Source organism: Crinia signifera, chromosome 7 (assembly GCF_055691185.1).
Source record: "Crinia signifera chromosome 7, ASM5569118v1, whole genome shotgun sequence".
NCBI lineage: Eukaryota > Metazoa > Chordata > Amphibia > Anura > Myobatrachidae > Crinia > Crinia signifera.
In genome coordinates this window covers 173,507,077-173,651,255 of record NC_139223.1, presented here as the reverse complement: position 1 = coordinate 173,651,255, position 144,179 = coordinate 173,507,077, and the positions used below count along the sequence as shown (strand labels likewise).

At 46.0% G+C, this 144,179-nt stretch overlaps 3 protein-coding genes across 9 annotated transcripts in view; 2 read left to right on the top strand and 1 right to left on the bottom strand.

The window, feature by feature from the left end:
• LOC146020869 (voltage-gated delayed rectifier potassium channel KCNH8-like) overlaps window positions 1–23,156 on the top strand; it is a 314,377-nt gene extending 291,221 nt beyond the window's left edge. For both annotated transcript variants that reach the window (XM_083154407.1, XM_083154408.1), the window contains exons 12-15: window positions 3,822–4,159; window positions 19,394–19,500; window positions 21,398–21,444; window positions 22,141–23,156. In XM_083154407.1, the coding sequence (XP_083010533.1) occupies window positions 3,822–4,159; window positions 19,394–19,500; window positions 21,398–21,444; window positions 22,141–22,890 (1,242 nt within the window). In that variant the 3' untranslated portion in view covers window positions 22,891–23,156. The remainder of the gene's footprint in view (window positions 1–3,821; window positions 4,160–19,393; window positions 19,501–21,397; window positions 21,445–22,140) is intronic.
• Window positions 23,157–28,984: 5,828 nt separating this feature from the next.
• Window positions 28,985–112,221, bottom strand: ARMC8 (armadillo repeat containing 8). Of its 3 annotated transcripts, none has more exons than XM_083154404.1 (23): window positions 112,067–112,221; window positions 93,575–93,651; window positions 92,909–92,980; window positions 90,858–91,000; window positions 90,660–90,757; window positions 88,355–88,447; window positions 88,104–88,184; window positions 85,168–85,243; window positions 82,496–82,586; window positions 81,121–81,181; window positions 75,795–75,995; window positions 72,075–72,224; window positions 68,745–68,840; window positions 54,963–55,045; window positions 51,992–52,073; window positions 51,796–51,882; window positions 41,288–41,380; window positions 41,067–41,216; window positions 38,709–38,804; window positions 38,226–38,321; window positions 35,016–35,088; window positions 31,532–31,625; window positions 28,985–29,762 (listed from the first exon to the last, which is right to left on the bottom strand). In XM_083154404.1, the coding sequence occupies exons 1-23, from the start codon at window positions 112,121–112,123 to the stop codon at window positions 29,729–29,731; spliced, it is 2,184 nt and encodes a 727-aa protein (XP_083010530.1). In that variant the 5' UTR covers window positions 112,124–112,221; the 3' UTR covers window positions 28,985–29,728. The 3 variants fall into 3 exon arrangements, with proteins under 3 accessions (XP_083010530.1, XP_083010531.1, XP_083010532.1); XM_083154405.1 differs by lacking the exon at window positions 112,067–112,221 and adding an exon at window positions 93,918–94,056; XM_083154406.1 differs by lacking the exon at window positions 72,075–72,224.
• A 1,465-nt stretch (window positions 112,222–113,686) lies between these two features.
• On the top strand, window positions 113,687–132,008 carry KCTD18 (potassium channel tetramerization domain containing 18). Of its 4 annotated transcripts, XM_083154401.1 has the most exons (8): window positions 113,687–114,860; window positions 121,226–121,306; window positions 122,833–123,026; window positions 127,402–127,613; window positions 128,054–128,247; window positions 130,741–130,835; window positions 131,374–131,476; window positions 131,561–132,008. In XM_083154401.1, the coding sequence occupies exons 3-8, from the start codon at window positions 122,867–122,869 to the stop codon at window positions 131,937–131,939; spliced, it is 1,143 nt and encodes a 380-aa protein (XP_083010527.1). In that variant the 5' UTR covers window positions 113,687–114,860; window positions 121,226–121,306; window positions 122,833–122,866; the 3' UTR covers window positions 131,940–132,008. The 4 variants fall into 4 exon arrangements, with proteins under 4 accessions (XP_083010527.1, XP_083010528.1, XP_083010526.1 ...); XM_083154402.1 differs by lacking the exon at window positions 113,687–114,860 and having other exon boundaries at window positions 121,093–121,306; XM_083154400.1 differs by lacking the exons at window positions 113,687–114,860; window positions 121,226–121,306 and adding an exon at window positions 121,485–121,642.
• The last annotated feature ends 12,171 nt before the right edge of the window (window positions 132,009–144,179 follow it).

Below are 144,179 nucleotides of genomic sequence, written 5' to 3'. Positions count from 1 at the left end.
CTGCTGCCCCCATTCCCCTCCTCACATCATGTCACTTACCCTGTCACATGCAGCCCTGTCCTCACTGATGCATCACTCATCTTCTGATATAGTCTGTGCTGCTGGGGACCCTGCTCCTCCCACTATATAACTCTCAGTCTGTGGCTTCCTGCTGCCTCCATTCCCCTCCTCACATCATGTCACTCTTTCTGTCACATGCAGCCCTGTCCTCACTGACACATCACTCATCTCCTGATATACTCTGTGCTGCTGGGAGACACTGCTCCTCCCACTATATAACTCTCAGTCTGTGGCTTCCTGCTGCCTCCATCCCCTCCTCACATCATGTCACTGCCCCTGTCACATGCAGCCCTGTCCTCACTGACACATCACTCCTCTCCTGATATACTGTGCTGCTGGGGACCCTGCTCCTCCCACTATATAACTCTCAGCCGGTGGCTTCCTGCTGCCTCCATTCCTCTCCTCACATCACTTCACTGCCCCTGTCACATGCAGCCCTGTCCTCACTGACGCATCCCTCATCTCCTGATATACTCTGTGCTGCTGGGGACCCTGCTCCTCCCACTATATAACTCTCAGTCTGTGGTTTCCTGCTGCCTCCATTCCCCTCCTCACATCATGTCACTGCCCCTGTCACATGCAGCCCTGTCCTCACTGACGCATCCCTCATCTCCTGATATACTCTGTGCTGCTGGGGACCCTGCTCCTCCCACTATATAACTCTCAGTCTGTGGTTTCCTGCTGCCTCCATTCCCCTCCTCACATCATGTCACTGCCCCTGTCACATGCAGCCCTGTCCTCACTGACACATCACTCCTCTCCTGATATACTCTGTGCTGCTGGGGACCCTGCTCCTCCCACTATATAACTCTCAGTCTGTGGCTTCCTGCTGCCCCCATTCCCCTCCTCACATCATGTCACAGCTCTGTCACATGCAGCCCTGTCTCACTGACACATCACTCATCTCCTGATATACTCTGTGCTGCTGGGCAACCTGCTCCTCCCATTATATAACTCTCAGGCTGTGGCTTCCTGCTGCCCCCATTCCCCTCCTTACATCATATCACTGCCCATGTCACATGAAGCCCTGTCCTCACTGACACATCACTCATCTCCTGATATACTCTGTGCTGCTGGGGGACCCTTCTCCTCCCACTATATAACTCTCAGTCTGTAGCCTCCTGCTGCCTCCATTCCCCTCCTCACATCATGTCACTGCCCCTGTCACATGCAGCCCTGTCCTCACTGACACATCACTCCTCTCCTGATATACTCTGTGCTGCTGGGGACCCTGCTCCTCCCACTATATAACCCTCAGTCTGTGGCTTCCTGCTGCCTCCATTCCCCTCCTCACATCATGTCACTGCCCCTGTCACATGCAGCCCTGTCCTCACTGACACATCACTCATCTCCTGATATACTCTGTGCTGCTGGGGACCCTGCTCCTCCCACTATATAACTCTCAGTCTGTGGCTTCCTGCTGCCTCCATCCCCTCCTCTCATCATGTCACAGCTCTGTCACATGCAGCCCTGTCTCACTGACACATCACTCATCTCCTGATATACTCTGTGCTGCTGGGCAACCTGCACCTCCCACTATATAACTCTCAGTCTGTGGCATCCTGCTGCCTCCATCCCCTCCTCACTGCCTCTGTCACAAGTAGCCCAGTCACTAACCTAATCACATCTGTATCTGCTTTTATTAAGTTTAGGACTCTTTTCTCATTAATATTCTGTGTTGCTCCGGACACAATATTCTGATTGGATACAATTCGGGCCACTGCCGAGTTGGACATACGCCCCTTTGTGAATCGCTTCTTGTGTAAATTTGCACTGCGCATGTTCAGAAAACGAGTGCACGATAATGCAGCTGTCCTTCACCGACGTACCATCGTTGCACTATCGGTCATGCCATCGAACCTTGCACCAGTCCTTTGTAGACGCAGTTTCTCTGTCTGAATATAGCCTACAGCGTTGACGCTATTGCATCTTGGGAGGCAGACGCTGGCCGCAACACCCCTACGTCTGGCACGACACAGTCCTCCAGTTACCACCACTGAAAATCTCTCTCTTCTGGGGTACTTACCGAGATGGGAATTCTATTGAAGGCAGACCGGTCTGCTGACGAACCATAAAGATTGTATTGTGATAAAATGAATCATAGATGTTTCAGAGATATGAGAATAAGCTGCCTGCCATGTTCTGATTTGCGCAGAAGTAATCATGAGACAGATAGCTGGCATTGCACGCCCCCCCCCCCCCCCCCCCCCTGGACCTGCTGGGCTCTGAGCAGCAGTCCGCGGGGGGGAATGCAATCAGAGGTGGCTCTGTCCCTTTCACAATCAGCCAGCTGCATTCTTGTCGTCAGATCCTTCGGCAAAGATATGGATTCGCTGCCAGACTGGAGCACAAAAGGCTAGCGGGGATGTAATTGCTCCATGCAGAACGACACAGCTCAGAGAATTGCTTGAGCAGAGCCGGTGGGGTGTTGTGCTGGGGAGGTAATTGGACAGACACGATTAGTTCCCTATTTAGTGACAGGCCGACCAATGCAATAAATAAGCTGCAATCAGGAATGGAGACAGGTGAGGAAGGTGCCGCATCATTCATGAGCCCAGTGATTATTGTAGACAGGACGCAGAAGACGCGTCACTATAAATGGATGTTCTAGGTCATGTTGGCTGTTTGCGCAGTATGCTATGTAAGGTATTAAAAATGATTTCATTCTTATCAAGTCCTCACCTACATACACGTTTGCTGTACATCTTCCTGCTGCTGCATATAAAGGGGTATCCCTCTGGCCACACATTGGGAGAGGGGTGATACAGGGACGTATCTACACCTTGGCCAGGATGGTACTTGCCAGGGGTACTGGCTGAGGAAAGGCATTGCTTGTGACCCAGGGTTAGAATCATATAGTAGTGGCAATACCTGGTGTTCCAGCTGGGGCAGTGCCTGACCAGGGGATTTGCACAGCAGGCAGGCAGACAGGAGCCACTGTTTCCAGCACCCCACTACTCTGATGTCTTGAGCTATACTTTATTTTGAATTTCTTCACTGCTGTTCGGTGCGGTGCTGGACACTGCTGTCTGGCTCCCATCCTTGGACTGGCCATGCCCTGCTGATGTCTCCACTTAAGTAAACTTGGGTGTGATAAGGATTACTATTTGGTCATAATGTGTAAGGGGCTGTACAACTGTGTGGCATGATGTGTACAAGGCACAACTGTTTGGCATGATGTGTAAGGGGCACTACAACTGTGTGGCATAATGTGAACTGTACGAGGTACAACTGTGTGACCTGATATGTAAGGGGCACTAGTACTATGTAGCATATAAGGACTGTATTGAGTAACATTAATAAGGGCCTCTAGTGTGTGGCATAATGGGAATAAGGGAAGCGACGGGCAGCGTTTAACTGTTCCAGGTATTCGCAGCCTATCCAACAGGTCTGAATAAAACCCTTTATTCGACCGCTTCTCCCGAAAACTGTCTTTTAATAAATTCCAGAGAAAATAAGATACCTCATTGTCACAGTAAGGAATCTAGTTTTTCTGGGGCACGTTGTGTCTTCTTGCCCCTAAAAGTTGACTACAACGACATAAAGATGGACAGCGTCAGCTTTGTCCTATTATTGATCCTGTACTTGTAGGACTCCCGTTGAGTTATTCTGTGCCACCGCTGATTCCTACTCTACTTGGCCTTCATTTCAAAACCGTGATCACTTTAGTCCATCTTCCAAATCCACCATTGAGAGCTAGGGAAGGCGCACATCCCCGAAACACAGGGTCTTGCTAATTAATATCATTTTTCGTTTTCCAGATCGATCTTGAGAGCAACGGTGGTCTTATTCAGAAGCTCCCATCTATCCTCGAAGATGACGAATTTGAAGATGATGAAAAGTGTCCCTTGCCGGTTACCCCAAAAGGCCTGGGCTCCAGCGAGTCCTCTTTAAAACTGCCTAAAGCATGCAATTCCCCAATGCTATCCCCGTTGACACCGCGGTCTTTTAAAACCCCCACCAAGAGGGTAGACAAGAGCTTTGGGGACCTCCTAGGTGGAAGCGAGAAGGGCAAGTTTCCGGCTGGAGATGTGGGGAGACCTTGCAAACTTCAGCTTCCTGCTTTCAGCCTCCACGTTCCACCAGTGCTGAGCCCCAGGTACGTGGACTCCAGTGTAAAGGCCTCGTGGTTTTCATGTATGTCTGTAGGGGCCAGGGATATTACCGTTCTGGGATTTACAAAGATTCTGGTTTTAGTAAATATCTGTGTAGTCCCTACTTCTTAAAATGATAGTGAATCCTGTAGACCATCTGAGGAACTACAACCAACCAATAGATTTACATTTGTGTCACATATGAGACAGAATTACTGCTGGATGGTACCATATTGGTATGTTTTTTTCTGTCTAAGATACGAGCTGGAAATGGGTTCAGTTTTATTTCCCAACAGTCTAAATCCTATTGGTCAAAATCCTGACAACCATTGGTCGATGGTCAAAATGTCAACATGGTCAAAACACCTGCATTTAAATTGTCGATAGGTCAAAAAGAAGACATGTTGTTTTCAATTGTTTTGGGTGTCGACATAGGTTGATATGGACACCATATACATGTAATGCTGCGCTCACCATGCGTCGGGCAGTATTATCTCCCACTGGGATTGTGTCGGTTTCAAAACAAAAATCACAAAAAAACGTATTATCTTTTTGACCTGTCAACATTTTAATCGTCGGCATTTCAACCCTGTCGGGATTTTGACCTTGTCGTTTTTTTGACCATATACTGTACCTCATGGCATCTATATTGGCCTTGATTGTGATGTCATTTTTCAATTTTAAGCAGTGGTTGAACAGCTGAAGGGAGATTTGCCACTCGAACCCAGTAGCGATTGGGTAGCGTGACATAAATGTCATTTCACCCACCCAAGACCCACTTACTAACAAATACAGGACAACAGGAGCATGTACATTCATGAGGTTGTCTTGTTTGTGGCTTCTGGCGGTGAAGACCCCCCGGCATGCTCAGAAGTGGAAGCCTCTTTCATGATGCACAGTCAATGTATGGACTCCTCCTGCCCCTGTGCCAGCCTATACGGATGCCCGTAGGAGCAGAGCTGGAGCCTACAGTGTTGGACTGGCATTGTGCTATATGGCTTCATTCACTGCTTGGAAGACATAGACGATACGAGACACGGTTACCAGGTCGACAGGCCTTAGTTTGACACCTGAAATAGGTGGACAGGTTTGGAAGGTTGACAATGGCAAGGTCGACAATGAAAAGGTCGACATGATTTTCTAAAAAAAAAAATTGGGACGACATGTGCAGACGTGATATTTCATGCCCTAACATCCACTATGGCGTGGTGGCTGAAAAAAAATAGTGTGCCGAAGCAAGTGGAAGCGTTATACTTTGACAGGGTCCATATCGACTATGTCGACATTCGGGACAAAAAAAGGGAAAAACTGATGTTGATCTTTTCACTATCGACCTTCCCATTGTCGACCTAACGCTTGTGTCCACCTTCCAACCCTGTCCATCTTAGCCATGTCGACATATATTAGGTGTCTACCTAAGCTCGGCTGACCTTCAGTTGTCGACCCAATGTACGTTGACCTTAATAGGGTCGACACAATGACCCATACCGATACGTATTTAGTTCTGACTATAATATAAATCTAGTGGAAATTGCAGTATATGGTGAGAACAGGAGGCGTCATAGTCAACAGCAACAAGTGCAATGACTTCAGCTTCCGAATCCAATAAACTTGAGATGTCGCACTGATGTGCCTCATTACCCGCTGTTGTAATGGGCCCGCTGTTGTAATGCTGTTATCGGGCCCGCTGTTGTAATGCTGTTATCGGGGCCCGCTGTTGTAATGCTGTTATCGGGGCCCGTTGTTGTAACGCTGTTATCGGGGCCCGTTGTTGTAACGCTGTTATCGGGGCCCGTTGTTATAACGCTGTTATCAGGGCCCGTTGTTGTAACGCTTCAAAAGTGACAGCGGCAATCCGCTCGCCATAGGCTGCACTGCGGCTGCGCACACCGCGCTATGGGGCGCATTTATTAAGCCTGGAAGCCTGGGAGCCCGGAACGTAATAACGCAGCTTCCAATCAGCCCCTAACTGTCAAGCTTCAGGCTGGGGTTGAAAATGGCAGTTATTGGCTGCTGCATTATTACCTTCCACTGTTTCATGTTTATTAGGTTGACATGCGTTCAGTCGACACCTGAAATAGGTCAACATGCCTAAGGTCGACAGTGTTGAAAGGTCGACATGACAGGTGGTATTTCATACCCTACCATCCACTAGGGCGCGGAGGGAGAATAGAATAGTGTGCCAAGCGCACTGAGGCACCGTGCCCGAAGCATGGCGAGCTTTTAAAAAATGAAAAGAGGCGACGCTTCCCAACCAATGAGAATGCTGCGCACATCCCCAAGAACATAAAGAAGGGAGAGAAGCTTAGACGGGGGGAACATTCTATTGGCAGTGATCCCAGTTACCGTCTCGCTTGGTTATTGATCGCGTACAGGAGGAAGCCGGCAGATGTACTCTCAATATTTTATGATCTATCCCAGTCTTACCGTTTTGATCTCTTTGGTTAAAGTAAACTCCGAACGTAAACATCGTTCCTGAATGATTATTTTATCTTACTTTTTGGGTGTTGTTGGAAGTTGAGAAAGTTCCGTATTTAACTTTATTTCATCTGAGTAGAGAGCCAGCTTGTATCTGCTGAATTATTCACCTAATAATAGAGAGAGGCTCGCAGCCGACCAGCAGATGTGAGGATCAGTATGCGCAGGGCGCAGGGAGGCGGCCGCCAGGAGGGAGATGCACGACTGAGTGGGATGAATATTTATGTGTATTTGTTTATGTTCTGTGCTGGCACCAATGCCCCTGACATACAGAATGTACAATACTGTACATGACATCGGAGAAGGGGGGAGGACGGTGCAACGAAGCTGGTTATTATTTACAATGAGTTTGACTGAATAACTTGGGTACGTGCTTGTGTGTTGGGAGTGTTGGCAGTACGGACGGTGTAATCGTTAGTATTACTGTCTCACAGCACTGAGGTCATGGGTTCTATCCCCACCATGTGTTATATATACGGGGCAGTACGGACGGTGTAATGGTTATAGCATTACTGCCTCACAGCGCTGAGGTCATGGGTTCTATCCCCACCATGTGTTATATATACGGGGCAGTACGGATGGTGTAATGGTTAGCATTACTGCCTCGCAGCGCTGAGGTCATGGGTTCTATCCCCACCATGTGTTATATATACGGGGCAGTACGGACGGTGTAATGGTTAGCATTACTGCCTCACAGCACTGAGGTCATGGGTTCTATTCCCCACCATGTGTTATATATACGGGGCAGTACGGATGGTGTAATGGTTAGCATTACTGCCTCACAGCGCTGAGGTCATGGGTTCTATCCCCACCATGTGTTATATATACAGGGCAGTACAGACGGTGTAATGGTTAGCATTACTGCCTCACAGCGCTGAGGTCATGGGTTCTATTCCCACCATGTGTTATATATACGGGGCAGCACGGACGGTGTAATGGTTAGCATTACTGCCTCACAGCACTGAGGTCATGTGTTCTATCCCCACCATGTGTTGTATATACAGGGCAGTACAGACGGTGTAATGGTTAGCATTACTGCCTCACAGCACTGAGGTCATGGGTTCTATTCCCCACCATGTGTTATATATACAGGGCAGTACGGATGGTGTAATGGTTAGCATTACTGCCTCACAGCACTGATGTCATGGGTTCTATTCCCACCATGTGTTATATATACGGGGCAGTACGGATGGTGTAATGGTTAGCATTACTGCCTCACAGCGCCGAGGTCATGGGTTCTTTTCCCACCATGTGTTATATATACGGGGCAGTATGGACGGTGTAATGGTTACATTACTGCCTCACAGCGCTGAGGTCATGGGTTCTATCCCCACCATGTGTTATATATATGGGGCAGTACGGATGGTGTACCGGTTAGCATTACTGCCTCACAGCGCTGAGGTCATGGAATCTATCCCCACCATGTGTTATATATACAGGGCAGTACTGATTGTGTAATGGTTAGCATTACTGCCTTACAGCGCTGAGATCATGGGTTCTATCCCCACCATGTGTTATATATACGGGGCAGCACGGACGGTGTAATGGTTAGCATTACTGCCTCACAGCGCTGAGGTCATGGGTTCTATCCCCACCATGTGTTGTATATACAGGGCAGTACGGTAGGTGTAATGGTTAGCATTACTGCCTCACAGCACTGAGGTCATGGGTTCTATCCCCACCATGTGTTATATATACGGGGCAGTACGGATGGTGTAATGGTTACATTACTGCCTCACAGCGCTGAGGTCATGGGTTCTATCCCTACCATGTGTTATATATACGGGGCAGTACGGATGGTGTAATGGTTACATTACTGCCTCACAGCGCTGAGGTCATGGGTTCTATCCCCACCATGTGTTATATATATGGGGCAGTACGGATGGTGTAATGGTTAGCATTGATGCCTCACAGCGCTGAGGTCATGGTTTCTATCCCTACCATGTGTTATATATACGGGGCAGTACGGACGGTGTAATGGTTACATTACTGCCTCACAGCGCTGAGGCCATGGGTTCTATCCCCACCATGTGTTATATATACAGGGCAGTACGGATGATGTAATGGTTAGCATTACTGCCTCACAGCGCTGAGATCATGGGTTCTATCCCCACCATGTGTTATATATACGGGGCAGCACGGACGGTGTAATGGTTAGCATTACTGCCTCACAGCGCTGAGGTCATGGGTTCTATCCCCACCATGTGTTGTATATACAGGGCAGTACGGTAGGTGTAATGGTTAGCATTACTGCCTCACAGCACTGAGGTCATGGGTTCTATCCCCACCATGTGTTATATATACGGGGCAGTACGGATGGTGTAATGGTTACATTACTGCCTCACAGCGCTGAGGTCATGGGTTCTATCCCTACCATGTGTTATATATACGGGGCAGTACGGATGGTGTAATGGTTACATTACTGCCTCACAGCGCTGAGGTCATGGGTTCTATCCCCACCATGTGTTATATATATGGGGCAGTACGGATGGTGTAATGGTTAGCATTGATGCCTCACAGCGCTGAGGTCATGGTTTCTATCCCTACCATGTGTTATATATACGGGGCAGTACGGACGGTGTAATGGTTACATTACTGCCTCACAGCGCTGAGGCCATGGGTTCTATCCCCACCATGTGTTATATATACAGGGCAGTACGGATGATGTAATGGTTAGCATTACTGCCTCACAGCGCTGAGATCATGGGTTCTATCCCCACCATGTGTTATATATACGGGGCAGCACGGACGGTGTAATGGTTAGCATTACTGCCTCACAGCGCTGAGGTCATGGGTTCTATCCCCACCATGTGTTGTATATACAGGGCAGTACGGTAGGTGTAATGGTTAGCATTACTGCCTCACAGCACTGAGGTCATGGGTTCTATCCCCACCATGTGTTATATATACGGGGCAGTACGGATGGTGTAATGGTTACATTACTGCCTCACAGCGCTGAGGTCATGGGTTCTATCCCCACCATGTGTTATATATACGGGGCAGTACGGATGGTGTAATGGTTACATTACTGCCTCACAGCGCTGAGGTCATGGGTTCTATTCCCACCGTGTGTTATATATACGGGGCAGTACGGATGGTGTAATGGTTACATTACTGCCTCACAGTACTGAGGTCATGGGTTCTATCCCCACCATGTATTATATATACAGGGCAATACGGATGGTGTAATGGTTACTGCCTCACAGCGCTGAGGTCATGGGTTGTATCCCCACCATGTGTTATATATACAGGGCAGTACGGATGGTGTAATGGTTAGCATTACTGCCTCACAGTACTGAGGTCATGGGTTCTATCCCCACCATGTGTTATATATACAGGGCAGTACAGATGGTGTAATGGTTAGCATTAGTGCCTCACAGCACTGAGGTCATGGGTTCTATCCCCACCATGTGTACGGATGGTGTAATGGTTAGCATTACTGCCTCACAGCGCCTCACAGCGCTGAGGTCATGGGTTCTATTCCCACCATGTGTTATATATACAGGGCTGCACAGATGGTGTAATGGTTAGCGTTACTGCCTCACAACACTGAGGTCATGGGTTCCATTCCCAACATGGCCCTAACTGTGCGAAGTTTGTATATTCTCCCCGTGCTTGCGTGGGTTTCCTCTGGGTACTCCGGTTTCCTCCCACAATCCAAAAATATACAGGTAGGTTATTTGGCTCCTAACAAAAAAAATTATCCCTAGAATGTATGTGTGTGCGTGTACATGTGGTACGGAATATAGATTGTAAGCTCCACTGGGGCAGGGACTGATCTGAGTGTTCTCTCATGGGACTGATCAGCTATAGTGTCATGGGGAAATGTATCAAATCTTAGAAACGGATAAAGTGGAGAAGTTGTCCAATCGGTTTTAAGCTATCATTTATCAAGTACAGTCAATAATATGACATTTAGAAGCTGATTGGTAAGTATGGGCATTTACTTATTATTTATTTATTTATTTACAGTGTCTTATATAGCGCAGCGGATTCCGTTACAGCGTCTTATATAGTGCAGCAGATTCCGTTACAGTGTCTTATATAGCGCAGCAGATTCAGTTACAGTTTCTTATATAGCGCAGCAGATTCCGTTACAGTGTCTTATATTGCGCAGCAGATTCCGTTTCCATCTAGCTGGTGCACAGGTGCAGTCATTACCAACTGTCACATTTCCCAGACCACCTAGCTGGAGCACAGGTGCAGTCATTACTAACTTCTCACATTTCCCAGACCACCTGGCTGGTGCACAGGTGCAGTCATTACTAACTGTCACATTTCCCAGACCACCTAGCTGGAGCACAGGTGCAGTCATTACTAACTTCTCACATTTCACAGACCACCTGGCTGGTGCACAGGTGCAGTCATTACTAACTGTCACATTTCCCAGACCACCTAGCTAGTGCACAGGTGCAGTCATTACTAACGGTCACATGTCCCAGACCATCTAGCTGGCGTACAGGTGCAGTCATTACTGTCACATTTTCAAACATGTTCTGCATTCATTCCTAACCGACACATTCTGCAGATCCACTGATAACCTGGAAAACATGGACTTTGGGTAAATCTTGGACCAGTTTTGCCACACTTGCTCTCAGATTTGATACATATAGCTAGTAGTCGCACTCCCAGCTCGCTCTCCTCCAGTCTGTCCTCACTGACCTCCCACACTCCCAGCTCGCTCCCCTCCAGTCTGTCCTCACTGACCTCCCACACTCCCAGCTCGCTTCCCTCCAGTCTGTCCTCACTGGCCTCCCGCACTCCCAGCTTGCTCCCCTCCAGTCTGTCCTCACTGGTCTCCCACACTACCAGCTCGCTCCCTTCCAGTCTGTCCTCACTGGCCTCCCACACTACCAGCTCGCTCCCCTCCAGTCTGTCCTCACTGGCCTCCCGCACTCCCAGCTTGCTCCCCTCCAGTCTGTCCTCACTGGTCTCCCACACTACCAGCTTGCTCCCCTCCAATCTGTCCTCACTGGCCTCCCGCACTCCCAGCTTGCTCCCCTCCAGTCTGTCCTCACTGGCCTCCCACACTGCCAGCTCGCTCCCCTCCAGTCTGTCCTCATTGGCCTCCCACACTGCCAGCTCGCTCCCCTCCAGTCTGTCCTCACTGGTCTTCTGCGCTACCAGCTCGCTCCCCTCCAGTCTGTCCTCACTGGTCTTCTGCGCTACCAGCTCGCTCCCCTCCAATCTGTCCTTATCTCTGCAGCCAGGCTTATGTTCCTCTCCTGCCGCTCTACTCCTGACAAGCCCCTTCAAGAAAATCTGCACTGGCTCCCATTCCCCTACAGAATCCTCTCCCTCACATCCAAGGCCCTCTCTAACTCTACTGCTCCTTACACTTCCAACTTAATTTCCCCAAACATTCCCTACCGCTCTCACCGGACGGCCAATGACCATCGCTTTCCTTCTACCTCTGGTAGTTATTTTCTCACTCAGTGTGCAATTGGGATACAAAATGTTTTTTTTCCTAGACAGAATTACCCCTCCCTTTTGGCACCTGAATGACACCCCTCTTATTGAGCAGCTTACCAACAAAAGTGTTGTACACTGCAGCCATTGCGCATATCCAAGATTTTGCCCATGCTGCCCACTTTACTGGAATGAGCTCCCTCGCTTTATTAAATTCTCCCTGACCTTGCAAAGCTTCAAATGGGCACAGAAAATCCACCTGTTCATCAAAGCGTACCTTCCTGCATAACCTCGTACCAAGGCTATTTTCCTCATGTCTCCCCCTCCCTCTAGACTGTAAGCTCCTTGGAGCAGGGTAGGGGGCACCAAATCCATGCCTGGCTTATGACCCCATGAGGTCTAATCCTGCCCCTTGGCGTAAGATTCAGTCAGAGAGATTGCTGGACTCTTCAGGGATTCAGGGCATTTGCTGATGATAAAGGAAGTCTCTCTGACAATCAGGGAGAGTTGTTAAGTCTGCAACACACACTGCGTCATTAATGATCAAACATAATTATTGTTATTGCCTCCAGGGGGCATCAGAGAGGTGCTCTGTAGCCAGTATCTGCTCTGTTTATAGGATACCTGAATTGCAGCACAATGTAGGTGTGATCCTATATAACGCACAAGCAGGGGCGTAACTTTGTATTCGTAGGCCCCATAGCAAAACTTTGTACAGGCCCCCTATTCAGCAACTGATGGTGATAAATGTATGTAAAACTAGACAGTAAAGATGGGCCCCCTTCAGCTCCGGCCCCATAGCAGCTGCACCCCCTGCACCTATGGTAGTTACGCCCTTGCACACAAGTGTCTGTCATACTGCAGGGTGCACATACAGTACATGGGTTACTTATCCCTCTCACCGCTGGTCCCCGCAGCTTTTCTCAGCCCTTCCTCTGACAGGATTATGTCTCCTTTGATCTTTTGTTATAAGTTGGATATAAGGAGACATCAAAGCTATTTTGTCTCACCACATTCTTTTATCTTGTGGGCCTGTTTTCACATACAAAAAGCAGTGTGTCCCATTGAAGTTAGGGACAGTGGCCCAAAAACAAGCACCCTACGGCAAGTATTGAAATCAGGTTATGTGACGGGATTTGCAGAAACAACTCAAAATATGATCAGTCCCCACCTGCTTCATTTAAGTTCAATATTGTACTCTGCAGAGAGGACATTTGTATTTGCACTTGCCCATTCATTGCCCAGCCTGAGGTCCTCCCAGAGCACTAGGCAAATATGTTAGCCACATAGATGTCCAAGTCCGGAGTTCTGCCTTTTTATATGCTAGGGATCTGCTCCTACATCCAATCTCTGTCTTCACAGCTCCCTCTGTCCATAAACAGGAAGTTTAAAACAGATCGTTTTGGTTTCACTTTCTGTTGAGTAATTTGCTCAGTCGAGTGGCCTCTAGCGGTGACTGGTGGTACAACACATAGAAAATTGAGGAGGATTTACTCTATATATATATATATATATATATATATATATATATATATATATATATATATATATATATATATTGTGATTTGCTCGTTATTAGAGCCTTATTGTGCACACATGTCGAATGAAAGTGTCTGGATGGCTTCTTTATCCAGTCCATGCGCAGTGTGACTGCAGTATAACGACGCATGTACGGAAAGTTCCTCGGTCTTCAATGTTGTGGTGAAATTTTTATGGCTATTGCTGTCCTTAAAAATAGAACTATCATTAATGATGAATAGTGGGAGCTGGATTTATCATACGCAGTGTGTTTTCAAGAGACTTGTTGATAATTGGGTCCCTTTATTTTTAAAGTAACAGCTCTTTGAGGGGGGTTCTCTTTCTTGTATCACCCTTACATAGGGGGTTATTTTGGTTCAAAACCATGTGCACTGCAGGTGGGGCAGATGTTACTTGTGCAGAGAGAATTAGATTTAGGTGGGGTTTTACTTCAAGTGAGATCTATATTGCAGTGTAAAAATAATGCAGCCAGTATTTACCGTGCACAGAAACAAAATAACTCACAATTCTCTCTGCACATTTTACATCTGCCCCCCTGCAGTGCACATGGTTTTGTCCATCTAAGAAGGAATTTGTCAGAAAGAGTGAACCAAAATAACCCCCATAGGGAGGGACACTAGTGTATCTATAATGAGTGCAAGATGTCCGTGGGGTCCCACATTCTTTACCCATTTACTAATACTTACCGCTCTGTTGGTCCATCGTTGGCTGCAGAGATCCCATCACTGGGAAGATGGCCACCACACCAGCCATTTTTTCGATGATTCGCTCATGCGGAAAAAGGGTGTCACCAGGAAAGAGGCACGAGCGCCATGTCAGATTCTACTGCACCACAGGAGAGGTGGGGGCCCAATCACATCCTGTGCGTGGACCCCCTATTCTCTTATAACACCACTGGGGAGGAGTGTAGGAAGACTGTAGTACAGTAGGTATAGAGCAGACCATGTGCAGGTAAGGATAACAACACATAGGCAGTTACGTCAATGCCGGTTAGGGGATCAGCAGTCATGCACTCCTCTACTGTTTAACCCATGATAAATCCCTGTGGCCTCAATTTTTCAGCAGCTCTGCATGTTGTGGTGGGGGAAGTACAGTAAATACGCAATTGCACATAGGCCATACTTACCGACTTTGTGCTGGGGGGGTCCAGCCGCCGGGAGTAAAAAGGGGTGGGGAGGGTGCGGAGCCACATGGGCGGCTACTCGTTGCTGGGGGCATGGCCAGAGCGATAGCACTGTTTTAGCCACGCCCCGACGTGCAATGCCGTTTTTTATGGCATTGCACTGCGGTGGGCGGGGCTAAAACAGCGCAATTCCCGTAATTTGACCCGCGGACCCCCCCACCAAGGGGGGGCATGGGTGCTCGGGTCCCAGTAGCCAGGCGGTTTTTGCAACCCTGACATAGGCTTTTAACAAAACTGCTGCGGACTGTGAGAGTAAAGGTGCCCATACATGGTACAATTATTGTATGCAATTTGTATGCCCTTCTGCTCCACGGGATATAATTGTACCGTGTATGGGCACCTTAAGACTGGACAGATTATTGCACTTGCACGCTTTATATATGCAAATTGTAGGGGGATGGTAAATACTCTATTTAAAAGCAAAATGTATGTGTGTGTTTATAGCTGAGCTGTGGTCAGATTTCCCGTGGTTATAATGACAAGATTTTAAACTCAACTCCCAAACGCACAATATTTCACAAATGTCTAATTACTCGGTGCAAAAACCATAAACTCTAATTACTCCAGCAGCAGAGTACGACAGAACTCATTGTGGGTGGTTTCCATAACTACCAAGGAGAAAACCATTCCGCCAGTAAATACAGACTGAGCGTTTCCAGTATAGGAAAATTACCAGACGTGATACCAGAATGAGAGGTGCCTTTATGTGACCGTTCCATCTTCTGGCTCAGGGTCATTTAATCAAATACTGCAGATTGTCTCCTACAGAGCTCCGGAGACAACACAGAGAAAATGATAGACGGAATCTTATTGGTTGCTAAGGGCAACACCACTTATTTTAATTTTTAGAAGCTTTAGTAAATGTACCCCCTACATAAGCACCATCCTTTAATGAACTACTCTTGATCTGGAAGTTATTTCTTTGTGTACTATAGTAAATGTCATTTATTTTAGTAACAAATAAGGATATATACTTAAATTTAAATGTAAGTTGTTCACATAGGGAATCCTGGTCCGAAAAATCGGCAGTTCCCTTCAATATAGGAATATGAAATGTATGTAGCTCCCGTAACGTAGGTTTTTGTGGTTATAAAAACGACAAATTTTTTTTTCCAGTTTTTTTTAACTTTTGTATTTAACGTTTTCATCTATTGCCAAAATTAGAAACACATTGATCAATATCGGACCCTCCAGCAATCCAGCGCATAACTTTATTTCGTCAATAAACACTATAAAATGCAAAAAAAAGGGGAATAACTGTTTATCGCGCTGACTGTGCGTCCAATCTTCCAGTTGTGGCTTGTTTGTTTTATTGATCATGACGGTCATGCCCAAGCAGAGCAAGTTAAGCTTGAGAAAACTGCTAAACCCAACCAAAGTACTTGGGGTCTAATTCAGACCTGCATATATACTGAGGCTAACGCTGCAATGGCGAGCGCACGCTCACCCCCGAATGATGATGCCTCTGTTCGCAGCAGAAAAGTAGCTCAGTACTTTTCTGCTGCACAGTTTTCTCTGAATTGTGGGCGGGCGCTGACGTCATGTGACATATTCTGACCGCCCCGAACAGGCCGGGGAATGCCTGCGTTCCCTGGGGCCCGCCCACTGTTTTAGTGGGCACATCATGAAAGGCCACCCTGGAACGATCCCTGGCTGCCAATAATTATGCAAACGCCCCGGCGAGTAAAAATCTCGACAAAGGCGTTCGCACCTGCGCAGACCACCACCATCAAAAGCAGGGTGAAACGCGGACCCAAATGAAAGGTTATGAATCTGCCCCTTGTGTGATGCTAAGTGCCATTTAGACCCAGGTGTCTGTGAGTTGAAATACCAGTGCCTCCAGCTCTTAGTTCCCCATTGGAGCAACAATTGAATTGCTCCGATGGGCTCTATCTAGTGGCTGCTGGTGCGATAAACAATTGAATGGCTCCGTTGTTCTCTATCTAGTGGCTGCTGGTGCGATATACAATTGAATTGCTCCGTTCGTCTCTATCTAGTGACTGCTGGTGCGATAAACAATTGAATCGCTTGGTTCGTCTCTATCTAGTGACTGCTGGTGCGATAAACAATTGAATTGCTCCATTGGGCTCTATCTAGTGGCTGCTGGTGCGATAAACAATTAAACTGCTCTTTTGGGCTCTATCTAGTGGCTGCTGGTGCGATAAACAATTGAATTGCTCCATTGGTCTCTAACTAGTGGCTGCTGGTGCAATAAACAATTGAATGGCTCCGTTGTGCTCTATCTAGTGGCTGCTGGTGTGAAAAACAATTGAATTGCTCTGTTGGTCTCTTACTAGTGGCTGCTGGTGCAATAAACAAATGAATTGCTCCGTTGGGCTCTATCTAGTGGCTGCTGGTGCGATAAACAATTAAACTGCTCTTTTGGGCTCTATCTAGTGGCTGCTGGTGCGATAAACAATTGAATTGCTCCGTTGGTCTCTAACTAGTGGCTGCTGGTGCGATAAACAATTAAACTGCTCTTTTGGGCTCTATCTAGTGGCTGATGGTGCGATAAACAATTGAATTGCTCCGTTGGTCTCTAACTAGTGGCTGCTGGTGCGATAAACAATTTAATTGCTCTGTTGGGCTCTATCTAGTCCCTGCTGGTGCGATTACCAATTTCATTAGCTTTTTTAAATATCTCCCCATTTGTGCGTTAATAAGTGTTCTGGTCCTACCAGTCTGTTATAATTGGACACAGGTGTGTGTGTGTGTGTGTGTGTTTAGCTATCTATCCATGCATCCTCTATCTACACAAGATTGTCAATTGAACTTGAATTGCTTTCCAGAAACTTTTTTTCCATTTCAATCTTGCTACTTTCTATAAATAATTAGAGAATAATTCCCTGTAGCTGCGGAGCTGTAACAGACTCTGGTTTCCGCCTCCGCCACAGAAGAGATTGTGCAGCTTCCAGTCACTTAGGGTCTTATTATATAGAGCTTAGCTATGTAAATACTGTATGATAATGCCGTTACCAGGCGTATAGCGCAGCATGGAGTGGCAGAACCTCTATGTACAGTGTGTGTAATAGGAGACGCACAGAACATTGGTTTTCCCTTCTGTTAACAGGCGGAATGTTTTCATTTGTTTTCTTCTGGGCCAGAATATGTAAATGGCATTATAGCATTGTGTAGTCTGGTGATTGGTAATGTGTTCCGCAGACATTTTTCAATGTAAGATCCTGCCATTTCTGTTAAGGTCCATACACACTGTACAATTTTTTTTGACCAACTTTTTTTTGACCAATTTCGTTCATTTCGGCCATTCTGAATGAAATTGGTCAAGATATCTTTCAGTGCGTTTGCGACGAACGACGATGCGCATACCCGCCGGTTGTTCAGTCAAGATTGTTCGTCAACTTTGCGTGCAGCTCAATTTGGATATCTTTCAAAAAGAGCCTATAGACTGTAGCTCGATCTTTCGTCTGTCGTCAATATCTTTCGTCAACATCCTTCGTCAACATCCTTCGTCCAGGACACTGGGTTTAAGGGAAAAGTCTTTCAACGAAATTGGTCAAAAAAATTGTACATTGTGTATGCACCTTTAGAGCATGAGGCTTATCAATGTGGCGCTGTATTTTATTGTAGGCCCCACAGCATCATATGTGTAGGGATCTGGGGGATATGGTCATTAGGCCTTAGGTCAACAATTGAAATAGGTCAATATGGCTAAAGTCAACTGGATTAGGTCAACACAAGCATTAGGTTGACAATGGCAAGTTCAACAGTCAAAAAGTATATATGAGTTTTTCCACATTTTTTTTTTGAGCCGACGTGTGCCGACAGGCGGTATTTCATGCCCTAGGGCGTGAAGGGAGAATAGAATAGTGTGACGAGCGCAGCTTGGCACTGTGACCGAAGTATGGCGCGTGCAGCGGTACACTGATATGGTGTACATGTTGACTTGGGTCGAAATTCGGGACCAAAAAAAATGGAAAAAACTAATTTCCACCTTTTGACTGTTGAACTTGACATTTTCAACCGTATGCTTGTCGACCTTCCAACCCTGTCGACATAGTGCAGGTGCCAACCTAAGCCCTGTCATTTGTCAGACCTAATGACCCATAATGCTCATTTTCGGTGCCCCTGCTCTGCTTCCCGCCCAGCGAAGTGCAACCCGGGGGCTGCGGTGACCTTGGATGGGGAAACCCTGGGATTGCTGGGCCCTGTAGTCGCTGCGCCCCCTATAGTTCTGTCACCGCATTTATATAAGTTGGCACTAAAATGATTGCAGCTGATTGGTTCCTACAGCTCACTGGCTGCCAATTCTGGCTGCTGTGAAACAGCACATCCCAGCATGCCCTGCCACACTGTTAGTATGCCCTAACAGCAAACCGCTGGCAGGGCATACCGGGATGTGTAGTTCCATAGCAGCTGGGGGGAGGGGGGGGGGGTGGGGCTGCATGTTGAATAAGCCTGCCATAGGACCTCTCTAGTACAGGTTGCAGATTAAGTGCCCACTACCTACCAGATTTCCAGGAATGCCCAAGTCAGTTCTTCGTTTAGATCAATGTTGTAGTCATGTTTTGACTCATTGAGTTTGTTTGTTGCAGAATGTTGGAGAGTCGGTACTCTCTGAGCACACACGTTCCCAGTCTGATCCTTGTATAACTCAGCTTCTTATGTACAGGTTTGTGGATGGCATCGAGACCGAGTGCAGCTCTCCTACCACTCAGATGTTTGACTTCAGCGCCAAACAGCTAAGCCAGGAAACTTCACCCCGGTGCTCCAACTCTGGTAAGATAAAACTCCTGGTGGGTTCCGTCTCTAGGGGTCAGGTTCCAGCGTGGTCATTTCACCCCCCTCCCAAAAAAACAAACAAAAACACCTTCATATGTTCTGGCTCTTTGGTCTCTCCTCTTCCGTTGGTTCTCAAACTCAGTCCTCTGGTCACCTGGCAGGTGTGCTCTGTATCACCAACTGTTTTAAAGATCCACAGGTTACCTGGAAACCATGACCTGTGTAGGGTCCGGAGGACAGAGTTTGAGCACCACCGCTGTAGACAGTTAGGTGAGATGATCCCGGCATGCACAGCAATGAAGCCTTGCCACCCTACGCCATGCCTGTGAATAGATGCCAGGCATATACCCTGATCTCTGTTAATGACCCACTGAGGTCAATACCCACTAGAGACCTTTCATATTGCTATTATTGGCAAGGAATGTGGGTCACTGGGTACAAAAATAAAATATGACGTTCATTTGATTACATCATGGGTCCTCAAACTGCGGCACTCCAGATGTTGTGAAACTACAAATCCCAGCATGCCTTGCCACAGTTTTGCTATAAGGGAGTGTTAAAACTGTGGCAAGGCATGCTGGAATTTGTAGTTTCACAACATCTGGAGGGCCGCAGTTTGAGGACCCATGGATTACATGGCTGTCATATAGCCCATTCAGGAATTAACCTTAAATGTGGTTTTATACTTGTGCCTTGGTGATTGTGTGGAGGTTCCGCGTTACAGGCATTATGTGTTTACATTTTTTTATTTCTTTTATTGTAATGCCCAGACCGCAAGTGAGGGGGAACAGCTGGGTGGCGTCAGGAGAGCAGGGTCCGGTGTAGGTGGTGGGGGATGCGAAAAGAAGCCCATAAAAAGCTGGCCTTGGTGGTGGAAGCCCGGCAGTCCAGTGTTGATATATATGAAAATGTGGTAAAAACCCTGTGTCCGCATTTTCATATGTATCAAAAACCCTGTTTCCGCATTTTCATATGTATCAAAAACCCTGTTTCCGCATTTTCATATGTATCAAAAACCCTGTGTCCGCATTTTCATATGTATCAAAAACCCTGTGTCCGCATTTTCCGTTTGGTACATCTCAGCCATAGACACAGGACTCAGTTTATGGGAAAAATTTACCAAGATGGGAGATCTATTTCACATGGGATGTTGCTATTGGCAACCAATCAGAATCTACTTATTTATTTAGCACTTTCTAGAAGATAATCGATAGCATGTGATTGTCCATCTGAAATAGAAGTCCCATCTTAGTAACTGTTCCCCTATGTAGTCTGACAGTCTTATTCATACCTCTACATTGCAGCTGTACAGTCAGGTATAGTATGAAAAGGTGACATTCACATAAACACATAATGTAGACATTTAACACGTCGACTCGACACCAAAATGTTGACATACAGTTTTTTGCATATTTCTAGAAAAAAAAGGTCAAATATTCTGTCGACAGTTGGTTAAAATCTTGTATAACTCACGGTGCTTGGGTCAAAGGTGAGGCCAAGGCTGTTTCAGGCAGCAAGTTAAGGAAATACGTTAAGTATGCAAATGTATAAATTAATGCTAATTACTATGTTATTAGATCCTATAATGGTTCAAACCTCTGGACCTTCAGCTGTTGTTGAACTACACATCCCAGCATGCCCTGCCAAATATCTAAACTGTAGCAAGGCATGCTGGGTTGTTCAGTTTAACAACAGCTGGAGGGCCAAATGTTCTCTTACCCTGGTGTAAGGTATGTATAGAGAAAAGCACACACACACACAGACAGACACACAGACACAGACACACACACACACAACTGCTTGCAGTTCTGGGGAAGGCAGGGAGGTTGTGCCGTTACTGTGCAATGCCCCCGTTCTGCGGCTGATCGTAACTCTCCTCTTATTTACTTTGCAGCAGAAAACGCAGAAACAAGGAAAAGTATTGTGAAGCTCAACCAGGAGGTGAGTTTATTTAAAGATCCAGTGTTGAATTACATGATCAAATTAAATGTAACAATTCATTTTGAATCAGCTTTGTTAGCAAAGCAAAAAAAGCACACAACCGGGCAAAACCATGCTGCACTGCAGGTGGGGCAGATGTAACATGGGTAGAGAGAGATAGATGATCTTTCCATAGGATGCATCATTTTTGCAGACACAGGAATTATGAACAGGGACATTGGGTACTGGGGTTACATGCTCGCTGCGATGGGTTAAGTGCTAACAGTGGGACAGCGCTCTTGGAATCCGGCTCTTCCAGGTTGCGCTATACGCTTTGTGCTCAACTAACAGATGCAAGAGGTCCAGTAGGACAACCCAGTGTGGGTACATTGTACCGACCGACATAGATGTAACAACTTCTTCTCCTATAGAAAAAGCACAACTATTTCTTGTTGACCTTTGAATCATTGCGGTTCACACTGTATGAAAAGAACGGCTATGCTCAAGTAGTGATGTATTGGCTATGGAGAACGTGCATGTCCCGTAACATGGGGACGAGTTGATCTAGTTACAGTGATGACTGACTCTTGGTGGACATGTGCTGGACAGTAGCAGACATTCCTTTAGCATGTTCCCTGGTTTCTCTCCATTTGGTTATATGTTACCGTAGCAGAACCGGACGTTATTGACTACTCTTTGTGATCTTTTCATCCACAGATGATCGTCCTTTCCCAACAAGTTACACAGTTGAGTAAGGACCTCAATGAAATGCTTCATCTCCTGCGGCCCGTGATCCTCAGCAAGACCTACATTCCATCTCCCTCCATGGGCCTCCTGACACCCACCCTGAACAACACGTACAGCAACAGCAGTGGCTTCTGTAGTGGACAACAGTCCCAAGTTACCATTCCTAGTCTTGTTGGGTCATCCTGTCCTGGGCAGACAAGGGTAGATGTAGCACAACCTAACATGGCTTGGATGGAGGCCTTACCCCAGTCTACTCAGGCTAACCAGACAGAGAATCCATGCAGAGCAAACGTTCACCCTGCCCTTTCTCTGGACTCCTTCCTCAGACATTCCTGCACCCACCACAGGCAGCACAAGAACTGTGGCCCTCTGACTGTGAACCAAGCCCTATCCCCATGTCAAAGCCATTATCCCCAAACACAAATGAACCACGTGAGTCAGGTAACCCATAGCAATTCATCCCCAGTGATGACTCCTTACCCACCATCCAAAATGAGCGAAGCTCAAAAGACCAGCCCTAGTTTTACATCCAGCAGATCATTCTGTAGCCCTCAAGACACTGACCCAATAAAGGACAGAGTGGTTGACCTCTTGGGGTTGATGTCTAGAGACTACGGAGAGACAACACCTCCTGCTGCTCTAGAGCTAGTCCGTACATCATCGGGAGACTCGCAAGGAGATATCATCAGGTTTATAGACGACGAAGGTACCAATGTGTAGTAGATGAAGGATGGTGATGCCAAAGCTCTGACCAACGGGGATGTTTACCAAAGTGGAGCTCTCTGCGGCTGGACCAAGCTATTGTACGGATAACGGTTTCCCGATGACGAGAGAATGTCTGAATACTGCCAGATTTAATTTCCATTGTCACAACGCTGCTAATCAGGCAATGGGAGACACAACAATTAATGTCCATTATTTTTTCCTTTGCAAAAATGCATTTTATATATAAAAAGAAAAAAAATATAATAAACAATATTATCGAGCATGGTTTTATTGGGAAGATGCTAATTATAACATTCCAGTATACGAGGACTTGTCTATTGAAATGTATTAAAATGATTCAAGTTCCATTTGGCGATGATACCGAATTTCTATTTCAGCCGTTTAACCGTCTCAGGCCAGATCCAGTAAATAAAATGGTTACGGGGGAACAGGAGGTATTGCAGTGTGTGTGTGTGTGTGTGCGTGCAAAAAGATTCTAAGCGCATGGTGAAAATAAACAAAAACATTTCTTATAGCATGAGCTTTCTAGCAACAACTATTAGGAACACGGGAGAAAAGTTTGAGCCAGATAACAATTTAAAAAAAATCAAGTTTCTGGGTGGTTTAAATTTATTTATTTTTTTTCAATTTTTTCGAGATAAAATAAAAAAAGGACCTTATTTTTCTATATTTGCTACTGACGGTTTATACTATTTTTTTTCTTTGTCGGTCCAAAAAGGAGGCGCGACTTGTTATAACCCTTTCATTTCCAGATAGAACATCTTAAGCACATCGTCTCACAAAGGGTCGGCTGTACCCTTTGGCACGGAGAACGTGAAACAATACAAATGGGATCAAATTTTTTTTTTTTTTTTTAAGTGCATGCTGTGCGACGCATGGGGGCCTTTTCTGGGATAAGGGGTATCTCACCAGCTGGAAGAGCTTATTTATTTTTGCTTTTAATAAAGATAATGTGTTTGAAAAAAAAAAAAGTTTTTGTTTCTTGTGAATATGCTAAAGGAATTGATATTTATCACAAGGATCTGACAGAATTAGATTTTAGTTTTGCTCATTTGCACCAGAGACTTACTGTAGTTATCAGTTATAATAAATATGCCAGAGGTGGCTCCAGATGTTGGCAATGAAGAGAGGAGACAGCAAGGTCTCCTCGGAGAAAAGTCCTTTATCCAGAGATTTCCTTTAGGACAGTGGTTCTCAAACTCTGTCTTCATGGCCCCACACAGTTCACATTTTCCAGGTCACCCGACAGTTGCACTCATTACTAAAGGACACATTTTAAAATAACCACAGGTGGAGCTAATTATTTCACTTGATTCTGTGAGGAGACCTGCAAACCCTGCACTGTGTGGGGTCCTGAGGACCGACTTTGAGAACCTGTGCTTAAGGAGATAAGGGTATTTCTCAACCGTTTCCTACTTTGAGATAAGCTGTCACGAGATTTCTCCAATGCTCAGCTCAAACGTGAAAGAAGTATGTATAGCGATTGCTTATGTGAGCCTGGTCCTTATCCAACCATGATCATTAGAATGAGTATCACCATCATTCCAGTTCACTGGAGAGGGATTGCAAGACCCCCAACTGCCCAGGCTTCCCCATAGGAAACAGCGTGCTAGCCTTTTACATTTTCTTTAGCAAGCTTAGCTTCTTGGAACTTGGTTGTGGCAACTAATGACATCTTCTGCTGTTGCCCGGTGTCTGTAGGTGCACCGTTGCATTGCAGAGTCCAGACCCAGAAGATAAGCGATCACAGAGGCTCCTTCAAGCACAGTTTGGAAATTGACCTACTTGGAAATTCCCAATCTTCACTCACACTCCTCATGTGTTCACCAATTTAAGGGGAAGATTAAATTAGTTGTGGGGTTTGCTGTTCGGCTTGGTCTTGTGTCCAAATCTATGACATTAAGCCTGCAACTAGCCCTCGGGCGGCACTTAAAGCGGAATGTTCCTTGCAGTGCTGGAGGCTGTATTTGTAGACCTCGGCTACCTAATCCAGAGCCTAAACCCTGCAGCAAATCTACAAATCAGAACCTACCCCCTAAAGTACAAGATAAGACAATGGCCACTGGCCACTTAAAGAGGCGCCTTATGTTGATGCTCCAGGACCAATTCAAATATTAAAGGTCAATTTAATAGGCAAAATCAGTATGTCATATATACTTTGTTTAGTATTTTTTTTCTCATTATCCAGAGGCTTTTGGCCTAGGGCAGTCGTGAAAAAAGTCTAATAATCTACGGAACCAATTGTTTAGTAGTAGACTTGTTATATTGTCAAAAAACGTATGTTCGCGCAATGTATTTCAAATGTTATATCTATGGTTAAAAGGATTAATTTTTTTTACCCCAAAATAGAGATTACATAAATAAATATGGTCATTTATTTGCCGCTGCTTTCTAAAAAATTACTTAAGCTCCACAGAACCAAACGGCTGCAAATACCCACTCACAGACCGAAGTGGAAGCTCTATTGGACAGTTGCATTAACCTTTTTGAGTGCAAAATATCCGCTAAAAATGCCAGGGCCGTAGTCGAGAAACATGAATCACTTTAGTTATTGCCGGCAAATGATCTGAAGTCAATTAATTGAAGCTTCGTTAAATATTGCTTAAAAAAAAAAAGTCGCTGTAAACGAGGCTGCCATTTCTCGCTGATATTTTGCACATCACTCACAGGAACACATTGGCACTTAAAGGGTTAAAACCTATCCCTTACTTTGTTACATTGTGGCAACATTGTCGAGGTTACAGCAGTGGTGGGACATCTGGTTTAGCAACAGTTGGTGGATTGGAGAGGGTTTTTTTTTTTTGAAGAATCAACAAGTATAAATGGGGGTGCAGGGGGTATTAAACTTTACAGCAGGGGTGGCCAAAACGGTCCTCGAGCTCTAGCAACAGGTCATGCTTTCCAGGCCACCTGTGGAACTGTAGAATGTGTCAGTTAGGAATGAACGCAGCACACGAAAATGGGACAGTTAGTAATGACTACCATCTGTGCACCAGCAGTATTTGGTCCTGGAAATGTGACAGTTAGCTGGTGCACAGGTGCAGTCATTACTAGGTGGTCAGGATAATGCGACAGTAATGACTGCATCTGTGCCCCAGCTAGGTGGTCTGGGAAATGGGACAGCAACGACTGCACCAGCTTAGGTGAACTGTTGGTAGATCTCAAGGACCGGATTGGCCAGACAAGGATTAGAGACTTCCACCTCAGAAGCAGAGTTAATACAAGACATCCCAGAGAGAAGGGACAGAGCTGGGCTAATGCTCAGATAGGGGACTACAGTAAACGCTGTCATTACAAGGGACTGATTTAAGAAGATTTAGTAAATTCCCTCAGGGCCAAATGCTTGGCTGCCTCTCGCCCGCTATGTATTTATAATACGAATCTCCTAGAGAGCTGAAGGATTGACACGATACGATGTGATGGGAAGAGATTAGCACTACAGTATTTAACAAATATCCACTTTGAAGGCGTCAGACAGGTCGGCAATGAGCTGCCAAGCAAGAACCACTAATTCCCATTCTAATTGCACCATGCTTCGGAGATACAGGAGGCTTAACCCTTTCACTGCCAAAAAGAACATTCCTTGTTTGTTTTGAAGGTACAGATAATGAAGAAAGTAGGTGAGCATCTTTTTGGCAAAATTACGGATTTGGGGGTCTACGTACGAAGATTTAAGGAGAGTTGATGAAATAAAGTACCAGCCAATCAGCTTTTCCAACACTGCCGGTAACATGACTGCAGGTGCTTATTGGGTGGTACTTCATCTCCCCCTTTATGCGGAGGGGCAGATGGAGCCAGGCCTCCACATAAACGTAGGCCCACCCAGTGGCCAAAGCAGACATTTTAGGAGGGTGTTTCCTGCAGGACACAATCTCCCCCACTGCTGAACATTGGAGCAATAGAAGAATCTAGTAACAACCCTGAAAATGAATGTACACACTGGTCTCCTTATACCCTGGATACTGTATGGATTACAGTATTAATATCTAACACTATAGATTTTCTATAGCACAGGCTGGATCATACAATTACAGAAGACAAAAAAGCGGTCAGAAAAAGTATAAACATACCATAATAACTAAATGCACAAACATAATAGAACAGTACTGAACACATTCTAAATCACACATTCTCCCACCTCATGGTAAGACTCCGGTCTCTTCTTCCTGGTAGCTTCTCTCTGGTCCAGTGCACTGATGGAGGACTCAGATCACACATGGTAAACTTGGTAGAAGAAGAAGCTGGTACACTGGGCATGTGCAGCAGCTCCGCTCTGCCCCTTACACTGCATGATGTGGCGGCAGCTCCGCTCTGCCCCTTACACTGCATGATGTGGCGGCAGCCCTAGTAATCATATATTCCAGCTATTGTTGTCATAATTTGAGCAACTTGTCAGAGGGCGATTTCCGGGCAAATCTGATGCTACAGATAGAAATCCAGAAAACATGACCTGTTGGGGCTACTGTACTTAAGGGAGAGAGTGGAGAACCACTGTTGTAAATTATATGACTATCATTGTGTGTGACCACCAAGCGTTAAACCACCACATGTGAAGTGCATGTCCTCTGCTGCCTGTGGTCCTGTAATTTATATTTATCTGAATTTTGCAACCTTGGGCATCAAAAAAAAAAAAAAAAAAATTTATTAACTTACATAAAATATGCATTAAATTATCAATTTAAGCCATAGGACATATGGGCAGATTATCAATAATGCCCACACACTGCACAATAAAATCGGGCCCTTTGGGTGGATATCATATGACAAGCCCGATCGATCACATAAGACTAAAACCACAAGCGTTTCTGGACTTCATATCATTTGGCCAAAATGCTCATTCCTACACATTACACGATAAAACAGTCTGAGCACCCGATTATTGACAATAGTACAGTGTGGACCTAGCTTAGAACATGTACCGTAATAAAATGGCATTTCATTGCCTTACAGCTTTTGACAGGTAAATATAATCATACTGATCAAGGCCTTAACTAGGAATGCACAACTGGTAACAGCACCAATGATGCAAGGCCCGTATCGTCTTCTGTGATGTCATGACATCACAAATGTAGGTGACGGCGCTGATGTGCATGACACGCAGAGATTCAAACCCCCATACCACAACAATGATAAGCGCTGCTATATCTGTACATATTAGGGAACATTAAGCAATGCACTCTGTCTGTCTCATGTCCATTTGTATTTTTGGTTCATGGTCGCTGTGAGTCTGCCTCTGCTCTAATTTCACTTCAAGAAGCCAAAGCAATTCACTTACTCTGAGGATCCATTGTACAAGTCACATTTATTTTTTAATCAATAGATGTTTTTCCACCTGTAACCCCTGTATGAGCTGTATCCATGGACTATGTAGTGACTCAGCAGCTCCACTTGCAGGTCACATAGAATACTGCATGTCTCTTTGTATGCAGCAAATGTGAGCTGTAGGGTACGGCTATACAAATAGCAGCCAGCAGAGATGGAAATCATACAGTATGTATCAACCAGTGTTTCTCAAACTATGGGAGATATTTATCAAAAGTTGGAGAGAGATAAAGTACCAAGCTGGCATATGGGTGCAGACCATATGGATACAGAGCTGACATTAGTAGAATATATACATCTTTTCACGTGTCAATATATTGCATCTCATTGGGCAGCTCATTGTACCCACCGCACCCTCCCCCCCCTCCCCTCCCGACTGCCTCTGTTGTGCAACTCACTCTATAAATGTTACATCTGCCCCACCTGCAGTGCACATGGCTTTGCCCATTTTGAGAACCAATTTGTACTGCGATCAGACCTGAATAAGGGCCATGGAACATTGTGGCCAAATCCAGCATGTTAATCGTTCATCTTTCCACCTGCTGAAGGGATCAGTTGGTGGATAAATGACCCACAGTCACCCGCACTGGATCATCTTCAAACATACACACGGTAAGTTTTGAAACGACTGGTCGTTGCGATCAATCAAAACTGCTGTATCGTTTAGAAAATCTTAATCTTGTGCAGGCACCTCAAGTTATGATAAATTCATGAACCGTTACAAATATTTCAAAAATATAAATAAAAAAAATAAAAAAAAAACACATTAAAGAATTTTTCTTTAATGATTTCAGCTTTCATTGAACAGGCAAGTAACCCATTTATCTGTAGAAAACCAAAAAATATATACAAAGACTCACTTCAGAAATGCATGTATTTTACTTACAAATATCTGTACTCTCAAAAAATTTAACATAAACTTTAGGGGCACTTATTGTCCTGCACATCTGTGCATGTATATATATTTATATATATATATTTATAGAATTTGTTTTTATTATTAAATAACATTTTACAAACTGTATAGAACTTACAACTTTTTTTACAATGAGCTTTGTCCCCCCCCCGAGAACCTACCTCAGGGCAAAAAAAAAAGGGGGGGGGGGGGGGGGAAGGGGGGGTGCAATGGAACATTCTTGTTTGTTAGGTCTCCAGGAGGAGAGGTGAGGCGGGGGAGGGTAAAGGTTGAGGTATTGGCTACACAAAGATTGCAGTGGCAGCATTTAAATCCAAAAGTAGCTAAAAAATATCCCAAAAAGTGGGAAAACATAAGTAAAGTAATAGCAACGGCCCATTGAAAGTTGGATGGAGCGGAAGGTGGGTGATGTGTGAATTAGTCCATTCTGATGATGCAGCTAATTTTTTTGCATTATTGGCTGCAAGGAGCCATGGGAACATCCAAGAGAACGGTGTCCACTAGGGAAACAAACTAATCTGTTGCGTATCTGTGGGTGTGGTGAGACAGAGGTGATGCCGGTGAGAGAGGAGCTGGTGCCGGTCTCTCCCACCATCATGCAAAGTATTGCTGAAGTGCTGTCTTTGCCCTGTAGGGGGGGAACAAACAAATATTAGTTTTCACGTAACTCAATATAGCTGTAGAGGTCAGTCCAGTGGTGGCCCCAGAGAAGCGTATTTGGCCCAGTATGCTTTGCAATAACCACAATTTCATCAGGGGACATTGTGGGTTAAACAAAATGAGTCTGGAGCGCTCTGGGTAGTAGTTGTGTGCTGTGTACACTGGCAGCCACACGGTGGGGGGGATGCCACCCTCCAATAAACGTAAGAACAAGAATCATACCGTAAGGCGCGCCCAGCGGTTTCTTGGTTTCTTTGTGTACGCCCAGTACACAAAGAAACCAATTTGATAAATATTTATAGAAATTTATTCAAAACAGCATCATAGTTAAGAAATGTATGCATGCATTAAAAAGCATAAAAACACACAAAAAAAATAGTAATGACTAATATTACTAAATTAAAAATTAAATTAAAATAAAAAAATGAAAAATAATAAAGTAGAGCGCCTGAACACATGATAATCTTGTCGGAGAGTGGCTTTGAGTCAATGGGGCTCTTATATACTTATATATTGTTTCCAGATGAACATATGTTATTGCTCGTCCTCCCAATATATTAAGCGTGATGGTGTTTTGTATAAGATGTTACTCACACATCCACAATCTTCATACTGCTAGTAGCAGGAGCCCAGGATCCGGGCCCCGATGTCCACAGTGTCCTCTGCTCCTGGCTATTGCCAATGGTGGGTGTGGCTGGTTGTGAGACCACTAGTTTAATGTGCTGCTGATCGCACAAGTGGCACAGCTCCAAATTCCAGTCGCGCACCTGTCCGGCGCGGGTCCGTCAGCACGACCTGGCCAGAGATCAGGTGACGTCAGCTCAACACTGGAGAAGCGGTTGCGGCTGTGAGTACTGTGTGCACAGTATAGCTGAGCCGGGAATCAGAGGGTATCAGCCCAGTTAGTGAAAAGGCAGCTGCGGCTGAAAACCCCATATGCACGGGGACCAGCTGTTGGTAATCAAATTGATAAAGCTGCCCTGAGTGCAGCGAAATGCATCTTTGAGGATCCACACTACACCTGGCACCTTGGTAAACCCCCGGGAAATTATTGCCAACATCGTGTTCCCTATTATTTGCCATTTACCAACAGCGGGTCCCTGATCCCGGGCTCCTGCTACTAGCAGTATGAAGACTGTGGATGTGTGACTAACATGTTATGCAAAACACCATCACGCTTAATATATTGGGAGGACGAGCAATAACATATGTGCATCTGGAAACAATATATAAGAGCCCACCTGACTCATAGCCACTCTCCGGCAAGATTATCATGTGTTCAGGCGCTCTAGTTTATTATTTTTCATTTTTTAAATTTATTTTTTTAATTTAGTAGTATTAGTTCATTATTATTTTTTTGTGTGTTTATATGCTTTTTAATGCATGCATGCATTTATTAACTATGATGCTGTTTTGAATAAATTTCTATAAATATTTATCCAATTGGTTTCTTGACATTGTGGGTTATACCACAACGAAACGCGTCACAGAAACTCCTTTTGGAACTACAGTTGGACTGCACCTTACAACTATAGTGTGATAAATGTATCTTATAATACTGATATTTGAGCAAACCCGCTACAGAACACATCTGTCCGTTCTGCTGTTAAACAGGCCGCTGCAGCGATAATCCCCAAAAACATTTCTTCAAGACTTGTACAACGATTGTAGCACATATAGCAATGTAAATTAAGGAACAATAATAAGCGTGGAACCCTTATACAGATTCACACTCACTTGTCACAAAGGTTCGGGTCTGTTGACTGACTCAGCTTGTGGAGGATGTCGACGATCCCGATTTCCCGGAGCTTATCCTGACGTTCTTGTGAACCTTTGGAATTGAGAGACAACTGAGAACCTTTAATACTGAGCTGTAGCAGCAATTCCATCAAACTCTCATTTCCGTTTAGTGCATTATTTGCTTGCAATGAACCAGCAGAGAGTTTTTGGTCAATTTATGTGGCCGTTTTGCCAAAATAATCCTAATGTAAAACCTCTTGAAGTCAGGAGGTCTCTGTTTTAATCCTAGAGAGAACACTAAACCGTACAGGAAAGAGAGCGCTCGTGTTTGGGGCAATATGTAATAAAAACTTAACTTTTAAATGATTTCAATGAAAACTCACATAATAAAAACAACAATAACAAAATCATAATATGCCTGGATTTGCATAAACTAGGAAAGCAATCTACTGGCACCAAGACCCCAATTACCTCTATTTCTAACAAACAAGTGAGGTTCTGCCACAAAAGTAATATGTATACCACGCACGTACCTGCTACTCAACCTGAAGGCACCTAATAATTGGATGTATGCGCGCTAATTAGTGTCAGGTGCATAAATTGCCGTCTATCGTACCTCCGCTCAATTAGGTAGATCAATTCATATGCAGCATTCTTTGTATATATAATCCAAGGTATTAAATATAAATGAATGTGAACATAATGCATCGATACGTCCACATCCACCTTTAATTTATACTCAATCTCCCTGCAGGAACTGTATATGTGAAGCATGCACCATAATGTATACAAGGGGAAATATAACAAGATACATGAATGTATGCATCATTGATTGACATCTAGAATCCCACTTCAGTTGTTAATGAGCACGGAAATCCGAAAGAAATGATGTTCTATAAATAGATCAGGTATCATAGAAAATGGATACGAGGAACAGAAAAGTGGTAGGCGGTCCCTGGGTTAACAATGTCTACTATTGGTTCATAGTGACTAGGTCGACACCTGGAAATGGCCGACCTACCTGACCGAAGGTCAACACAAGGATAATAGACATGGATGACACTCAAAAGGTTTTTCACTTTTTTGGGGTGTGAGTAACGAGTGCACCTGCCGGGTGACCTTGAAAATGTGCACTGTTGGGGGGTACTTGAGGACCAAGGTGGGGAACCACTGCCATAGTGCGTGCCAGGCTTCTACTTTTAACCATCACCAGCATTGTTTTGCCAATTGGAGAACTTGGGAAAGAGCTGCAGCTGCTACATTGTAGCAGTTTCTGTGGACAGTAGGTGTCACATATACGATCAGCAGAGTCTCCTGGTGGGCCCTGGCTGTACTGCATTTCTATTAAGACACATTTTCAACTAAAAAAAGATGCCTGATGCTAGAAGATTACCACAAGTCGCAGCGTGCCAAGAGACGCTGTTTAGCATGACCGTAGCAAAAATGTATGTGGACAGATACTGTAGGTATATAAACTGCTAGACCAGTATAGAAAGATCAGAAAATAGCTGCTCTAGTATACAGAGGACATCTGCTTTTGACCGTTTGTCACGCAGGCAGTGAATGACCAGTGAGTGACAGAAGTTAACAGCGCACTTCTGCTTTCTGTAGTGGACCCCAATGTCTTACAGCTAAAGTTTGCTGTGTACAGATGAAAGGGCACAGAGATAAAGAGGGAGAAGAATGAATGGGGTACCTGCTCTGGTGTAGACTAGTTGGGACACTGTTTGTGCATTAGAAAGGTCACAATATCTGTCTGAACAGTCAGACGCATGTTTCGCCGTAAAAAACTGTCAGTCTCTCACAGTTTCCAAAGTCCTCATCATGGCCTTTATTCAGATCTGTTTGGAAAATGAGCAAAACCATGTGCACTGCAGGTGGGGCAGATGTAACATGTGCAGAGAGTTAGATTTGTGCGAGTTATTTTGTTTCTGTGCAGGGTAAATACTGGCTGCAATATTTTTACACTGCAATTTAGATTTCAGTTTCAAAACACCCCACCCAAATTTAACTCTCTCTGCACATGTTACATCTGCCTCACCTGCAGTGCAGCATGGATTTGCCCATTTTTCAAACAAATTTGTACTGAGATCAGATCTTATAAGGGTCCATATCCTCTATATCAGGGGTGACCAAACCTGTCCCCAAGATTACAAACAGTTCATGTTTGTCAGGCCACCTGTGGATCTATAGTAGGAATGAATGCAGCAGGTTTGAAAATGTGACAGTTAGTAATGACTGCAGTTGTGCACCAGCTAAGTGATCTGGGAAATGTGACAGTTAGTAATGACTACAGCTGTGCACCAGCTAGGTGGTCTGGGACGTGTGACAGTTAGTAATGACTGCAACTGTGCACTAGCTAGGTGATCTGGGGAATGTGACAGTTAGTAATGACTACAGCTGTGCACCAGTTGGTGGTCTGGGGAATATGACAGTTAGTAATGACTACACCTGTGCATCAGCTAGATGATCTGGGACATGTGACAGTTAGTAATGACTACAGCTGTGCACCAGCTAGGTGATCTGGGAAATGTGACAGTTAGTAATGACTACAGCTGTGCACCAGCTAGGTGGTCTGGGGAATGTGACAGTTAGTAATGACTGCACCTTGGCACCAGCTAGGTGATCTGGGAAATGTGACAGTTAGTAATGACTGCACCTTGGCACCAGCTAGGTGGTCTGGGGAATATGACATTTAGTAATGACTGCACCTGTGCACCAGCTAGGTGGTCTGGGGAATATGACATTTAGTAATGACTGCACCTGTGCACCAGCTAGGTGGTCTGGGGAATGTGACAGTTAGTAATGACTGCACCTGTGCACCAGCTAGGTGGTCTGGGGAATATGACATTTAGTAATGACTGCACCTGTGCACCAGCTAGGTGGTCTGGGGAATGTGACAGTTAGTAATGACTGCACCTGTGCACCAGCTAGGTGGTCTGGGGAATATGACATTTAGTAATGACTGCACCTGTGCACCAGCTAGGTGGTCTGGGGAATATGACAGTTAGTAATGACTGCACCTGTGCACCAGCTAGGTGGACCGTTGGTAGATCTCGAGAACCGGTCTGGCCACCCCGGCCCTATATCTAGGGAGCACATATTCATCACGGTTTAGCATTTTGCACTAAGAAAGGCCAGTGTATATGTACCAGCGGAAGCCTATGCACCTTTTATAATACAAGCAGCACTCATTCTATACCTTCAGAGTATGAATCTACAGCCACAGAAAACAAACCAAAGACATTTATCAGTAAGCATTATTGGAGGGGATGGGAACCATCACAGTGGTCTAAGTGCTCGTATTACATGATCTAGTTTTAGTCCTTTGTGTCCATAACTAACGTTTCTTTCCACAAATGAATTAACCTTCCTCAACAAACAGTCTATGCTAAACCGAACAAAGAACACAGACTAGCCCCTTCAGCTGAGGAGGCACCGAATGTGTGGACGCAAGAAACTGGGCTGAAGTCTCGCTTACCTTCCTCTTCATTCCACGTGAGGTTGGCGATGCAAAACATGGCAGCCAGTTGCAGCTTCAGGTTGGAATGACCCTGTGGAAACAGAATAAGAAAACCGCGATCATAACACTGGGGCTTTAATTAAAAAAATAAAATAAAAATCAGCTTAATAAAGTATTTTTTTTTTTATTTCAGTTTTTCATTAGGGGGAAATGTAACGACACTTGCTAAATAGTTAAACAATTTTAAATTGAAACCGAACACTCGGGATCAGGGATAAGAAGACAGAGCAGTGCCGGAATAGTGTAACAGTGCAAGCAGTGTACGAGGGATAGATTGGTGCAATAATGGCCCGATTCAGACGTGACGATTACCGAATGATCGCTCGTGCACGCGATTATTATTATTATTATTATAATTTTATTTATAAGGCGCCACAAGTGTTTCGCAGCGCCGTACAAAGGAACAATACAGGGAGACAAAAACTTGGCATAACATTGAATAAATAACAAAAATACAGTACAAATAAAGAGCACCACAGTTCAATACACATTACAGCTTAAATGTAAGTAGTGAGGAAAAAGGCGATACCATGTGCGAGTTATCTGACACCATTTGAGGGGGGTTGTAACCAAGCATTTTCTGCGTAGTGCCCCAGAAACCACTCTGCATCTTTTGAAATCTGGGTGTCGCGGTCTGCTGTGGTGCTCCTAGCACAATGTGGTCTGTATATAAGCACCGATATGCAGACCAGACTTGTGCTAGAAGCACCACAGCAGAGAGCGGCACCTCAGGCAGGGAAGAAGAACTGCATGGGTTTTCAAAAGGTGAATGGTACTAGGGAAAGGGGGGACATGATAGAAACTTTCAAATATATCAAGGGATTTAACAAGATCCCGGTGGGAGACATTCTTCCTAGGAAGAGGAGCAACAGAACACGAGGACATGCACTGACACTGGGGGGAGGAAGGTACAGGTGGGAGACATTCCTCACAGGAAGAGGAGCAGCAGAACACGAGGACATGCACTGACACTAGAGGGAGGAAGGTACAGGTGGGAGACATTCCTCACAGGAAGAGGAGCAGCAGAACACGAGGACATGCACTGACACTAGAGGGAGGAAGGTACAGGTGGGAGACATTCCTCACAGGAAGAGGAGCAGCAGAACACGAGGACATGCACTGACACTAGGGGGAGGAAGGTACAGGTGGGAGAGTCACAGGAAGAGGAGCAACAGAACACGAGGACATGCACTGACACTAGGGTGAGGAAGGTACAGGTGGGAGACATTCCTCACAGGAAGAGGGGCAGCAGAACACGAGGACATGCACTGACACTAGGGGGAGGAAGGTACAGGTGGGAGGTATTCTTCACAGGAAGAGGAGCAGCAGAACACGAGGACATGCACTGACACTAGGGGGAGGAAGGTACAGGTGGGAGACATTAGTCACAGGAAGAGGAGCAACAGAACACGAGGACATGCACTGACACTAGGGGGAGGAAGGTACAGGTGGGAGACATTAGTCACAGGAAGAGGGGCAGCAGAACACGAGGACATGCACTGACACTAGAGGGAGGAAGGTGCAGGTGGGAGACATTCTTCACAGGAAGAGGAGCAGCAGAACACGAGGACATGCACTGACACTAGAGGATGAAGGTGCAGGTGGGAGACATTCTTCACAGGAAGAGGAGCAGCAGAACACGAGGACATGCACTGACACTAGAGGGAGGAAGGTGCAGGTGGGAGACCTTCTTCACAGGAAGAGGAGCAGCAGAACACGAGGACATGCACTGACACTAGAGGGAGGAAGGTACAGGTGGGAGACATTAGTCACAGGAAGAGGGGCAGCAGAACACAAGGACATGCACTGACACTAGAGGGAGGAAGGTACAGGTGGGAGACATTGTTCACAGGAAGAGGAGCAGCAGAACACGAGGACATGCACTGACACTAGGGGGAGGAAGGTACAGGTGGGAGATATTCTTCACAGGAAGAGGAGCAGCAGAACACGAGGACATGCACTGACACTAGGGGGAGGAAGGTACAGGTGGGAGACATTAGTCACAGGAAGAGGAGCAACAGAACACGAGGACATGCACTGACACTAGGGGGAGGAAGGTACAGGTGGGAGACATTAGTCACAGGAAGAGGAGCAACAGAGCACGAGGACATGCACTGACACTAGGGGGAGGAAGGTACAGGTGGGAGATATTCTTCACAGGAAGAGGAGCAGCAGAACACGAGGACATGCACTGACACTAGGGGGGGGAAGGTACAGGTGGGAGACATTAGTCACAGGAAGAGGAGCAACAGAACACGAGGACATGCACTGACACTAGGGGGAGGAAGGTACAGGTGGGAGACATTAGTCACAGGAAGAGGAGCAGCAGAACACGAGGACATGCACTGAAACTAGAGGGGGGAAGGTACAGGTGGGAGACATTAGTCACAGGAAGAGGAGCAACAGAACACGAGGACATGCACTGACACTAGAGGGAGGAAGGTACAGGAGGGAGACAATCTTCACAGGAAGAGGAGCAGCAGAACACGAGGACATGCACTGACACTAGAGGGAGGAAGGTACAGGTGGGAGACATTAGTCACAGGAAGAGGAGCAACAGAACACGAGGACATGCACTGACACTAGAGGGAGGAAGATTCAGGTGAAATGTGAGGAAGAATTACTTCACAGAAAGAGTAGTAGATAAGTGGAATAGCCTCCCATCAGGTGGTGGAGGCGAATACAGTAGTACAATGTAAACATGCTTGGGATAGGCATATTGATATCCTTACAAAAAAATAAGGATCAAATATGGTTTGAGGTAACATGTTTAAAAAAGGGGCAGACTAGATGGGCCAAGTGGTTCTTATCTGCCGTCAAATTCTATGTTTCTACTTTAGACATCTACACATGGAATCCCCCCAGCTGGGGATCTCTATAGCCCACCCTGGAAGGTCTGGTCATGGGGCCAACCTGAGTCAGGCCTACATATGTGAGGAGATACAATACAAACAAGTTGCAGCAGTCTGAATGGTAAATCCTATATTGCACCCCCTATACCCCACGGTTGTCAGTGTCCCCCAAGGAGGATGTAAGAGGAAATAAATTAGCAGCAGCATTAATGAGCAGATGAAGGGGTGAAAACTTTACACATTAAATTGAACTCCAGTCCTTTTCACCACAGGCTGCCCACATGATGTTATGTAATACAGTAAGTCGGCCACTTACCACATAATACTTGACTTTCTGCAAAATGTCATCGTTCGTCATGATCAGATCTTTAGCCGTGGTGCCGTCCGCTATGTTGGCGAGAATGCACAGTGTCTGGAATATAAGATACAGATTACATTCCTGCCTGTTCTGTAGCAGACTGGTCACCTTTCCTCTACCCTGCCTGCGGTGCCGCTCTCTGCTGTGCTGCTTCTAGCACAGTGAGGTCTGTATTTCCGCCCTGTATTGCAGCTCAGGCTGTGCTAGGACACCCCAGACAGGGCACTAAGGGCCTAATTCAGCATCAATGTCACTACCAGTCCTTCCATTAGCCCTGTGCTACTTTTGCCCAACACAGGGCAAGTGAGACCCCTGTCGCATCCAGGCTGGTGATAATGGATACCGTCCATCATGCAGAAGAGGGTAATTAGAGTCATACTTATATAAAAGGTCACGTTAGTGCAGTGTAATCCAGCTGGCAGGGAACCAGCGAGAACTTACTTGTTCCTTGACCTCTATATTGTGCTCCCCTTCTAGGATGAAGGTCACGGCTTGCATGATCTGCTTCCCATGTGTGCTCATTATCTGGTCTATGTGCTGAACGTGCGGACAGGAGACAAGGAAGAGAGGAAGAGCGTTATCAGTAATACAGCCTGGAGGAGGGAGGCCAGGGTCATATCTACGTGCTGGCAAAGGATAATTCTCTCCTGAATCAGTTTTATAATAATTAGGATGTACCCCTTGGATAGATAGATAGATAGATAGATAGAATTCCTTTATTTGTCTCACAATGGAGAAATTTACAATTGTTACAGCAAGGTTCAAGTACAGATAAGGGTGAAAATAGCAAATAAGATAAGAAGTCCAAACAATATAAATCTAGAATCTAAGAAGATGTAGGTCTCTACAGACCATGACACAGTTGTACATTCTGATTGTAGCAGGTAGAAAAGACCTGCGGTACCTCTCCGTTGAGTATCGAGGGTGAAGCAACCTATCACTGAATGTGCTACACAGATCCGTCAAAATATTTTTGAGCGGGTGTGAAGCATTATCCAATAATGATGTCATCTTGCTGATCATTCTCCTCTCACCCACAATCTCTACAGAATCCAAAGGCATTCCTAGGACAGAACTGGCCTTCCTTACCAGCCTGTTAAGTCTCTTATTGTTGGCTGTTGAAAAACTGCTGCCCCAGCAGACCACTCCGTAGAATATGGCCGATGCCACTACACAGTCAAAGAAGGTCTTCAGGAGCGCTCCCTGCACTCCAAAGGATCTCAGTCTCCTCAACAGATAGAGTCTACTCTGCCCCTTCCTGTACAGAGCAGCGGAATTATCAGACCAGTCCAGTTTATTGTATGGATACTACGGTAATAACCCTCTGGACATGCGGTCACATACCCTAACCCAGTCAGTTTCATAGCGGCCAATATGTGCAGACAACAAATACTGGATCAAGAAATAAAAAACTGGTCAAGTTCATTCACACACAGCAGTGCAAACCGGGTCCTGAGAGAACCCCACCAGCCCATGTTATCCAAATCCTCCCGCAGGAGCACAGGTGTGTTAATGGACTACCACGGGGGGGATTAATTATTACTGAGGATACCTTGAAAACACGCACTGCCAGGGGCTTCCATGAAGACAGCGTGTAATAAGCACTGGCCTTTAGGAATGATTGCTTGAGGAGCCTCGGAATTATCAAGTGTGGAGCGTCCTGTAATACTGATGAGCGTTGCCTATGATGCCTTTATGATGCAAATCAGCCTGGATCACACATAAACCTGGCAGTGACGGACACATAGAACAGGCTCGCTAGGCATGCCAATTAGGATCGGGAAGGAGGTGGGGGTTTAAGACCGAACTACCCCTCATCTACAGATGCACCCACATATACACCTATCCTGCCTTGGTTGTGCCATGCATTCTGCCAGGAACTTCAGCATCTCATTCGCATCACCAGTCTACCTGCGGCAGAGCGATTAAGTTGTGCCAGATGTCTCACGTGTTATGGCACAAAAGGAACCACAACAACGGCTGGTATCTACATTATTTACTTTTAGTTACAGAATACACCCGTGGCTTTTTGCAATATACAAATATTGGAAGGAGTGTATATCTCTCTCCACATAAGCTGACTCCACTACAGTGGCTTGTCGGCCTAATTCAGACTAGAACGCAAAACCATGTGCACCGCAGGTGGGGCAGATGTAACATGTGCAGAAAGAGTTAGATTTAGGTGAGTTATTTTGTTTCTGCGCAGGGTAAATACTCGCTGCTTTATTTTTACACTGCAATTTTTATTTCAGTTTGAACACCCCCCCAATCTAACTCTCTTTGCACATGTTACATCTGCCCCACCTGCAGTGCACATGGTTTTGCGTTCTAGTCTGAATTAGGCAGACAAGCCACTGTAGTGGAGTCAGCTTATGTGGAGGGAGATATACACTCCTTCCAATATTAGTATATTGCAAAAAGCCACAGGTGTATTCTGTAACTAAAGGTAAATAATGAAGATGCCAGCCGTTGTTGTGGTTCCTTTAGTGCAGCATGGTTTTGCCCATCAAAGAAAAAATTTGCTTTGCGATCTAGTCTGAATTAGGGCCCTGTGAACGGAGTCACCATCACAACAGGAAGCTGTGAAAAGTGATAATGTGGAGAGAGCGATAAAGTACAATCAGTGCCTAGTTGCCGTGTTACAGGGTGGGTTTGAAAAATGACAGCTAGGAGCTGGTAAGTTGCTACTTTACTTCTCTCCACATTATCAGTTTTCAAGGCTTAGTACATCTGGCACAAAATGTCCAATGGGATACAGTAATGCACTTCTATTGTGAAGGCGATTAGCTGAAGACTTACTGGGCGCGTCGACAGAAGGTTTCTGAGAAGTCCCAATGTTTTCATCAAAACATTGACATCCGAATCGGACAGCAGACGAAACAGCTGTTCGGTGTTCAGTCCTCTGAGTATGTCAGACTTTATTTTCTGGTCGGCTTGAAAGGCCATGTTCTGCGGAACGGGAGAAGTGGTTACGGCAATGCGGTGAACGTCCAGAGTGACAACTGCAGGGAAATACTCACCATTAAAGCCCAGATGCCATTGACCCGCAGAGCCGGATTCTCACTCAGAGTCAGACTACAGAGCAACTCCACGGCGCCAGATTCCAGAATAGGCTGTAACCCGAGGTATAGAAGGAAGAATTATGTACAGTATTCCCAAACCGTGTTCAACAACACAGATTCTTCTCATTTCCCTTCTATCCTACACAGAGCACGTGCAGAACAACACAGCCAATTACAGGACTCCCAACTGCACTCTGTACTCCACAGGATTATAGCAAGCAAAAACAATTAGAAATGAGCCAAATCTGTGCGCGGCATGTGCACCGGGATTAGTGCTCACCGCAACTCAAAACAAAGCGGGTCCCAATATCCCTGGTTCTTATATAGGGGGGATATTAAAATCAGCCCTGCAGATTATTTTGGGCGCGAACAATTGGTTTTATTTCCGCACCATGGGGGGTTTAAATGATCCTGAACACGTATGTTCGCTATAGAGAACACAGCATTTTATCAGGGATTTATTTTGGCTGCCTCAGGCAGGAGAAAGAAAAATCCTTGTTGAGAGCTGGCTTTGGAGCAAACTTGAACGCCCTGCGGAAATGGGGTATCCCCCATAGTTACATAATGCCTTGATGCCGCCTCTGGATTCACATATTGGGGATGTGTTTCTTTGTTCTAAGCAAAGCAATAAAAAAATCCTTCATTTCTAATCTACTGCACCTTACTTGCAACTAGGACTGTGCACACACACACACACACACACTCGGACAGTCTGTACCGATCTTCACGCAGACACATTCATGTATTTTTTATTTATCATCATTTTTGGGGTAAAGTAAAAAAAAAAAAAAAATTAAACCATAATAATACTTTAACAAAAAAAAAAAAAAAATCGGTGGGCGTATCCCAGATTACATTTTTGGAACGGGAAAAGATCCATTTATCGCGCCAGGAGTATTGTTGCCGGCAAATAGTCATCTACCTGAATACTTCTGTTAGAACTGGCCCATAACATGCAGAGACGAAGACAGAAGTTCTATTGAAGATGTTACTACAGACTCTACTTCTTATTTAGCACCTACTAGACCAGTGGTTCTCAACTCCGGTCCTCAAGGACCCCAAACAGCTCAGGTTTTCCCAGGTCTCCGCCCGGGTGAAATAATTAGCTCCACCTGTGATCTTTTAAAATGTGTCAGCGAATAATGAGTGCACCTGTGCTCCTGCCACGTGACCTTGAGGACCGAAGTTGAGAACCACTGTTCTAGAAGGTGCTAAATAAGAAGTAGAGTTCTATGTGGCCATCTACACACTGTATACAGCAGCAGTATGGGTCATGGGTCTGACCCATATTAGGTCCACATGCTTTTGGTCAATCACAGAAGGTTGACATGACGGAGGTTGACACAAGCATTAGGTAGAAAATGGCTAGGTTGACAATCCAAAGGTCAAAATTAGTTTTTCATGTTTTTTGCCCCCCAAACGTCGACATGGGCACCGTCAAAGTGTACCACGTCCCCTTGCAGGGCTCGCTTCTGGTACGGTGCCTCGCTATGTATGGCACATCATTCTATTCTACCTCCACGGCCCTAGTGGATGGTAGGGCATGAAATACCGCCTGTCGGCTATAAAAAAAAAAAAAAACTTTAAAAACTATTATCTTCCTCTCCCACCACTCTAATTCTGCCACTCTCCTTCAACAAAATCTGCACTGGCTCCCATTCCCTTACAGAATTCTCTTCAAACACCTCACACTCACATACAGGGCCATCTCTAATTCCAATGCTCCATACATCTCTAACCTCATCTCCATTCATACACCCTCCCGCCCTCTACGGTCGGCTGACGACTGTCATATCTCCTCCACCTTGATCACTGCTTCCCATGCTAGAGTACAGGACTTTGCCCGTGCTGCACCCCTTCAGTGGAACGCACTCCCTCGCTCCATTAGACTCTCCCCGACCTTGCAAAGCTTCAAACGGGCACCGAAAACTCACCTATTCATCAAAGCGTACCCTTCCACTGCATAAACCAGCTGGTTCTCCGACCCCTTGCCTGTTTACATCCTGCTATCTAACCACCACCCCCTCGCTTGCACCTCTTGTAATCTGTCTGTCTCCCCTTCCTACTAGATTGTAAGCTCCTCCGAGCAGGGCCCTCTTCCCTCCCGTTGTCAAAGCCCACTTCTCTTCACATGTCACTCACAGCTCTCCTATACTCCAACACTCAGTGACCATCTTTGTCCGCATACTCATCTCCATCATTGGCCTCAAGCCTCTAGTTGTATGTTAATTGAGTCCTCACTACTTATATCCAAGCTGTAATGTGTATTGATCTGTGGCGCTCTTTATTTGTACTCTACTTTTGTTATTTATTCAATGTTATGCCGAGTTTTGTCTCCCTGTATTGTTCCTTTGTACGGCGCTGCGAAGCACTTGTGGCACCTTATAAATAAAATTATAATAATAATAGAAAACTCATGTCTACCTATTAACTGTTGACTTAGCCATTTCTTGTGTCTACCTTCCAGCCCTGTCGACCTTAGCCATGTCAGCCTTCGGTGTTTGACCCAAAGCTTGTCAACCTACTGGATGCACCTTCAGCAGGACGACCGGATTACATTTGAATGTATGAGTCTACACAGTGCAGTTGTACCACACACCCTGGTACCGGCCGGAAGCTCGGCACTGTGACAATGGCCGGACACTTCAGGTCCTGTTCCAATGAATCCTTCTAAAAAAAACAATGTGTGGCCTCATGTATGAAAGCAAGATGGTGTATCCGGACAAACATGTCCTGTTCTGCTGCCTCCTGATAAAACACATTGGGGCAGATGTATTAAGACTGTGAAGAGATAAAGTGGAGAAAAAGTGGAAATAAAATGAAAGGAGATAACACACCAGCCAATCCACACCCAAATGTCATTTTTCAAATGCAGTGGATTGGCTGGTGCGTTACCTCCTTTCATTTTATTTCCACTTTATCCCTTCACAGTCTTAATACATCTGCCCCAATGTGTGACCCCAGCCTAACCATTTTTTTTTGCTCCAATTCCTAAATTGGCCCATTATCTACAGAATGGATTGCGCTATTCTCTACATTTTGTCTTGGGTCTGGCCAGGCTACACGCCAAATCTAAAAACAGATACTGTACACACCCTTCCTTCTTCCAAACACTAGTTATGCCATTGCTAAAGACGTAATAACAAACAGAAGTGATAAATGAACAATAAATGCATCTCGTCAGATGTTACAAGTAACATCGGAAAACAAGAGCGGTGACGTTGTCCAAGTGCTGCTCAGGAAACAATTAGTCCTCGCCCGCGTCATTCCGACTGCTCTTTCCCAAAAAGCACAGGGGCGTGCGGTTCCTCGCTAGCCCTGAATTATTTATAACGCTAAATCTATTTTCTTCCTGGTGCATTTATAACACTTTTAGTTTTACATAACATCTTGAGCTCATTTTCTATTAAAAATAAGAAAAACAGATTGTTTTGTACAAGAGCTTTACGCACCAGAGGTCGGGAAAAAAAACATCACAACTTCGATAACGGGAACATCGTAGCGTGTGCACAAGGGACCGGACATCTTTAACACTGTGCATGCCGGCGCATCCATGCAGACTCAGGGTGGCATGTACATCAGTCAAGTCTCCACTGGCAGCTAAGTGGGCGTAGCTGGCCGGGCATGGGGTGATTGGTGTATGTTTGCCATGGGAGATGGAATTGTGGCCTATTTAAAGGTAACCAAAGAACCGGCAGGTTCAAAGGGATCACTTATGTACTGCTGGGGCAATGCGTGCAGATAGTAACGAGAGACGCATTTATAGGGGGCCGAAGGATATCATAGTTACGGCCCGCTTGGAATAGAGGCAGGAAACCCTAGAAGATGCCGGTTCACACTCAACGCTCTGAGATCACCGATGGTCCGAAGCTATAATAAACTATGGAGTATAACGGAGAGAACATGAAGTCTTTTTTTTGTGACTTTTTCCATTATATAGCCTCTAATAGCTCCAGAGCGAATAACAGCTTCTGCTGATTAAAATGATATGCAGCATGGCTATATTCAGTGTGTGACCGCGGCTGTCTCGGCATATACAATTCTGTGTTACATTGTTTCCAGGAAAACACTGCAATGTTTCAATTACTATGCTGATACAGCAGCAGTCACATACTGAATATAGGCATGCTGCATGTCATTTTAATCAACAGAAGCTGCTTGTGCGTTCTATCCATTGTGCAACAGAAGAGTGGCAAAAGACAGAGCTACAGAGACAAATGGAGCTCAAGAACTGCCCAGGCCATCCCCGCTAACGGGACTGCCCCCCACATTATGACGTCTTCAAAAAGATGTAATTTAAGGCAAATGAATGCACCAAATCAGAGGCAGTAATTTCAATGTTTTTTGTACCAACTGTCAACATTTCAGTAGCAATTTACCACACTAAAATCTATTACAATCATGCAATTTAGCGCATTAAACGGGATCCTCATGAAAAATTCTACTTATCGGATATGAAATGTCCTTCGGACGTGTACGGATTACACCGGCATAATGAAACCACTGAGGACACACTAAAGAACAGCCTTAAGTAAAAACAAAATCACAGAACATAAAATGTTTTCTATGTACAACTGGAACAACCGCGGTGGCAGCTCTGGGGGAAAGCAGAAGCCCTACCGGGGGTTTAAGGTCACCAATCAGAGAGCAGCCTGAAATCTTTATGAACAAAGCACATGAATCAAAGCCACAAGGAGCACAATCAGGCAGCAAGGAGCCTCAATATAAAAACTGGCAGCATAGCAGGAATGTCAGGCAATCCCAGGCAGACAACAAACAGATATTCATAAAAGGTGGCATGAGTAAGAATGAAGAGTTGTGATAAATACTGTGCTAACTATTTCTAATGAACAACGATGACACTTTAAACCGCATAAAGGCGCTTTGTCCGCAACCGAAGTCAATATAAAAAAAAAAACGAAAACAAATCCAGTAATTAAAAAAAATAAAAGAAAAAGAAAAAACACAAACTTAAAAAGTACTAACTGTCAGCTCCTTCTGGGAGGACACAGGCACGGAACTAATACAGATGTGTCTTAACGCATCATTGTTGCTGTCATGCCAAACGGCCCGTTTTGGTGCGCCAGGTCCCGCAGTACTCTGCTAGCGTGAGGCACCTTTTTGGCCAAAAAATTTGTCAGTCCCACTGCGCTTTCAGCACCCTCAACAAAACTGTAACCTACTGCCCCCAACCGCACACCGCCACCAATAATCACTTTCCAGCCCCTCAAACCAAAGTGTGGAGGTGAAGTCCTATGATTCCCCAGCCGCCACCTGCAATAAGTACAGCTAGGATGTCTTACTTCTAGATATCTTTAATTTTGTGATAGGCAGACTCCTGGTACCCTAGGCAGCTGCCCAAGTAGAGCCAGCCCTGAGGACAGTTGCTAAAAATTGTAAGAACGCACCCTAAAAATGTAACCAAAATCCCTATAGCAGAAAATGAGTCCGTCAGTAAATACAGGACATCAGCCTCAACGTCACAATACAAAAAGCTACTCATCAGCTGTGGTAGTTTCTGCAAAAACAAAGGGGGGCATTCGATCCCCAGGTCACGACTGTCGCTTCCTCCCGACAGCCGTGACCCTGGCCCCTTTTTGTTGTTATGCTCGACTGCAAATCGGCAGGTGGGATTCAATGCCTCTGCCTTCCGAGGGCCCAAAAGGGTGCGCGTCCGCAAGAAACGAGAGATCCGGCCGTGAGCTCGAAAATACAAGGCCGTTCTCGGCAAAACAGGCCCAACTGCTTTTAACCCCTTCCCGACATTTGACGTACATGTACGTCATGGTCGGGAAGTACTTCCCGACATTTGACGTACATGTACGTCATGGCTTTAAACTGTCACCGCGTCTATAGACGCGGTGACAGTTTGGAGATGTCTGCTGTTCCTGACAGCAGACATCCCCCCTCGTCGCCCAGGGGGGGCAGGGATGCCCCCCCCGTCGGCGATCGCTGCGATTGGCTGTTCAAAAGTGAACAGCCAATTGCAGCGTTTTCTGTGTTACCGGCGGCTAAGCCGCTCTGTAACACAGAGATCGGTGGTGATCGGTGCTGTTAAGTACAGCACCGATCACCACCGAGCGGCAGCCCGTCCTCCCACCCGCCCGGCAGCCTAACCTCCCACCCACCCGGCAGCCTAACCTCCCACCCAGCCAGCAGCCGCAGCGCCAGCCAACCCACCAGCCGCAGCACAGTATGAAATTAATTTTAGTGAAATAAAATGAACTATATATATATATAATATATATATATATATATATGTGTATATATATATACACATATATATATGTGTGTATATATATATATATATACACACATATATATATATATATACACATATATATATACACATACATACATACATACATACATACATACATACACACACACACACACACACACACACACACACACACACATATATATATACATATATATATATATATACATATACAGTGATTGGTGCTGTTAAGTACAGCACCGATCACCACCGATCGCCAGCCCCCCCCCCCCCTCCCACCCGGCAGCCCCCCCTCCCACCCACCCGGCTGCCGCAGCGCCAGCACCCCTCCCACCCCCCCACCAGCCGCAGCGCCAGCACCCCTCCCACCCCCCCACCAGCCGCAGCGCCAGCCCCCCTCCCAAAGCTGGTGAGCAAAATGGGGTCACTTGTGGGGGGTTCCACTGTATTGGTGCTTCGGGGGTCTTGCTAATGCGACATAGCACCCACCATTCATTCCACCACCAAATATCACTCCTTCCCTTCTGAGTCCTGCCATGCACCCAACTGGTATTTTTTGGTCACATGTGAGGCATTGCCGTACTCGGGAGAAATTGGGGCACAGATTTTGGGGTGCTTTGTCTCCTTCATTCCTTGCGAAAATGAAAAATTTTGAGCCAGAACTGCATTTTTGTGTAAAAAAATACATTTTTTTACACAAAAATGCAGATCTGGCTCAAAATGTTTCATTTTCGCAAGGAATGAAGGAGACAAAGCACCCCAAAATCTGTGCCCCAATTTCTCCCGAGTACGGCAATGCCTCATATGTGACCAAAAAATACCATTTGGGTGCATGGCAGGACTCAGAAGGGAAGGAGTGATATTTGGTGGTGGAATGAATGGTGGGTGCTATGTCGCATTAGCAAGACCCCCGAAGCACCAATACAGTGGAACCCCCCCACATGTGACCCCATTTTGCAAACTACACCCTTCAGGGAATTCATCAGGGGGTATAGTGTACATTTCAAACCCCCAGGGGTTTCACCAATTTTGATACAACTGAGCTGTGAAAATGAAAAATTAAATTTTTTCATTTTCACAGCCCAGTTGTATCAAAATTGGTCAAACCCCTGGGGGTTTGAAATGTACACTATACCCCTAAATGAATTCCCTGAAGGGTGTAGTTTGCAAAATGGGGTCACTTGTGGGGGGGTTCCTAAATTTTAGCATCTTATGGTGCCTAGAAACCTACATGGTGCCTAAAAAATAATCTCATAAAAAGGAGGCTCCAAAATCAAGTAGGTGCTCCTTCTATTATGAAGCCTGTGGTTTGGTCAACGTGCACACTAGGGCCACATATAGGATATTTTTGAAAACAAAAGAATTGGGGGAATCAATTTTTAGTCACATTTCTCTAGTAAAATCTACTGTGTTCCTTAGAAAAATGTATTAAAATTGCAAATCTGCAAAAAAAATGAAATTTTGAAATTTCACCTACACTATGGGCGGTATTCAATGTCCTGAATCGTTGGTCACAGTGATTCAGATTTTACATTCGCCAGCCAATCGCCGGTTTTTTGCTGCGAATCGCCATGCATGGGGATTCGTCGGGAGTCGCCGAGTCACCCTATTCAACGTGGCTGAGATTCGCCGCCCCTAACGGCGATTCTCAGCCAAACCGGCGTTTCCCTAAACAGCCTCATTAAAAAATTGCAGTGAAACGCTAGAAAAATGCAAATTACCCTGAAAAAACGCTTCCAATACAGCAGACGGCAAAAGCTGGGTAATCTGCTCAAAGGCCAAACGAAGGAGTGAGGTGGGGAGGAGAATCATGGGTAAGTGAGGTGCACCATGGGTAAGAACAGTGCTTTGTGGGAGAAAAAAAAAAATACCAGAAAAAATTAAAAATATATTTGTATAGCACTTCTACGACCATCACATCACACAAGGGCAGCATATAATAATACATTACACTTGCAGAGTTAAATTGAACACTTAAAACCAATTATTTCACAGGTTCCGATAAAAGTTCACCACAAAAAGATGACGAGGGACACTCGGTGAGGAACGGCGATATGAAACAAGAAATAAGAATCGCCAACTTCTCATTGAATACACTTTTGGCGATTCCCGTCGACTACCGGCGAATCCCCATGAAAATCCCTATACACAAAAAACGGCGATTTGTAGAGAATAACATTTGGCGATTGGTGCTTCATTCACCGGTCGTCATCGGCGATTAGAAGACGTTGAATAGGGTGATTCGCTTTTTCAGCTCAAAAAATCGCCGGCACACATGAAAAAAACACAGAATCGCCATAAAACTTGGCGATTCTGCCTCATTGAATACCGCCCTTTGTTTTAATTCCTGTGAAACACCTAAAGGGTTAACAAACTTCCAAAATGCTGTTTTGAATACTGTGAGGGGTGCAGTTTTTGAAATGGCATCATTTATGGGGGTGTCTCACATACAAGTCCCTCAAAGTCACATCAGAACTGAACTGGTCCCTAAAAAAATCAGTGTTTGAAATTTTCTTGAAAATTTGAAAATTTGCTATTCATATTGTAAGCCTCCTAGTGTCCAAAAAAATTACAAGGAAGTTGAAATAATGATGGGAACATAAAGTAGACATATGGTCTATGTTAGTTATTAACTATTTTGAGTGGTATGATTATTTGTCTCACAAGCAGAAAATTTAACATTTTGCAAATTGCTAAATTTTCCATTTTTTTACGACATTTTGGTATTTTTCACAAAAAAAAACAGACTGTATCGACCCAAATTTACCACTAATTTGAAGTACAATGTGTCACGAGAAAACAATCTCAAAATCACTGGGATAAGTAAAAGCAAAAAAAAGTTATACCCACTTAAGTGATACATGTCAGATTTGAAAAAAATGGCTCTGTCAGGAAGGCAAAAACTGGCTCTGTCAGGAAGGGGTTAAAGTGGGGTCCCTTTTTGCCGAGATGCCTGTTCAATGGTGTCGGGAAAGACAGCATTGTATAGGCACCCGCCGCTATTTCCCCCATTGGAAATAACGGCGGGGGATTGAATATCTCCGAAAGAATACTAATTACTCCCAGGAATTCAACTGGGCTGTATATATCCAATTATATACAGAATGTATACATATATGTAAGCAGGCAAGTAGGCCTACATACTTTGTTAAACTCCTTCAGCTGTACCGCAGGAACACTGGGCCTAATTCGACCATGACGTTAGCAGGAGGCCGGATGTGACTGTATTTATCGCAGCTGCCGAATAAGTCCTGGGGTATGTGACGGCTGCTATGAGTTGTGCGTAGTGAAGAAATCATTCGATGGCAAGCGGCTTTTGACGGGATTTGGACATTTGCGCTCGGGTGTGAATGGATGTGTAGCCGTACACATCCATTTGCACAGGTTGCAAGGTGATATTTCACTGGAGCGTGCGAAGGCTAAACTGCACGACCGCACACTCCTATGGCCAGCGGTCAATCAGGTCTGAACCATGCCCGCTGTTTCCTCACCTAGACCCTGCTCATATAATGAGCCTTCACTGACCAACTGTGTTCCGATTTGCAGCACAGCTTGTAACTGACGCCCAGCACAGACTTGGAAGGTGTGTACAGGGTAACAGGGCGTATTAGGGATGAAGCATTGTAAAATCATAACATATTACATTTATGTGTATTGCTCCATTAATCCATTCCTCTTGTCAAGCAAAACCCACTAAGATCTGCAGATCATCTCATTAACAGCCTGCCTTACCAAACACACACAAGCATTGGGAGAGTGCAAACCAGACACCCTGCCTACGTACGTTTCACCAAATCTGTAATCCATTCCTCTGGTCAAGTAAAACCCACTAAGATCTGCAGATCATCTCATTAACAGCCTGCCTTACCAAACACACACAAGCATTGGTAGAGTGCAAACCAGACACCCTGCCTACGTACGTTTCACCAAATCTGTAATCCATTCCTCTGGTCAAGCAAAACCCACTAAGATCTGCAGATCATCTCATTAACAGCCTGCCTTACCAAACACACACAAGCATTGGGAGAGTACAAACCAGACACCCTGCCTACGTATGTTTCATCAAATCTCTAATCCATTCCTCTGGTCAAGCAAAGCCCACTTAGATCTGCAGATCATCTCATTTACAGCCTGCCTTACCAAACACACACAAGCATTGGGACAGTGCAAACCAGACACCCTGCCTACGTACGTTTCACCAAATCTCGTTGAGCTTCCCACTAACCTCTTTACTTGGAGAGAACTCCAGAAGAAGGTTACACAACGTTGATGAAGCCACCACCAGGATGTCATCAGGGGCATTCTGTAACACCTGGGTACACAACAAATACAGAGACAGTTTATGCTCACTGCATTAAATAACCGTTCTTCCCCAATACTGATGCACTGTATTACAGGCATAAGTGTAGCAGCTGCTATACCTTCATTAAGGGCTTCCACACGGCATGGTCTTGAAAACTGGTTCGAAGCTGTTGCACAGATCTGGACAAACTGTGTAAACATCTAGAAAGAAATATGAAAGTGAGTGATGGTAATAAATACTTAACCAAGAAGTATAGATCACCACCTACTTATGTGTATTACAACAGACTTGAGACTTTATATGCAATTACACTGGAGGGACAGCAGGTGGAGCTGTCACGTATGTGTTTATGTGTTTAGTATCTGTGATGAAGTCTGAAGGTGGCATGAAGGAGATGTTCTGAATAACAGTTTGTATGATGATTGGTTCCAGTTTCATTATATAAACAAGTTATACCACAAAGAGTTTTCCGGTGTGTGCCCACTCTATGCCAACATCATGAACCACTACCTCTACCTAGACATGTGCTACCCAAAAGCACTTGCTCTAAGCAGTGTTACAGAACGAAAACGTGAAAATCCGGATAGACGGGTTGTAACCTTTCAGGGTGGAGACGTCACAGTACATATCTTAGGCTGGGTACACACCTAAACGATAGATCTTCAAACAGATCGGGCCAAACCATGCGAAGCTGCCCGATGTATCAACATCGGGCATCCCGGCTTCGCATCCCTGGGCTACCAACATTCTGGGATGGCGATAGCCCATTGTAGCCTATGGCTACAGGATCGCAGTGCCGCCTGGGAAGTGCAGAGAGATCAGCGCATAACCACACATTCGCAGACTCCTCGCCCTCAGGGATCATACAGCCCTGTGATGTGATCACATTATACAATGCGATCCTGGGTGGTAATATTCCACCCAGATCGCATTTACATGATGACCTCATAGTCTGTATCTGCTTCGTTTAACACAGTTTGACATGTTCATTTTGTTATCAGGATCCCAAAGTGATGCATGGGGGTAGACTGTGTGCCTAATTATCAATTGATGGCCTGTAAGTGCCCCCAAACATCACAAAAATACACCGCAGGTTGAGAACCATTGGTGTAGAGCAAGGGTCCTCAAACTATTTTGCTCTCGGATCCCATCAGACAATGAAAATAATGACAGGACCCCAGCAAGTTACTGCAGAAGGTCATCGCATCACATGTGCAGTCAGCAGATGGCACATACATGGCAGCATTGTGGAGGCACAGTGATGGGAGGAGTCTAAAATAACAGACAACAACAGATTTTTCAGACTCCTTGAATCTCTCACTGAGATTAGAAAAGTCATCAGCCTGATGGTCAGCACCACAGAGTCGCGTCCCCATGCTGAGAAGGTTAGGACACACAGTTTGAGTGTAATTTTCAGTTACAACAAAAATCACAGGGAGCACTGAGGAGCTTGACCAATCAAAAGTAATGAAACCTGGGCTTACGCCACTGTGGTGTAGAGAACAATTCGGTACTTGTTTCCTAGCACGGCCACATATCTTATGGATCGTGTACCTTTAGTTAAGGTACACGATCCATAAGATGGACCCGATTTCCTTTGAAATCAGGTCCATTTGGCCGGCTAGGACAAAATATCGGGGGCATCGCGTCGGTCGGGACCGTTAACAATGGTCCCGACGCGACCGACGCGATGCCCGCGATTTCCCCATAGGCTTCAATGTTAAAAAATATTTTAACATTGAAATCGTGTCGGGAAAGGTAAAATATCGGGGGCATCGCGTCGGTCGGGACCATTAACATAGGTCCCGACGCGATGCCCCCGATTTTTACATAGGCTTCAATGTTAAAAGATTTTTTAACATTGAAATCCTGAAAAAATGTGAAAAATGTGAAATGGGCCAATATGACCCATTTCACATTTTAGATGTCCCCGTCGTCACCCCACGATAGACGCCAACCCGAAGCGTGGCGAGCGCAGCGAGCCCGCGAGGGGCGGCGGTGCGCGTCCTCCGACCTTTTCATTCCCCTACTATCCACGTCGGCGTGAAGTTGAGAATAGAATAGTGTGGCTAGTGTGGCGAGCGCAGCGAGCCACCGAGCCCGAAGCGTGGCGAGCCCCGCGAGGGGACGCGGATACCTTCACAGTTATACGCGTCCCCTCGCGGGCTTCACAGGTGTCCGTGGCGACGCGGACACCTGTGAAGTCCGCGAAGGGACGCGTTTACCTGTGAAGGTATCCGCGTCCCCTCGCGGGGCTCGCTGCGCTCGCCACGCTTCGGGCTCGGTGGCTCGCTGCGCTCGCCACACTATTCTATTCTCAACTCCACGCCGACGTGGATAGTAGGGGAATGAAAAGGTCGGAGGACGCGCACCGCCGCCCCTCGCGGGCTCGCTGCGCTCGCCACGCTTCGGGTTGGCGTCTATCGTGGGGTGGGGTGTACGTCGTGACATTTGGGGGGGTTGGGAATATTTTACATTGAATCCAATGTAAAATCGGGTCCCAGGGACCCGATTTACATTTAATTCAAAAAAAAAAATCGGGTCCAAAATCGGTCGGTCGCGACGATCGCATCGCATGCGACCAAATCGCATGCGATGCGATCGACCCGATTTTTCCGACACGACCACCCCGATGTAAATCGGTGTGGCCGTGCTAGGAAACAAGTACCAACAATTCATTATATAGATACTTTAGTAAAACATTGCCAAAAACAATAAATAAATCTAATTTCAATACAAGGTATCACGAAAAAACCAAACCCCCCCAAAAAAATCACTGCAGCAGTTTTTTCATTGTATTACATCCATTCATGTCAATTCTGCCACCTATGGAGGAGAGCTACATGCCATTAAATGCACCAATGAGCAGTTATAAAAACATTCAAAAGAAGGGACCAAGGAAGAATAAAAATGAAAAAAAAGGGAAGAAACGAAGAAAATATCAGCTTCAAAACTTGGCTGGAATATTACTGGCTCCCAGTGAACGGGCAGACTACCCTCTTGTGAATATGTCTGCGTATAGGCAACAGGCGCTGTGTAAGTTAACAACTGTGGGGGAAGGCAGTAGAAAACGGACTAGAAACTCATACCTGACGGCCGCTAACCGCACCTTGACACTAGTCTCTGACAAGCCATTGACAATCCGGTCCATCATATGCTCAGCCTCAATGATCTGGAGAGAGATGTTAATGCAGCATAAATAACATCAAGGAAGCCACGCCTGCCTGCCTGATTCCCGTTTACAACTGTAACAACAATGCCGGAGTCAGACTATTGTCCAGTGCAAGAGTTATTCATGCATTTAAAAAGGGGGGGGGGGGAAGCCTGTATAAAATAAAGCGCATGGAAATTGCAACAGATTGATTTCTAGGGCACGATTCACTCATTCAGTTAAATGTTTTGTTGTGTCCAAGTTACACAGAAAAGAAAAATGTATCGACAGAGTACACGCAACCATATTCGGTACAGTAAAATCAAAACATAAAGATTAACGGTGAATTAGCCCTAACGGGTAAGCACAGTAATGAAAGCTATAAATGGTCAGTTAAAATAATGTTAGTAGTAGAAGTTAGTAATGACACAACAGCACGGTATATGGCGTTTGCAGTATGTTACAGCAAGTCTTCATTCAAAGTCATCCAGGCATGGCCAAACTACGGCCCTCCAGCTGTTGTGAAACTACGAGTCCCATCATGCCTTGCTACAGTTTTGCTATTAGGGAATGCTAAAACTATGGCAAGGCATGTTGGGATGTGTAGTTTCACAACAGCTGGAGGGCCACAGTTTGAACATGCATGATGTAATCTATAGGGGAATTCATTTACGTGTTATCGCCAGTTACAAAGTAGGGGCTATCTACAGTGTTTAGAGTTAGTGGTTAGCTTCACAAACAAAAGTAATGACACATATCTCTCATATACACATACAAAAACTACTATGATGATAAGTACATCTGGAGCAATGTGTGCATTGCATATAGTGGGAGGAGACTTATCAAAGCTTAAAAGTACCAACCAATCAGCTCCAGTTTCATTTTTCAAACACAGCAGTAGACACCGATTGGTTGGTAGGCTGTCATTCTCCAGGCTTTAATAAATCTTCCCCAGTAACTTACAGACGTTATTTAAATTTTGGCCAAATATATATTACATCAGATTCCACAGCATAAGCTATAACCCCTTTTACATCACACAAATAACCCGGGTTATTGCTGAGGTCAAGGTGCACTGTGAAAGCCCCAAAGCGAATAACCCAGGTCAAGTAACATGGCATTTAATATCGGTTTTAAAAGAAGGGTTAAACGGAGGATGCAGTGTGCATAATGTGTGACCTAGCTTAGTTCAAAATCCTGGGTCGGACCCGGGTTTGCGATCTGAAAGCGGTATTACTGGTACATACACCACTGGGCACTGGTATAAAATTGGTACTTTAAGGATGATCACGGTGTAAGCTAGGAAGTTAATCAGAACATGCTGACAATTGTAAGACTGCTCAGATGGTAACAGTAATGATGCGATAAGTGTTTAAGGCATGGAAGACAATGGCGTTATTCTAAGAGGGGAGGATGGAGAGGTAAAACAAACAATGAAACAATTACCCTGTCTTTTGTTCATGTATGGGCTGTGTATCATGGATTGAGAATTCGGTTGTGCATTTTTGGCATTTTAATATGTGTATTAACAAGTATTGCATGGTGCCAGAATTCTCTGTAGCGCTTTAAAACTGTTAACTCTTAAACCTTTAAGGCCTAGGTATCGCATGCAGTACTCTGAACTCACCGGTGAGCTGGATCGCATACAATACATTGTACGCGGACCTTCTGCATATGGCAGCCCATCTGATCTGCGATGTGAGGCACACGGGAATACGCCTCGCATAGCAATCATCTGAGACCTGTGCAAAGGGACCTGCTTGACAGGATCCAGCCACTGTCAAGAAGAACACAATCTGGGGTCTATTTACAAAGTCTCGAGTTTTCAGAAGAGATAAGCTACCAGCCAATCAGCTGCTAACTGCCTTGTTACAGGCTGTGTTTGAAAAATTTCAGTTAGGATCTGGTTGGCTGGGGCTCGTTCTTCTTCCAATTTATCTCCATCCAAAGCTTAGTAAATAATAGACCCCTCTATCGCTTTCCAATCTCTGATAAATCTCCCCCAGGCTCTTTAGTTCGAGGTGAAGTTAAAATATTGCAATGTCAAGTAAAATGGTAACAACTTTTTAATAACTTGTTAATTTGAAAAAAAAAAAAAATAATTTGTGCAAATTAACCTTCCTGTGACAGAAACAAATTCCAACCCGATACATGTGACAACTGATAAACTGATAATAGATTTATATAAAACCAGAAAAAAAAAATCTAAATAAAATCAAAATGTCCGCCGAACATATGAATCTTTCAGCCACGACAGTGTATAGAATGCTCACATTGCAGTAAATTTACAAAGAAGGGAGTTCTATTGAAGATGCGATGTTGCTATAGGCAACCAATCAGATACGATTATGTTGTAGAATGTGCTAACTAAATAAGTAGATTCCATTAGGTTGCTATGGCAACTTCCCATCTTCAATAGAACGCCCATCTTAGAAAATTGGCCCCCAATGTATCTAAACCACTACATGACCCAAACCTGTAGACAGGCTTCGAAAGATAGGCATTCCAAACGGATCACTGTGTCTTGGTAAGTGGTAAATAGAATAATTTGCCACCACCAAAACCTGACAAACCCTTTGAGAGATTAACTATGACCATCTAGTACTTCTCTGGCTGCTAACAAACAGTGGAAGGATGCAGAAATGAGAAAAAAAAAATTGTACAATTTTTTTTTTTTTTTTTTTTTAAAGCAAGGTTTCGGTTTTACCCAAATAAGATCTAGACAACAGAATGTAAACCTGGTTTTTGTTTTTCTACAATTTGCATTTGATGCAGTTATTACCTATGAAAACTAAAGTGTCAAATACAATTTTATAGTTAAGGAGTCTGATATTAATATGCAAAAATCAAAAATAATGGGAATATATAGCCAATTATATTTGTAATGCCACTATTTTTGACAGAATTTAACGGGGCAAATTAATAGGATGAGAGATTCAGAAAGTGAGAGATTTGGTAAGAATTTTTTTTTTTTTAAGTGCCAATCATTTACACTGCAAAAACAGTTTGATTTTGAAGAAGAGTAAATGGTTGCTGCTTTATAAAAAAAAACAAAAAAAACAACACGAGATTTCTTACCAAATCCCTCACTTTCTAAATCTCTCATCCTATTAAATTTCACCCTAAAAATGTCTGAGGATAGAAAAAAAAAACCCAACAAGAATAAAAATCAGAAAAACACAAAAACATCCAAGTGAGTTTTCAAGTGGTGATGACTCTTTATTTGGAAAGTTTTCCTCAGACATACATTGGAGACATTACCCAATAAACAAAATCTAGCTAAAATGTACAGGTTTAAAAAAAAATAAAAAAAAAAATCCTTAAAAATGAAATAATGCACAGAACAATACAATGTAACGTAAGTGTGTATTTTGGTCAATGCCTGTAATACAAATTAATTGAATGCAGTTAAATATATAGTTTCCTGTGAATTGTATCAAGCAAAATGAATAACATTCCCAGTCAATGAATTACTTCAGGCCACATACTCACTGGTGTTGCCCATTTTCAATGCTAGTAAAAATTCTGATCCAATTTCAACACGTTTCGCATGTTTGTCATTAGAATTTGGAACCTCAACTGTAGTCTTTAGCAATAGAAAATATACCACTGTAACACTGATAAATAGTAAAACCGGTATAGTCATGCTAAAAACCATGATTCCTAGTGTTAAACCTGTTTATGCAGGTTTCAGTAGCACTAAATATACTAGTAAAATAATGAATATAATAAACACCAGTGGGTAAGAGCCTTTATGTAATCGGCTTTGAAGCCGTACATGCTGAATTAGTCTATGGCAAGTTTTTGACGGACTTTAACATCACAGACATTAAAAATCAATACATTTTTTTCATAGTAAAACCACATTGCCAGACTCATGACAAATATGCTTCAGGTCATTAAACGATTCTACAAATATGCTGAGAATGTAGCTGTTAAAAAAGGACCGCTTAAATGGCCAACATTCATCAAACCAGAACTCATAAGCATATTTAAGACGGACCACATATTAATATTTTCAATTAATGTACTCCTGCTCTGGGACAGAGAGTACGTCTAAGTGCACTTACTGAAATATTTATTAGTTTGTTCCCTTACAAGTTCTATAATTCATTAGGAAGACTACACAGTATAAGAATGGTTACCGTCTCCAATGATGTGTAACATTCAATATTTGCATTTCTTTATTTTCAGTGACCGTTACAGATCGTAAAATAAAATACAAATCCAAGAACAAAAAAGAAGAAACAAAAAAAAAAAACAACAACTCATTATCTAGTACTGTAGATCCCAAAAATGTAATATTTTCTGTATAAAAGAGGCAAAAAAAAAAAAAAAACACAGAAATTTTTCGGAGTAGGATGAGATCAGTGTAGGCAAACAAGATTATCTGCTAGCGCCATGCGCCGTTCTACGATGTCCACCAGAATGAGACGCACGTTCACCCACCCCAATCTCAGCAATGGGGCGCGCGATCATGCGATAAGCTTGCGCGTCCCTGCTTTAGCGATATGGTGAGCTGGCGGAAACACGAAGAGTGGCTCCATGTGTACATAATACTATCTAATTTCTCAGCACTATAACAATAAGACGAGACTGATACAATAACAATATATATATATATATATATATATATATATATATATTTTTTTTTATTATTTTGATCAAATTTAAATTTCTTTAACAAGAATCAATAATAAAAGATCACATATCTTTGATGCATCAATATTTAAACACATAAATATACCCAGGTTGAGAATCCCTTATCCAAAATGCTCGGAACCAGAAGAAAGGTGGATAACAGATTGTTACTTATTTCAGAATATTTTTATATTTCAATGACATATCCTGAGGTATCTTGCATTTATAAGCACATCAGACACATGAAATACACATAAATATTTTATTTGTGCATGAAACAAAGTTTGTGTGCTATCTCAGATACTCAATGTGAATGCCAATCAATCATTGTCTTGCACATATTTAGTGCCAGTTACATATCAGTAGCGCTTTTTTTAGCAAGAATTTTTTTTTTCACTTTCTGGATTGTATGGTTTTCTGAATAATTTCTGAATAATTTGTATAACAGCTATTTGTATAAGGGATCCTCAATCTGCAATTATAATTTTGAATAGGAGGTGGATCAAGAAAGAACATAATAATAAAAAAAAAAATCTGAACATATCCCAACATAAATATTGTAAAAAAAAAAAAAATACTACTACATTAGTACATCCTGTATGATGAATTTATAAGTGGTTATCAATGAAATCAGACCAGACTGGGGGGGAGGTTTCAATGTGGGATTCTGACTGTCGGAACATCCCGCCAGTCGGAATCCCGGGCCATTTTCGGCCAGCTCGTTCGAACTCGACAGACGGAATTCAATGTTCCGCCTGTCGAGTGTCAAAAAGTGGGCGTGTCTGCAAAAACAGCCGTGAGTATGACGTTTCTGACAAAAACAGATCTGACTTGTTTTAAAAGTTGGATGTTTTGTCAAATCCGCCTTCAATGCTTCAACGGCAGCACTGAATAGACAGCGGGCTATCTCCCAGCGGAAATAGCGCTCAACATTGAATAGCTCCCGAGGAATGCAGCAAGCAATACTGTGTGATTCTAGAGAAGTACTAGTGCTAATGTAGAACAGCAGTATAGAGATGGAATTAATTAGAAAGCAGCTTGCTCGATGGGATAAGACCATTAAGGTCCAGGCGACGGCTTCTACCACGTACGTTTCACTCCACGTAGGTGGGTGACAGGCCATGAAAACTAAAGACGCTCTGAAAAACGGGCAATTACTTCAATATGAAGCACTGAAACCCTCTCATGGATTTTATCATAGCCATTTAGTCTTCGTCTTTTTTCCAGTTTCATGAGATTACATAATGAATGATAATATTCGAGTTTCCCACCGGCCCGGCAGCGGCCTTGGAGTCCTCAAGTGAACTGTCTGGGATTTAATGAGCTTCACTGCAAACGTTTTAAAAGGGGCTCACAGGATTTATGACATATGTGAGGAACGATAACAGATTTGTCCCACGTCAACTCCAATCAGGCGGCCAGATTGTCAGATCTTATAAAGATATTTTTGTGCAAAACTCTTATTTGTTTTAGATTTTAATATTAATCCTCTTTGGTGTGCGATTTGAAGTTGCTTTATACTTCTGCCCATCTGTTCTACAGAATATGAACATCACATCTGCAACAAGCTTAATTATAATAGAACACTACTTCACCCCTGAGTAACTATCCAGTGTATTCCAGGGACTGTTTCTCAACACATTTTCTTGCATCCTGGTGTTAGAACATAATTGTTAATTATTTTTTTATGGGAACCGGGTCACATCAGTTAACAGTTAACACTGCCCCTGGACCCAGGAGCATCCCGGATCCAACCCAGGTAATTACCTGGGTTCGATTCCCGGGGTCAGTCGAACCGGGATTTGCATTTCCACTAGCAAAAAACCCAGATCAATGTGCATCCCTGCACAAAATCCTGGGTTATTTTTGCTAGTGGAAAAGGGGTACTATTCATACTGACCCACCCCAAAAAATCCACCTAATACGGATACAAAGAGAAAGATTTTTTTTTTTTAATTGAGATTAATAAAAAAAAAAAAATGTGTGGGCAATTCTTTGGGAAAAAAAAATAAACAGGAACAGCATATAAGTTCCAGTAGTGTAAAAATATCCCAAAGCTTCAAATGATGTGATCGGAAACTTGTTTTATTTATGGTGACTTCTACTGCATAGTATTGGAGTGGTGAGACTTTTACTTGGCCGTCTACTACTATGTTTGCAACAGTTTTATAATGGACTGGAACCTTATTTATGTATATATATAAAAAAAAAGGGACAGACAGCAAATGACTTAAATGGTAGCGATGCCTTTTTGTAAAGTTATCTAGTAGATAGGCAATATACCCGGTGCTGCCAGGTATATATTTCCCCCCTCTGTCCCCCACCTATCATCTCTCTCAAAACTTTGTGTTGCAGGTTTCACTGCTCATGTCCAAGATGAACAGGTTAGAAGTAAATCATCTCATAACAGATCATTATGGCGTAAAGGGACATCTGAGCTGCTGCATCCAAGAACAACGCACATTGCGGTCTTGGGGCACTAATTCCCATCGTGACAAATGACGAGGCGTAATCATGCAATGCATGGTCAGTATTTTACAGTTTCCGTAATCAATACCACTGAAGTATAAATTGTTTTTACATCTCCTAAGGTACAGAGAAGGATTAGAGATGGTAGGGGTGGCATTCACCCTTCAGAAAACACATTGTCCTTTACATTGCACAGCTAGTCAGAAATAAAAATGCGGGGCGAATAATTAAACCTGGAACTGTCCCTCAAAAGTTAGTGACCAAATCTATACGACGCCAGGTTCATGACGCGTGGCACAAATATATGTTACATCTGAGTGTTCCCATGAGGACAATATAATATCATTACGTACAATGCTTTCTTGCTATATTATAGGTGTGCGGAGTATTACAGTCCTCGGAGCTTAGATCACTCAGGTTCTCAGCTCAAATTCACCCGTAATTAAATGGAAGCAAAAACATATGTAGATTGACTACAGGTGGGAAATAAAATGATCCTGCTTACAGACCAGTGACATACATTATATCAGGGGTGGCCAAACTGGTGCACAGGTGCAGTCATTACTAACATCACATTTCCCAGACCACCTAGCTGGTGCACAGGTGCAGTCAATACTAACCGTCACATTTCCCAAACCACCTAGCTAGGGTACAGGTGCAGCCATTACTAACATCACATTTCCCAGACCACCTAGCTGGTGCACAGGTGGAGTCATTATGGTCATATTTCCTTGACCGCCTAGCTGGTGCACAGGTGCAGTCATTACAGCTAGTTACATTTTAAAAAAGTACGAAAGAAAATCAGTTTCTTTAGGCGCACTCCACATCCACACAGTCTAATACGACCTAAAAACACAATGGTGTGATACCTTAAAGGTGTATATTTTAATTTTATAGATAGTTATATTTCACTTCTATAGCTAACAGGCCATCAAATGTGATGTATATTCTACAATTTTATTAATTATGTTGGACTTGATAGTATAATTCCCTGTAACAGAGATTGATATGGCGAAAATTTATTAAAAAAAGTTGATAGATATAGGAAAAAGAGAATTAGAAAAGATTAAAATTAGGTCTCTGTAACCTGTTGATTCCAATATTAGAAGGAAGGCTTTAGTGATGCCTTGTCCCATTAGATGTGCGAGATGTATGTTCACTTATAAACGCTATGTTGCTTTATAGAGAAAAAAGTATATGTCAGATCTAGTCCCAGATTACTGCGGACCTTTCAATGTGTCTATCCTTTCTTCAGTGTGTGAGTTACTTTATTTGTAGCATTGATGTTGCTTATTTTTATGCATAACCAGTGTATCTAAACACTGTTGCACAAATGTTGCAAATACATATATATCCTGGTTGATCTGTCTCCATCGCACAGGGTACAGCTTACAGTGATATCCTTGTTCTTGTAGCTAAGAGTCACCCCAGATTTATATAGGATGTGTATCTGTAATATCCACACTCAGATGGGAGATGTGTCTGCCGCAAGAGCCCCTCACTCCCCCTTTGATATCTGATGTGTCCTTATTATATCCACACTGTGCAATCTTCTGATTGCGTACACACTGTGCAATCGCACAGCTCTACCACATACATTTATGCTGATGCCCTGTGCTGGACCAATTTATAGTAATGTCCGCACTGGATGGCTTCAGGGTATTAATAGTTCCAATATCCCAGTACCAGTTTTCTATTACTCTGCCCTAATGAGCAGCAGCTCCTTCACTTCAGCATCAGACCAATTGCTGGCAGCCATAATGATGTTGTGCTGCAGAATGAATAGCAGTGTCCGCTGGGGCAGCCTGTGGTGCTGGCAGCAAAGTGGAAGGTGGCTGCTGGAGCAGCCTCTGATACAGCAGGGGAAGTCAGCAGGACAGACATGCACCACATGTGCACAGAAAGCTGTCCTCCATGCTATGTGCGCAGTCTGCGGGGCTCTGAGTGATGACATCACTCACCAGCGCCCCAGCAGCACCAATCAGTGAAGATTTTAACATGCTCAGTCAAATAACCCAGTTAGGGAGCGTTTCCACTACCCTTGAATCCGGGTGCTAACCAGGTGCTACCCTGATCATGACCTGGGTAGGATTGCCGGGGAATCCAAACCGGGTTATTTGACAGGGAGCATTTCCACTAGCAGAAAAACCCAGGTAGAAGCGCGTCCCCGCGGAGATTACCGGGTTATTTCTTCTAGTGGAAAAGGGGTATCAGTCAACCCGTTTAATCCCCTGAACATGTTTCAAGGCAGCCAGCCTATCACAGGTCTGTAATCTGTTGTTTTTACTAAATACCGTTTCAGAGCCATTCTCACTGCATAAAAACCGGCTCTGAAACCTGTAGGACTCTGCTTTTTAAACGTTTTGAAATACCGGTTATCTTTAACCGGTAAATGAACTCTGGCGCTTTCCCACTGCAGCCTTAAATTTTTTTAAATGGAAAAAAAAAACGGCAATATATCGTTTAACAAGTGCGGTGCCTCCCCAATCTTAAAGAGACAGAGTGCGGTTTGGGCGGCAGGAACGCTGCAGGAGAGGGTAGACTCAGAGTGGACAAAATTCTATCAGTGTCCAGTCAGCAAGATCTCAAAGAGTCTTTAAAAAAAAATATTTAAATCTCAAGTTCGAAACTTCTTAGTTCCACCCAGTTGGCAAGATTTACCGGGGAGAACACCGGTCTCTGGCTGGACCATTTATGAATTTTCACTTACCACGAAATCTAGTTTGTTTTTTCCATTGATATATGTGTGTGCATTTATCAGTCTTTCTGTATATGATTGTACTTTGACAAAAAAAAAAAAAAAAAAGGACTAAGAGGTGTCCTGCCGAACCTTTCTGTAACATACGTACACCTATGGCTATATATTCTCTGTCCGCTAGAAAAAACCACCCATTTGCGTCCAGTTATGCCTGCAGGATTTTTTTTTTTTTTTTTTAAGTGGGGCTTTAAAAACTTAATATTGGGGGTATATATTGGGGGAGATGTAACAATCCTGCTAAAGCAGCCAGTGATAAACCTCGAATCGGGCACCAAAATGGCAGCACATCTCCAATGGCAGCGCAATGTCAGACATGGTTCTGGAGTGGATAAAGGAGCAGTCAGCCTCATCAACCAGCAGCTTCTAGATCATAACAAGTATTCTCTATAAAATGCCATCTAGAAGCCGGTCTGATTGCAAAATCTCAACTTGTTCACGATTCTATAGAAGGTTTACACCTCTCCCGATTCAGACCTGATCGCACAGGGACAAATTTGTCCTCCGTGCGATCAGGTCTGCCTTTGCTCCAAGTACACATCCATTCGCATCCGTGTGGCTATAGGCAAAAATCATTCGATGATGAGTGTAAATCGAATCGAATGATTTTTCCTCTGGTCCCCGGTCTTTGCAGTTGCTGTGTAGCCCAGGACTTACTCAGCGGCTGCGATCAAAACAGCTACTTCTAGTCTGTTGCCGACGTCACCCCCCCCCCCCCCCCCCCACTAGCAGGCATAAGAACGCTTCCCGACACCCCCAGCGCTTCTTGGGCACGCCCACTCCCCGTCAATCAACCTGCGTTCGGCTTGCAAATAGAAATATTTGCTGAAGCCGATCGCTGCCGGGCCACTCGCATGTGCAGCAGCCAGATAATCAGTTGGGATGGCCATCGTTGCCATTGATGGCAATAATGCAACTGGCCATCGATATTTTGACCTGTCGATGGTCATCCATTGTGTTTGACTGATTGGCCTGTGGGCCAATCAAAACACGGGGGGGGGGGGGGGGGGGGGGGGGAACGACGACTTTGTTTTTCTGTGCCAAAATATATTTGTGTCAAAAATATTTGACATCGGCCATAAACCATCGATGATTTGGAATCCTTGATGGTCGATGACCATCCCTAATAATCAGCCAGCATCTGAATTCAGACCAGGTCTACATAGAAATATAATACATGTCTATTCTTTCAAATAGTCAAAATCTTAACGCCAATGTATCTAATATAAGTGATCCTTTAACGTATTTTTCTCCTAGTCCTAAAGGTACTTGGTTTAGCTAATGGCACTCGAGTGCCTTCATTATACAGTACATTGTGTATTCTACAAGGCAGAACCAAGGAGCTGGACTAGGCCAGTCTGTACCTCTACACCCCTGCATTCTGATCATAGTCTAGACCTCAGTTGATTACTTACCAGGACACTTGTGAAAACAGGGAATTAAGAAAGTGGCGCCATTAACTCTAAGTAGCGGACTTTCAGCAGACAGCGATCAATAATCACAACGGAAAGAAAATGGAAGTCATCATGCACGTTTTAAGTGTTGCTACAAACCCATAACCACTTTCCATGAGGACGTCGTTAAAACAAAGCTTTATTCACACATAAAATATATTAAAGAAAAATAAAATGCACAAACAGCTTTAATCCAGGCCAGACCAGAAGCAAACCATTTTTTTGTGCAGTTTACAATGAAATGTCGGTTTTGTTATAGAAAAGATCACAAGAAAGGCAATAATCAAAAAGAAGGTCTCCTTAGTACTGGCTGAACAGTAGGCACGGTCAGTCGCGGAGGGGGGGTGTCACCCAGCACTGAATACTGAAGACATACTTTATGTGCCGGCAAATTAAGACTCGTTCTGAGAGCTATTGTCCCAACTGTCCAAGGCTGCTTATGGAAAAAAAATATGGCGGATACAGACATCTACGTCCGCCAAAGAATCGACGCCATACGGCGCCAAAACGATAGGTGTAAGCGGACACCGCTGTATATCGGTAATAGTAATCATAAGACATTCTCTAGAACAAAGGACGACTTATTGTTTGATGTGTAATTTGAACCAATTTCATTACAACTGATATATACAGAATCGGCTTAAGATCACCATGTTCCCTGGTGATCTATGTACCGCGCGTGCGCAAGACAGAAATGGTTGAATTAAGGACAGTGGGTGCAGGATGTGGAGTGTGGACCCTTTACACAGGTAAAATCTTAACTCAAAACTATGCAGCAAGGCACGTGAAGAGGGTGTCTATATTCATCGAGGTATCAGGATTATTTATGGTGTATCTATACAAAACATATATATATATATGATGTGTCTAGAGAGTCTGCTAGATGAACTAAGTGCAAGTAAAAGGCAACAAGCTGAAGTTCATCCAGTACACTGACCTTGGTCTACCACAACAGAACCCAACCTGCAGATTTGGTTCTTCTTAAACTACTACGCGTGCCAGTCAGCAATTGTGTCGGATGCGCAGCTAGAGGGTCACAGGTTTGTACGAGAAGATCTGGAGCATTATTGGAAGTAGATGGATATCAGCTGCTGATTGGTGGAAAAGGAAGCACTGAAGGTAAAACAAGACTCGAGAGAAGGCTGAACGTTTTCACAGACTTCAATGGAAAGACGGACCTGTCTGTAGGCGCTACTGATTTGGCAGAAGTTCCATTCAAATAAAATTGTTTTCCCAGAGGAGACACAAGTCCCTCATAGAATTTGACCCTCTTCATTAACTTTGCATCAATGTCCGTTGCTCCTTGAAGGACTGGCTACAGAACTCTGCTCTGGTCAGTTGGCTTGAGAAGGAAGACGGTAGGAGCTGAATGGGCCACGACTGAGTCAGAACTAAGCAATGGCTAACAGGGTTCTGTTGGCAGAGCCGATGGACTCCCACTGACGTGTCCAGTGGTGGTCCCCCATTTGAGCACCTCTTGATAGCTACAGGAGCTGGCATAGAGTACCTTGCGTTTACAGACTCTGCGCATGCGGGGAACGGTCGGCTCCATACGTAGGCGCCCATGCAGATTTTTGTGATCCTGCCACGTCTGCCTGGATATATAAAGTAGTGCACAGTAACCGTATTTGTGGACGCATACAGCCGGGAAAGCCACATTAGTTCCGAGTTACCAGCAAGTGGTGAACATATGTGGTGGGCGTTTTGTGAATAATACGCTGTTCCCCACATCTTCCCCGCTCAGGAATAATTATGGTGAATACCGAAGCAAAATAATTGACCGTTGCCAACCGCCATGCATCTTAATGTAGATTTTTCGGGGGAACAGATTTTGCACCTGTGAACTGTGACAACAATGCATAGACCGTGTGCAAAATAAATGCTTGTTCATTCAAGTCTACCTGCTGACATCACTTAGAACTGGTGACATCACTGAGATATTAGACAAAGTGGATCATACCCCAGTGATACCCACACAATAGGTCTGCAAGGCGGTACTGCGCTACGCAGGCCCGGTTCTGGCAGAAGCAGCTTTGGACAGTGGCGACATTGTAGCGTTCTTGGTAATCTGGCCACTGGGCAGTTTTGCCTCTACAGGAAACGGTGTATCGCAACTCATGCATACGGAATGTGCAGGGTTAAAGCTGGACATGGGAATAGAACTTAAGTTATTGGTCTCCTCTTACCATCAGGCTAGGCTATGTTTCTAACGGCAAAAAAATAAAGCCAAAAAGGCAAGTCCCCATTCATTCCTCCGTAAACCCTTACAGTCTCTGCTTTTGGCTTTAAAAAAACATGAAAGTCACTGTTAATTCTTTTTTTCCTGGCGACTTTTTCAGGTGGGTGTCACACCCTGTCTGCTGGCGGAAAGGACCGGGGGTCGCCCCTCTCCCAGACTCACCTTCTTCCGGATGTCTTCGTCATTGGCTCCCAGCGAGGCATAAAGCTTGAAGGCCGCTTGGCGCAATTCGTGGGCGTGTTTTAAATCGTGATCGAGCTGAGATCAGGAAAAAAAAAAATACACAAATGACATAAGACAGACTGATAAATAAAGTTCTTTGACACATTGAATACATGCAAAATGTTGTTATAGCTCAACCAAATCACGTCAACTCAAGCGAGCGAAGCCAGGCTTTGGTAACCTGTGGCTCTGCGGCTGAGGAGGGTACAAACAGAAGCTCCTGGCATAATAATGGACATGATGGGGCTTCTACTCCCGCACAAATCAAAAGAGCTGCAGTTGTCACTAATAGCTCATAGCACAGTTTGGCAAGGATTTTATCGCCTTAATACCGCTTTAAATGTCAACAAAGCAAAATAGGTCGGACACAGCTGCGCCCATTAGTCTTTTGCCACCTGCAAGTTTTGACTTTAGGTTACAACCGTTACAAGAAGTGGAGGCTCCAGCGGGCGGCTGCAGCACAGTTTAAACTGACTCACTGGCAGAGGGTGTGGCTCTCCTATTTGAAATTTTAATTATGCTGCAGCCCCGCCTCTGGAGTTACCTGAAATACCCACTTTAAGGGTACTTGTGTATTATTTGGGCGCCCGAAGTTGAAATTGTATGCCAGTACCTAAAGCATGCGATGCGATTTCCCTTGAAATTCCCTTGAAGTCAAGATTGCGTCGCATTGTATGCTATTGTATGGTATACAATGCGATGCGACGCGATTTGGGCTAAATGCCACCCATTTCTATGTGTACAGGCACCCAGATGCCTGTAAAATATGTGAAATTGCCCCCCAGACGCCATTTTTAATTGTATACCCACCCTGATGGCTAAAAGCCCCCGATTGTTAACGCCACCCCACTATCAACGCCAACCCGAAGCATGGCGAGCGCAGCGGTATGCGTCCTCCGACCTTTTCATACTCCCCACTATCCACGTCGGCGTGGAGTAGATTTTATATAGTGTGGCGAGCGCAGCGAGGCGAGTCAACGCGCATTACTTCACATGTAATTCGCGTGCGCTCGCCACACTTCGGGCTCGGTGGCTCGCTGCACTCGCCACACTATATAAAATCAACTCCATGCCATCGTGGATAGTGGGGGTATGAAAAGGTCGGAGGACGCGTACCGCCGCCCCTCGCTGTGCTCGCCGCGCTTCGGGTTGGCGTTGATAGTGGGGTGGCGTTAACAATGGGGGGGCATTTAGCCATCAGGGTGGGTATACAATTAAAAATGGAGTCTGGGGGGCCATTTCACATATGAAACAGGCATCTGGGTGCCTTTACATATAAAAATCGCTTCAAACTGCATCGCATGCAATATGATTGTATGCGATGCAATACAAAGTGATTTTTAGGTGCGATGAAGAAAATCGGGCGCCCAGATAATACACAAGTACAACTTTAAGTATCCTCAGACTCCGCAATCATGCTTGGTGCATCTATAGAGGCCACCAGGGAACCCCAGGCTAGGGGCAGAGCTCTCCATTGGAGTATAGCCCCCAATGTGACTTTACCGTGTACCCCAGTGTTCACCTCAACACAATCAGGACGCGTGTGCGGCGTGACTGGACGCGTGTGCAGTTAAAAATTAAAGAGTCATTCAACTACATAACAGGAGAGTCAGAGGCCGATTTAGACCGGTTGACACAGGTCTGAATTCGGCCCCGTCCCCAATCACGGGAGTGTGCTCATGCGCCTAGTCGCTCATGTGCACACCCCCGGAGCGAATGCCTTTGGCGTTCGCAAAACGATTGACAGGCAGGGGGCCATTGCTGGTGTGCCTGCAAAACCAGTGCACGCGCCCATGGAAACACTGGGCGGACAACTGCGAGCGCAGGGGTGACCCTGTCTGTTCGCCTCATTCGGCCATCATTAAAGTAGGTCTTACGTACTTTTATGTGCGAAGAGAGGGGGAAATAAAAAAAATAAATCAGTCGATGTTGAGTGACCATTGAATGATATTCCCTCTGTGCGGCCGTAACCGTACACATCTGCTCGCATCGTACCGCGGGGATTCGAGCAGTGGGGCGGAGTTTACCTGCTGGCTAGGCAGGAAATATACGCAGTCTAGCAAGCAGGTCTGAATTACCCCATTAGAATTAAGCTCAGAAAGGCAAATGTGTGTAAGTCACAGATATTATATAGGGACCCTACAGGGGCCACACCCACATTAGAAGGCAGTTTTCAATGAAGACCTTATATGATTGGTCGATCAAAACAAAACGATGACAGTGAAAAGATAGTGGGGTAAGCAGCCACCAGCAGCGGAGCACAGACTGGCCGCAGCAAGAATCATACCACAACAATGCATTGTATGATCTCCTGTACTTCCTTAGAACAAGATATCGGAGATTCAGGGACGTGGGAGATGAGGAAGGGGAACAAAGAGAACTCCCGATTATGAACTGAACATACTGTACATATATACGGTCATTCGTATATATTTATCCCTTAGATCGGTGGTGTCAAACTCATGGCACTCCAGCTGTTGTGGAACTACACATCCCAGCATGCCCTGCCACAGTTTTAGCAATCCATTATATATAGTCTGTGGCAGGGCATGCTGGGATGTGTAGTTCCACAACAGCTGGAGGGCCATGAGTTTGACACTACTGCATTAGATACACACAGGATGGTATAGTACTGAAAGCTTAGAGAGGAACACACAGCTAAAGAGAACGGTATAAGGTTCCATGGGCGAGTGGGCGACTCATGAATAAGTATATACGAATACTAGTTAGTATGGATCCCTAAAATGTGTGTATCTGATGGCCTGCAGTGGGTTACTGGTAAAGGGCAAAACACACCACTACGGTCTCCCCTCTGTGCACCCATGTTGGGCACTAGGACCCAGAGTCTGCATAAACTAGCAGAAAGGGGGGTTTTACAGTAGCTTGAGAGGACATCACTTTCTACCAACACTAGTTAAAAGTCAATCAAAATGACGGCTTCTGCAATTTACCTTCACTTTGAGCTGTGACTTTTTTTTAGCCCACAAACTCTCCACAGCTCCCTCTCTTCATATCCAGCAAGCATGAAACGGACCAGTGTCCCTGCAAACATTGCTTTCACTATCTGTTTTGACATATTTTAGCACACAAAGGAGTCCGCCGAGTGGCCACTGGCAGTACTGCAGCTCACAGATATAAATAGCTAGCTATATCTTTATAGACTCTTTCACAGCAGTTTATATTGTAATGCACAAAATCTCACCTGTGCTCAAGCAACACAAACAGGCAAGCACCTACCTACACAGCTGTGCAAAAGCAAGATATACTCACCTCTGGTTGTGAAGCCGGGGGTGAGAGATGTTGTGTTGGCTGGGTCATTTGTGACAGTGGAAAGGTTAGAGAGGCTGCAGTGCACTGGGATTCATCTATAGCCCCACTGCTCTCTGCCTTCTCGCTGGGAGGTTGGAACGTCTCTTGGTGCTGCAGTGTATAACACACCAGGGAGAGAAGAGGGGGGAAAGAGGACATGTTTGTGCGGACCTAGGAGCAGATGTCCAGGGGACTACAGACTCATCTCTATGCACTGCAGGCCAAAGTCATCACATACACACAAAGAGGAGCTGTGCAGCCTACGGGGGAGAACTTAGTCTGGGGGACAGTAGATTTTGGGGACTGATCTGCTTCCATTATTCTGTACTGTTTATAGGGGACAAATGGAGAATTTGACCATAGCAACTTCTCCAGTTTAGGAGGTTTATTAGCCTGATCCATATACGGTAACCCAGAAACAGTGTCCATTTGTGGCTTACTGATACCCCTTTCACACCAGCCTGAATTCCTGGGTTGGCCCCAGGAACAACCCGTGACTAGCGCTGGTGTGAAAGGCCAATTCCCGGGAATTCAACCCTGCTAGATACAGACCGGTGTGAAAGGTACTTGCCCGGGATCCCGGCTTGCTTCCATCCCGGCGGCGTCCGATCCGGGCAGCGGAGATCTGGCAGTGGTGGCTTTGCGCTTGTAGCGCTATTTTCCCGGCAGCGGGGCAGGAAGTGCTGGTTTATTTGAAAAGACTGGCCGGACTCTTAGCCAATCAGCGTCCGGCCAGTCTTTTCAAAATGTTTTCAAAGTCTCTCGCCCCGCTGCCTGGCAAATAGCGCTACAAGCACTCAACCGCCACTGCCGGATCCCCACAGTATGGACCCCGGACCCTGCCACCCGCTGCCCAGACCCCACCTCACACCAGATAATGCAGGGACTAGGACGGTGTGAAAGGGGCCAGCATGATCCAGGGACCATATTCCCGGGTAAGTCCCTGCATTTTCTAGTGTGAAACGGCCACAACGCATCCTGTCCAGCAATGAACAGTTTAGGAAAAGGAGTCAGCTACTTATTGCATGGTGGCTGACCATACAGACCATTATATATTATTAATGTCACATTCTGTGCAATTAAGCTGGACCAGGCGGCTGGTTTGTGAGGTCATAGTCTCCTATATAAAAGAGAACATCTGTTCCGTAACTGCCAAAAGAGTTGCGATGAGCAGCGATCAAAGGGGTAATTCATATCAGTTTATACAGAATCTCCCCCAACAGGTACACATACTGAATGTAGGCAATGATTCAGGTTGGTTTGCAAAGCATATTTGGTTTGCTAATGGACAAAACCATGCTGCACTGCAGGTGGGGCTGACGTAACATGTGCAGAGTTAGATTTGGGAGGGGTGTGTTCAAACGGATATCTATAGTGTACATGGTTTTGTCCATTAGCAAACCAACCTGAATCACCCCCATATTGAGACGTGTCCTCATTCATCTGTGCTGCGGTCACGCCAATTAACTAGGTACGGCAGGGCGCGTGAGAATCACCTAGCGTTAATAATCTTTTTTTTTGCCAAAAATTCACCTTCGTTGCATAGCCATGAGACTAGAACGCACCAGTAGGCTGTTCCAATTAATGTGATGCGACACTTGTATATATCTGTGTGTGACGCAGTCTCTGAATCTGTACACAAAGTGCGGCAATGAAGCAGCCGCAACGTTTTTCCAATGATATTCGGCTCTGTACACAGACTCCGTAACACACAATATACAACGGTCATATCGCATTATTCAGTACAATAACATAGTGTTTCTTAGTCGCATTGCGACTTACGGCTCCCCATACGCTGTGGCGACTTCTCCCCTCTGAGAAGACACCAGTGATCCCCCCGGAACGTTCCTGGTCGACAGGATCGCATGCGATTCATCGCTGGAAAAGTGCGCAAATTGCAGGTGAATTGCATAGTTTACGGGGGACTTAAGATGCATTGTGGCAAAAAAAAAGAAGGTGTATTGCAGCTAGATGTACAGTATGAGGACACATCTATAGGAACCCTATACCTAGTTGCTGTCAATAGTAAACTTCCTACAGGCAGATATTCTTTTAGGTCAGGGAGCTTTTTTACCTTTTACCCCCAAAATATATTTATATACGCCGACATTACCCCCTTGATTTGAAAGGAAGGAAATCATATAAATTGTAATACACACTGTACCCCCAGAAAATGATGACATATCCTGCTAGTACAGTACACAGCCTGGCAGCCATTGATGATGATGATGATGATGATGATTACCATGTATGGCGCTGTGTGGTACAAAATTTGTTATATGGATATACCTTGCCAGGAGCCTATAACCAGGCAAAGAAACTCAGACTGCGCACTGCTGAGATGGCGCAGCAACTAGATAACTTTACTGAATAAGCGAGCAGACTTGTAGGTGGGCCTGGGGCATCACGCAGGGAAGTGTGTTATACACAAGGGCCTGATGCACTGCGTCCTTGTACACTACAGTACTGTAACACACACAGCCCACACTGCACAGCCTCAGGTCCTTGTCACTACAGTACTGTAACACACACAGCCCACACTGCATCAGGTCCTTGAACACTACAGTACTGTAACACACACAGCCCGCACTGCACAGCCTCAGGTCCTTGAACACTACAGTACTGTAACACACACAGCCCGCACTGCACAGCCTCAGGTCCCTGTCACTACAGTACTGTAACACACACAGCCCGCACTGCACAGCCTCAGGTCCCTGTCACTACAGTACTGTAACACACACAGCCCGCACTGCACTGTGTCAGGTCCTTGTACACTACAGTACTGTAACACACACACAGCATCAGGTCCTTGTACACTACAGTACTGTAACACACACACACACAGCATCAGGTCCTTGTACACTACAGTACTATAACACACACACAGCCCGCCCTGCACTGCGTCAGGTCCTTGTACACTGCAGTACTGTAACACACACAGCCCACACTGCACAGCCTCAGGTCCTTGTCACTACAGTACTGAAACACACACAGCCCACACTGCACAGCCTCAGGTCCTTGTCACTACAGTACTGTAACACACACAGCCCGCACTGCGTCAGGTCCTTGTACACTACAGTACTGTAACACACACAGCCCACACTGCACAGCCTCAGGTCTTTGTCATTACAGTACTGTAAAACGCACAGCCCACACTGCATCAGGTCCTTGAACACTACAGTACTGTAACACACAGCCCGCACTGTGCCAGGTCCTTGTACACTACAGTACTGTAACACACACAGCTCACACTGCACTGTGTCAGGTCCCTGTACACTACAGTACTGTAACACACACAGCCCGCACTGCGTCAGGTCCTTGTACACTACAATACTGTAACACACACAGCAGCATGCAGATAACATCTATAGATTCTATATGCAATTAAAATAAATTCCTGGGGGTAATGGATGGTCGAGCTGCCGAGACACAGATTCATATGCATGTCCGTCAGTGTCTCGGCAGCATGACCATCCATTACCCCCAAGAATTAATTTTTTACCCCTGTTCCCTGACCACTGGTCTAGGTTATTCCCGTTCAGCTGCAGACCTACACTGATCACCATTACTTTAGCACCAGCCCAAAGATGCCACCACTTTGTCACATACAATAAAAGCCACACGTGTGCGCAATGCACATGTAATACCATGTACACACAGCAGGGGGCAGGATATACACACCCTTTTGATGTCAGTGATGGCACTGACTGAGCTGGGATACTTGAAGTAATCGGCAAGCATGGAGATTAGATGGTCAGTAACGCTGGCAATCCTCTGCAGCTCCACATCCGGCTCTATTAGATAAGCCAAGGTCTCTGCCCCTTCCACTCTCTCCTCCAGGAGGCGCTCTTTGCTACACATGCGCACCAAGCATGGAAGTGCCTGCAATAGAAAGGGAGAGTCAAAATGCAACGCAGCCTGAACGTTCTGAATTACAGCTTCTGTGTTACATAAGATTTCTTTTAGTTCACCTTGTTCAAGTTAGATTATTGCACAAAGGATCATTTACCATCATAAAATTGTTGTTTTGTGACATAACACAAACGTGCCAGAAGCACAGAAATTTCTGGGCACAAATGATTAAATGTGAAAAAATATTGCGCCATCTGGTGGGATAAGTTGGGTATAGCCAGGATCTTCCTTGCTAAATGTAGATGAGCTCATTTATCTATTTACTATCAGTTAGAAACATAGAATTTGACGGCAGATAAGAACCATTTGGCCCATCTAGTCTGCCCCTTTTTTATCCTTCAGGTAATCTCAGCCCTTTTTGATCCTTATTTCTTTGTAAGGATATTCATATGCCGGTACTTTTTTCCTAGCACGGCCACAAAGATGTTGATCGTGGGCATCGTGAGGAAAAATCGGGGCCATCGCATGCACTAAAAAAATCGGGTGCGATGGTACCGACGCGATGCCCGCGATTTTCCCATAGGGAACAATGTTAAATACCTCAATTTATTCGCGATGCCCCCGATTTCCCATAGGAATCAATGTTAAATGGCTCAATTGACCCAAATCATCATAGGGAACAATGGGAAATGGGCCAGAAAACCGCTGAACACTGAAATTTCCCCCCAAAAGTAGTTGACGCCACCCCACGATCAACGCGAACCCGAAGCGTGGCGAGCGCAGCGAGCCCGCGAGGGGCGGCGGTACGCGTCCTCCGACCTTTTCATACCCCCACTATCCACGTCGGCGTGGAGTTGAGAATAGAATAGTGTGGCGAGCGTAGCGAGCCACCGAGCCCGAAGCGTGGCGAGCCCCGCAAGGGGACGCGGATACCTTCACAGGTAAATGCGTCCCTTCGCGGGCTTCACAGGTATCCGCGTCCCCTCGCCACGCTTCGGGCTCGGTGGCTCGCTGCGCTCGCCACACTATTATATTCTCAACTCCACGCCGACGTGGATAGTGGGGGTATGAAAAGGTCGGAGGACGCGTACCTCCGCCCCTCGCGGGCTCGCTGCGCTCGCCACGCTTCGGGTTGGCGTTGATCGTGGGGTGGTGTCAACTACTTTTGGGGGGACATTTCACTGTTCAGGGGTGTTTTTTTGGGGTTTTCTGGCCCATTTACCATTGTTCCCTATGATGATTTGGGTCAATTGAGCCATTTAACATTGATTCCTATGGGAAATCGGGGGCATCGCGAATAAATTGAGGCATTTAACATTGTTCCCTATGGGGAAATCGGGGGCATCGCGTCTGGACCATTTAAGCCTTTTTTAGCCGCATACGACGCGACCGACATTGACTTTTTTCAATGCATTTCAATGGGAAAATCGGGGGCATCGCGTCGGTCGCGTCGTATACCACTAAAAATGACACCCGATGCCCGCGATTGTGGCCGTGCTAGGAAACAAGTACCCATATGCCTTTCCCAAGCATGTTTACATTGTTCTACTGTCTTAAGGCCCCCATACATTATGCGATTTGGGCACAATTTTTGCCCGATTCGGATGAATCGGGCCGTGAAATCGTCCCAAATCGCATATGGAGACATCCCCTCCGACCCGATGCGTGGCCCCGTGCGCATTGGATCGGAGACGGGAGGTCGGACGGGCTGCACATAAGTTTTGCTAAATCTTATGTGCTGCCCGGAGCCGTGCGGATGCAGCTAACGGGGGACCTATCAGAGCCGAGCGGAGGGATCAGGCGCAGGGAGCCCGGCAGAGGAGGAAGGCGCTGCCATCAGCAGGAGCAGGGGGGGGGGGGGGGGGGGGGGCGGCGCAGAGTACCATGGAGCCAGGCAGGAGAAGACGCTGCAGTGGCAGCGCAAGTGGCTAGAGCAGCAGCAGTGCACTTTCAAAAAAAAAAAAGCCCATACAAGCGCATAGGAAGCCATTGATTGGCTGAGACCTCTCTCAGCCAATCGCTCATTGGCTGAGAGAGGTCTCAGCCAATCAATGGCTTACTATGCGTTTGTATGGGCTTTTTCTTTTTTTGGAAGTGCTCTGCTGCTCCCGCCACTCGTGCTGCATGCGATTTATCACATGCAAAACTTGGCACATGAAGTGCCATCGCATGTGATCCCTCCCGGGGAGCTGCTGGGACAATTGGGTCCGACTTGTCCTTATGACAAGTCGGACACATGTATGGGGGGGGCCTTATATGGGCCCACTTAGCCTCTACCACCTCTGATGGGAGGCTAATTCCACTTATCCACTACCCTTTCTGTGAAGTAATTTTTTCGAACATTTCCCCTGAACCTACCTCCCTCCAGTTGTGTATATACAGCACACATATTTCGCAGCGCTGTACAGAGAATATTTGAACATTCACATCAGTCTAGCGGTGGAAATGTGGGACTTTCTTTTGCTGGACAGGATTATGGAACGCCATCTGACCAGCATGGAGAGAGCATTTCTAACTGTACAGGTAGGTGCAAAGTCTCCCTTCAACAATTCTATGGCCGGTCGGTGGTGCTTGAAGCACATGGCCATTCCTAAGCTTTGGGCTGGATTCACTAAGCTGTAGATTGCTTAATGCGGGTTACAAACCTGCAGCCACGAGTATATGCAGCTGCCGATGGGAGGAAAGTGGCTTTCAGTTTGCTGTTTATAGTTTACCTTTCTCCACTTTATTCACATTTTTCAAGGTTTCGTAAATCTGGCCCAGTGTCTAAATGGTGGGGGCTTTTTTTCAGTTATGTGAATACACAAGTAAAAAAAATAAAAAAAAACAACCTTTCCCGTCAATACAGCACCGTTACCGTCCATATCATCGGCATGTCCCACTTCATTGCACCCATTTTTTTTTTTTTTTTACATAAAAATTGTCCTGTCTTTATTGGACTACTCTGTCTTATTTAAAAAACCTCCTAAATGTTGCTGTTCACTGTAAAGCGTGTCCCAGTGGGTACTGTACAGTGTCTTCACGTTTTACAGGTTTAATATTTCGATTGTTACCTACTTTTCTCTGATGGTAAGCAGATCGCACAGGTTTTTTACCTTTTGATCCTGATGCGATCTCTCGTGACAGCACAAATCAAAACCCAGATAGACAGGGCAGCAATGACTATATAGTGCAAATCTAATGCAGATTGTATGAATTGTATGTAAATAGTACAGAGATAGCAAAGATTGTATAGTACTCTTAAGTCGTATCGCAAGGGAATCTCATCGTGTGTACATACCAGAAAAGTAGGTAACAATCAAAATATTAAACATGAAGACACCGTACAGTATCCACTGGGACACGCTTTACGGTGAACAGCAACATTTAGAAGGTTTTTAAATAAGAAAGAGTAGTCAAATAAAGACAGGACATCCCCACCATTCAGACACTGGGCCAGATGTACGAAGCCTTGAAAAAAAAAAAAGTGAATAAAGTGGAGAAAGGTAAACTATAAACCAACCAGCTCCTGGCATTTTTCATACACTGCCAAGGGCACTTTATCTCTCTCCACGGTGTCTCCTTTCCAAGGCTTAGTACATCTGCCCCACTAAATGTGCCCCAAAATACTAGACACTTATTACCAGACTACACCCGCTTGCCATCATTTCCAAAAACAGCCATTTTCCACAATGTAACAGCCTTTAATACAGCAACGAAAGCTGCACAGGTCATACAGACAATCCTGATGTCCCATCACTCTTGTAACATACAGGAGGCCTAATCTAGTAGTATGTACAGGACATACAGTAATAGCGGGTACACACGGTGAGATATGCACTACTGTATGTTACTATTTCATGTTCATCTATTACCGGATCCCCACAGATCTGGTAATTATCAACCCGTGTCCTGCCTTAAAGGATTCATCATTGTACCAGGCACTTTATCATGTCTTTATTGATGAAATTGTTTTATAATCCGTGTATCATTTGAAGCTTTGTGTTCATGTATTAAAAAGTGAAGGGAGATATTTATGAAACGTACTTCACTATTGCATCCTTGCATTATTTCTCTTATGCTACTTTCACACCGCAAAACCTGCTCAGACCAGGTATTTAAAACGGTTTTTGAAACGGGTCAGAACAAGTTTAACCCCTTTCACACCGCATGTAAATACCTGGTCTAAAGCAGGTTTGCGGTGTGAAAGCAACAGTGTGAAAAGCGGTAAAGCCCCCCCCCCCTCCAATGCTCGTAGAGTCAGTCCGACGCAGCAGCAGCGCAGGGTGTGCTGATGTTGAGAGGGACTGCAGCGGTCCAGCTGATGGAGAGCGGGCAGGGGGGCGCATGGTGAGGTGAATGGGGGCATCACCTCACCATGCGCCCCCCTGCCCGCTCTCCATCAGCTGCACCGCTGGCTGCTCTCCGTCCCTCTCATCATTAGCACACCCTGCGCTGCTGCTGCCTGTGTCACAGACTGTCTCTACGAGCATTGGAGGGGGAAGGAGGGGGGCTTTACCGCTTTTCACTGTTGCTGCGCTACTGCCTGTGCCCAGCGCCGTCTCTCCCACCCCCACAGAGGGCGAGGAGGCAGCGGGACATCCACGTCATGCTCCCGCTGCTGCTCCGGAACCGGTGAGTCCAGGCAGACAGCCGCCTGCACCCCAGCCCGAGCTGCCCGTCCCCGCTCACCTCCTCGGCGCAGGACTGCGCCGTCAGCAGTAGCAGCAGCCCCCGCTCTCACCGGGGAAGGACACATTGTGCTCCGGCGGACACTTGCAGGGACCCCCTGCCCCCAGCGCGACCATTCCCTTCCCTGCGCTGGGGGGGGGGGGGGTAGAATACCGCTTCAGATCCGTTTTGACACCTAAAAAAAAACAGGTCTGAAGCGGGTAAGACCCTGCTTTTTTACCGTTTCCAAAAAACTTTTTTTTGGAAACGGTAAAATCACTTTGCACCTTTCAGACCGCACAGAATACCGTTTCAAAACGGTTAAAAATCGGCAATATACCGGTTTTTTAGTGCGGTCTGAAAGGGGCATCACATGTCATCACCTTATGGGAATAATTCCTGTATCATCCTGATGTTGAGCGCCTGAGAGGTTGTGTTTCAAATTTTTGTTTTGGTCATCCTATTGCCATTTTTAATTAACAAGTTAAAGAACAGCATTACTTACTCTTAACACAATGCAGTTGTCATCTGTTCGAATTGAGCCTGCCCGACACATATAGGTTAAGCTGGAACCAAAAGAGAAGTTACTTAAATTTGTGTCCAACAAGATTCACAGGCGCTAACCCAGGCCATGGGGAATGGACGCCTGCTGGACCACTGACCCTACTGAACACACTCCCAGATACCGTCTAAGGGAATGAGGGGCCGATTCTGGATCACAGGCACTAACCTAGGCCAAGGCGAATGGACAGGGAATGGTTCATCCGGGTCACTAAAGTATAAGATGTGGCTGCCTCGCCTGGTCCTTTTGAGAATAGAAAGTGTGGCGAGCGCAGTGAGCCACCGAGCCCGAAGCGTGGCGAGCGCAGCGAGGGGACGCGGATACCGTCACAGGTATCTGCGTCCCCTCGCGGGCTTCACAGGTATCCGCGTGCGCTCGCCACGCTTCGGGCTCGGTGGCTTGTTGCACTCGCCACACTTTCTATTCTCAACTCCACGCCGACAAGGATGGTGGGGGTATGAAAAGATCGGAGGACACGTACCGCCGCCGCTCGCCACGCTTCGGGTTGACGTTGATCGTGGGGTGGCGTTAACAATTGGGGGAGCCATTTCACATTTCAGGGTGGCTATTTGGGCTCTGTGGGCCATTTAACATTGTTCCCTATGTAAAATCGGGTCAATTGGGCCATTTAATATTGTTTCCTATGTAAAATCGCGGTAATCGCGTCGGTCGCATCGCATGCGATTTTTTAATCGCATGCGATGCGACCGACGCGATTTACATTTTAACATGCATTTCTATGTAAAATCGCGGGCATCGCATCGGTCGCATCGCATGCCATTATAATGGCATGCGATGTACATGCGATGCCCGCGATGGGTGCCGTTCTAGGTAAAGAGTACCAAAACAAATACCCAGGGATGGTGAGGGGGCGCCCTAATCGCTGTGCGCTAAGTCTGGCTGCTCTTACGTCATCAATAAAGCACAATAGCAATATGGACCTTAGGCTCCATCTGTACGTTCCTTTTCTTACTGGATCAAAGGGCAGTCCGTATATTATACAAATGTCTTACGTTCCCTTTAGGAGTACATATGGGGCAGGTTTACATATGGTTCTTGTACAGCAGGGATGGGGAACCTCTGGCCGTCCAGTTGTTGTTGAACTACACATACCAGCATGCTTTGCAACAGTTTTAGCTTGGCCAAATTGCAAAACTGTAGCAGGGCATGCTGGAATGTGTAGTTCAACAACATCTGGAGGGACAAAAGGTTCCCCATCCCTGTTGTACAGCATCACTGGCTCGATCAATCACAGCGTACTAGATACATTATATACACAGCATTTACGCACAACATTCTACAGACGGATTGTATTCACCATTTTGCGGCTGTAAGTTGCATTTCAATAGGTTTGTCACGTTGTAACATCTTTACAAAGATTTGTGGTAACAGTTCCCCATCAACCAACACTAGAACACAAAAATAAAAGGTAGAATTATTAATGAAACCATTATATAGTTATGCCAAGCTTAAGTTCCGGTACCTATCATTTTACGGGCACAACGGAACCACTTCCCAAATTATCAAACATTCTGACTTGGAAACTCTGACTTGCAAAATTCCGGCCAGGCTTGAAAAAGGTTAATAAATGTAAACTGTGGAAAATGTAGTCTCGTTATTAGATTAGACAGCAAGCGCAGCCCTGGCCATGGATGTAAAAAGGATTTTTTCCAGCATCAATTCTAATTAGCCTTAAAATACGGTCCCTTTAAACTGAACTCATGAACTACACAGGTTCTGGGGTGACTTCAAAATCCGGTGTATACAGGCTTGAAGTCAACCAGCCACAGAACCTGTGTAATTCATGAGTGCCCCAACTTAAAAGGTAAGCCTAATTATAATGCATAATGGAATGGATAATTAACAGTCTACTGTAGTGGAATGTTTTATTTTAATATAAATGGTATCCCTTCTCTCCATTTATCAGAGCATAACTGAAACAACCACTATTATATTAGCAGAGAGAGGAAAATAGGGGGGAGGGGGCCTTTTTATATTCATTTATCTGGCATTACGATACAAACAATGTTAACGGATGCTGCCTCCTGAAGTGATCCAATCACTCAAAGGAATTTACTAAGATGGGAGTTTTATATCACATGTGATGTTGCTATGGGCAACCAATCAGATACTCTCTTTTATCTTCTAGAAGGTGCTAAATAAATAAATAAATAAATAAATACAAACTCTGGTACACTTAATGCAACATACATAATGATACATTGCAGGAGGTCTGCTTATCTTTAATTTGCAATACTATTACTTTTGTTCATGATTATGATCGTTTTATATGGCGCCACTAGGGTTCTGCAGCGCCGGACAATACACAGAGGAGCAAACAACAAGAGAATATCGAATTACAGCACAATGCAATTTAGGACAAGTTCATGGTAAATAAAGACATTTTTATCAGGGGAAAGGACACGGGTGAAAATATCAAGGTGGCAGAGATATACAGTATATAATCTAAGAAGTGCACATGAGGAGAGAGGGCCCTGCTCGAGAGCTGGCATTCTGGAGGGGAAGGGGCAGACAAACTGGGGTGACACAGAACAGATAGAAACAAGTATAAACAGAAGGTTAGGATGACAAATGACGGGCAGGGCAGTGGCAGTGGTTAGCGGAGCGGCCTAGCAGGAATGGGGCCATCTGTAAGAGGTTTGCAACCTGTGAGCAAGAAGAATTAACTCTTTGATTGTCAATGTTGCTTTGAGAGATGCTCAAAATATCCCATAAAAATGCCAGCGTCGTTTGTGAAATATTTAATGAAACTGCATTGAATGGACTCGGCCGTATTTGTATTTGTTTATACTAACAAGAACAGTCGCTGTGAGCGATGCGGTCATATTTAGCGGATATTTTGAGGATCGCTCACAGCAATGTCAGCACTCAAAGAATGAAGCAATTGTGCAGAGAGTTAGATTTGTGTGAGTTATTTTGTTTCTGTGCAGGGTAAATACTGGCTGCATTATTTTTACACTACAATTTAGATTTCAGTTTCAACACACCTCATCCAAATGTAACTGTCTGCACATGTTACATCTGCCCCACCTGCAGGCACATGGTTTTGCCCATTTTCCAAACAAATTTGTACTGCGATCAGATCTGAATAAGGGCCTAAGCCTGATAGGATGAACCTTTCATTTCTTGGTCTGTTTTTCCTCCGATTGTTTTTTTACTTTTTATTCGTATATGTAAAGCGCAGGTAATTATTTTGGCGCTATGTAAATGTTAATTAATACATTCTATTCCAAAAACATGCTGTTTGCATCATTAGCCTAGTATATAAAATGCATAACCCATAGTCCTGCGCTAACCCGCATGCACAGGTTCTCAAAGTCATTCCTCAGGACCGAACGCAGAGCATGTTTTTAAGGTCTCTTCACAGAAGAACATGTAAAATAATTAGCTCCACCTGTGGATCTTTTAAAATAGGTTAGTGAGTAATGAAGGCACTTGTGCTGTAGCCAATTGAAGTTGGCTACAGCTGCCCTAATGGTGTGTACACACGGTAGATGTGCCTTAAGATCCTATCCATGATCCGATCAGATAGGATCGTGGATAGGATCTTAAGGCACATCCTATCTTGACTATATAGTGCAGATCTGCACTATATAGACAAGGCAGCCAAGATCGGGATCGGATCAGGATCGCAAGGGTTAAAATCCTTGCGATCTGCATCCGATGCCGATCCGATGTTGACTATATCGTCAACATCGGAAAGGAAATCGGACCGTGTGTACACAGCATAAGACTTATGGGGAAAACCAGTGACCACTCACTTTCACTACTATCTCGGTGCCACAAAGGTTGTTCTATAAATGGAAATAGCGCAAGGACTGAATGAGGAACACGACTAGGCGCCTAGGACGCATCAGAACAGAATATTTAATATGCCGTTTTTAAAAAGGGCCAAATAGAGTTATGAACATACAACACATTACATATAAATAGGGACTCCACCTACAGGAAATGGGACATCAAACTTACCATTTACAAGGGTCATTGATACCTGTGGATTGTCAAAAGCTAAAACTGAGAAACACTTTAATGCTTGCATACGAACCTAGGAGGAAAAAACAAAAAGATTATTTAAAGTTTTTCTTGGGCAAATACATTTACGTTATTGGCCATTTATTCCTTACGATTTTGACTAAATCAGATAAACAAATTGCCCAAATAGCTACGGATCAGGATAACCATTGGTCCTCCTCCAGCCCCTGCCTGGAGGTGGACCAGTGGACTGACCACATGTGTTTTCTGGACTATTCCCTGTCATTTAACCACCAGCAGTACAATATTATGCCACAGCGGGATTGCCTCGCTAGACGTCCTTCAGGGAACAAGTCACTATTCCCAAAAGATGTCCACATGGATAGTAAATCAATTAGAATGTTGAGAAACCGTGACTAACCATGTCTCGACCATATGTGTGTGGAGAATGGTCATGTTGACTTTTTTAACCCGTTGACTATTTGGTGGTGACTTATTGCCTTTATGCCAATACATTCATCCAGATAACCCAAGGCCCCACATCACCCAAAAATGTCATCTTCATCCAGCACATGCAGAAAACCTCAGATCTCCTGCCCCCAACACTTTCAATTATGCCCTACTAAATTCTCCCTCTGTAACAGGAATACCATATATACTCGAGTATAAGCCTACTTTTTCAGAACATTTTTTATGCTGAAAAAGCCCCCCTCGGCTTATACTCGAGTGAGGGTCCCACTTGGGTCAATACGTTTTCCCAGTTTTTTGTTGTAAAATTAGGTGCCTCGGCTTATAATCGGGTCGACTTATACTCGAGTATATACGGGTAACCATCAATTAATCTACCAGTCGGCCTTTCCCAGTTGGCCATCTTTTCTACCCAATGTGACAGCCAACACCCTAAACTTGTTTTCTGATTTTTAGAAGCTCTAAGTTCCCACGTCAGCATATTTTGGGATCTAAAGCCTGCTCTGACCCACCAAAAGCATTGGGCTACTGGTAATCTATGACGTTCCACCTCTATGTAGTAATCTCCCCAACGTTCTCCTGCACTGGCCCTAAAGAATGGAAATCACACCCTATCACAGGGCTGGCCAAACCAATGCTCGAGATCTACTAATGGTCTAAGTTTTCCAAACCACCTAACTGGTGCACAGCTGTAGTCATTACTAACTGTCACATTCCCCAGATCACCTAGCTGGTGCACAGCTGTAGTCATTACTAACTGCCACATTCCCCAGATCACCTAGCTGGTGCACAGCTGTAGTTATTACTAACTGCCACATTCCCCAGACTCCCTAGCTGGTGCACAACTGTAGTCATTACTAACTGTCACATTCCCCAGATCACCTAGCTGGTGCACAGCTGTAGTCATTACTTACTGTCACATTCCCCAGATCCTCTAGCTGGTGCACAGTTGTAGTCATTACTAACTCTCACATTCCCCAGATCACCTAGCTAGAGCACAGCTGTAGTCATTACTAACTGTCACATTCCCCAGATCACCTAGCTGGTGCACAGCTATAGTCATTACTAAATGTCACATTCCCCAGATCACCTAGCTGGTGTAGTCATTACTAACGGTCACATTTCCCAAATCACCTAGCTGGTGCACAGCTGTAGTCATTACTAACTGTCACATTCCCCAGGTTACTTAGCTGGTGCACAGCTGTAGTCATTACTAACTGTCAAATTTGAAAACATGATGCATTTATTCCTACTATAGATCCACAGGTTGCGCAAAATACATGAACTGTTGGTAGATCTTGAGGACAGTTTTGGCCCCCGTGACCTAACGGGATGCGGTCATTTGGTCTACTGCATTATGGTCGACAGTCATTAGGTCGAATCCATTAGGTCGACATGCTAAAAGGTCGACATGACTCTAGGTCGACATGGGAAAAGGTCGACATGATTCTAGTTCGAAAGGTCATTAGTTCGACAGGTCATTAGTTCGACAAGGTCATTAGTTCGACATTGTCTATGTCGACATTCACAAGGTCGACATGGAGTTTTTCACTGTTTTTTGAGCCAACATGTGCCGACAGGCGGTATTTCATGCCCTACCATCCACTAGGGCGTGGTGGGAGAATAAAATAGTGTGCCGAGCGTAGCGAGGCACCGTGCCCGACGCATAGCGAGCGCAGCGAGCGATGCGAGGGGATGCAGTGCACTTTAAACTGTGTCCATGTCGACTGTGTTGACATTCAGGTAAAAAAACAGTGAAAAACCCCATGTCGACCTTGTGAATGTCGACATAGACAATGTCGAACTAATGACCTTGTCGAACTAATGACCTGTCGAACTAATGACCTTTCGACCTAGAATCATGTCGACCTTTTCCCATGTCGACCTAGAGTCATGTCGACCTTTTAGCATGTCGACCTAATGGATTCGACCTAATGACTTTCGACCATAATGCAATAGACCAAATGATCCCAACCCGACCTAACTGTAGCCCCGGACAATACAGTTCCTCAAATGCAGCTTTGGTTTTAGTGATGCTTCTAGCACAGTTTGGTCTGTATTCAGCAGACAGCGACACCCCAGGCAGGGCCCTCATTCAAAACATATTGCACAGGCAACACTGGAATTTTCCTCCGCTACAGGGGAAATACAATCAGTGAAGTTTGGATGATACTAAGCAGCAACCAATCACGGCAAAGCACGTTACGGAGACCCGTCTACACAGGACACCCTGCTGTTCGATCACCCACCGACAGAGAAAATAAGAACTGCAGGATCTGACCTTCAGCTTCACAAACACCAATGGCGATAGGATTAGAAGAAGCACAAGGAATGATGGAATTCTGCTTGGCATAACTACAGGCTGGTATGTAACCCGGTTCCTATCAGTTCTGACATTGCATACATAAAATACACATTTCTTTGCATCCCTCAATAGAACAAGAATGTAAATATTACGGACTTACTTTATAAGACACTGATGTAAGCAGGTGAGCGATATTCTGGACGACGCCATGGTTAAATAAAATGGTCTGATGATCGGGAGCCTGCAACGGACAAAAGGGAGATTCAAACATACTAATAAATGTCTTCACTTGCCGGAACCGATGGAAGATTAAGTAGAACAAACGCTCAGTACGACGCAGGCGCTAACAAGTATCCCTCACCGAGACTCAGTGGCGCGAATGACATGGAAAATAAATACAGAATCGCTTACTTTGCAGCAGTGGGCGAAGATCTGGCAGATGTACTCCTGGGAGTATATGGATCTGCTGAGCAACAGCATGAGGTGGGGGATTACCGTGGCATCCTGGAGGAAGAGACCGGAAGGAAGACATTAATGAGGGGACATGAAGACGCTCAACACCTGCTTTATGTAAGAAAGACAAGTCAGGAACAGAAACATTGCTTAGCTGTAAGCTCTGGGGCTGTAGAACACACACGGAAATAACCCCAACGGGAGCATTTCCAGGGTTATACCGAGTCACGTGCATGCTGGGGGGACACTTATATCTGACAATCCGTAGTATTCAGCATGGGGAAAGTGTAAGTGCAGAAAATAGCCATAGGGGGGCAGCGCAGAAGCTGGGTTCTGTGCAGCGTTAAATACGAGCCAGCAACAGCATTTGAATTTCGAGTATTAAAGCTTTCTCTATAGCCAAAAAGTAACATTAAGTGGAATAGCCAGCACATGACGTTTAATGTTAACGTCCAATAGAACTGGCTCTTAAAAAAAAAAAAAAAACACATAACCAAGGTGTCTGAGAGCAATTGTATCACCAACTGGTAATAAACACAGAGCATGCGCGTTTCTGAATGGTAACAGTTGTGCCCACAGTTAATAACTGAGGAACTATTCAAGTGATTTACACATTCAACAACAACAGAACAATGGTCAGGTTGAATTCCCTTCATCCCGAACAAAGAGTTTATTCCAATGATGCAAATTCTATAAACGATCTCTCACACGGTCCTTCATTTAACTGCACCGCATCGTACAGGATATCCTCTGATTGGCCGATTCGGTTAGAAATTCACTGGTCAAAAGCTGGGAGCACACCTATACAATTGTCTTGCGGTTCTTTCAACCTCGGACCAATGTCTGTTGGATTAAATAGGCGTGTACACTGTCCCGACTCATGGTACAATCTAAATACACTCTGTCACAGTCTGTTGAATCTTATGTGCAGTTTAATGTTCATGAGGCCGAACGGGTCCATACTGGAACAAAAGTGTTCTCTGTAAAGACTGTAGTGATACAAGTTTCTTTGTTTAGGTACTGTAATCACGCCCATTATGGTAATTTTGTATAAATCTGACGTGACTGGTAACCAGAATCGGGAGTGTGTACGGTGGTGCAAATCATTTTCTTGCCATAGTTTCGATGGGAGGAGATCGAAGTAAAATTCTATACCTGTGTGTACGCACATATTGGCTGTAGTTTGGGGACGTTCAATCGGGAGTAGGGTCATTCGAAGCTTGAATGAAAACCTGGATCGTACAGGTGTGTACCCAGCTAAAGACACCAGTCATGACTGACCTGGAAATTCCATAGTTTAGTAAATCTGCTTAAAAAGCTGTAAATTTGAAGTTGTCGGAGTGGATATCGCTCCTCTGGTTTGCCTTGCAAATATACAGCAGGGGTAGTCAACAAGTGTCCCTCCAGCTGATGTGGAACTATACATCCCAGCATGCCCTGACACAATATTGCTATTAGGGCTCACTAACATAGGGCCTTATTCTAGTTCACTCTTTCTGACAAAATCCTTCTTAGATGGACAAACCCATGTGCGCTGCAGGGTGGGCAGATGTAAAATATGCAGAGAGAATTAGATTTGGTGAGTTATTTTGTTTCTGTGCAGGGTAAATACCGGCTGCTTTATTTTTACACTGCAATATAGAAGTAAAACCCCACCCAAATCTAATTCTCTCTGCACAAGTAACATCTGCCCCACCTGCAGTGCACATGGTTTTTTCCATTTGAGAAGGATTTTGTCAGAAAGAGTGAACTAGAATAAGGCCCAGTGACAGGGCACGTTGGGATGTACAGTTCCAGAGCAGCTTGAGGGCCACATGTTGACTACCCCTGTACGGGCTGTAAAGTGGAAAGGGGGAAGGGGGGAAATAAAAGATAAAGCAGTACAGTACACAAAAAAAAAATGGAGGGGCAGATGTATTAAGCCCGGTGAAGCAACAGGTGATAACGCACCAGCCAATCAGCTCCTAACTCTAAAGTTACAGGCTGGGTTTAAAAAAAATGGGCGTTATGAACGGATTGGCTGGTGCATTATCACTGCACCGGGCTTAATAAATCTGCCTCTAATTAGTATAATTTTAGTAAAGCAGGAAAAATCCTGTGCGTTCCTTATTGTAAATAGGACTAAATATTGCAGCAATTATATATTTCAAAAATATCTAATTTTACTTTATTATTCAAAGCAGTAAAACGCTGGCTATAATGTGCACATGGTCTCCTTGGCCATGCTGGCGATACTTCGCAGTTGTAAACAAAGTTTTGTTACCGTGTACAAGAGTTCCACCGGCGTGACCGGGCTGGTGAAGATTGTCCGGAGGCACCGCAGGCAAGCTTCAATGAATCGGATGTCTGCTGACACCAGGCCTGAAAATGCACAGTAAGGAGTCTTGTCAGAATGAGGGAAAGGCTGGCAGGTCATTACAGCGTGTGAGGCCTGAGCGCTGCACTGTAAGGTCACCACTACCTTGCAGCAGGGCTGGGATAATGTGACAGTCTAGCAGGGATTTGACGTTGTTGTCGGTGCCCATAGACAAGCTGCCCAGAACCACAGCACATTCTGTCTTCAGTTCTGTGCTTGAGCTCTCTTGCTGGAGCAAATATAACAATCTGTCAAAGGAGATGCCGGCATTAGATGGGAAGAGTCCTCGTTTTTGGGCGACAATCGTGTCTAATACAAAGTCTAGATTGGGGTACACATGGATACAATGCTTTTTGCCATGTCAGTAATGCAATTAGCGGAGGAGATACAATGTCAGCAATGCGGTGCCGTTATTAGAACCACGAATACTAAGTGACGGCATTGCTCTGCAGCGCGGATGTTCCGCCATAAGGATCAGGGAACATGGCAAGTGCCGAAGTTCTAGTACCAGGGCTTAGTTTTCTCTATGGCTTGTAAAGTTATTACCATTGCTGCCTCAATCCTGAGGTCAATTCCCCAGCAAGGCCGTATGTGTGGAGTTTATGTGTTCTGTGTTTTCTAAACGCCTTGTGGTAGGTTATGTGGCTTCAGACAATAACATTACCCCTAGTGTGTATATGTGTCCACGTGGTTAGGAGTAGAGTGTAAGCTCCACTGGGGCAAGGACTAAATATTCTCTGTACAGAGCTTCAGAACATGCGTACGCTGTATATATAGAAACTGGTTTTATTATAAATGGCAATAACACAGCCAATCTCCACATACACACACACACACACACACACACACACACACACACACACACAGAGATAGGCAACTCAATACCCTCCTGGGGTCACGTGGGTGGTCCCCAATGTTCACAAGATCCACATATTACCATAAGCCTCAATAAAGGGTTAGAAGAGTACACATTTAAAATCAAAGAAAGACACAGCGTCTGTAATAGAACATCAGCAGGAACATCACACAAGTGGAACAAGCTGTAACAAACATTGGATAATTCAGTAGGAAGAAACTGGCTGGGAGGGCCGCCTGTTACCCATCACTGGGCTACTGGGTATAGAACAGATACAGAGTAATCCCAGTGGCTAGGTACCTAAGTACTTTCTTGACCCTCATTATTGATTTATTTTGATAATCATCTCAGTTCCTATCAGAAGACCGACATCGCCACAGGCTCCCGTTAAGAGATTCAGCTGGCTCTAGAATTCTAAGTGAATTTGGTATAAATATATGTGCCGAAAACAAAATTAAATGATCATAATTACCGTAATATGCCCTACAACCATCCACCACCAATGCCCATTAGGAAGCTGACAAAATACTGCTCCGTACCAGGTACCCCTGCTGCAGCATTACCCAACACTGGGAACCACACCTCCCCTCCCCACAGTCTGGAGACGCCCCTGCATCCATATCGTATCCCAGGACTTCTCTTCCTCAGGCCCATCATCGCAGCGTCTCACTACCCTATGCTGGACCAACCAATAACTCAGTACATACACAACTGGACTTCTGCGCGCTTGTACAAGTTCTCACAGAACTACGTCTGCCCCATTCATTCCTCGTAGCTTGCTTAACCCCACACAATCACCCCATCTTACAGGCTCATCAGGCTCCAGCATCCACCCCGCCTATTACAAAAGTAATGGACCAGGAGACAAGGTAGAGCAGCAGCGGCTGCTATCACTCAAATGGCTGGAAAACTACGATGTCATAGAAAACAGGCCTTCAGCTGTGCAGGATAACGGACAATGGGGCAGATGTATTAAGCCTTAACAAGAGATAAATACAAGGGTGATAAAGAGAGATAAACGTAAAGCCAATCAGCTCCTTACTGACTTTTTTCAAACACAGCCTGTAACATGGCAGTTAGCAGGTGATTGGCTGGACGTTTATCTCTCCTTATCACCGTTGCATTTATCTCTGGTTAAGGCTTAATACATCTGCCCCAAATGAGTGGCTCTATCTCCGTGAGACTCTCACTTAGACATTTAACCGGAGCTTGCACATGCCACTCCCTACGTTTCATAACAGGACCCTTGCACCCCCTGGCAGCGTGCTAGACAGCGGGTGCTGACAATCACTGCACGTACCTTGGCACTGCACCCAAAACGATCAGGTTGGCTTTCTGTTTGTTGTTTCCAATCACTGCATTTTTCATATCTCTGTTAATTCGGGACAAAAAAAAAAAGAGAAATGATGCAACACCATAGGAAGTACCATCCACAGACACCTGTATAAGAGGGAAAATGACAGGGGCCCGCGAATGCTAAACAGGTCATCAATTATACTGGCTTAGCCAGTTTATGCATGGTGGATATCCCTCGGGGTACATGGCTGTAATCTGTATGTCAATGTCGGAATTAGACACATTTTCAGTTCTATTTGCATGTACAACATAATAACGAAGTACAATTATTGCAAGATCAGCACGTTACTACACAGCTAGAACATCTGATCAATTGATGGTGTAAACGACCCTTCTAAGGAGTCAACTGACTTCTGTGGTGCTTTAAACCCCACATGAGCAGTCACCGTGGACAATTTAAACTCCCCGCTGCATCGCTCCATTGTCAGGTATGACACAATCAGCAAGGCGGCTGCTAACAATGTGGTTTAACAACCTTGAAAACGGAATACGAGACAATATACGACGTCTAACGATAATATAAGGGATCGGGAAATACAACCAATTATTTAAGGAAGATGGAAAAAAAAAAAAAAAAAAAACAGGATTTTTACTTTAAATATTTACTTACACTACTCCTTGAAGAACTTTTTGTGGATCAGGGTCAAAAAGTCTGTCCACGTAGTGACGGCTGCTTGCGGTAACCTCCTAAAGGAGAACAACATTTCAGGGTTGATCAATGACATAACTAAAAAGACGAATAACCCATCATACAGATAGAGATGAACAGCTACAAAACCAGTCAGTCATTCAATATAACATACAGATCTGGAACATCCAACATTTTAAATGATAAATATTTAACGTGAAACATCCATGTATTAATTTCCAAACAGAATTCCAATCCATGTCCTAATTTCCCACCGCAGCTACCTCTAGGGGGCGCATTTAGAAGAGGGAGACTTTCTACTCACAGATTCCAGGCACCAGAGATATGCAAAGTCCGTTGTTTGACCATTTTAAACCCTTCTTTATATGGGTTTAGCCTCTTTGCGAGCCAGCTCACCCTGGTTCTCTTAGGCGAGTTAATCGTAATGGACACTCAAACGGAGAAACAGCTCAATTGCCCCAACAGCAACTGGTCCGTTGTGATGATAGATGCCAGCTCCCAACGATGTGGAGACGCAGGTTCGTCTGCAACATCAAAAGGTCCCCCTCATTAACAAAGCTTGCTTTAAACATTCCGGAAGTGTTAAGGCCTCTTCCGCAAAGCACAGTAGGTTCTACAAGTAAAAGGCTCTTTGCAGTCAGACAATTCCGCCAGACAGTAGAACAAAAAATCCTCTGAACATGGCAAAAACAACCAGGATTTTCCAAAACAGCCGAGACAAAGAACCTAATTCAGACTTGGTCGCAGGACAATTTAGTTCTCAAAATGGGCAAAACCATGCTGAACTGCAGGTGGGGCAGATGTAACATGTGCAGAGAGAATTAGATTTGGGTGGAGTGTGTTGAAACTGAAATCTAAATTGCAGTGTAAAAATAATGCAGCCAGTATTTATCTTGCACAGAAACAAGAAAACTACTCCAAATCTAATCCTTTTCAGACCGTGATCTCGTGATCGACTCGGGTCCGGCGCATTCACACTAAACTCAGGTTGTCTATTACATAGAGGGTGACCCGGGTTATACATTTTGGTGCTTTCACACCGCACCTTGACCCGGGTTGGTACGTCATCAACACGGAAATAACCCGGGTCGAGGATGCTGTGTGAAAGAGATACAGATGGACCGCTCTCCATCCAGCCAGGGGCCGGTGGTCGGATCGCCAACTGCCAGCCGCTGGAAGGGGATGCACGTGCGTCCCCTTCCAACTGAGCTCCTCCCCCCGCTCGCCCCGACCTCCCTGCTTACCCTCCCCCCGAACCCTGCCCATCTCCCTGAAGTGGTGACGGGCAGGGTTTGCATCCCGGTAACTGGGACAGTCGCATGCCCCAGTCAGATGGAGTGCCATCTAGCCAGCGGAAGCAATCTGGCAAGCCCCAGCGTTGGCTGAGAGGCACTCCATCTGTATAACTCTCTCTGTCACATCTGCCCCACCTGCCATGCAACATGGTTTTGCCTATTTTTAGAGCAAATTTGTCCTGTGATTAGGCCCAAAGAACTATACTGGTAGGCGGACATCCACATTCTGCACAGGAGGAGACACGCCGGGGGTAATAGTTAGGAGGAATTCAGCTATAGGTGGATCATTGAGTTCCGCTGAAAGCAGAGCTCTTGGTTTCCAGACAGGTTTAAAAGCTAGCCCAACCCGAGGCAAGAATCCAGGATCCACAATAGTCACGGGAGAAGCCTTGTTGGTGCCATGGAGGCATCATCCTAATATACATTCTTCCTCCTTTTCCGCTGCTTAAACAAATGTGCTCTAGAAAGTTTGATACATCATAAATGATTTGCAATTGCTTTTGAATAGGATATCGTCATTTCTTGGCATAGAACAACCTTCAGTTGATTAATGGTTCTTGGTAGAAGTCTGTGGACCTCGGCTGTCAAAACGGAGCAGGGTGCGGGGACCTTTCATGAAGTGGACGAGGAAGGTAATTTGCCCGGCGACAAATATTCTGCTAATGTAACCAGACCAAATGACAGCGCTCTTCGTCATTGCAGCGATAACGGGTGGAAATTACTCGTAGAGCGATGCCAAACTTCAGGAATCGCAAACGGAGGCCACCATCTGTACAATATCATATTCAAAACCAATGGCTAATAAACCGTATTCCATACACTTTTACATTCTGTTTCACACTTCTGAATAGAACATACCACGCCCCTTTTTTTAAAATTGATTAACCCTTTCAGGTCCAACGTCTAGTCAGGCTCAACAGCCCTAGCGCTAGTAGCAGATCCAATGGTGAGACATTTTAAAATAAGAACATACACTGTAGACCATTTTTGAATTGCAAAAAAAAAAATCATTCAAACCAGACTTTTTGAATTGTAAAAAAAAAAAAAAAAGGTACTTGTTTCCTATCTGGGCGCCCACTAAGTTAATTGCGCACCATGCTATTCTCCGTAGAGAAATCGGATCGCATCGCATCGTACACATACACGATATTGAACGATGCGATGCGATGCGATCCGATTCGATTTCCCATAGGAAACAATGTTAAATGGCTCAATTTAGCCAAATTATCATAGGAACAATAGTAAATGGGCCAAAAACACCCCTGAACATTGAAATGTCCCCCCAAAAGTAGTTGACGCCACCCCGCCATCAACGTGAACCCGAAGCGTGGCGAGCGCAGCGAGCCCGCGAGGGGCGGCGGTACGCGTCCTCCGACCTTTTCATGCCCTACTATCCACGTCGGCGTGGAGTGAGAATAGAATAGTGTGGCGAGCGCAGCGAGCCACCGAGCCCGAAGCGTGGCGAGCGCAGCGAGCCCCGCGAGGGGACGCGGATACCTTCACAGGTAAACGCGTCCCTTCGCGGGCTTCCCAGGTGTCCGCGTCGCCCGCGAGGGGACGCGTATAACTGTGAAGGTATCCGCGTCCCCTCGCGGGGCTCGCTGCGCTCGCCACGCTTCGGGCTCGGTGGCTCGCTGCGCTCGCCACACTATTCTATTCTCACTCCACGCCGACGTGGATAGTAGGGCATGAAAAGGTCGGAGGACGCGTACCGCCGCCCCTCGCGGGCTCGCTGCGCTCGCCACGCTTCGGGTTCACGTTGATGGCGGGGTGGCGTAAACTACTTTTGGGGGGACATTTCAATGTTCAGGGGTGTTTTTGGCCCATTTACTATTGTTCCTATGAGAATTTGGCTAAATTGAGCCATTTCACATTGTTTCCTATGGGAAATCGAATCGGATCGCATCGCATCGCATCGCATCGTTCAATATCGTGTATGTGTACGATGCGATGCGATTTCATTACGGTGCCGTACGTAGAAAACCTGGGCGCCCAGATAGGAAACAAGTACCAAAAAAAAATGTGGACTGCAAAGGGTTAAAAAAAAAATGTTGTCCTGGCCCTGTAGAAGCCCAACTAGGTTATAAGAAAGTCTCCACTTTATCTCTGTAAGGGCCAACTCTCCACTTTATCGCTGCAAAAAGTGATAAAGTGGACAGTGATAAGCCACCGGCCAATCAGCTCCGACCTGTCAAATTTCAAACCCATCCTGTAACATATTAGCTAGTAGCTGATTGGCTGGCTGTTTAATCACTCTCCATTTGTAACTTTTAGAAGCTTGAACCTGCCCTTAGATTTGTTACATCTCCCACTTTAGTGCATTAGCCCTTAACTATTACTTCTCTCATAGCCGACAGACTACCAACGTTCCAGATTCCAGAGTCTATGGTGTCTGGCAACAAGCTGCTTTCTCAGTGTTCTCTGCCTGTAAAGTTTCATTGCAAGGACATGTTGAAGTCTAGAGATGAATTTAGTACAACGAGAGAACTGCCTGGAACTCTAATCTCCCTCACAACTTGAAGCACCTATTAATAGAACTTGTGCAATGTTCCCTTCCATAAGCCAGGTCACGACAGCATTGTCAGGACTATTTGTGGTGGATTTCTTTACAGAACAATGACCAGAACGAATTAAGACAACATGACTCTTAAAGCCATAACTGCATAAAATAAGGGTCTCATTTCTTAATAGAAAGTGGAGTAAATTTGGAAAATTTGACATTTTCCTTAGGTCATCTAGAAATCATTATTGAAGAAGGAAAACTAGTATCAGACGCTGGCTCACACCTCTCAGATCATATCAAACTGCAGAGAGTGAGCTCAGAGGGCTGTACCAAAGCAACTCTGCTCACTAATAACACACAGGGTGAAATGTAATAGGATGAGAGATTCAGAAAGTGAGAGACTTGGTAAGAAATCTCCAGGTTTTTTAAAGCGGCAATCATTTACACTTCAAAATCAAAACTGGTGCTGCCGTGTAAATGATTGCCCCTTCAGTTTTTTTAAAGGGGCAATCATTTACACTTCAAAATCAAAACTGGTGCTGCCGTGTAAATGATTGCCCCTTTAAAAAAACTGGAGATTTCTTACCAAATCTCTCACTTTCTGAATCTCTCATCCTATTACATTTCCCCCACAGAGTCTGATGCCAGATAGACAGCAACATGGGTGTAAATTACACCATAAGAAAGGACAAGAAAAAAAAAAAAAAAAAGCATTGACCATTGAAGTTACAATAATGCATACTTGTCTGCAATATCTGACCCTATTTATAGTATCTTATATAGCGCAGCAGACTCTGTTACAGTATCTTATAAAGCGCAGCAGATTCCGTTACAGTGTCTTATATAGCGCAGCAGATTCCGTTACAGTGTCTTATACAGCGCAGCAGATTCCGTTACAGTATCTAATATAGCGCAGCAGATTCCGTTACAGTGTCTTATACAGTGCAGCAGATTCCGTTACAGTATCTAATATAGCGCAGCAGATTCCGTTGCACTTTACAATTGTAAACAGAGAGAAAACAAACTGGGTAACAACAGACAGACTTGGAGATAGGAGGGCCCTGCTGCAAGCTTACAATCTATAGGGACATAGGAGGGAAACACAAGGACAGGCACCAGTAATAGCATAGCAGTCCCACCAAGTTACAGGTCCAGAAGGGAAGCTAGATAATACATAAGTGCCTCAGAGGGTTATGTGTGTATGGTATATAAATATGATAGGCTTGCCTGAAGAGGTGAGTTTTCAGGGAACGCTTGAAAGTTTGAAGGCTAGTGGACCCTAACCCCAATTCATCAGCCTTGCGCTATTCTCGCGCCTTATATACAGTCTTTCATCCATCACTCCACATAGTCCACTTAAAGAAACAAAAAAATATAATTTGTGCTACTTTAACTATACTCTATATAATGTGTTTTATGTTTCCTTACTTTGGTACAAATGTGCACGGCTTCCTCACAGCCAATCATAAACACTGGAACAAGAACTTTAATGACAATCACAAGAGAATACCCCAAGGCAGCAGTTACCCTCTCACTTTGTAAATACGGTTTTGTAATAATATATAGAAGTGGTGAAAGTTTATAAGCCAACACGCTTCACCTAACCTGACGGACAGATTTCCTCAGGGGCGATTAGGCTTGAGGACTATCATTCGGGAGATTTTTAGGATTGGATTGCAGTTTCAAAATAGATTTGTACTCCCTCTGCTGTACACTAAAGGGCTTGCCCACCTTTGCACAACCTTTTCAGCATAAAACGTACCCACCATTTGCCATGTGAGCTGGGATGTACAGAGTACTCATCCTTCAGGTGGAGGTCCTAAACTGCACTGCATTCGTTTCCATGTCAGTATGATCTACATGCCCCAGATGTGCAGCCGGCCCAGAAAGGAACTTTACCATACACAATTTACTATTTATACCAAAAATGCATTGGTTTTCATTGTCTGGTTATGCATATCCCTGCATGAATTGGGATGAAACCATTAGTGGGCCAGTTGGAGGGGGGGGGGGAGAGACAGCAGAATCGGCTATTAGTGAACCATGTTTTGTTGCGGTTACACACCGCTAATATTATGAGGTAAATTGTGACCACAAAACAATGCTATCAGTCAGTAAACTGTCCATACAGAGTTACGTGTAACCGCAGTCTCATCCGGGAACGGTTAGTTAGTGACGGAGTCCGTACCTAGTGGTAGGAGAGTGTAGCTGTTCTTCCGTTAGTAATATTTTCAGAATAACTGCAGCTTGTATCGCCGGGGTTTTATAAGTGTGAGGGGACTTGACGCGTTTCTCCGCTATCCGCAGTGTGGATTTCTCAGTCTGTAATAGTCTACACTTGGAGGAGGTCGAGCATGGTGTAACCTATTATAAGCCACCTTTCCTTTTTTCTATATACTTGGATTCCCAATACCACAATCTTAACGATCTGTCATGTGGAACTACAATACGGTTATTGGCCAATGCTGTTTTAATCTCTCTTTTTGGTTTGGATCCATCAGAATGAGGTGTTTTTAAACGTAGTGTTTGAGTAAAAGATAGCAATACTGGTAAGAAAATTGGTTTCTTCAAAATATATATAAAAATAACCACACTGCATAGGTTCTCAAACTTGGCCCTCGGGACCCCCAACAGTGCACGTGTTCCAGGTCCTCTCATAGAATTACAAGTGAATTAATAGTTCCACCTGTAGATCTTGTGTCAGTGACTATTGAGAACACCTGTGCACCTGCTGGGTACGCTGTAAAACATGAGCTGTTTGGGGGTCCAGAGGACTTCGTCTTAGCCACTGTCCTGGTGTATGTGGTCATGTACATGGGCAGACTAGATGCCCCCCCCCCCCCCCCCTTCTGAAAACATACTTGGTGGCTTACTACAACACAACTGACTGAGAGCAGCAGGGCCCGGAGTCACTTGAATAACAGTCTCTTTAGTCCCTGACACCAGAGAGCAATAGCCTTGTGGCTACAGAACATTATACAATAAAATACGGAACGGTAAATCGCCCGTCAGGAAACGAGAAACGTAATGCTGAAACCAGATATACCAGAAAATAAATCGCCACTGTAAACATACATTTTGGAAAGGCAGATCAGCTACGATAAACCGCAATTAATTACACAGGAGGAATATTTAAGACCCATTTGGCGCAAATCAAATTTAAGATTCTCCTAATGGAGGAGCGCGGATAATATTGCAGCTACATAGGATTCATCGTCTACATCACAATCCATTTCCTTCCTTTGAGATAATGGTTAGTACATAACTCTATTAGCCTGTAGAAGAAAGCGGGGCAATAAAACTCTTTACTTATTTTACCTCCGCAGGAAAATGCGGAACGTCACCTAAACAAGCCGCCAATACAACGCAATGGTTCAGATTATTAAATATTTAAGATCATGTTCCAAAGAAATGCGAAGTTACAGCTGTCAGGCTAAATTAAGATGTAGCTATGGTTTAATCACAATTGCCAATTTACCTTCGAAATAGAATAATATGGAGCAGAGGCGGAACTACCATTGGTGCAGCAGGTGCATTGCACCGGGGCCCCTGAAGACTAAGGGGGCCACTTCTGCCACCCACTGCTGTGTGGCATATTGTGAACTTGGTTTGGAGTGGAAGAGGAAGGCCCAAAAATGTCGTTTTGCACCTGGGCCAACCACTCGTAAGTTCCGACACTGATATGGAGCAAATACGATTGCCAAGAGTTTATATATCCTGAACTCGGTCTTATAGCTGTTGCTATGCCCTGGAAAGCCTTCGTACAGACTTCAGTACTGATATCAATAGGGACGATTCAATGGTTTCATGCGCCCCCTGCTGGGCGTCTATAGCAATAGGCTTCTATTTGAGCTATTTAATTGTTGCGCTGACCAGATGTCCATGGCTGGCAGGTCTGGATTTAGTCACGCGAACCGCCTAAACCCGTCTAAAGATTCTGTCTGGGCATCCATAAGTCCAGGTTTGGGCATCTACACACTTTTTTTTTTCTTTTTTTAATTACAGCTCTGGTAGCCGCGAGAAAAATGGTAGTAATAGGCATCTGATCGGAGCAGCAATTGAATAGGGTTCTCCTCCAGGCCTAGATAGACATATTTATTTATTTATCCACTCAAACATGCACCGAATCCAGACCGGCACGCCACTTTGATCATATACAAAAAAAAAAGAGAACTCAAATAACGCTCAACGTCGTATATATTATCGGGTATCCAATACATGCGAAAAACGAAGGGATTTTTCCCAATGGTTCTATGATATTTTCTTTCTGGCTGGCCAATTTGGCCGAAAAAAAAAAAAATTCCATAAACAGATTTAGGACCTTATTCAGGTCCGTTTAGATCCCTTGTGCGTTGGCAAGGGGGACCGATGGGTGCATGCGGTCATGGCGAACAGGGTGTTCACATCCAAGATTGCAGGAGGTGGTCATGGGGCGGCGCCATGGAAATCGCCCGGTGAAGCAGGTTCGGATCACCGGATGTCAGCTGGCCGCCCACTTCCTGCCGAGCATGCACGTATATCTAAGTGACCTGAGAGTCACTTAGATATGCGTGCACCTTCGGCATCATTCGATGGTCGGCGACAATAAAACCATGTGGGTGGTTCCCCCTAGCCTGCGAATGTATTTTGACGTTCAAGATCCATTCGCAGACAGTGTGGGTGAACCCGCGGTGGGAGGTAGGCGGGCCAGCATTCGCCTTTGTGAAATTTGTGTGTATTCGCCGGTCTGCAGCACAGCTTTTGGGGATTTGGTTTTGCCTGCCTTCACCCAGGGCCATCCAGTCAGCGCCCATAAGCAGGCTTGTGCCGCGGCTTATCAGGGCTAATTGGATTGCCACGGGCAAAGCAATTAACCGTGATCAATGATTGCAGGTAGTGTTCTCGCTTGGCTGTTTTAGCAGGGTGTCGCGCCCTGCCTAATATTTAAAGGGCAAAATGCGCCATGCCCCTTTAATAGTGATAGAACACCCTGCCTGTCTGTCCTCACGTGAATAGATGCAGTGCACTCAGGAAAAGCACAGTACCGGCTTAGATGTTGGTCCCGCCCCCAGCAGTGACATCGGCGGGCCCAGCCTGTCCCCCCACCTCATGCGGCCCCATTCCCCAGGGCCCGCTCCTGCCCTAATCACTACAAATAGGTTGGACTTGATGGACTAACGGCTTTTTTAAACCTTAATTACCATATTACTATGCAGGCATCTGGATATCCACTACCCCCCCCCCCCCCAATAGAATATTTTTGTATTTTCTTACAACTCTAATGTAGCCCATACACTTAGGAGATATTGCATGCAATCATTTGATTTCAACCACATCTGTTCGATAAATCTAATGATTGTATGCACTTTTTGGGGACCGTGTGCTGCAATGTCGGGCCGATAGATAGTATGTGCTGCACATAATATCTATCGAATTGCAGTAGCGACTGCATGTGGTTTTTAACCACATGTGATTGCTCAAATGCAATCCGTGGGTGGAGGGAATGCGTTCGGCAGCGGTGGGTTTGGGGAGAGGGGGCCGGAGGGATCGCTGGCGGCATCCGTCTGGGTAATTTAGCACTGTGAAGGAGCGCTAGCGGGTGGCAGGGGTCAGAGGTGGCGGCAGCAGAATTTGAAAAAACTGTTTAAAACGCTGGGCAGCCATCTGATTGGCTGCGAGAGCTCAGCCAATCAGATGGCTGCCCAGTTTGTTTGTTTTTTTATTCTGACGCCGCACTGACCTCCACCACCCACTAGCGCTGCTTCACAGCACTAAGCTTCTCCACTGCCCTAAGCCTGCACTCTTCAAGCACATTGGGAATCGACTCCCCCGTTAATATATCCGCCTAAAAAAAAACAGCTGGTAATCTGTAATCGGTACCGTATGAAATTTTCAATCATCAGTCACTGCCTTCTTTTAAAACCTTCCTAATTTTTTCTTATAAGTTTTTTTTTTTTTGTCAAAATTGATTTATTGTGATAGATGTCCTTTTATTAATTTAAATTAAAATTTCCCGTTATAATTTATATACCAGCACCTTTTATCATTATTGTCATAGACAATGTCATTGCTATTACCATAGTGTTATTAATACACCACACCATTACCGAGCGCAGTCACACCACTTTTCTATTTTGTATCTTTTGTCGGGGAGTGACACCCCCTATTCTTTGTACTGCAGCTTGGCAACCCAGTCTCACACTCTGAGCCCCAAACTGATAACTTGTTACCAGTGTTTACCTGCCACCACACACTGAAAGATATCTGCAGATATATAGCCATCGTTGGATCGGGCAGCGTGTTTTACATATACACTGCCCAATCCGTCCTGTCAATCACCGGCGGCTCCTGTGTGGGTGTACAGACAGTCAGTGGATCCCTTGTATACACAGAATGATGCATTTATAGATCTTTAGATATACCGGGCATCGGTTGTGTGCATTCCTGTGCTGGGAGCCTGGTTGTTAGCACTGCTGCCCAGCTAACATTGTACCTCGCGCCTCTACAGATGCTAAAGTTGCAGAATACCCTTGATTCACCTGTTTATTTTTATAAATCCTCCTTCTACTAATCCATTACTGATTGATGTACAGTTATTTATTTTAGGATCATAAACTATTAGAACAACTACTCTAACTAGGTTAATCCAGTTCGATCCATTCTAGAGAGGAAATACCCCTCTGATCGTTAAATTGTTATATGTACCAATTAAATGGCACTATACGGTTTCTCCTGATGAAGTCATATTTGATGAAACGCGTGGGGTTTTCCCCATATTATTGATGCGCTTTCTGACTGTACATGCATATGAATCCTGGCTGATCATTGTCTACATGCAAAAACTCAAAACGGTCATATGTTGAGCTTTTTTAATAATAATAAAATATTATATATATATATATATATATATATATATATATATATATATATATATATATATACATACATATACACACACACACACACATACATACATACATACATACATACACACACCGATTTGTGATTTGAGTTGTAAGTAAATAAAAAATATGGTACATGTGTATTATCATGGCGCCCGTCGTATACCACTAATTAAGCTATGCGATGGACCCGATTTGAGGCTTTTCCCGGGATGAGTGTACAATTTTAATATCGCGTCACATCGCATGCCATTATAATGGCATGCAATGCAACGCAATTTCAATGTTAAATGCCCACCCAGACCCGATTTTTTATTGTATCCCCACCCTGATGGGTAATGACAATGTTAAATGCCCCCCCATTGTTAACGCCACCCCACTATCAACGCCAACCCGAAGGGTAGGGAGGGCGCCGAGCCCGCGAGGGGCGGCGGTATGTGTCCTCCGACCTTTTCATACCCCCACTATCCACGAGCATGAATACGAGAACCAATACATTTTACCGCTCTTTGGTGAGAAAATGAGACTCTACAAACGATACATCGATGATGTTTTTGTACTATGGGCTGACACTGCTGAAAACTTGGAAATAATGATTACACATCTTAATACGCTGGATAGCCCAATACGCTTTACGCATGATATTAAGCCTAACTCCATCCATTTTCTCATTAATGTTCCATTAGTTGACGGCAAAATTCACACGTGCCTATTCCGAAAAGAAACACTCTTCTATCCACCAGCAGCCAGCACCCCCCTGCGCTCAAAGAGCACCTACCGGTCTCCCAATACATTCGTGTCATCCATAATAACACCATGCCAGAGAGAATGGAAGTACAGCTTAAAGAAATGACCGACCGTTTTGTCGAAAGAGGGTATCAGTCAAATAACCTCAAAAAATGCCTGAAAAAAGCAAGACTCAATATGACGACACAAGAACAGGCCCTACGGGCACCAAAGGACACAACGCCACGTATGCTATATGTGAATACATACAACCATACATCCTCAACTATTCAGAAAAGCCTCAAAAAGCATTGGCCCATAGTGGCATCTGATAAACATCTGAAGTTACACCATCACGGTCCCCCAATGATGGCCTACAGGAGGGGGCCTAACCTCAAACAAATCCTTATGCGCCCCACATTGAGTCCTAGCCCCCAAACAAACAATACTTGGTTGTATTCACAAAAACCAGGGTGCTACCGCTGTGCTGGATGCACAACGTGCAATAGTATGCTGTCCGGCCCTTCGTTTCCCCATCCACATTCGGGCAAACCCATTAAATTGCATTTTCGTCTACACTGCCTCATGGATAACGTCATATATCTTTTGACCTGTCCATGTGGTTTAGCTTATACTGGGATGACCACCAGAAAATTCTGTGAGCGAATGGCAAATCACAGGAATTCTATCAGGGCGGCAATTGAGACCAACAAGACCGACTTACCCATTCCCAGGCATTTCCTGGCGGCAGGGCATCAAATTGCTAGCCTGAGATGCCACCTCATTGATTGGGTGCCTCCTCCACCAAGGGGTGGTGATAGAGCCCTCCTCCTCAAGAAGAAGGAGAGCAGATGTATCCACCAATTAGGCACACTGGCCCCAAGGGGCCTGAATGAAAATAATCCCTTAAACATCTTCCGGAGATGATTTCCCATTCTCTTCCCCCTCTCTCTCCCTTTATATACATCTGTTACTAGGGGACCATGTGTGACTACGTTCATATGGGTATAGTTGTATTGGAAATGGCGGGTGAAGAGGTTGGCACATGCAATGATATTGTATGATCCAATTTTTTTCGCATATAAAACATTTCTTCATATGGAAGATCTCAAGACCTTTCTATAATGTTGCATTTTTCAATGTAAAATAACAACAATTTTTTACTGTATTATCCATGTCTTTTTTTCTCTCAGCACTTTTTCTACTCACGGCTGTGAGAGCGCTGTTTTGTAAATATTTATATTGTTTCCGTACTTCACCGTTGATCAATTATTGTTGATCAATATATTTGCACTTTCGTTACATTTAAATACACATAATTGTTTGTATATCGCTTGTCCAATCTAATTGTCCTGCTGGATACCTTTGGTTATTTGATAATAGATGAGATTTGGGTCAGGTCCCATCTTTGCAGGGGATGGCGCTGGCGTCGCCAGCCGCCATCCCCCGCCAGCGCCATGGCGATGGTGAGAAGGGGACGCACGCGCACGAGAGGCGCGCGCGTCCCCTTCCGACGGCGCTTCGATCCGTTCCCCCGGGTCCCCGCCGGCTTGCCGGCGGTAACCCGGGGTCCCCGCCGCCTGCCCGCACCCCCCCTAACCCTGTCCGTCTCCCTGAGGCGGAGACGGACAGGGTTTCCGTCGCGCTAGCGACGGAGACTGAGACGCGCGTGCGCGTGAGACGCACGCGCGTCTCAGTCTCCTCGCTGGCGTGGCTGCTGGCGGGTCGCCAGCGCGTACGTTCTGGCGACCCGCCAGCAAGGATGATAATAGTAACGTACTGTATACTGATGTTGCTGCCTTTTTGATAGCTTACTAATCTAGCTAATTTTGCCTAATTTGGCATATTGACATGATGTGTTTACTTTGATTATTATCCCGAAGGTATCTTATTCAGCGGGTCCCCGGCGTTATCCATAATACCAGGTCACTAGTTATGTTCCACAAACATATAGCCACTGGGCACATGCGCGATGTGTTGGAAGAATAATGTTGAGCCATGAACCACACCTCCGGTCACACTATGCAGCTCTGGCTGCGTGTCACCTGTGCGTGTCACGGGCGGACAATTCCCATTTCCTGTTAGTAAAGTGCGTGCCAGACACCGGATATCCGGTATCGCGGCAATTCCCCATGAACTTCATTCATGGATACACACTTCCGGTGACGCACTTCCAGATACGCAGCGATGTCCGCGAAATGGCGGGAAAACCGCCCCACGTGTGACTTCCGGTATTGGGATATATAAGTCCGGGCCTGGGCAGTCTCAGACATGGTTGGTGTTCCTGAACTATGCTGATCTGCCAGTATTGTGCTGTTGCATTACTTATACAATTGTGCCTTTGTAAGTATATGGCTTTTTGACTTTTCTTGTTATGATATATGTTAAATTGTTTATGTGAAAACACATTATGCATTCACTTGTAGTGATTTCCCTTATGTTATTTTCAGGCTCCTTGATAAAGGTCCAGATGTAGGACCGAAACGTTGGGGCTCTTATAATTTATGGCATGTGAATATTGAAATCTCCAAATGAAATAAAGCAATAATTGGATTTTATCAGAGCAAGTTTTCTTTGATATTGTGGAGAGTGCACATTCCCTGTCGGGAGATTATATATATATATATATATATATATATATATATATATATATATATATATATATATATATATATATATATATATATATATATATATATATATATATATATATATATATATATTTTTTTTTTTTTTTTTTTTTTTTTACAGGCAGGATAAATACCAGCTGCTTTTGCATGTAGTGAATAAAAACTGGGCAGGTTTGTTTTTCATGGACATACAGAATTGGAAGGAGAGGGAGGCATCAGTGGAGAACGGGATGAGTGGCCAGGAATCGGAACACAGGAGAACACTGGCCAGTGCACTGGCAGCAGAGGACACTAGCACAGCAAACTGGGCAGTAGAATAATGAAGAAACATTGGTCAATCTGCTTTTCTACAGCAACACGCAGAACTTAGGGTTAGTAATTAGGCATGAAACATGAATGGACAGATTAATCCACGCCACAAAGAACCCAGTCTGTTCTAGAAGCAAAGGGAGTACTTTATTCGGAACACCCAATAAAGTGGCTACTCCAAGTATATGACTCACCAAATCTATTACTATAATTATATCATTAAACCATTATAAATCTAATTAGGTTTATTTTTATGGAGCCACAAAAGAACTACAACCCTCTCCATGCCAAAAATGTTGCCAATCAAAAACGAAATATGTCCTCCTCACTGATCAGCACCCTGCACAAAGAGTAAAGACTACAAGTAATAGTCGGGTGGGAGTGTAGGTGGCGTGGAAGACTGTGGGATTAGCAGAATTTGTAAACTTTTAGGAAAGGTTTCGTTTCTTGAAGGTGGTTATGAAGCCGGGCAGACTGGTAGATAGGCTGGGTCGAAGTCAATGCAAGTTCCACAACAGGCGAGTAGTCACTGGCATTGAGAACACAACAAAGTGGAAAGAGAAAAAGAAAGAACAGGGGGAAGATTGAAATTGTCCAGGGGAGAGGTTTGAGTGACGACTATTAGTTGGGAAACAGTTTGACAAGATCACCAATGGAGGAAGTTTTACAGGGAGAAAAGGAAAATGGGTTGAGACGGAACCTTTAGGGGACACCAACAAGGGGTAGATAGAGAAGGGGCTACTAAGGTAGGAGAGCTCTGGATTGGAGGGTTTGTAGGAGGAACCGATTGTCAAAGGCAGCAAAGCAGTACGGAAGGATGGGTAAGGAGAAATGTCCCTTAGATTTAGCAGTGGTGAGGACGGCTTCTGTGGACCAGAGGGAGCAAACGCTAGACTGAAGTGGATCAAGGAGGGCGTGCAAGGAGAGCAATCTAGCCACTAAAGTGTTTTTGAGGATGGTTGAGGATGTGGACTTCTAAGAAATTCAGGCTGGGGGGACACAGGTTTGCAGGCTGGATGGAAAGGATGGGATGAGGAGACGAGCAGTCTAGATTGATTTGATTTTGCATGTGAAGCGGGTGGATGAGTCAAAAGCAGAGGCTGGAGGGAAGAGAAAGATAACTGAAGATGAAAAAGCTAAACATTTGGACTGTTCGGGAGCTTTTCCGGAGAGAGAGAACAAGAACAACTTTAACAAACTCCCACACCAGAGTGATCATCACCGTACAAACTCTTAAGTCAACAACCCACTCGCCTTCCCCACAGGTGCTCCACAGGCCGGAAGACCATCATTGCACATTGAAGTTTGATTGACTAGAGCTCAGAAAATCATAAAAGAACTCAATAGTAAGGGAAAAGTTTTGTGGCTACAAAAATCACAACACGACAACACACAATAGGAGAAGGTTTTGCACTAAAAGTGCCCACACACTAGAAAGCTCTGTGATCTTAAGTTTTCCCTCTTGTACTCTTTGCACAAAACCTTTTGTCCAGGACGAGAGGAACATGTCCCAAGCTGCAGGACTGTAAGCTTTTTGGGGGATATCCGATTTGCAGCGAAAAATTGCCACTTTTAATAGATTGACAGGGGCTATCCTATTAGACACAATACAGGTGCTCATGGGAGGTTTGGTTTCACCTGACTCAGGCAAGCAAAATCAAATCCCCAATAAATGACCAATGCCTTCTCACGAACCCTATATATTTTGCGCAGAAAATAAAAAAAGTCGGGGGGGGGGGGGGAATCAGCGGAAAGAAAAAAAAGTTAATTGTGCAGAAAAATATAATTTGTCAAAGCCATTTTATTTATTTTTTTGCCAATGATAGACATTAAACATTGTCTGTGGCAGAACAGTCCAATAGTCAAACAGGGCAGACAAACCAATTGGCGACAATGCCTGGCAGAATGTGGGGTGTCAGTGGGTGTGGCGCCCCAGTTGAATTTTAGGGTGGGCTGCAGGATCACCTGCTGAGCCTGGGTAAAACTTGGCACATCACCTAGTGTGATATAAAGTCACATGAATCAATATAATTACGCCAAAACAAAGTGCCGATACGATAGTGTGACCCATCAACATGCCACCATGTCAATACTTTTATCAAACAACTATTTCACTTGAATATCAGTAAGTCAGAGAAGAAACGAGAAGAGATAGATGGATCACAATCTATAAAAACTATGAATGACCCGGTCAGTGGTCCCCAAGCAGCTAACTGCACCAGACTCTACATAAATGGGTAGTCCATGTGTCTGACCCCAGTTTCTCTGCCCCGAGTCCAGGTGCCAGTCACTCTGCCCCGTGCCTTACCCCTTGCCCCTAGGCACAAGTCCCCCTGGCCCAAGTCAACAACCCACTCGCATTCCCTGCAGGTGCATGGGGCCCATGCCTTACACCATGGGGTATATTCAATTACTTTGTTGAGCTGTGATAGTGAGCTGTTCCGATAGCTCGTGGGTCAGTATTCAACTGACCCTCCTGCACCACCTTGTCTGCCCCATGTGCCATGCACCAGTAACCCTCCCCCATGTACTCAGGCACCAGTCGCTCTGCCCCATGCGCCCAGGCACCAGTCTCTCTGCCCCATGCGCCCAGGCACCAGTCTCTCTGCCCCATGTGCCCAGGCACCAGTCTCTCTGCCCCATGTGCCCAGGCACAAGTCTCTCTGCCCCATGTGCCCAGGCACCAGTAACCCTCCCCCATGTGCCCAGGCACCAGTCTCTCTGCCCCATGTGCCCAGGCACCAGTCTCTCTGCCCCATGTGCCCAGGCACCAGTCTCTCTGCCCCATGTGCCCAGGCACCAGTCTCTCTGCCCCATGTGCCCAGGCACCAGTCTCTCTGCCCCATGTGCCCAGGCACCAGTCTCTCTGCCCCATGTGCCCAGGCACCAGTCTCTCTGCCCCATGCGCCCAGGCACCAGTCGCTCTGCCCCATGCGCCCAGGCACCAGTCTCTCTGCCCCATGCGCCCAGGCACCAGTCTCTCTGCCCCATGTGCCCAGGCACCAGTCTCTCTGCCCCATGTGCCCAGGCACAAGTCTCTCTGCCCCATGTGCCCAGGCACCAGTAACCCTCCCCCATGTGCCCAGGCACCAGTCGCTCTGCCCCATGTGCCCAGGCACCAGTCTCTCTGCCCCATGTGCCCAGGCACCAGTCTCTCTGCCCCATGTGCCCAGGCACCAGTCTCTCTGCCCCATGTGCCCAGGCACCAGTCTCTCTGCCCCATGTGCCCAGGCACCAGTCTCTCTGCCCCATGTGCCCAGGCACCAGTCTCTCTGCCCCATGTGCCCAGGCACCAGTCTCTCTGCCCCATGTGCCCAGGCACAAGTCTCTCTGCCCCATGTGCCCAGGCACCAGTCTCTCTGCCCCATGTGCCCAGGCACCAGTCTCTCTGCCCCATGTGCCCAGGCACCAGTCTCTCTGCCCCATGTGCCCAGGCACCAGTCTCTCTGCCCCATTACTCTGGGCACCAGTCGCTTTGCCCAATGCCTTACCCCACGTTCCCTGGCACCAGTCGCTTTGCCCAATGCCTTACCCCATGTGTCTGGGCACCAGTCGCTCTACCCCATGCCTTACCCCATGTGTCTGGGCACCAGTCGCTCTGCCACATGCCTTACCCCATGTGTCTGGGCACCAGTCGCTCTGCCACATGCCTTACCCAATGTGCCCAGGCAACAGTCGCTCTGCCCCATGCCTCGGGGCACCAGTTACTCTGCCCCATGTCTTACCCGATGTGTCTGGGCACCAGTCGCTCTAGCCCATGCCTTACCCCATGTACCCGGGCACCAGTCGCTCTGTCACACGACTCCAGGCACCAGTTACTCTGCCCCACGACTCGGGGCACCAGTCGCTCTGCCCAATGCCTTACCCCATGTGTCTAGGCACCGCACTGCCCCATGCCTTACCCCCATGTGTCTGGGCACTAGTCACTCTGCCCCATGCATTACTCCATGTGTCTGGGCACTAATCACTCTGCCCCATGCATTACTCCATGTGTCTGGGCACCTCAGAGGGTACCAGGCGGCGCTCACCCCCAACATGCCCCTGCCCCGAGCTTGTCCAGCCCCTCCTGTGCCCGGGCTGGGTGCGGCCTCCCCGGGGGACATACTCACAGACAGCACGCTCATCCGGAGCGGAGGCTCCGGCACACACGCCGCCATCTTGGTCATCCCGCCCACCGCCGCACTTTCCACACAAGCGGTATATATAGTGCGGGGCGGCGGCTGGAGCGGGGCACCGGGGGGGCGAGCGGCGGGCACAGGGAAATTCCGCCGTTTTTTCTACCCTATTAAAAAAATATTTAAGCGTCCGGTAACGCTGGAGGTGTGCGGAAAGTGCGGGCGGGAGGCGGGGGCTGGCTCTGCCCGGGGTGACAGCTGCTCTGTGCGGGGAGGATGCGCTGATGCGACGGCTGCACCGGGGGACGGGGGGGACTGTGAGACATGCACAGGGTGACAGCGGGGCATTCCTGGGGGTGACAGCGGGACATTCCTGGGGGTGACCATGAGACATGCACGGGGTGACAGCGGGGCATTCCTGGGGGTGACAGCGGGGCATTCCTGGGGGTGACCATGAGACAGGCACTGGGTGAAAGCGGGGCATTCCTGGGGGGTGACAGTGGGGCATTCCTGGGGGTGACCATGAGACATGCACGGGGTGACAGCGGGACATTCCTGGGGGTGACAGCGGGGCATTCCTGGGGGTGACCATGAGACATGCACAGGGTGACAGCGGGGCATTCCTGGGGGTGACCATGAGACAGGCACTGGGTGACAGCGGGGCATTCCTGGGGGTGACAGTGGGGCATTCCTGGGGGTGACCATGAGACATGCACGGGGTGACAGCGGGGCATTCCTGGGGGTGACAGCGGGGCATTCCTGGGGGTGACCATGAGACATGCACGGGGTGACAGCGGGGCATTCCTGGGGGTGACAGTGGGGCTTTCCTGGGGGTGACTGTGAGACATGCATGGGGTGACAGCGGGGCATTCCTGGGGGTGACCATGAGACATGCACGGGGTGACAGCGGGGCATTCCGGGGGGTGACAGTGAGACATGCACGGGGTGACAGCGGGGCATTCCTGGGGGTGACCATGAGACATGCACGGGGTGACAGCGGGGCATTCCTGGGGGTTACCATGAGACATGCACGGGGTGACAGCGGGGCATTCCTGGGGGTGACCATGAGACATGCACGGGGTGACAGCAGGGCATTCCTGGGGGTGACAGCGGGGCATTCCTGGGGGTGACAGTGGGGCATTCCTGGGGGTGACTGTGAGACATGCACGGGGTGACAGCGGGGCATTCCTGGGGGTGACCATGAGACATGCACGGGGTGACAGCGGGGCATTCCTGGGGGTGACAGCGGGGCATTCCTGGGGGTGACCATGAGACATGCACGGGGTGACAGCGGGGCATTCCTGGGGGTGACAGCGGGGCATTCCTGGGGGTGACAGCGAGGCATTCCTGGGGGTGACCATGAGACATGCACGGGGTGACAGCGGGGCATTCCTGGGGGTGACCATTAGACATGCACGGGGTGACAGCGGGGCATTCCTGGGGGTGACTGTGAGACATGCACGGGGTGACATCGGGGCATTCCGGGGGGTGACAGTGAGACATGCACGGGGTGACAGCGGGGCATTCCTGGGGGTGACCATGAGACATGCACGGGGTGACAGCGGGGCATTCCTGGGGGTGACAGTGGGGCATTCCTGGGGTGACAGTGAGACATGCACGGGGTGACAGTGAGACATGCATGGGGTGACAGTGGGGCATTCCTCGGGGTGACTGTAGACATGCACGGGGTGACAGTGAGACATGCATGGGGTGACAGTGGGGCATTCCTCGGGGTGACTGCAGACATGCATGGGGTGACAGTGAGACATGCATGGGGTGACAGTGGGGCATTCCTGGGCTGGAGTGACTGTAGACATGCACGGGGTGACAGTGGGGCATTCCTCGGGGTGACTGTAGACATGCATGGGGTGACAGTGGGGCATTGCAGGGAATGACTGTGAGGCATATGCAGGGGGCATTCCTGAGGGTGACAGTGGGGCATTACTGGTGGTGACAGTGGGGCATTGCTGGGAAAGACTGTGAGACATGCACGGGGTGACAGTGGGGTATTCCTGGGGGTGACCATGAGACATGAACGGGTTGACAGTGGGGCATTCCTAGGGGTGACTGTGAGACATTATGCTCAGGGTGACAGTGGGGCATTCCTAGGGGTGACTGTGAGACATTATGCTCAGGGTGACAGTGGGGCATTCCTGGGGGTGACTGTGAGAGATGCATGAGATGACAGTGGGGCATTCCTGAGGGTGACAGTGGGGCATTACTGGTGGTGACAGTGGGGCATTGCTGGGAAAGACTGTGAGACATGCACGGGGTGACAGTGGGGTATTCCTGGGGGTGACCATGAGACATGAACGGGTTGACAGTGGGGCATTCCTAGGGGTGACTGTGAGACATTATGCTCAGGGTGACAGTGGGGCATTCCTAGGGGTGACTGTGAGACATTATGCTCAGGGTGACAGTGGGGCATTCCTGGGGGTGACTGTGAGACATGCACGGGGTGACAGTGGGGCATTCCTGAGGGTGACAGTGGCGCATTCCTGGGGGTGACTGTGAGGCATAAGTACGGGGTGACTGTGAGACATGCATGGGGTGACAGTGGGGCATTACTGGGGGTGACCATGAGACATGCACGGGGTGACAGTGGGCATTCCTGGGGGTGACAGAGGGGCATTACTGGGGTTGACCATGAGACATGCAAGGCCGGCAACAGAATTCTTGGGGCCCTGTACAATGATATTTCTGGGGCCCCCACCTAATCCCAAATCCACACAACGCTCTTCTGTACGAGCCTCATTTAACCTTTCGCTGCTCCAGGTCCTGCTTTCAGGTGCGGACTTCTCTCGTTCTCAGTCCTGCTGGCCTGGCTCCTGGCTGCTGCTTCCTGCTGACTCCTGCTGCTGCTGGCCTGTCACCTTCACAAAAGAATGCCGAGCACTACCAGCAGGCAGGGCAGGTCGTTCGCAGAGTGCGTAACAGACGACCCGCGCATGCGCAGTAAAAGTACAGGAGCCAGAGACTGAGGTAACAGCACCAGCTGGGGGGGGGGGGGGGGGTACAGCTGTGCGCCCCAGGCCATACGCACACACAGAGTAGATGGCTCTGAACGCCGAGTGACAGGGTGCACACACAGTAGATGGCAGTGGCACACAGTGAGTCAGTCAGACTCAGCCACACACAGATGGTGCATAGTAACGGCCGGGCCCCAAAGGTCACTGACAGGCCAGCTAGTACAGGCAGTAGCCATGGAAACTCTGGGGCCCTTCAGATCTCTGGGGCCCGTCACACTTGTCCCCCTTGACCCCCCCTGTCGCCTGCCCTGGAGGCATGCACGGGGTGACAGTGGGCCATTCCTGGGGGTGACAGTGAGACATGCATGGGGTGACAGTGGGGAATTCCTGGGGGTGACTGCGAGACATTATGCACAGGGTGACAGTGGGGGTGACAGTGGAGCAATACTGGGGGTGACTGTGAGACATATGCTCGGGGTGACAGTGGGGCATTCCTGGGGGTGACTGTAGACATGCATGGGGTGACAGTGGGCATTCCTGGTGGTGACAGTGGGCATTCCTGGGGGTGACAGTGGGCATTCATGGGGTGACAGTGGGGCATTCCTAAGCAGGGGCATGTTAATTGTGGGTCCCCTGAGGGAAAGCTGCATCACAGCTGAACCCTAGTGAAGACTGCTGCCTCTGGTGAATTACCACTAAGGGGCCCATTTACGAAGGAGCACAATATTACCACCCAGGATCACATTGTAATATGCGATCCTATCAGCGTGATGTATTATTCCCCGCATACAGGAACAGGGCTCCAAAAAGAGCTTGTCCCTGCTATGTGCTGATCCGGGCGCGGTTAGCACTGACCGCACTGTCCCGGCAGCAGTGCGGTCTGTAGCCCATAGTCTACAATGGGCTGCCGCCATCTCAGAAGGGCGTTATCCCAGGGATGTAACCTATGGTGGATGTGGCCGGCAGGGGTGCAGGAGGGATCGCTGCAGGGATCAGAGATTACTGCAGCGGTCCCTCCCACATACATTCGGGGATACTTAATATTTGCGGCTAGCTAATAGTTAGCCGCAAACATTGAATGATAAATGGGGCCCTAAATCATTTCATATTGGTATTCAAACAATGGGGTTTATTCAGATGCTATTGGAGTTGCTGTGTGTGCAGCAAAGTCACCGATTACCTTTACTGTGCACGTGTGCCCAAACTGTTTCGCATTTTCTGCATGAGAGGCTGAAATCCGTTAGGGATGGCCATCGTTGCAATTGCCATCATAGGTTGCCATCGATGGCAATTCTGCAAATGGCCATCGATAGTGCTAAACTATGCAATGGCTGACCAATGATATTTTTACATATCGATGGTCAGCTATTGTGTTTGATTGATTGGCCTGTGGGCCAATCAATACACGGGGGCGGGGCTTCGCTGGTATCTGGGACGGAGCTATGCTCTGTGTCCCAGCACTTTGAAAACAAAAAAAGCAAAACATAGTTTTGCTGTTCCATCGATGGAGGGAAACCATATGGTTCTCCCCATCGATGGCCATCCCTAATCAGAATGTCAGTAATGATCTGATGCTGTTTTGGGTCGACGTCTGTGAAAACAGGCAGGAGTCGTAGCTCTATTAGGGGGTTGAAGAGATGGGTTGCATGGAAATCTCCCGGATGGGGTATGCGTCATTATGTCAACAGTAACTAGATCGATATGGTCAAACAGTCGACACAAGCAGAATGTGGACATGAAAAAGGTCAACTTGTTCATACTTTACCATCCCAGTGGGCATAGAAGGAAAATATAACAGTGTGCCAAGCGCAGCAGGGTGCTGTGCCCGAAGCATGACGAGCGCAGCAAGCCATGCTAGGAGACTACACTAATACGGTGTCCATGTCGATCTGTATCGACACAGCCACAAAAAAACCCTGAAAAACTCACACTGACCTTTTCCAATGGCGACTTTTTGCACCAAGCCATCGATAATCATAAACTTTGTTATGGATAACCATCGATAGTTTTAGCTATCAATAGTTATCCTTTATCTATGACTAAAAGGCCCGAAGACCAATGAAAATGTGGGGGCGGGGATTCCAGGTGTCGGGGCGAAGCTATGCTCCGTCTCCCGACACATTGAAAAAAAAAAAATCGGTTCTCCTTTTGCCATCGATGTAGGGAAACCATCTGGTTTTCCCACATTGATGGCAAAAGTATTCAACATCAGCCATAAACCATCAATGATTTCAAATCATCGATGGTGGATGGCCATCTCTACCAGAATATGCTGCGTCCTCGCAAGGCGATCTCAGATTAGGTGATTGCGCACGTGCCATAGACAGATGTCCGAAAATCACGATCTGCAATGTGCTTATAGATGGCCGGCGGTTGGTATGCCAGCGGTCAGGTGGAGGGAAGGTATAAATACCTGAGCCCTGCCGGGATTCTGACTGCTGGCAGGGGTCAGGTAAAGTATACTGGGTCATCTCTGTATTACTCAGAATGTGTCTCACTAAAACAAATGATCCTCTCACCTAATGTGAAGTGTATCAGTGTACATAACCTAGAAGGTTATGGGATAACAATCTTACATTGATTCATGGGCTGATTACATTGTTACTGTAATCTCATAGACTGGAATGGTAGATAACACTGAGCTATCGGCTGATAACATTGATACCATAGAGATTACAGAGGTGATGCGGCTTGAACTTAATTGGCCAGGTATTTAGTGTGAGAGGGCGATGCACAGGCAGAATTATGACAATGAGAAAGCTGCAGGTGGCCGGACAATTACGAAACGCGTCACTTGTGAACTGCCATTTATCGGGCTCTTTGCTGCTACCTTATAATAAAACCAGCGGAGACGGATGCAGGAGAACCTAGCCTCGTGGCTTATCCAATCAGGACTCAACGCAAGCACTTATTGGTTGTGTATTCCAAACAACTGAACTTGTGGACGGAGTAGCTGCATCTTTATACGCAGCTACTGTGCTAAATTATGCTAATGCAGTAGGAGGCGTCTGGTGCAAGTAAACGCCTCCTGGCTGCTTCTGTCATCAGCTGCTTCATCCAACGCCTCAGCATCAGATCATCTGCGTGAACATCGGTCATACACAAAATGGCTGCCGCAGCTCTGTAGACGGAGACATAAAATCTGCGCTCCTACAAAATGAGGGCGCACCACCGTACTGCACGAGTGCGATTTTTACGATTATCGAAATTAATACTGTGAATCGGGCACTCGTTACGAGCGTGGCAGCTATCGGGTATCAAACAGATGTAAGAGGCAAGTCATTTGCTAAACGAAGAACCCTACACGACCTCTGTTGTTCTCCGGTGTCCAGATAATAGCACCAACTGCATACTAACGGCCCATACACACTGGGCAACTTTAAGCTGAAAGCAGCTCAGTTTTGTCTTTTGAGAGGCTTCCCATGTGTACAGGGCAGCGATGTGTGCTGCTGCGCGCTCCCGCATCATCGCTGGTCCTGCCACTCATCTGCTGGTATCACCAGCAGATGAGCGATGCGGTGGAAGGCTTTCCATAGGGTCTTGCTATGGAAAGTCCCCCCCCCCTCTGGAAAATTGCTAAAACGGGCAAAAATCGTTCGGAGTACGCAGTTGCGGAGAATGATGCAATGGCTTCAGTCGCTCGGTTCACTTGCGGGCGACTGATACATTTGTGCTGCGCCGCAGTTCCATAAGCACTGTGAGCGCATCTGAATAAGGCCCAGTGGGCGATCGGCTATCCGCATGAAGTACGCAGCACAGATGGGCGGATACTCACATTAGCAGAAGATAGCAAACAGCCTGCCGCGGGCAGACGGAAAAGCGCCAACACACGTGCACCGGAGAAGAATAAGGCCCATGATGCTTAACTAATAATCCTGCTAAATTAGTATTACAGACCCAGTTTGTGAGAGGCTGAAATCGGTCAGGGATCAGAGGGGATATTACTCAACTACAGTACTTTATTGGAAATGTTTTCCGGGCAGTGCTGGTTTTATGTAGCAAACATTTCCCTAGGATTTATTTTGCATTCTTGTCCCAGCACTGTTGCTCGGTTACCAAATGGGGTCTTGGTCTTGAATTGCATCTCTCAGTACCTGCTAGTGGTGCTTCAGGGGAAAATCGACCAGTGGGGTCCACACAATTTACCCACTTTGGGGTAATAGGAGCAGGACACATGGCTTGTTCACAGTGTCACTGCCAATAGATGCAGCTTTTCACTTAATGTTTGCTCTCATCTGATTTACCACATACTATGTTGCTGGTCTTTATCCAAGTAAGCCTAAAGTTCATCTCTGTTAAGAGCCAGCTTTTTACTGTTAGGTTTGTGTGATGTCAGAAAAACAAGTTATGGTCTGGTTACTAGGTCTTTAACGCCCTCTGGTGGCTAAACAGGATATTACAGGAACAATACAGGGCCTGGTTCTGAGATGCAAGGGGGGGCTCAAGTCTTGACAGCTGCAGCAGCATGGTTTATCTGGACAGCTTCATGCATATGGCCGCACCGATCGCTAGTATCAACACCTAAACCGAGAGATTCATCTGAAACAGACGCACGACTGTCACGCGAAACCTGATTGCACTTCTATGGAATGATGCTGTCGTGCGCATCAACCCAGTCACCACGCGTTTTGTGGACTGGGAGATAAGGGGCCAGATTCTCTAAGCTTCAAAAGTGATAAAATAGAGAGTGATAAACAGCCAGCCAATCAGCTCCTGCCTGACATTTTTCAAAAACAGTCTGTGACATGGCCGGTAGGAGCTGATTGGCTGGCTGTTTATCACTCTCCATTTTATCCCTTTTGAAGCTTAGAGAATCTGGCCCAAGGCGAGATCCGACCTGACTTGGAATCACCCAGAGATACGCAAAGATGTACAAGTTCTCTATTGGGCTGCACATAACTCAGAATCAGACTCACAGCGACAAAGTATGAAACATTTGTAGCTCTTCAGATCCCAAAAGATCACTATTGTAGATTAACGGATCCACACCGGTATTAGACGCGTACATAGGGGCTGATACTCAGAAGCAATCCAAATGCGGACCAATCCTGCAGCTATCTGAAAACGATGCACACAGATGAGGCTGAAATCACTCGCCGCGTACTTGGCGCACTCGCTTGGAACATCTGGAAGGAGATGGGACATCTTTTTGAGACAGATTTTTTACACCCAGTGTGGTCGGGTTTAAGTGATGGAGGTGGCCCAGCCATCTGCCTAAAGGTGGGCGGAAATTCTGCACTGACGGATACTCGATACTCGTATAAAGGTTGTAAGCAGTGTTCTGTCGGCAAAGTGACAGCAGGTGCATCTGAATGAGATTGGGACATTGGTTCGGGTGTTGCGGAGCACCAAAGCTCCCATGTAAAGTCTATGGGAGAAGTGTGTGTGGGCAATGTGAACATTTGCTCCACCGGGGTGTGGGTCATTGGATCGACACAACTAAGGTCGACATGCCTAAAGTCGATGGGGTCAAAAGGTCAACACACGCATTAGGGAAGGTTGGCAGTGAAAAGGGCAACATGGATTTTTCACGTTATTGTCCCGAATGACGACATGGACACCGTATCGGTGCATCGCGTCGCCTCGCATGGTTCACTGCGTCTGCATACTATTATGTTCTCCCTTCACGCCATAGTGGATGGTAGCGCATGAATTACCGCCTGTCGGCACGTCAGCTAAAAAAAAAAAATCGTGAAAACCCCATTTCGACCTTTTGACCTTAGGCAGGTTGAACTTTTGCTTGTGTCATCCTATGGCCTGTCGACCTTATGACCGTTTCCCCTCTACCGCTAGTTCCAAAATATACACTTGATATGTTTAGCTTGGAAGGGGGATGATAGCCCTGATCTACACATAAGGCGGTTAGTGCAGTGTCAGACCTGGTGTGTGCATGGGGTTCTATCATCAGTCCTAAAGCAAGGCTCTTGCTAGCGATATCCACTGCCGTCCTACATGCACAGACGATGGACAACATTGCTAACGACTTGCGGGAGCGCACTTCATTACAGATTTAGCACGAAGACACTCTACAATATACCCAATGCCGCTAGCGTGTACAAAATGAATACATTGCTTAATATGATCAATATAAAAAAAAACACATTGATTTCAACGAGTTTCTAGTAATAATATTTATTTATATTGTGCTTTCTCCATAAGGACTCAATATACCTCTCATTTACAGGAAATAAACCTGCTGCCTATAGCTACACTACTAAACAGTGGCCAGCACAGATCTCCAGTGCCAAGTACAGTTTTATTTACAGTGAGTGCAATATATATTACTACAGTGATGGTGCAGCGGGGTCCCCAGGCCAGGACCACCTCATTCTCACGTAACATAGAGACCACCTAGTGTATGGGGGCCTTAAGATGACAGTTGCAGCAGTCGCAGTCAGCAATGTTGTAGTGAGCTCAGCTGCCTAATAGCTGTAAGGATCATGTGACTACCACAAGGCAGCCACCCCGGAAGTGACCGTGGAACGCACAGGAGGGGACTAGGCACTTCCGGGAGTGTGTTGCGCATGTGCAAACTGGCTCACAGCTGCTTTGGTTCGTTGTTTCTTGTTGAGCAGAGAGCATGGCTGTGTAACCGGGCGCAGTAAGTGATGTAGGGGGACGGGTGTGTGCCCCCCTAAGTGCCGCTGTGTGGGGTGTATAGTATGGAGCAGGGCATGAGGGGCACAATGTGGTGTGGTGTCTTATATATATCTAGTATGGTGCACTGTATATACTATCGGTTAGGTTTATCTATCACCCATATTACACAAGCTAAAGCTGCACTTCACCTTTATAGGGGAAATTCAAGCGTGGTGTATGCTGGAAGCCACTAGGTGGTGCCCGACAACGCAATTTAAGTGTTGTACCGGGAAGCCATATACACATATTTTACACATTGCGGCCCACACAAACCTGTCAAAACTAGTGGGCAGAAAGCAACTTTTTTGCACATTATCATCTATTTGTGCCAAAACAGAGCAATAACTGAATTTAGTGCTCCTTAATTAGCATAGAAATGACAGGGGCTGCTGGTATCTGAGATATCGACTACTACGGACCCTCTGTGATACATGTGGGGGATACTAAAGGTTTGCAGTTAACGTTTTGGGGATTTAGCTGCAAATATTCAATGTTATATGGGACTCATAATCTTAAAGCGGATATGGTCAAACTGCGTCCCTCCAGCTGTTGTGAAACTACACATCCCAGCATGCCTTGCCATAGTTGCAGCATTCCCTAATAGCAAAACATGATGGGACTTGGACTTGTAGTTTCAGCTGGAGGGCCACAGTTTGGCCATGCCTGTCGTAATATGTTTGGCCAGTTTAAAGCTGGGTACACATGACAACATCGCAAATGATACGATATCGCTAACGATTTTCCTTGAGCTGTCTAACTCCTGGACAAATGATATTGTTAACGATATCGTTTAGTGGTCATATCCAGGAGTATGGCCATCATTGACGACAAAGTCGGGGCTGAACTACATGTACAGATGACAGAGGGGGTCACTAAAGACCTGCAGGGGTGCATATCGTTATAGTGTGTACACACTAGCCGATATGTGATAAAATATCATTAACGTGCGTATTGTTAATGATAATCGGCTAATGTGTACGCACCTTATGGATGACCAAGTTGGAGATCTATATGTGTAACAGACAACTAGGTCAGAGGGCCCTGCTTACCAGCTCTACAAATACAAGTTTTTCATTATATCTAACTATAAAAATCCAAGATGCACAATCTGGTACAAACTGCAATTTGTTGTCTATTTGTCGTTTCTGTTAGCGCGCAGATGTCCTAGAGAAAACCGGAAACCGCGATGGAGGATGAAGCTGTCCAGAGCGAGATGTCCGATGTGCTTCGGCTGAATGTAGGGGGTTCCTTGTTCACTGCAAGGCGGGAGTCTCTGTGCCGCTTCAAGGAGTCGATGCTGGCGTCTATGTTCAGCGGCCGCTTCCCCTTGAAACTGGATGAAACCGGTAAGTGTTTACTGTACCAGCGTGATAAGGTATCCGTTCGTTGGGTCGACCACTGAAGGTTGACATGGCCGAGGTCAACATGAGTTTTTTTATTTTTAAATGTGCCGACGGACAGTATTTCATACCATACCATCTACTAGGGTGTGAAGGGAGAATAGAATAATGTGCCCGAAGCATGGCGAGCGCAGCGGTACACTTTGATGGCGTCCATGTCGACATTCGGGACAAAAAGCGTGAAAAACTCATGTCGGCCATTTGGCTGTCCACCTAGCCATTGTTGACCTATAGAGGTTACTTTGGGGTGGAGAATTCTGCAGCATAGCCCTCGTTAACGATGCGCTCCCTCGTCTATTCATGTCATGTTCTGGATAGGGCATTCACAACCCGCAGGAGTGCGCATAATATCGTACACACTGGGCGATATAATGAACGATATTGCTCAGCAGAGCCAAATGCATGTACGCACCTTAAGTCTGATATGCGTCATATTGTCATCTGTGTTCATATTTAGTTCTTTAACACTTGTAAGTGTTTGCACCTTGAAGAAATCGAAATAAAAAAATTGTCTTCCCCCAAATATCCGTCCTGTTAATATTTATCATTTTCCATTCAGCTAATGCTAGTTAGGTGCGGTTTCCATAAAAATCTAGAACATTTTTAACATATGAAGCTTTCTTAAGAGGACAAGTGTAGGCAATGCCTGTATCAGATTCTAGATCAGGGGCGGACAAACCTGTCCTCAAGATCTACCAACAGTTCATGTGTCTCTGGGAACCTGTGGATCTATAGTAGGAATAAATGCAGAAGGTGTGAAAATGTGACAGTTAGTAATGACTACAGATGTGCACCAGCTAGGTGATCTGGGGAATGTGACAGTTAGTAATGACTACAGCTTTGCACCAGCTAGATGATATGGGGAATGTGACAGTTAGTAATGACTACAGCTGTGCACCAGCTAGGTGATCTGGGGAATGTGACTGTTGGTAATGACTACAGCTGTGCACCAGCTAGGTGATCTGGGAAATGTGACAGTTAGTAATGACTACAGCTGGGCACCAGCTAGGTGATCTGGGGAATGTGACAGTTAGTAATGACTACAGCTGGGCACCAGCTAGGTGATCTGGGGAATGTGACAGTTAGTAATGACTACAGCTGGGCACCAGCTAGGTGATCTGGGGAATGTGACAGTTAGTAATGACTACAGCTGGGCACCAGCTAGGTGATCTGGGGAATGTGACAGTTAGTAATGACTACAGCTGGGCACCAGCTAGGTGATCTGGGGAATGTGACAGTTAGTAATGACTACAGCTGGGCACCAGCTAGGTGATCTGGGGAATGTGACAGTTAGTAATGACTACAGCTGGGCACCAGCTAGGTGATCTGGGGAATGTGACAGTTAGTAATGACTACAGCTGGGCACCAGCTAGGTGATCTGGGGAATGTGACAGTTAGTAATGACTACAGCTGGGCACCAGCTAGGGGATCTGGGAATGTGACAGTTAGTAATGACTGCAGCTGTGCACCAGCTAGGTGATCTGGAAAATGTGACAGTTAGTAATGACTACAGCTGGGCACCAGCTAGGTGATCTGGGGAATGTGACAGTTAGTAATGACTACAGCTGGGCACCAGCTAGGTGATCTGGGGAATGTGACAGTTAGTAATGACTACAGCTGGGCACCAGCTAGGTGATCTGGGGAATGTGACAGTTAGTAATGACTACAGCTGGGCACCAGCTAGGTGATCTGGGGAATGTGACAGTTAGTAATGACTACAGCTGGGCACCAGCTAGGTGATCTGGGGAATGTGACAGTTAGTAATGACTACAGCTGTGCACCAGCTAGGGGATCTGGGAATGTGACGGTTAGTAATGACTACAGCTGTGCACCAGCTAGGTGAACTGGGAAATGTGACGGTTAGTAATGACTACAGCTGTGTGGTCTGGGGAATGTGACAGTTAGTAATGACTACAGCTGGGCACCAGCTAGGTGATCTGGGGAATGTGACAGTTAGTAATGACTACAGCTGGGCACCAGCTAGGTGATCTGGGGAATGTGACAGTTAGTAATGACTACAGCTGGGCACCAGCTAGGTGATCTGGGGAATGTGACAGTTAGTAATGACTACAGCTGGGCACCAGCTAGGTGATCTGGGGAATGTGACAGTTAGTAATGACTACAGCTGTGCACCAGCTAGGGGATCTGGGAATGTGACGGTTAGTAATGACTACAGCTGTGCACCAGCTAGGTGAACTGGGAAATGTGACGGTTAGTAATGACTACAGCTGTGTGGTCTGGGGAATGTGACTGTTGGTAATGACTGCACCTGTGCACCAGCTAGGTGATCTGGGAAATGTGACCGTTAGTAATGACTACAGCTGTGCACCAGCTAGGTGGTATGGGAAATGTGACAGTTAGTAATGACTACAGCTGTGCACCAGCTAGGTGGTCTGGGAAATGTGACGGTTAGTAATGACTACAGCTGTGCACCAGCTAGGTGGTCTGGGAAATGTGACGGTTAGTAATGACTACAGCTGTGCACCAGCTAGGTGATCCGGAAAACATGGACCGTTGGTAGATCTTGAGGACTAGTTTGGCCACCCCTGAGCTAGGGAATACTGACGCCAGCATCTGAACTTGTAGCCAAAAGACTGGCACTGGAATCCCAACATGGATGGAGATGCCGACGCTGAAATCCTGACTTCTGGCATCCCGATGTGGGGCAGGTTATGGTTAGGCACCAGCTAGGTGATCTAGTCACCAGCTAGGTGATCTGGGGAATGTGACAGTTAGTAATGACTACAGCTGGGCACCAGCTAGGTGATCTGGGGAATGTGACAGTTAGTAATGACTACAGCTGGGCACCAGCTAGGTGATCTGGGGAATGTGACAGTTAGTAATGACTACAGCTGGGCACCAGCTAGGTGATCTGGGGAATGTGACAGTTAGTAATGACTACAGCTGTGCACCAGCTAGGGGATCTGGGAATGTGACGGTTAGTAATGACTACAGCTGTGCACCAGCTAGGTGAACTGGGAAATGTGACGGTTAGTAATGACTACAGCTGTGCACCAGCTAGGTGAACTGGGGAATGTGACGGTTGGTAATGACTACAGCTGGGCACCAGCTAGGTGATCTGGGGAATGTGACGGTTGGTAATGACTACAGCTGTGCACCAGCTAGGTGATCTGGGGAATGTGACGGTTGGTAATGACTGCACCTGTGCACCAGCTAGGTGGTCTGGGGAATGTGACTGTTGGTAATGACTGCACCTGTGCACCAGCTAGGTGATCTGGGAAATGTGACCGTTAGTAATGACTACAGCTGTGCACCAGCTAGGTGGTATGGGAAATGTGACAGTTAGTAATGACTTCAGCTGTGCACCAGCTAGGTGGTCTGGGAAATGTGACGGTTAGTAATGACTACAGCTGTGCACCAGCTAGGTGGTCTGGGAAATGTGACGGTTAGTAATGACTACAGCTGTGCACCAGCTAGGTGATCCGGAAAACATGGACCGTTGGTAGATCTTGAGGACTAGTTTGGCCACCCCTGAGCTAGGGAATACTGACGCCAGCATCTGAACTTGTAGCCAAAAGACTGGCACTGGAATCCCAACATGGATGGAGATGCCGACGCTGAAATCCTGACTTCTGGCATCCCGATGTGGGGCAGGTTATGGTTAGTCCAGTGGTGGGTTGATGGGATTGAGAGTATTCCAATTCTAGCTACCACTCATCTAGTACATGCTATAAAATGATCAGTGGCGTAGCTACGTTTTGGGCGCCCCCCCCCCGCCGTTAGGGGGGGGGGTGCCCGCCGCCCGCCAAGCACCCCTACCCCCCTGCCCCGCCGCCCATGCATACCCCCCCTCAATCCCCCACAGCCTTACCTATCGCGCTGGTCCAGACGGCTCCGTTCTTCTGCTTAGGACCACCAGAAAATGGCCGCCCCCATACAGCAGACAGTTTTAGAGAACTGTGTGCTATATGGGGGCGGCCATTTTGTGGTGGTCCTCAGCAGAAGAACTGAGCCGCCGGGACCAGCGAGACAGGTAAGTCTGGGGGGATTGGGGGGGGGGTTTAACTATAGTACCGCAGCTCCCGGCGCCCACACATGCACAGCGCCCCCCCTGCGGTGGCGGGGGCTGCGGTGCTATAGTTAACGCCGCTGAAAATGATATCTGGTCGCTACGTGCAGCGTCTGCACTTGTCTTTGTTAGAGTATTAAACACTGATTCTGTTACACCACTCGCTCTAGCTGCGGGGTCAGAATGCCTAGAGTGAGTAAGGGGAACGATATTGCATTTCTGTACTCATTTACATAAGGATATATCTGCGTAAGGAAATGGTAACAAATAACACCTCTTCTTTTCCTGCAGGTTATTGCCTGATTGACAGGAACGGGGAGCTGTTTAGATACATACTAGACTTTCTGCATGGAGAAGTGCGGATCCCCGAGGACGAACACACGAGAATTTCCCTGCAAGATGAAGCCGATTACTTTGGAATTCCTTACCCCTACAATCTCGCCGACCACTTGGCGAATGAAATGGAGACTTATTCTATAAAGGCAAACCTGGAGCTGAAAAGGGTCAGAACAGTTACCCTTCTAAACACATATAAATCTAGATTATTGGTTCTCATGCCCCATGGGTACTCTCTTTTACATTCAGGGGTAAAACAAAACGGGCACAGGGACACATCTATGTTACAAAGGGGCAGATGTATTAAGCCTTAACAAGAGATAAATGCAAGGGTGATAAGGAGAGATAAACGTCCAGCCAATCGGCTCCTTACTGAGTATTTTTAAACACAGCCTGTAACATGGCAGTTAGCAGGTGATTGGCTGGACGTTTATCTCTCCTTATCACCCTTACATTTATCTCTTGTTAAAGCTTAATACATCTGCCCCATAGTGTCTTAGGGATTGCTAACCCCCATGTATTGCAGCAAGAACCTGATGTTGAATAATATGCTCCATGTATGTGACCTCGTTTTTCATGCATGTTCTTTTTCACACTTTTCTTGCAGGTTCTGTTTGATTTCTGTGACACTTATGGTGTCATATGCACAAAGCCTACAGTCTGGGTGCTGCATTACTTACACACAAGTGGCTCCAGCTGCGAGAGTAAGGTCATTGGAGTCTATGCCACTAAGGAAGATGGACATAGTGCTGTGCGTAATCTGCTTGGAAATAGAATTAATCATAAACACATGTATAAGAGGTGAGTAGGGTTAGTCACGTGCACGTTTGTAAGAGGTGAGCAGGGTTAGTCACATACACGTGTGTAAGAGGTGAGTAGGGTTAGTCGGGTGCCCGTGTGTTAAAGGTGAAAAGGGTTAGACGTGTGTAAGACGTGAGTAGGGTTATTCGCGTGTGCATTTGTAAGAGGTGAGTAGAGTAAGTTGCGTGCACGTCTGTAAAAGGTGAGTACGGTTAGTCGCGTGCAAGAAGTGAGTAGAGTTAGTCGCATATGCATTTGTAAGAGGTGAGTAGAGTTAGTCGCTTGCACGTTTGTAAGGTGAGTAGAGTTAGTCGCATACACGTGTGTAAGAGGGGAGTAGGGTTAGTCGCATACACGTGTGTAAGAGGGGAGTAGGGTTAGTCGCTTGCACATGTGTAAGAGGTGAGTAGGGTTAGACGCTTGCACATATGTAAGAGGTGAGTAGGGTTAGACGCTTGCACATGTGTAAGAGGTGAGTAGGGTTAGTCACGTGTGTAAGAGGTGAGTAGAGTTAGTCACATACACGTGTGTAAGAGGTGAGTAGGTGTGTCGTGTGTGAATAGCGGTGAGTAGGGTTAGTCACGTGTGAATAGCGGTGAGTAGGGTTAGTCGCTTGCGCATGTGAAAGAGGTGAGTAGGGTTAGTCACGTGCACGTTTGTAAGGTGAGTAGGGTTAGTCACGTACACGTGTGTAAGAGGTGAGTAGTTAGTTGTGTGTAAGAAGTGAGTAGAGTTAGTCGCGTGCGCATTTGTAAGAGGTGAGTAGTTAGTTGTGTGTAAGAAGTGAGTAGAGTTAGTCGCATGCACGTGTGTAAGAGGTGAGTAGGTGTGTCGTGTGTGAATAGCGGTGAGTAGGGTTAGTCACGTGTGAATAGGGTTAGTCGCTTGCGCATGTGAAAGAGGTGGGTAGGGTTAGTCACGTGCACGTTTGTAAGGTGAGTAGGGTTAGTCACGTACACGTGTGTAAGAGGTGAGTAGTTAGTTGTGTGTAAGAAGTGAGTAGAGTTAGTCGCGTGCGCATTTGTAAGAGGTGAGTAGTTAGTTGTGTGTAAGAAGTGAGTAGAGTTAGTCGCGTGCACGTGTGTAAGAGGTGAGTAGGGTTAGTCGCGTGTGAAAGAGGTGAGTAGGGGTAGTTGTGTGAAAGAGGTGAGTAGGGTTAGTCATGTACACGTGTGTAAGAGGAGAGTAGGGTTATTTGTGTGTAAGAGGTGAGTAGGGTTAGTCGCTTACGCGTGTGAAAGAGGTGAGTAGGGTTAGTCACGTGCACGTTTGTAAGGTGAGTAGGGTTAGTCACGTACATGTTTGTAAGAGGTGAGTAGTTAGTTGTGTGTAAGAAGTGAGTAGAGTTAGTCGCGTGCGCATTTGTAAGAGGTGAGTAGTTAGTTGTGTGTAAGAAGTGAGTAGAGTTAGTCGCGTGCACGTGTGTAAGAGGTGAGTAGGTGTGTCGTGTGTGAATAGCGGTGAGTAGGGTTAGTCACGCGTGAATAGGGTTAGTCGCTTGCGCATGTGAAAGAGGTGAGTAGGGTTAGTCACGTGCACGTTTGTAAGGTGAGTAGGGTTAGTCACGTACACGTGTGTAAGAGGTGAGTAGTTAGTTGTGTGTAAGAAGTGAGTAGAGTTAGTCGCGTGCACGTGTGTAAGAGGTGAGTAGGGTTAGTCGCGTGTGAAAGAGGTGAGTAGGGGTAGTTGTGTGAAAGAGGTGAGTAGGGTTAGTCATGTACACGTGTGTAAGAGGAGAGTAGGGTTATTTGTGTGTAAGAGGTGAGTAGGGTTAGTCGCTTACGCGTGTGAAAGAGGTGAGTAGGGTTAGTCACGTGCACGTTTGTAAGGTGAGTAGGGTTAGTCACGTACATGTGTGTAAGAGGTGAGTAGTTAGTTGTGTGTAAGAAGTGAGTAGAGTTAGTCGCGTGCGCATTTGTAAGAGGTGAGTAGTTAGTTGTGTGTAAGAAGTGAGTAGAGTTAGTCGCGTGCACGTGTGTAAGAGGTGAGTAGGGTTAGTCGCGTGTGAAAGAGGTGAGTAGGGTTAGTTGTGTGAAAGAGGTGAGTAGGGTTAGTCATGTACACGTGTGTAAGAGGAGAGTAATGTTATTTGTGTGTAAGAGGTGAGTAGGGTTAGTCGCTTACGCGTGTGAAAGAGGTGAGTAGGGTTAGTCGCTTACGCGTGTGAAAGAGGTGAGTAGGGTTAGTCGCACGCGCACGAGGTGAGTAGGGTTAGTCGCACGAGGTGAGTAGGGTTAGTCGCGCGCGCGCACGAGGTGAGTAGGGTTAGTCGCGCGCGCACGAGGTGAGTAGGGTTAGTCGCGCGCGCACGAGGTGAGTAGGGTTAGTCGCGCGCGCACGAGGTGAGTAGGGTTAGTTGTGAGTACTGATAGTTGCATGGTGCACGTCATTGGCACAATCAGCATTGGTGTATGAGGACACATCAGGACTCTGCTTTATATTTTTGCTGTACAGAATGTGATGCTGCTGTTACTCTCTTTCTTGCTGTATTAGGGAAGCGGGTGGCAACATCCAATATATCCTAAGCTACTACAGCGTCTCTGAGCTGAGAGCCTTGATGGATGCTTTCGAGACCTGGGAAGGAAGAGGTAAGAACATTTGCATAGACCCTAGATTTCCGGTCTGCAGGGATCCTTCCGGAAGAGTAATTCAACTTTACTCCACCTCTTTCTGAGTTATATGCCCTGCCCAGTACAAGCATAGTACGTGTTCACTTACCCTTTAACATTAATAGCTCGTTATAAGTTTTCTAAAGGGTGTGACTCGGTTACAATCCACATATGCAATTTGCCTTTCCGGAATGGTACATCGCGTTCATCCACCCCATAGAGGAGAACCTTGCTAATCAATGGCTGATTTGTGCACAGCTGAGTATCCCAGATGTGTCGTTAGTACAGCAGCGTATCACAGATGTCGGCAGCTCCTCGCCAGCAATCAGAGGGACCCTAAAGACATTATTTTAATAGGAAATGTAATTTGTACGTTTATACCTCATGGTTACTTTAAAATGCCATAAATATTCACCATGGAAGCTGCATGAGGCTTTGATTGAAGTTGCTGCATGTTCTGTAAGGCATTGTACATGTTTTGTTCTTCTTGGTGACTGAATGGTCTTTTGTTGTGCAGGATTCAGCTACTGGAGGGTTCCCCAAGAACTCATTGAGTGTTGGACTCTTGAGGAACGCCCAATACTAGGAGACTTCGAGAACATGGCCCCAGTGCGGAGAAGGTACAGGAAATAACATGATAGAGTCGTAAGACCAGGAAAAGGGGGTAGAACCCAAACTCTAAAACCATATGTGTTCCTTTGTAGGAGATTGCTGGACTTCACAAAGGATGACGAGGAAACCAGCGTGACGCCCAAGGCTGGTCCAAAGCCCATTAGATTTTCTGGCCCATCTACAAATACACATATACGGATAAAGAACTCCATTCAGGAGCCCAAACCAGAAGTTGCAAAGAATACAACGCTAAAGAGGTCAAGTAGCAGTCAGCTCACGTCTGAGCAACCCGAAGCACAGCCTAAACGCTTGTCTGCCAAGGAGATCTGGCCTTCTGTAGACCACACACCTGACCTGCAGAATAGGACAGATGGAGGCCAGCACCCATTTACAGTGCCAACGTCTGAGAAGCCAGCAACCGGTCGGGTGATCCGTCTGAAGAGACCATCTCTGAGCGTAACATCTGTATGAGAGGACATTATTGTAACCGGCGCCCTCTACACCTTCTTCCGTATAAACCACATGAGTTTTTGTAACCTATTTTTTAGCGAAGGGCTTAACTTTTTTTTTATTGAAGGGTTTATCTTATGTAATAGACTTTTAGGTACTTGTGACTTATCTGGGTGCCCGATGTTGAAATTGTATGCCAGTACCCTAAGCATGCGATTTGACGCGATTTCCCTTGAAGAGAAAATCGCGTTGCTTTGCATGTGATGCGATTTTAATATGTACAGGCACCCAGATGCCTGTTTCATATGTGAAATGGCCCCCCAGACCCCATTTTTAATTGTATACCCACCCTGATGGCTAAATGACTCCCATTGTTAAAGCCACCCCACTATCAACGCCAACCCGAAGCATGGCGAGTGGCGGCGGTACACGTCCTCCGAACTTTTCATACCCCCACTTTCCACGTCGGCGTGGAGTTGATTTTATATAGTGTGGCGAGCGCAGCGAGGCAAGCGGACGTGGATACCTTCACAGCTAAAAGCGTCCCCTTGCGGGCTTCACAGGTATCAGCGTCCCCTCGTGGGGCTCGCTGCGCTCGCCACACTATATAAAATCAACTCCACGCCGACGTGGATAGTGGGGGTATGAAAAGGTCGGAGGACGCGTACCGCCGCGCCTCGCGGGCTCGCTGCACTCGCCATGCTTCGGATTGGCGTTGATAGTGGGTTGGCTTTAACAATGGGGGTCATTTAGCCATCAGGGTGGGTATACAATTAAAAATGGGGTCTGGGGGGCCATTTCACATATGAAACAGGCATCTGGGTGCCTTCACATATTAAAATTGCGGCAAATCGCGTCGCATCGCATGCAATCTGATGCAATTTTTTTTTTTTTTTTTCAAAATAGGTTTTTATTAAGTCTTGCAAAGAGATAAGCAATTTATAGAAGGGTAACAATTGTGCATTGAAGAGAAATACATTGAACAGTGAGGAACAATATGAAGGCAGATCATTTAAAATCGGTACATAATCTGTAATATGATTCGCCATATCTTATTCCAGTCGGCAAGACTTACATTTAACAAGGTGGGGTGGGGGTTGGGAGCAGAAGGAAGGAAAAGGTAGGGGAAGGAACGGGGATGGGGACCTTTATAATACAGTTTGACTATGTTTTTCTCTGTATTCACTCCACTTAAACCATTTCAAATGGATTGAAGTAGCAGAGGGTGAGAATTTGACATTGGCTGTCTCCAGCAAGAAATGCTTATTGATTTTGTTTGCTATGTGTCGGATTGGTGGGATAACAGGTGATTTCCAGTGTTGACCTATGGCAGCTTTGGTAGCTATCAGGATGTGACCAAGTATATATTGATCTCCCACCGCGAGTTGTGTGTTATGCAACTATCGGGCTGGACAAGATGTGGATTCCCAAAACATCAGCTATGAGGAGAAACACTTCAGACCAAAGCGTGCATATTATCGGACATTCCCAAAAGATATGGTGAATGGTGCCGATGCCTCCACAATTCCTCCAACATAACTTGGATACGGAGGGCCAAATGCCATGTAACCGCTGAGGGGTGAAGTATGCCCTCTGGCATAGCTTGTAGAACATTTCCGAGTGTTGTAGACATTTGGACATTTTAAAGCCAGAGTAGGAGATAGAGTCCCACTCCTCTTCAGTTAAAGTAATAGAGAGGTCTGATTCCCATTTAATATGTGCTGGTAGCTTCCCTTTCTTTGATTTAGTAATAGTCAGTCTAGAGAATAGAATTCTAGGCAAGGCTGGAACCCCAGATGTAGAATTAAATGCATTGGATAACCAGTGGCGTATTTGAAGGAATTTGTAGAAATCTTAGGGAAATTATGATGCGACTGAAGAGTGGAAAATTGTAAGAGGGTGCCTTCGGGGAATAACTGTTTCAGGGAGGACAGGCCAGCTGTAGACCAGCTGTCTAACTGCAAATTAGGGATCAATCTGGCTATGGCTTTAAGCTTTAAGTCCGGACCTGGTAGGGATATCTCCTCATCGTATTTGATAGCTCTGTGCCATGCGGAAATTGTAGCTCTAATAGCTGCGCCCCGTCCTGACCAAGTTGGGGATGCATGTGAGGGTATCCAGAAGAGGTCTGCAAGATGGAATTTAGGTAAAAAGGAGCGTTCCATAATTACCCACGGTTTAGGAGAGTGAGGTGCGAACCAATCCCTGGCCTGACTAAGTATAGATGCCATTTGATAGGCCTCAATATCTGGGTAGGCCACACCCCCAGAACGCTTGGGTAGGGTAAGGGTTTTCCTTGAGATTCGAGGTCTAGCACCCTTCCAGATGTATTTAGAAAACAAGGTATTGAGTTTAGATATAATAACTTTGGGGGGGTTCCTAGGGATAGCTCGGAAAACATACATGAGCTTGGGCAATAAGACCATTTTAGAGGCCGTGATCCGGCCCATCCAGGAGATCTCATGAAGAGACCACTCTGTAATAAGCTTTTCAAAGGCATTAAGTAGTGGTATAAGGTTACATTCATATATATTGCTGTCCCTGGTCACATGCACCCCCAGGTATTTAATAGACCTTGTCTGCCATGCGTATCGGTATCTGTCTTTCAGTAGCGCAACAGTCTCCAGAGGAACGTTTAGGGGGAGGGCTTCAGTCTTGGATGTGTTCAGTTTATAGAAGGAGATGTTAGAGTACTCTGTTAAGACCAAATGTAGTGCAGCGAGAGATTTTTCTGGGTGTAGTAGGCATAGGAGTATGTCGTCAGCAAATAGGCATATTTTATGTGGTATCCCTCCAATAACTGGACCGACAATCTCACTACTTGATCTAATCCTTTCGGCTAAAGGTTCTATGGCCAACGCAAAGATAAGTGGTGACAAGGGGCAGCCCTGCCTAGTGCCGTTAGTAATCTTAAAGCTAGAAGAGAGGCAGCCGTTTACAAACACCTCCGCTGATGGGTACGAGTATAATGCAAAAATAGAGTCTAGGAACCTGCCTCCAAAACCAAACTTTAACATTACGGATCTGAGGTATCCCCAGTGTAGCCTGTCAAAAGCCTTTTCGGCATCTAGAGAGAGCAGCAATAGAGGTTCTTGATTCAGATCGCAGCTCTCTAGAACATTAAACACCCTACGTGTATTGTCCGGGGCCTGTCTGCCCGGGACAAATCCCACCTGGTCAGCCGCCACCAGAGAGGGTAGCAGAGGGCATAACCTGTTAACTATCATTTTTGCATAAAGTTTTAGATCCGTGTTCAGTAAAGCTATGGGGCGAAAATTCTGTACTGATGTGGGAGGTTTACCTGGTTTTGGAATCGCCACTATCCGGGCTTCCAGCATTTCTTTTGGGAAGCTTTTGGAATCTGAAGCACCGTTAAAAACTCCTAGCAATATAGGGGCCAATTCTGTCTTGAAGCATTTATAAAAGTTAGAAGGGTAGCCAACGGGGCCAGGGGCTTTATCACGTGGCAAAGCGTCGATAAAGGCCGCCTCTACCTCGGACAAGGACCAGGGGGAGCACAGGGACAGACAGGTCTTGGAGTCCAATCTTGGGAGATCAATGTTGCCCAAAAAAGCTTCGATGTCGACTGGAGCAGGTTGAGGAGTATTGGGATCCAAGTTTAGGTTATAGAGCTGGGAATAGTATTCCGCGAAGGTGTTTGCTATGTGGAAGGGATCCACAACCCGATTTCCCCGAGAGTTATGTATAAGATTAATTCTCGCCTTAGCTCTGTGGCCTCTCAATTTCCTAGCTAAGAGTCGGCCCGCTTTATTCCCAAAGGAGTAAAAATGCTGATTAAGTCTAGCTATATTCCGCAGAACTTCCTGAAGGGAGAAGGTATTCACCTTATCTCTCGCCAGCATAAGACTCCTGTATATAGATCTATCAAGGGGGTCCGCCTTATGGTCAGATTCTAGTCTGGACAACTCCGTTTTGGCTAATACAAGCTCTTTAGTCTAGCTGCTGTTTGTATAGCGGAACCACCGACGACTGCCTTAAGAGAGCACCAATGGTTAAACACATTAGTGTCCTCTGGTTTGTTAGTAGAGGTGTACAGGGAGAGGGAATCCTGAATAGCTTGACAAGATTCCAAATGGGACAGTGCATGGTTACCCAGTCTCCAGGGGCCCGGAGTAACTCTATAAGAGCTCTGGTCCCATGTAATTAATAAGGGGGAGTGGTCGGTCCAAGTCATAGGCAGTATATCGACTTTACGTAGGGAAGCTAGCGTCCATTTGTCAGTTAATGCCAAATCAATCCGCGAGTATGACTGATGTGGGTGGGAAAAAAAGGGTATAGTCCCTAACCGCAGGATGTTTGGCTCGCCAGGCATCGTGCAGGTCATATTCGCCCAGGATCTGGCGGAACCCGGTAGGATGGTCTACTGCAGTGGTTCCCAACCTGGGGTACTAGTACCCCTGGGGGTACTTTGCAGACCAGTTGGGGGTACTTGAAAATAATATTGGTAATGGCGGATGATGAAAAGGTCTTTTGATGGCTGAAGAAGACCCATTGCCATGGAGACAAACCATGTTGTGTCATATGCCTGACCAGCAATCCACTGGGAGCTTCCCATGCTGCCCTCAGACATCAGCAGTCATCTGCCCTGCACTGACAAAGGTGGAGGAAGCAGCGGCATTAATCCTACCGATGTTAGCGGGAATCCTGGAGATAATACACAACCAGTGTCTAGACACAGAAGGGCATGATTCCTTGCTGTATACTACTCCTCCGCTCCTCCTTAATGTAAGGACATGCATAAGGATCCGCATGCCGCTAAGTACTGTCCATATTTCAAAATGAGAGGAGGGGGTACTTATCAATGAAAAGACTAATGAAGGGGTACGGGAGAGAAAAAAGGTTGGGAACCACTGGTCTACTGCATGGGGGCCTACGTGACTACCAGGACGGGATCTGTCGACATTAGGGTTGAGGACTATATTGAAGTCTCCGAGAAGGAAGAGAGCTCCCTTTGCGTGTTTCTGAACTAATGCGCATAATTTCCTACAGAAGGGGATTTGCCTTGTGTTAGGGGCATAGCAGGAGACCAGGGTAACTTCTGTGTTTTCGAGCGTGCCAACTAGTATAATGTATCTCCCCTCTGGGTCACAGAAACGTAAAGCGGCTTTGGCCTCCTTTCACAAATTGAAAGCCCAAATAGTAGCCGTCCAGGAAACACACTTCAAAAGATCAGCCCCTCCCAAGTTTTTCGATAATAGATATCCCCAGTGCTACACTGCTAATGGCCCTCTTAAAAAGGCAGGAGTGGCTATTGTGTCCATTCACACGGGACGGCCACGACCCGGCCGCACGGCTGCAGCGGAGCACATATCGGGATTTCACCGTCCGGCAGGAGCCGGAGTGTGTGAAACCAGCCTAAAACTAGATAAGTACCTCTGCTGGTCTCTGTTGACTCTGTCTTAGAAGCAAAGCCTCCCGGGTATATCCCAGAGCGCCCCCTAGAGCAGAGCGCCCCCTAGAGCAGTTGTCACTTTGCGCATTAATTAAAGGAGCACATATTTGAGTACCAGTGGCCCTTCCACAGGACACATTAGGTCATGCCCATCGGTGACATCTCGCAGAGGCACCCACGGGCAGGGAGCCCGCGAGTCAGACGCCAAAGCAGTGGAAATAAAAATATAACATCCTACAAGTGCGACTCTTATCTAAACACAACACAACTGTATTTTAGGGCTACTCCCTATTTGTCAAGTACGATACCCATACAAGGAAGATAAAACAGATATAACCATGTAGTGTATATAGGAGATAGAACGCATTCTGTATAGCATGGATGACCGTCCAGAGAGTTTGGGGGAGGTATGAGTCTTCATGCTGATGGGTCGCTACTCCGCCTCCGACCAGTCACGCTGAAGTCGTCGGTCAGGAGAAGCGTCTGGGTGGGAACCAGATAGATTCCATTTGTGCAGAAGTTTCATACCTTCATCAACCGAAGAAATGGAGATAGTTGACCCCTCACGCATGATCAGAAGGCGAGTCGGGAAACCCCAGCGGTAGAGTAAATTTGCCTTCCTGAGAGCTGTGGTAACAGGTTGCAGAGATCGCCGTTTGGCGAGAGTCGCCTGAAACAGGTCACCGAACAGCTGATATGATTCCAGTGCCTCCGCAGTGTCAGAAGTGGGTCTGGCAGCCTTCAGTAGCGCTTCTTTGATGTGGAAGAAGTGTACCCTCATAAGGACATCTCTGGGAACCCCATCAGGTGCGTTCCTCGACTTCGGGATTCTATGTATCCGGTCCAGGAGCAGATCAGAGGGTGAGGCCGAGGGCAGAAGTTTTTTAAAGATGGTTATCACAAAATCATGAAGGCTACTGTTAGAAATGTTATCAGGGATGCCCCTCATTTTAAGGTTATTTCTGCGTGACCGATCCTCCATGTCTGCCAGCTTGTCCCTTAAGGCTGCAACCTCACCCTCCAATGCGGCATGCGACTCGACCAACACATTATGAGAACCAACCACTTCCCCCATTTTAGATTCCAGGGCGTCTGTGCGCTCCCCCAGTTCAACTATGGAGCGCTGACACGACTGGAGCGAAGTACGAATTTCTGCTGTGACATCATCTTTAACTTGTGTCAGCAACATTTTTAGCGTGCTTACTGTCAGCGCCTCATCATCCGCTACTTCCATGCGAATTGAGGGCCCCACCTGGGAGGGCGTAGCTGGGGAGGTCACGCTCGGCGTTGGGGGAGGGGTCGAACTTGAGGTTGAAGGCTGCGTGCTTCTAGTGGCAGAGGGTTTGGGTGATGGTTTGAAGAAAGGCACCTGCGACACAATTTTGGGTACTTTGCTTCTCCGTGAAGGCATAGTGGCAAATGTGAAATGCTGTAAATGACACTGGGATATGGTGCACTATAGGCGTGAGGGGTCTAACTGAAATATTTTACAAACACTGTTATTTACTGTGGAGTCATCTCAACCCGGCTCATATGACCAGTATAAGCTCTCAGACCGCAGGGTGTGGAGGGGCCTGTTAATACATAGGGTGTTTGGGCATTGTGATCAGGCAAGTGGGAGTCTCACCACAGCAGGGTTGAAATAAACAGGGGCTGGACTCAACACAGCACATAGAGTTTCCTCTGAGCGAGGGGGGAGAAAGGCACCCACTATAATATAGGATGCAATAACCCAGCTGTACATGCCGAGGTCAGCTCCCCCCCTCTCCTAAAATGTCTGCTGTCCCTGCGGGGAGCTCACAGCCAGCAGAGTCCCTCACCTGTCACTCCTTTTGTCCTGGGGGTGGAGAAGTGCTGTTTATATGTGGGGCAGTCACCCCCTGCCAGACAGGCAGGTCAGGCTTCAATTCCCCCTCTCCCAGCCGCTGCACTGTCCCCGCATCACGGACCCCGGCCGGCGAGGGGGCCCTCAAATTTAGTCCCCGGCTCCGATGTGGTGTAGGCCGCAACCCGAATGGAGGCCCCACAGGCTCTCCCCGGCGGGCGGCGGCGTCAGCGAGAGTCCTCCGCTCTGTAGGGGCACTCTGCAGCAGCCTGTTAGGGCAGCTCCAACCCGCCAGATGATCGCGGCGGGCGAGCGCCCAAATCGAGGTCCCAGCTCCGGCTCGGCGGGTAGGCCGCAACCCGCAGGCGCACTCAAAAGTGCACCCCGGCTCCGCAGCACAGGTAAATTCAGCACGAGTTGGGGGGCTGGTATGGGGTGCAGAGGTGGGGGATTATGGTGCTATTGAAAACCCTCTGCAGGAGCTCTCCAAACGCACGTCCTTTCGCCCATCCCGTTAGGCCACGCCCCCTCAATTTGACGCGATTTTTAGGTGCGATGAAGAAAATCGGGCGCCCAGATAAGTCACAAGTTCCGACTTTTACTATAATATTTTGTATTTATGTATAATAATTCCATCATATGAGTTGGTTACCTTAAGGGTGGATGGTGTTGGCTATAATGAGTAGATTGTAAATTAACTTTTTGTTTTATTTAATTCTTCAGCAGAACATATGGATGGAAATCATTAAATACAGACAGGAAAATGAAGTAGGGTCGGATTTTGACAGAGATCGACAGTATTTTTAAAGCAGCAATCATTTACAAGACAAAACTGACCTGGTTTTGCTTTGTTAATGATTGCCACTTTAACCCCTTCCCGACATTTGACGTACATTTACGTCATGGCCGGGATGTACTTCCCGACACATGGCATAAATGTACGTCATGCCATTTAACTGTCACCGCGTCTATAGACGCGGTGACAGTTTAAACATGTCTGCTGTCCCTGACAGCAGACATGTCCCTGCATGCCCAGGGGGGGTGGCGATGCCTCCCCCCCGTCGGCGATCGCTGTGATTGGCTGTTCAAATATGAACAGCCAATTACAGCGTTTTCTGTGTACCGGCGAATAACGTTTGCCGGTGACACAGGGATCGGTGGTGATTGGTGCTGTAAAGTACAGCACCAATCACCACGGGGTGTAAGGGTGACACTGGTGTCACCCCACCTCACCCCACCCGCCCCCAAAGGCCGTGATTGGTTCGCCGGACCGATGGACCAATCACAGCCATGGAGGGTGATTTAAACTAACGGTGACTGCACTGCAGACGCCATTCCGGTCTGGAATTGCGTGCAGTGCGGTCACCGTACCTATCTGCCGTGATATACTGACCTGATCCTTGCAAAATACTTACCTGATCACCTGATCACTGCTTGTAGCGTGCTGGATGCTTCCTGGATCTGACTTCTTGTGACTTCCTGCTGCTGCTGCAGTGTGATAGAGTTATAGATAGAGAGATAGAGAGAGATAGAGAGAGATAGTGACAGAGTGTGCTATATTTTGTGTCTGCTACCCCCCCTTTTTGGGGGTGCAGGTTTTTTTTATATATATATAACTGTCAGTGCTGCTGCTGCAGTGTCATAGTGATAGATAGTGAGAGATAGTGAGAGATAGTGATAGAGAGTGCTATATTTTGTGTCTGCTACCCCCCCTTTTTGGGGGTGCAGGGGTTTTTTATATATATATAACTGTCAGTGCTGCTGCTGCAGTGTCATAGAGTGATAGATAGTGAGAGATAGAGAGATAGTGACAGAGAGTGATAGAGAGTGCTATATTTTGTGTCTGCTACCCCCCCTTTTGTGCTGATCAGTATATCTGTGCTGATCAGTAACTTTTTGGGGGTGCAGGGTTTTTTTTTATTTTTATATATACCTGTCAGTTGCTGCCAGTTGCACTGTCAGTTGCACCAAAGGTTGTGCACCTGCTGCCCCTCACTGGTAATCAGTGTCGCATCACTGATCACCTTTTTTTTTTTTTTTTGAGGGTGCTGTGGGGTCTTTTTTTAATTTTTTTATTTACACACACTGTGATTTTGTGGGTGTCCTGTGGCCACTGTGCGCTGATCAGTGACGTACATCACTGATCAGCTTTTTCGGCACAGGGTTGATCTATTTATTTATTTTTTTTATCAAATTCCTGTTGCCTTTGAGCGCTGTTCAGTGACGGACGTTACTGACCAACATCTGTGCTCAATTTTTGGCGCAGGACCTTTTTTTTTTAACCCCTTCAATTTTTTTTTTTTTTTATTGGGATCAAATTCCTGTATAAAGTATTTTTTTTTTCTGCACTACATACACACTACACACTACATACCCCCCGTGTTGAAATAAAGTTTGTACCCCCCCTACACTATACACGTGTTGAAACATTTCACTACCAGAAACACAAAAATAAAAATGGCATCCCAAATGTCATCCCAGTCATCCAGAAGAATGTATTCAGCAGAGGAGGCATATGCCATGCTTGCCTCTGACTCTGACACAGCCAGTGAGGCAAGCGGGGAATTTGAAGGATTCATCTTAAGCCCCTCTTCCTCCTCTAGTGATGAGGGACCCCCTCAAAGACGCCCCCGTAGAGCAGCTGAGACCCCCCCCCCCCAATAATTGATCTCGTATGGACCCCACCACCAGACAATTTTGAGCCCCAGGTTCCTGAGTTTTTGGCCATCCCAGGAATCCAATTTGATTCCACAGGTCTCAGAGAAATTGACTTTTTCAAATTATTTTTCTCTGATGATTTTATAAATTTAATGGTGGACCAAACTAATTTATATGCCCAGCAGTTTATTGCTCAAAACCCCACGTCATCATTTGCTAGGTGGACCCCTGTAGATGCAGTAGAGATGATGACGTTTTGGGGTCTGGTGTTTCATATGGGCATAGTAAAAAAGCCAGAAATTAGGCAATATTGGAGTACAGATGTTCTGTACAGCACCCCACTTTACCGTATGGCCATGACCCGGACTCGTTTTGAGTTAATCCTTAAATTTTTGCATTACAACGATAATGCACAGTGCCCACCCAGAGATGATCCCACCTTTGACCGGCTATTCAAAGTCAGGCCGGTCATTGATCATTTCAGTGCCAAATTTCCAGAGATGTACATCCCAGATAAATTCATTTGCATAGACGAGTCCCTTATACATTTTAAAGGAAGGGTTAAATTCCGCCAGTACCTTCCCAGTAAGAGGGCAAGGTATGGCATAAAAATGTATAAGCTGTGTGAAAGCACCTCAGGGTACACTCACAGGTTTAGGGTATATGAAGGGAAGGATTCAAGAATTGAACCGCCAGAATGCCCCCCCTCCCTCGTAGGTGTTAGTGGAAAAATTGTCTGGGATTTAGTGCACCCCTTCCTGGATAAAGGTTATCACCTCTATGTGGATAACTTTTACACTAGCATCCCCCTGTTTAAGACCCTTGGTTCAAGAGGTACAGCAGCTTGCGGTACTGTGCGCAAGAACCAAAGAGGCCTCCCAAAAACGCACATTGCCCAAGTAATGAGAAGGGGTGAAAGCAGGGCACAATCCACCGAAAATATGTTGTTGGTCAAATATAAGGACAAGAGGGATGTCCTTATACTGACAACAATTCACGGAGACAGTACCACCTCCGTCCCTGTACGAGGTACCAGTACCCACACCTCCAAACCTAATTGTATCCTGGATTACAATAAGTACATGGGCGGAGTGGATCTTTCAGATCAGGTACTGAAGCCGTACAGTGCCCTGCGGAAAACAAAAATCTGGTACAAGAAGCTGGCCGTGTATATCATCCAGATGGCACTGTATAACGCTTACGTGCTATTCCGTTCTACCAGCCAGAGGGGGACATTTATGCACTTTCAAGAGGAAGTCATAAAGAGCCTAATATTTGGGAACCAGCAGGCAGAGGGCCCCAGTACTTCTAGTACTGGCCCCCGTATTGTACCAGGGCAGCATTTTCCTGATGAAATCCCCTCCACTGGAAAAAAGGGCAGGACACAAAAAAGGTGCAAAGTTTGCTATAAAAAGGGAATAAGAAAGCAAACTATTTTCCAGTGTGACACTTGCCCCGACAAACCCGGCCTATGTATAAAGGAGTGTTTTAAAATATACCACACATCTATGGATTATTAGGTTCATCATTTCACCGTGCTTCGGGGTCTTGCTAATGCCACATAGCACCCACCATTCAATCCACCAGAATCTGAGCCGCAAAATCCAAAAATCACTCCTTCCCTTCTGAGTCCTGCCATGCACCCAAATGGTATTTTTTGGTCACATGTGAGGCATTGCCGTACTCGGGAGAAATTGGGGCACAGATTTTGGGGTGCTTTTTCTCCTTCATACCTTATGAAAATGAAAAATTTTGAGCCAGAACTGCATTTTTGTGTAAAAAAATTTAATTTTTCATTTGCACAGCCCAGTTGTATCACAATTGGTGAAACCCCTGGGGGTTTGAAATGTACACTATACCCCTAGATGAATTCCCTGGGGGGTGTAGTTTGCAAAATGGGGTCACTTGTGGGGGGGTTCCACTGTATTGGTGCTTTGGGGGTCTTGCTAATGCGACATAGCACCCACCAAAATTCCACCAGAATCTGTGCTGCAAAATCTAAATATCACTCCTTCCCTTCTGAGTCCTGCCATTTTTTGGTCACACATGAAGCATTGCCGTACTCGGGAGAAATTGGGGCACAGATTTTGGGGTGCTTTTTCTCCTTCATACCTTATGAAAATGAAAAATTTTGAGCCAGAACTGCATTTTTGTGTAAAAAAATGTAATTTTTCATTTGCACAGCCCAGTTGTATCAAAATTGGTGAAACCCCTGGGGGTTTGAAATGTACACTATACCCCTAGATGAATTCCCTGAGGGGTGTATTTTGCAAAATGGGGTCACTTGTGGGGGGGTTCCACTGTATTGGTGCTTTGGGGGTCTTGCTAATGCGACATAGCACCCACCAACATTCCACCAGAATCT

What these genes read in the sequence shown, in the direction of transcription:
- ARMC8 (XM_083154404.1), bottom strand. Translation starts at nt 112,123, where the DNA reads ATGACCAAGATGGCGGCGTGTGTGCCGGAGCCTCCGCTCCGGATGAGC. An exon ending in CCCCGGCTTCACAACCAGAG is followed by an intron (nt 68,841 to 72,074) that starts GTGAGTATATCT and finishes TCCTGATCTCAG; the next exon opens with CTCGATCACGATTTAAAACA. An exon ending in ACGAAGACATCCGGAAGAAG is followed by an intron (nt 55,046 to 68,744) that starts GTGAGTCTGGGA and finishes ATCTCTCTCCAG; the next exon opens with ATCATTGAGGCTGAGCATAT.
- KCTD18 (XM_083154401.1), top strand. Translation starts at nt 122,867, where the DNA reads ATGGAGGATGAAGCTGTCCAGAGCGAGATGTCCGATGTGCTTCGGCTG. An exon ending in CTTGAAACTGGATGAAACCG is followed by an intron (nt 123,027 to 127,401) that starts GTAAGTGTTTAC and finishes CTTTTCCTGCAG; the next exon opens with GTTATTGCCTGATTGACAGG. An exon ending in CGAGACCTGGGAAGGAAGAG is followed by an intron (nt 130,836 to 131,373) that starts GTAAGAACATTT and finishes TTTGTTGTGCAG; the next exon opens with GATTCAGCTACTGGAGGGTT.